The sequence below is a fragment of the Castor canadensis genome, chromosome X, assembly GCF_047511655.1.
Source record: "Castor canadensis chromosome X, mCasCan1.hap1v2, whole genome shotgun sequence".
In the NCBI taxonomy this organism is placed as follows: domain Eukaryota; kingdom Metazoa; phylum Chordata; class Mammalia; order Rodentia; family Castoridae; genus Castor; species Castor canadensis.
The window spans coordinates 91,834,634-91,956,529 of NC_133405.1; the positions used below are offsets into that span (position 1 = coordinate 91,834,634).

Sequence of the window (121,896 nt, forward strand, 5' to 3'; positions counted from 1 at the left end):
TAGTAGGTACATTGATTTCGCCTCCCTAGTTCCTCCCTAGGGTGAGGGCATCCCAGGGGCTCCGGACACCATCCACAATGATTGCCTCTGCCTCTGCCTGAATTAGCCCGCTGGGGCCCACCTGACTCTTCAACAAGGGCTGCTGCAAGGAAGTCTATTTTCCTTTTCATCTTCCTGTCAGCTTCCAATTTTGTCTCCTGATTTCAATTGACAAAAACCTTTGTGGCCACCTCCAGAAGCTGGCTGACATTCATTCTCGCAAATCCCTCTAATTTCTGTAATTTTTGCTTTATGTCCCCTTGAACCTGGCCAACAAAAGCAGCATTTATCATCTGCTGGTTTTCAGTGGCTTCCAGGTCAAAAGGAGTGTATAAGTGGAAGGCCTCACACAGACACTCATAAAACTGGCTGGGACTCTCATCCAACCCTTGGAGGACTTCTGATGTTTTACTCATGTTCATGGCCTTTTTCCCTCCTCCCTTCATGCCCCTTAATATCATTCAAGAGCCTCCTGATATCGCTCGAGTCACTGGTAGTCTCGGTCATTATTAGGGTCCCAATAGGAGTCTTCTTCAGGGTATTGAGCCTGAGTACAGGCTTGAGCATTTAAAGTACCAGCAGCCATTTTAGAGCTGCCAACACTATACAGCATTGCTCTTCAGTATTAAATAGAGTCAGGGGAAGCTGTTCACAGTCTGTCCAGGTGGGCTTAGGAGTCTGGATGATAGACTACATCAAATCAATCACAGCCTGAGGTTTTTCCATGAAGGAAGGGGTATGATGTTTACAGTTTAGGAGGTCTGTAGTGGTAAAGGGCTAGTAAGTGAATGTTTGCCCTCCTCCTTGTATTTGACAGTGCTGGTCATAATATATTGGGACTTAGGCTTCCCTCAGGGGCATCTGCAGAGTGGTGGGAGTCTGAGGAGAAAAGGGGTCCTCCCTGGGACTGGTTGGGTAACCCCAATTGAATGGGGGGGGCACAAGGTAAGAACTGGTGGACTTGGAGTGGACTTAGGATCCATAGGACCTGGGAATGTGGGGCAAGACAAGGCCCCTGAGGCTCCTGGGCCAGATTTTACAGGTATATTCATCCCTCGGATTTCCTCATCTATCTCGAAGGCAAAGATGTGGAACTGTGTGCCGATGGCAGAGGTGGATAAAGTGGCACATAGGATAGTGGTGTTTCCTCAGGTTCTTTGTTTTCTCCCTACACTTGGAAGTTGCAGCCACCCTAGCTACTATAATCCTACAGGTCTCTTCCAGACAGGCCCTTAGTCATGTGGGTCAGCTGAGGACAGCATCTTGCCAGGAGTCAATATAGGGAAACTGATCTGGGTGCCCAGACTTCCCTACAATTACCCTACAAACTTCATTAACCACAGTTTTGTCTAGTTACCCTTCTGAAGCCACCCTACACCAAAAGTGGGCCACTCTACTTCACAAAGGGACTTAAACTTGTTAAGAGTTAACTTAACTCCATAGTCTCCATTAAATCCCTTATTAAAGTGTTTAACCATATACTCAAAAGGGTGTTTTTGCTGTGATTTCCACCCATTTCCTCCCATTACCAGATGTCAAGACAGACACAGAGGGGTTGAGGGTTTGGAAGAAAGGTAAGCAGTCCTCCTCTCTGACACACAGGGGAGAGCAATACATCACTCACTTCATCCGTCTCCAGCTGTGTCCCTTGTGGGAACTTTAGGCACTTCTTAGCTGTAGTGAGTCCATATAAACCCCAAACCGGGAGCCCCCAAGGGCTCACCCTAGACTATATGAGGTCACCACAGACCTGCAGATTGGGACTCCACACTCATTTCATAGCCAGGCCACATCTCAGACTCTCCACACATACATATATATATATGCTCACACATTTCCACCCCACTCCTTGAGAGACACAGTTTTAACCTCAACAGGACTACTCAGGTGTCTCTGGGAGGTTATCAGGCTCCCCTTCTGCCTCCTAAAGGCAGGCCTATTGTTTGAATCCAGATTCTTATTAGTCTGATGGATGGGGCTCCCAATTGGTTCCTGAGCCTTCTCCAGGTTCCTTTGTGCAACCAAGACTCTCTCTCTGCTGCACCAGGAGAGGCGAGTCCCTCTGTCAGATCAACAGTTCCACTGGCGCCTGACAGGATGCTCTTACGTCAAGCTGGGGATTCCGAGTCCCGGCAACAAGGATGTGAAAACACTGTCTCTGAATCCCAGACCAAGCCCCAAGAAATGTTGCAGGATATTCAAGCAGGGAAACGGGACATCAACGCTTTTCAGAAAGCAGTATTTATTAGCATGCTGGCAGCAGCTCAGTGGATTCCCACCCAAAGGCTGAGCCCCAAGAACAAAGGGGGCTTACCTTATATACCCTTGCAAGCAGGTTACAGAAGCAAAAAGCAGAGCTTAACCCATATATGGTTGTATGCATCTCTATTGGCTATTTTACTCTTAGTGCTATGTGACCTTCCTCACGTTCAAATTCTTTAAGTTTTATCTCCCTGCTATGCCATCCTCTCCTTCTTGCTACAAAACAAGCTCAGAGACCTCTCCTTGGATGTAATAGAATGCATCTGTAGGAATGACAGTGCAGTGCCACAGTGCCAAACCATGCTTGTGAGTGAGTTAGAGATAAACAAGAATGAAAGAGCTCTTGTGAAGAAAGCATGCATCATGTTATGCATCCAACTCCAGACTGTGGCTACAAGCAAGTGATCAGGGCAAACCTTTCTGACATAGCATCTTCAGCCCCTTTGAAACAGTCATTTGATGACCAGTCCAAAAAATTGTACAAGTCTTAAAAGCCACACACACACACCTCACCTTGCTACTTCCACTCCAACTCTGCAGTCTTCATACCTGCCACATCCAGAACCACTTTTTATACTGGAAGTGCTTAGGAACTGGCTCTCTCTGGAAGGGACCAGTCACTGCCCAGGAAAGTCTTCTGACCCTGCCCTCCTCATACCAGAGCCAATTGCTTGCCCTTTTTTGGTCAGCAAAGAGACTTGACTATGTAGAAAAAGGAAAGTGAAAATGGTGGTTGCCTGCTTTAGTGGACCAGAACCAAAAAGTGGGAGAAGGGACAGACCAGAAGGGCCCATTAATGCCTCTGTTAGGAACTGTGGTTTAATGTACCACATGAGATTAAGAAGGCCCTCAGTCCTGTCACACACACACACACACACACACACACACACACACAAGGGATTATCCTCAAATGGATGTCCCCCTCCCCAATGGTACTTCCTGGAGTGGACTGTCCTACCTCTGCTCCCCTCAGTGGTACTTCCCAGGGCAGAACTGTTCAGTCTCACTTGGTGGAGCAAACAGGAAATAGCTGGTACCCATGGACCATTTCAGTCTGGTCTCCAAAGACAGTGAGAGGGCAAAATCAAGACAAAACCCTGACTGCATTTTTGCTACAGTCTTGAACATGGTGAAAGTCTTAAACTGAAATTTACCTCCCCACAGTGTCCAACCATAGGAAAAGGGAGCATTATCAAATGTTTACTATGTGCTGGTAATTGTTCTCACTGTGCTTCCCTGGGTAATGTAGAATAGGTCTAATGGGGGAATGGGGCACTGCTGGCCTCAGAACCCAGCCTCAGCTCCACAGATGGCAGGAGAGATGGAGCTCTTGATGAGTTAGAAGGCCTGGTGTGGACCAGGTCTCTGTGCTTGTCAGTAATGAGTGAGAGGGCCAGGGGACTCTCAAGTTCTGTTAGGGAAAAGGCCATCCCCCAGGGGCCCTAAAGACACTAAATAGGTCAAATAAATCCTGTCATCATCCTGTCACAACTGATCATGTTCCCTAGCAGAATCCTCCACTTGTCTATCTATGTCACTCACCATAACTTTGTATTTATTCATTTAGTCATTAGTCATTCTGTCCAAATTATATGTCATGGACCATATGGGCATTAGGAATACAGCTGTGTGGGAAAAGACAAAAAACCCTGCCCTCATAGAGTTTACATTCTATTGAAATAATACAGCATAAAAATGTAAGCATAAAATTTGTCAGGGGGTGTTACTTGTAATGAAAATTAGGGTAATGTAATACAGAAGGGAAGAACATTTCTAGAAAGAGTAGATGAGGAAGGTCTTTCTGAAAATGGACATTTGAATGGAAATTTATAGGAAATGAATTTCTAGGAGAAAAGCATTCCAGGTAGAGGCAAGAGCCAGTGCAAAAGTACAAGGGTAGAAATCTGCCTAGTATGTGTGAGGAACAGTGAGGAGGCAAATGTGGCTGACACAGTGTGATCAAAGGAGAAAGAGGTAGGAGGTAAGGTCAGAAGAGCAAGGAGAGCCAGATTGTGCAGGGCCTTCTGGGCCATGCTGAGGACTTTGATTTACAATGGAAGAGCCATTAGAGTGTTTTTACCAGAGAAGCCCCTATGCCTCTTTCAGAGGCTAGAGGCCCAGGTCAACCAGTGCATAGGGAGGAGCTCCTAGCTTTCCCCAAAGAAGGACCCCTCACTCAGCCCCTCTGAAACTAAACATGCCTTCCCCAGACATTAGATTCAGGTATATCCTCCAATCTGTTCCCCATGAAAATCCATATCAAAAGACAATACCCTTAGAAGAGACTGAGCAAGTGCTCTCATGGCATGATTGAGGTCACACCTAGCCCCATGTGTTAGGGAGACAAGCAACAGACACAGAGAAGACAGAGAGCATTAAAGAGACTATTTCTAGCAGCCCACTGTCTCCACTAAATTAACACCCAGAGTTCTGGCCACTCCCATCCATGCTACTGGGGTCTGTGCCTGTCTCCACAGGAAAAAGGAAGCCCTTCCTAGGTAACTGCTTCTAGGAACTGACTCAGCTGCCCTTGACCTGGGCCTTGGTCAAGAAGGGAAGACCTTCCCCACTGCCTTGACACACATGGAAACCCTTTACCCATCAGGGCAAGGCATGCTCTAGCCATGGCAAGGCCCATGCTGTACACCAGGTCTTCCACACAGCCTCAAGCCCTCAACTGCTTTCCTACTGACTCTCAGGATCAAAAAAATTCTTTAAAGGGGGAAGGAGAGGCTTGCCGTGGAGCCTTGTGCAATTGATGAATCCCAGGCATTTCCTCACTTATATAGACATTCTTTATCTATACCTTATACTACTACCTCCATAGGTAATATGAGAAAAACATCCTGCATATCAAGTGCCAAACAAGGTGTGAGAGAAAGAGAGAGAGAGAGAGAGAGAGAGAGAGAAAGAGAGAGATAAACACACATTTCACCACTAGATTGGTTATAGAATCCTTGTGATCATGGGAAAAAATTTCCCTTTCTCCTTTTCTTGTCATTTCCCACCTAACCTCAACTGTGGCTGAGCCTTCCCCTGTCTTCTCCAGGAATCAAAGTTTACATTCAGTTCCTCCCTTCTTCATGAGCTCAGGATTAGAGGCATGTCACTTGTCCTCGCTTGGCATCAGCCTCCTAGTCTGTGAATGGTAACCTCCTCATAGTGTCTTTGCAAGATTGAGTTAATATGTGTACATGGGTTTGTCACCAGTGTTGGCCCTGAGTGAGGACAGAGTTGATGTTAGCAGATATTGTTATACTTATTACCATGGGCTCCTACATATTGCAAGTGACTGAGGACTTGACCTCCCCGAGGTTGTGAACCCTGTTTTCATCTCCATGGTACCAAGGCAGGGAGAGAAAATCATATCAAATGTGATATCACAGGCCTCGTTCTAGGCCCTGTGAGAGAAAGGTCCATCCTGCCCTTCTCAAGAAAACATTTTGGGATGCAGATACACAAACAGCTCAGATACCTAACTCTCCAGACAAAGATCCCCTCCAACAACCTAGAGACCTTGTACCCTAGACACCAACCACCAAAGAGCTCAAAGATGCCATGCCTGAAAACAGAGACCCACAACTAGCTCAGAGAATTCCTACATCTAAGTACCAGCTCCCCGACTGCTCAGAGACCTAAAAGTCTCTGGGTGACCCTTAGAGAGTGCTCAGATACCAAAGAGATTACAGGCTATATCCTAGGACACAGATAAACAAATATTCAACTTGGGGTATGTGGATAAGTTGGTCAGCTTTTCATCACTGTGATAAAATACCGGATTAAAAAAACAACTTAAAGGAGGAAAGATTTATTTTGGCTCATAGTTTCAGAGGTTTCAGTCTATGGTCACTTAGGCTTTGTTTCTGGGCCATGGTGAAGCAGAACATTGCAGTAAAGAGCATGTGGCAGCCAGGAAGCAGAAAGGGAGATATTAAGGGACTAGGGACAAGATATACCCTTCAAAGGCATGTCCCCAGTAATATACTCTCTCCAACCAGACCCCATCTCCTAATAATCCATTCAGTATGAAGTCATCAATGGATTAATCCATTAATGAAGTCTGCACTCTCACGATCCAATCAACTCTTAATAGCACTATCTCCTGGGGACTAAGCCTTCAACCCATGATCTTTCAAAGGACATTTCATATCCAAACCATAACAGTGGACAATGACACTGAGTATATCCACCATGGTATGTTCCAGGAGGCGAACAGTTCCATCCTCTACATCTTACTCCCTTCCTCCACATGTCTAGGAAGTGAAACCCAGGAGTGACCACCCAGCCTTGTTGAGGAGAAAGCTCAGGCATCACAGTTTCCAGATGTCTGCAGTTGCCACCATGTTGTCACAAGGAAGACAGATTCACACTGTTGATGGGGAAGACAGTATGGGACTTTTAGATTCTAAGGATGAGCTTTTATGTCTGGATTCCAGGAATGGCCATCATCTGACCAACTCTGGTCACCTCTGATCATGGTGATTTTTGTGTTTTTCCTTATGGGGTTTCAGAGTGAATCACAGAGCATAGGAGGAGACCTATGGGCCCAGTGGTCTCTGCCATTTCTCAGTATCCACAGTGGATCCTGGAGAGAGAGGTCACTTCTTTACACTGCCTTTGATAGCTCACATTAAATCTCCTCTGAACATCCCAGTCATTTTCCCAAACTCTCTCTCCTGGTGGCAGTAAGATACCTAATTTTGATACTCTTAATTTTTTTTTTTGCTATAGTCCTAACAGTGGGTTTTACAGGTAAAGACTAATAGGAACTCTAATATATCAATTTTTTTATAAGACATGACACAAATCAAAGTACTTCCCATTTTATTGCTTTACCTGAATCACTCCTCTTTGGTTGGTAATAGATTTTTTATACACCCATTTGATTTAAAAAACAAAGTGTAATTATTAAGCACTTTTCAAAAGAAAAAACTCAGAAGCACATTTTCCTGCACAAACTTTTTACAGAGTTCCAAAGTGTTTCTTTTGCACTTGCTCTAAGACTCCCTTAACTTTGTAAAACACACCCAGGAGACTTGGTACATCCCCATTACTGTATGTTCTGTTTCTTTTGATTGTTTTGGTTAGGAGGACAGTAGATAAAGATTTTCTGGCGTTCTTGATCATTTGGTCACATTTAGCTAGAGTTCTGATTGCCATTTCTCAGACAAGTGACAAGGCAGAATTTTTTAAAGCATAAATTTCCTTAAGCCTAAAGCTAAATCTTGACTATATTATTGAATTTTTTATCCTGGTGGCTACAAATTGACACCTGAACATTTGGCATGCTTTGTTTTTTGGATTTTATTTTTCAATGCAGATTTATTTAACAATGTATAGTAAATTTTGTAAACTTGCATCAAGTTTATGAGTAAAGAACCATTTCAAATTAAAAAAAAATAATAACGACAAAGACTTATTCCAAGAGTCCTAGTGAGGATTAAATGGGATGGCACATAAGAAGTGCCTGGGACACTGCAGATCAGATAAAAGGAAAGGGCGTAGGAGGGAGAATGTGGTGGAAATACTATGTACGCATGTATAAAAATGGAAAAATGAGACCTGCTGAAACTATTCCAGGAATGGGGGAGGATGGGTAAAGAAGAATGATGGACGGGGTGAATTCAATATGATATATTGTAAGAACTTTTGTAAATGTCATGATGTATCCTCAGTACAACAATAATACTTTTAAAATGTATAAACAAAAACAAAAACAACTTTAGAGCCCTGCACTCAGAGCAGGACTCCTAGTCTTGGAGACTAGATTTGACTAGTCCTTCAATCCTTAAAGCTCTGCCCCACTTTATGAAACCCCATTCTTCAACTCTGTGCCTCACTGTATGAGGCACAGAGCGAGTTCAGGAACTAAACTCCATCTGTACCCTTAATAGCAGAGCTAGCAGTCTCCCAGTGAACATCCACAGTGGTCCCTGATTCTTTCCTCCTCCCGCAACCAATCAACTACCCCTTTGCAGGCTCCTGGTTTATTCAAATCAGAATGGAAACTGATGTGGCAAAAAATGGGACTATGGAGGTCTCCCGGGGAATCTGAAAATAGATGTCTTCTCCAGGCGGGATGAAAACCAACCCTACTTCTGTCAAAAGGTGAAGTTGATCACATGGGGTAGGGTACGCTTTATTGCCCTTCTACACACAGTATTTGTATTCTTACTAAATAGAACCTCCCCTCCTGTGGTACCTCCAGTAGTGGTGCATGGTGCATTCATTCCCAGCCACCATGATATGTTCCTGGAGGGGAACAGTTCCATCCTCCACGCCTTACTCCCTTCCCCACACATCTAGGAAGTGAAACCCAGGAGGGGCCATTTAATATTTATGTCCTGTGGACACCTATTCTGGTGGTTCTCAGACTTTACTGTGCATGAGATCACCTATAGGACTTGTTAAAATACCATTTCTGGGCTTCACCTCACAAAGCTTCTGATTCAGTGGGTCTGAGTTGGGGCCCAAGAATTTGCATTTCTAACCAAACCCAGCCTCCCTCCCACACAACTAAGTGGATTCATTCACATCGCCTCCACAAACTGGCCCTTCCCTATCTTCCCTCCTTTCCTCGCTCACCCCCAGCACATCCAGATGAGTGGTCTTACCACCAGATCCTGAAGATCCTAAAATGAGCAAAGATCTAAGCACCCAATCCACTCCCTGCCTCAGAACCGCTGTCCCATGAGTAGTGTGAATATGCCAGAAAACAAGCTTTTCTTGTTTTCTCCATCGTGGCAGCATCTATCAAAATGAAAAGACCTTAGAATGTCAGCACAAGTGTGTGAGGAAACTTTCCAAAGCCAGAGAAACAATCACTAAAAAGGAGTGGATGAGACAACTCCAGAGCTCACAAAGGGATAGAAATAGAGAGAGGGGGAACTTCATAATATACAGATTTTGGGGTAGAGTATTCATCATTCTACCTTAGCTGGGTGCCGATGGCTCACACCAGTAATCCTAGCTACTTGGGAGGCAAAGATCAGGAGGATTGCAGTTCAAGGCCAACTAGGGCAAATAGTTGTCCAGACCCTATCTCAAAAATACTCAACACAAAAAGAGTTGGTGGAGTGGCTCAAGTAGTAGAGTGCCTCCTTAGCAAACATGAGATAGTGAGTTCAAACCCCAGTACCACCAAAAACAAACAAACAAAAATAAATAGAGAGAAAGAAGCAGACCCAGAAACAATATGGGTGAATAAGCTAACTGACAAGTACATTACAACAGCTGTTATAAATGTATTCCCTGTGTTGAAGAAGATAAAGGAAAGAGTAAGCATACTAAAAGAAGACATGACTTTAATTTTAAAAAACTCAAGTGCAACTTCCAAAAGTGTAAAATACATGATCTCAGATGAAAAATACAGAGGATAAAATTAACAACAGATTACACACTGCAGAAGAAAAGTTTAGTGAACTTGAAGACATAATGAAATCTTTTTAAATATATAAAATGAAATACATAAAGGGGACAAAAAGCCTGGTAGAAACTGAATGGAGCAACAGTGTATAATAGGACAACTTCAAGTAGCCTTTCATACATACATACATACATATTGTTGGAGATGCTAAAGACAGACACAGAAAAAATATCTGTGGAAATAATAACTAAAAAATCTCCAAATCTAATGCAAACCAAACCCACACATCCAGTTAGCTCAAAGAAGCCCAGGTACAAGAAACATAAAGAAAAATACAGTAAGGCACATTATTACCAAAATGTTTAAAAGCAGCAAAAGGGAGAAAATCTTAAAATCAGCCATAAGGAGAAAAAGACTCATTATGTAAAGTAGAACAAAGATAAAAATGACAGCACGCTTCGCTTCAGAAACAGCAGAGAACAGAAAACAGTGAAATAATATCATTAATGTAAGTGAAATAAAGGATTTGTCAAATCAAAATAGAAGAATTTCCAATAATGAAGACAAGATAACTTTTTAGAGATATAAAACTAAAAGTATATTCACTAGCAGACCTACACTATTTTTTAAAAAAAGGTTTTAAAAGTCCAATAGTTAAGATCAGGTATGGTGGTGCATGTCTGTAATCAAAGCTACTTAAAAGGCAAAGATCAGGAGGACCATCAAGTCGAGCCTAGCAAAAAGTTACCAAGACCCTCATCATAATCAACAAGGTGGGCATGGTGGCACATGCCTGTCATTCCAGCTACTGAGAGGTATAAGTAGGAGGATTGAAGTCTGAGGACTGCCCCTAGATAAACTCTATACTCTATCCAAAAAATAACTATACCAAAATGAACTGGAGGCATGGCTTAAGTGATAGAATGCCTGCCTAGCAAACACAAGGCCCTGAATTCAAACCCAATACTGCCAAAAAAACTTAATTGACAGTTTTTAAGGCAAAAATTATAATATGCAAAGACAAAATAAAAACTCCCCAAATTATAATATGCAGTGGTGCTTAAAACATACATAAAAGTAAAATATATTTCAACAAAAGAAAAAGATCTGGAATGAGTGAAATAGAATTGTATAGGTATAAAATTATTTTCTTTTTTTTAGAAAGTTCTTGCTATAGAGCCCAGATTGGACTCAAATTCATAATCCTGCTTTAGCCTCTCAAATGCTGGGGTTGCAGGCATGCCCTACCTCAAAGATCTCATACTCTATCCAAAGTGGTTTAATATTACCTAAGAGTAGATTGTGATAAATTGTAGGTGCATACTATAATCCCTGAATTAACTACTAAAAAAACCCCAAAGTGCAACAAATAATCCAGCAAATAAACAAAGGAGATCAAATGGAATCATAAAAATACCACATTAATCCAAACCAAGGTAGAAAAAGAGGATAAAGGGAACAAAGACCAATTGGGACAAATAGAAAACAATAAGATAGAATATATAAACCCAAATATATCAATAATCACATTAAATATAAAGGGGCTTAAATGCCCCCATTAAAAAACAAAGATTGGGCTGGGATGTAACTCAGTGGTAGAGTGCTTGCCTAGTATGTGTGAGGCCCTGGGTTCCATCCCAGCACCAAAAAAAAAAAAGACAAAATAAATAAATAAATAGACAAAGATTGTCAGGTTAAAAGAGCAAGTCTTAACTACATACTGCCTAAAAGAAACCCAATTTTGAAAGTAAAGACAATTTTTTTAAAATTTCCAGTTAGAGGACATACCCTACCTGACTTCCTGCTATAGTAGTCAACATGATGTGATATTGGTGTAAAGGATGTGTGGAAAATAAGAGAATCAAGAAATAGGTCAATTGATACCCAACAAAGGTATGAATGCAATTCAATGGGGAAAGAATAATCTTCTCAAAACAAGAAATGAATAATCTTTTCAATAAATGGTGCTGGAACAATTGAATACCCATATGAAAAAAATGAACCTTGTAGTTGAACTTTCAACATATATAAAAATTAAAGCAAGATGAATCATAGACCTACATGCAAAATCTAAAACTAGAAAAAAATTAAAGAAAACATACGAGGAAACCTTAAGCACCTTTGGCTTAGCAAAGATTTCCTAAGTGGGACGAAAAAAGCATGTATACAAAAGAAAACTCAATAACTTAGACTTCATCAAAATCAGAAAAGCTTTCTTCAGGAGGGGAGGCCTGGGCTATAGTGAAGGGAGAGGCAGTGGAGTTGGGAGTGAGCAGGGGTGTGAGAGGGAGTGAGTGGTTGAGTGAATGGTTGAATGAGTTTACCCCCAATGAGGTGGTAACAGGCCCCAGGCCTTCCATAGAGTGGCAAGATCACATCCGCCCCCCCCAGCAGTGTGCCCCCTTCCCAGTCCCCTGCCCAGTGGTGTAGCGGTGCCTCTGTTGTGAGAAGGCGGGGAAGCGCGTGTCCGGTCCCAGCTATGGAGGGCGTGGACATAGACCTGGACCCCAAGCTGATGCAGAAGTTCAGCTGCCTGGGCACCACCAACAAGAACATGCTCTCTCCCAGTTCCAGTGGCTGCTGGGCTTCCAGCTCAACCTGGCCAGCTGAGCCTTCTTCTTGGGCATGACTGACTGGAACTTACAAGCTGCAATTGGTGCCTATTATGACTTTGAGAGCCCAAGCATCAGTGATATCACTATAGAAGAAGGAGAGTCAATAACCCCAATACTTAATTTTTAAAAACATGACTGATATAGAATTACGGTGCAGAGGCCTGACCTTTGGGGGGTGGGGTGTTAAAAATGTCAAGAGACCAGTTTGACATGTGAACATGGTGATGGTGACATAGGTAGGGATCCAAGAAATTGCAGATGTCAGTGTCCAGATGTGCAGCCCCAGCAGAGCAGGAATGTATCAGGGACAGTGACAGACGTGCACTGTCATCTTGGTGATTCTTAGTGCTCAAATGGGTGGACCTTTACAAGAACACAGCAGCTGTCATCTTTTGAAACCAAGTTCAACACAAAGCCACATCTCAATGTAGAAGGAAATTTCAACACGTTTGCCTCTCCTCAAAACAATTGACAATCTGATGAAAACAACTTAAAAGACCTCAGGGATTCTGAGTTCCAGTCCATCAGCAAAGACACATGGGCTCCTGCTCCTTACCAAATCAACCAAGAGCAGAATAGGATCTCACAGAACTGTAAATCTGTCCCCCAGCAGTCACAGTAAGGGACTCCATGGGCCTTATCCCTTTGGCCAGTCTTAAACAGGTGTCAGCAAGAAGAAAAAGTAGCAAAAGACAGATCTGACTTGTGCTGGGGGCATGGGGTTCCTCTGGATTGCAGACCACATTGCTAGGACCCCTGGCTCTGACTCCATCCTGGAGAAGAACAAGACTAGTCTTGAGTAAACTCAGAATACATGTGTAAATGCTGGCTCTAAGGAGTGGTATTAAGGCTAACAAGAAGAAATCCATGCAGCCACTTTGGGTTCCGTTTATTAGGTGTCAGTTTAAGGAGTCATTAGGTCACTCTGGAGGGGGAAGAAGTTTAAAATACAGGACAATAAGCCATCTTTTTAAATAAAAATATTTTGCCTACAGAGAAAATGTTTTCTTCAAAAAGAAATGATCATGAAAAGAAGTAAGATAGGTCACAGGCTGAGAGAAAGTTTTGCAACACATATATCTAATAAAGAACTTGTCAAAAGAATATGTAAAGAAACTATAAAACTCAATAAGAAAAACAATCCAATTTCTTAAATGGGCAAAAAATCTGAAAAGACACTTCACTAAAGAAAATATACAGATGACAATTTAAGCACTTGAAAAAATGTTCAACTTTGTTGTTCTTATTGCAATGCAAATTGAAACCATGATTAGGTAACATTGCATAGTTATTAAAATGCTAAAATTAAAAGGAATGACCATACCAAATTTTGGCAAGGATGTGAATGAACTGGAATTCCCAAACACTGCTAGTGAACGTAAAATGGAATGGCCACTTTGTTTGTATTATTATTATTATTATTATTTTATCATTTTTACATTTACTTACATGTGTATTTTATCATTTTTACATTTACTTGCATGTGTATACATTATTTGGGCCACCTCCCCCTACTCTGCTTCCGGGAAGAACCTGTTCCTCTCTCTTGTTCTCTGATTTTATTGAAGAGAAAACACAAGAGATAATAAGAAAGACATAGCGTTTTTGCTAGCTTGAGATAAAGATAGCTATACAGAGAGATTCTTAGCATTGATTCTATGCACATGTGTATAGCAATCCACATTGGTTCATCTCTACCAGACCTCTTCACTACATATCCCTCTCATAGTGGCCTTGGCCAGTTTAAGTTTACTATATTTGCTCACCTTCAGTGAGCACATCAACCACATTCAAGTTTTAGGTTTTCTTCCCTTTCCCTATTCCTCCCATGCGTGTTCTCCCCTTAGCATGTGACCCATTTCCAATAATATTACTGCATTTGTTTTAGGTCTATAATCTGCATATGAGGGAGAGCATGCAATTTTTGGCCTTCTGAGCCTGACTAATTTCCCTTAAGATGATGTTCTCCAGTTCTATCTATTTACTTGCGAATGACAAAATTTCATTCTTCTTTGTGGCTGAATAAAATTCCATTGTGTATAAATTCCATATTTCCTTAATCCATTCGTTGGTTGTGGGGCATCTTGGTTGTTTCCATAGCTTGGCTATTATGACTAATGCTGCAATAAACATGGGTGTGCAAGTGCCTTTGTAGTAACCTGAGTCACATTCCTTTGGGTTTATCCCTAGACGTGGTATTGCTGGATCATATGGCAGATCTGTTTAGTTTTTTAAGAAGCCTCCATATTGTTTTCCAATGTGGTTGTACTAGCTTACTCTCCCACCAGCAGTGTATGAGGGTTCCTTTCTCCCCCTCCCCCACAGCCTCATCAACATTTGTTGTTGGTGATGTTCTTGATGGTAGCTATTCTAACAAGAGTGAGGTGGAATCTTAGTGTGGTTTTGATTTGCATTTCCCTTATGGCCAGGGATGGTGAGCATTTTTTCATTTGTATTTTTGACCAGTTGGATTTCTTCCTTTGAGAAAGTTCTATTCAGTTCAGTTGTGCACTTCTGTATTGGTTCATTGATTTTGGGGGAGTTTAGTTTTTTGAGCTCCCTGTATATTCTGGTTATCAGTTCCTTGTCTGATGTATAGCTAGCAAAGATCTTCTCCCATTCTTGAAGTCTTGAAGACTTCAAGTCTCCCAGTCTTGAAGAGACTGTGGGCAGTCTCTTCAATTTAGAGACCATTTCTTTTGTTGTGCAAAAGCTTTTTAGAACAGCTACTTTGGAAGACAGTTTAGTGGTTTCTTACTAACTTAAACATAAATGTTTCAAAGTGAAATCCAATCTATCCATGTCCAAGAAAAATGAAAGCATATGCCCATACAAGGTTGTGCACACAAATGTTTGTAACAGAGTTATCAATAAAACTGGAAACAACCCATGTCCATCAATGGGCAAGTGGATAAAGATATTATGATATATAAACACAGTGGAATTCTACTCAGCACTAAGAAAGAATGAACTATTGACATGTACAACTAATTGCAAGGCTGAATCTCAAACTAATTATACTGAGTGAAAGAACAAAAAAAAGCAGAACTAAGGTCAGACATGATGGCTCACACTTGTAATCTCAGCAGAGATTGGAAGGATCTCGGTTTGAAGCCAACCAGTGCAAAAAGTTAGTGAGACATCATTTCAACAAACAAGCCAGACATGGTGAATGCCTGTAATCCCAGCTACTTGAGAGACAAAGGTAAGAGGATAATGACCAGCTCCAGGCAAAAAGTGTGAGACCCAATCTAAAAATAACTAAAGTAAAAAAGGCTGAGAACATTGCTCAAATGGTAGAGCTCCAGTACCACAAAAAGAGAAAGAGAAAGAGATTGAGAGAGAAAGAGATTACTGTATTATTCCATTTATATAAAATCTAGGAATTACAAATGAATAGATTAATAGACTTGAGGATGGATCAGGTTTGGGTTGTGAAATAGAAGCATCAAAAATAACTCTAAGAATGTGGCCTGAGCAACTGGAAAGATGGAGTGACCAACACAATAAGAGAAAGACTGTGGGAGGTGCCAGTTTTAGAGATAAGGTCAGGAGCTCACTCTTGGATGTGTTGAGTTTGAGAGTGCTTATTAGACATTCAAGTGGGGATGTTGAGTAGAAAGTTGGATATCAGACTCTGGAGATCAGAAGAGATAACTGGGCTGGAGACAGAAATTTAGGATCTTGACTCCAGCACTTCAATTTTTTTTTTGGCAGTACTTCAGTTTGAACTCAGGGCCTCACATTTGCTATCCAGGCACTCTACCACTTGAGACACTCCATCAGCCCTATTTTGTGTTGGGTTTTGTTTTGTTTTGTTTTGCGGTACCTTACAGTATGGGGGCTTGAACTCAGGGCCTGCCTACACTTTGAGCCACTCCACCAGCCCCTTTTATTGTGTGATAGGTATTTTTTGAGATAGGGTCTCATGAACTATTTGCCCGGGCTGGGTTTGAACCAAGAATCTCATGATCTCTGCCTCTTGAGTAGCTAGGATTGCAGGTGTGAGCCACTGGCACCTGGCTGCACTTTCATTCTTAACTACCAACCTGTTATCACTCTTTAAGTGTAACTATGGTTTCCTCATAGGTCTCCCTACCACCAGTTTTTATCACCTCCCATTCATCTTTCCTGCCTTCCCTGCTAGAAGTATCCTTGAAAACTTCAATGTAAGCCATGTGATGCCTCTGCTTTAACAACAAGAAGTAGAAGAGAAAAATGCAGTATTAAGATTCCAAGATGGTGGCTAGAGGGAAGAAGCAGAAAGCGTGCTTCCTAAAGTAAAACCTTGGAGAAACACTGAAGAGAAAAATGCAGTATTAAGATTCCAAGATGATGGCTAGAGGGAAGAAGCAGAAAGCGTGCTTCCTAAAGTAAAACCTTGGAGAAACGCTGGAGATACACCTTACAGGAAAAACCACCGAGAAGAGGCAAAACTTTGACTCCTCCACACCCCCAGCCCATTCATAGCATTCCCACTTCACATTAAATGGAGAAACCAGGAGGGCTCCTGCACCGTTGCCAGACGGCAGTGCCCAGACGGCTTGGGAAGACACGGACCACAAGGTCAGCATAGCCCCCTGGACAGACCGACCCCCACCCAGGGAAAAAAGAGAAAAAAAACTGAATAATAAGCAATAACAAAAAGACATGTAGCAAAGAGGACGGGGCGCCCTGAACACCAAGGAGGGGGGAGGGGAACTCCCTCAAAGAACTGTAAATAAACAAGCCAGCCAGAGAAAGCAGGAACAGCGGCACACACCCAGCAATCAGGAGCGGGAAAGCATGTAAAAGTGGTGGGAGGAAAACTCCACAGGAGAGGGGGGAAGGCCCACTTCCCATGTAAATAAACATGCCAGCCTGTGAAAGTGGGTGCAGTGTCACCTCTCCCAGTGTGCTTGGAAAGGGGAAAGCTTGTAGCAGTGGCGGTCGCGCCCAGGAGAACTCTAAGTAAACAAAGCCTGAGGGGCTAGGTGAGTGTTAAGCTTACTCCTGAGATCTGCATAAATAAAGCCTCCAGCAACAGCAGGCTGACAGCAGTGAGCAGGTGAGCCACAGCCCCAGATAGCCATTCACAGAACTGTCTCCAGACTCTATTTTGTTTCTCTCTTCCTTTGATGAGACAACAACCAAACTACACCTGCATGCAGAAAAACTTACTGAAACTGCATTGCATTTGAACTTGGGACACTTTGTGGTGTTTTTTTGTTTGTTTGGTTTGGTTTGGTTTTTTTCCCCTTTGATGAGACAACGACAGAACTACTTCTGAGACACCATCTCCAGGGTTGGAGCCTGAGGGACTAACACCAAAATTATTAAGACTGAAACTTTATTGCATTTGAACTTGGGACACTTTGTGATTTTTTTTGTTTTGTTTTGTTTGGTTTGGTTTGGTTTGGTTTTTTTTCCCCTTTGATGAGACAATGACAGAACTACTTCTAAGACACCATCTCTAGGATTGGAGGCTGAGGGACTAACACCAAACTTATTAAGACTGAAACTTTAATGCATTTAAACTTAGAGATTTTTTAATTCATTTTTTATTTTTTTCAATCCTCTCTCTCTCTAATGCCTGTTCAGCTTACTGTTGATTAGTACTCTATCTCTCCCTGTTTAAATCTTTGAAACTTTTTTTTGTTTGTTTTTCCCTTTTTCTTTAACTTCTTTGCTTTCCAGCTCCTTTCACCCTTCCATTCTAAATATCACCATTGTTATTATTACAAGCTTGAAAATACTTAATTGCACACAGTACAGGGATGATAACAACACGAAGGGCAATGATGGAAAGACAGAAAAAACAGGGAAACCAGTTTCCCCACAGCAAAAAATTAGTACAGGAACCAGAGGGAAATGAAGAAAACAGATACTCAGGTCCAGACTCCAGTAAAATGAAGAGAAACTATGCCAAAGAACCAATGAAGCCCACAAGAATAATTTAAAAGAAGAAATCCTACAGGTAACCAGTGAGAATTTTATAGAAAAGATACTGGATATGGTCAACAAAAATGTACAGGAGACACTCAAGAATTTCCAAGACAACAAAAATAGAAAATTTGAAAAAGCACAAGAAGAAATGAAAGAAACCATAGAAGCACTGTATAAACACCAAAGTGAAACAAAGAACACTATTAATAAAGAGATAAATGAACTCAGGACGAAAATAGACAACATTAAAGAGGAAATGACTCAGGATATGGAAAACCTCAGAAAAAAGAATGAAATATTATTGCAAAACAAAATGTAAGGCCAATCCAGCAGAATAGAACAAACAGAAGACAGAATCTCAGAACTCGAAGATGAAATGGTAACTAAAGGAAAAACCAAAGAACTGTTAGTAAAACAACTCAAGACCTGTGAAAAGAAAATGCAAGAACTCAATGACTCCATCAAAAGACCAAACCTGAGAATCATGGGCATTGAAGAAGAAGAGGTGCAAGCAAAGGGAATGCATAATATATTCAACAAAATAATAACAGAAAATTTCCCAAATCTAGAGAAATCTATTCCCATACAGATGCAAGAGGCCTCCAGAACACCAAACAGACCAGATCAAAATAGAACTACTCCACAGCATATTATCATTAAAACAACAAATACAGAAACTAGAGAAAGAATATTGAAGGCTGTAAGAGAGAAAAAACAAATAACATACAAAGGTAAACCCATCAAAATCACAGCAGACTTCTCAACAGAAACATTAAAAGCAAGAAGAGCTTGGGGTGAGATCTTTTGGGCACTGAATGAAAATAACTTCAACCCTAGGATACTCTACCCAGCAAAACTATCATTCGAAATAGATGGAGCAATAAAAGTCTTCCATGATAAGCAGAAACTAAAACAATATGTGACCACAAAGCCACACTACCAAAGATTATTCAAGGGATTCTGCACACAGAAAGTGAAACCCAACTTAACCATGAAAAGACAGGCAGCACCAAACTACAGGAAAAGAAAAAGCAAGAAAGTAGAGAGTAACCTCAAGTTAGGTAAACACAATCAAACCTTCAAACAACTAAGACAACCAAATGACAGGAATCACCACATACCTATCAGTACTAACACTTAATGTTAATGGACGTAATTCCCCCATCAAAAGGCACCATTTGACGAAATGGATTAAAAAGGAAGATCCAACAATTTGTTGCTTACATGAGACCCATCTCACAGACAGAAATAAGCATAGGCTTAGGATGAAAGGCTGGAAGAAGGTTTACCAAGCCAACGGCCCCCGAAAACAGGCAGGAGTAGCAATACTTATCTCTGACAAAGTAGACTTCAAACCTACATTGATCAAACGAGATAAAGAAGGACATTCCATGCTAATAAAAGGGGAAATAGACCAAAAGGAAATAACAATTATCAACCTATATGCACTCAATGTCAATGCACCCAATTTCATCAAACATACCCTGAAGGACCTAAAAGCATATATTAACTCCAACACAGTGGTCATGGGAGACTTTAACACCCCATTATCATCAATAGATAGGTCATCCAAACAAAAAATCAATAAAGAAATCCTAGATTTAAAATATACCATAGATCAAATGGACCTAGTTGATGTCTACAGAACATTTCATCCAACTTCTACACAATATACATTCTTCTCAGCAGCCCATGGAACCTTCGCCAAAAAGATCATATCCTAGGGCACAAAGCAAGCCTCAGCAAATATAAGAAAATAGAAATTATACCATGCATTCTATCTGATCACAATGCAATAAAACTAGAACTCAACAACAAAAGTATAGAAAAAAAACATGCAAACAGCTGGAAACTGAATAACTCATTGCTTAATGAACAATGGGTCATTGATGAAATAAAAGAGGAAATTAAGAAGTTCCTGGAAGTCAATGAAAATGAAAACACAACCTACTGGAACCTATGGGACACAGCAAAGGCAGTCCTGAGAGGAAAATTTATACCCATGTGTGCATATATTAAAAAGACTGAAAGATCCCAAATCAATGACCTAATGATACATCTCAAACTCCTAGAAAAACAAGAACAAGCAAATCTCAAAACAAATAGAAGGAGAGAAATAATAAAAATAAGAGCTGAAATCAACGAAATAGAAACCAAAAAAACCATACAAAGAATTACAAAAAGTTGGTTATTTGAAAAAATAAACAAGACCTACAGACCCCTGGCAAACCTGACTAAAATGAGGAGAGAAAAAAATCAAATTAGTAGAATCAGGAATGCAAAAGGGGAGATAACAACAAACACCATGGAAGTCCAAGAAATCATCAGCGACTACTTCAAGAACCTATATTCAAATAAACTCAAAAATCTTAAGGAAATGGACAGATTTCTAGATACATATGATCATCCAAAACTGAACCAAGAGGATATTAATCACCTGAATAGACCTATAACACAAAATGAAATTGAAGCAGCAATCAAGAGTCTCCCCAAAAAGAAAAGTCCAGGACCTGATGGATTCTCTGCTGAATTCTATCAGACCTTTAAAGAAGAACTGATACCAATCCTCCTTAAACTGTTCCATGACATAGAAAGGGAAGGAAAACTGACTAACACATTTTATGAAGCCAGTATTACACTTATCCCAAAACCAGGCAAAGACACCTCCAAAAAGGAGAACTATAGGCCAATCTCCTTAATGAACATTGACGCAAAAATCCTCAACAAAATAATGGCAAACTGAATTCAACAACACATCAAAAAGATTATTCACCACGACCAAGTAGGCTTCATCCCAGGGATGCAGGGGTGGTTCAACATATGAAAATCAATGAATGTAATAAATCACATTAACAGAAGCAAAGACAAAAACCACTTGATCATCTCAATAGATGCAGAAAAAGCCTTTGATAAGATCCAACATCATTTCATGATAAAAGCTCTAAGAAAACTAGGAATAGAAGGAAAGTTCCTCAACATTATAAAAGCTATATATGACAAACCTACAGCCAGCATTATACTTAACAGAGAAGAACTGAAACCATTCCCTCTAAAATCAGGAACCAGACAAGGATGCCCACTATCTCCACTCCTATTCAACATAGTACTGGAATTCCTAGCCAGAGCAATTAAGCAAGAAGAAGGAATAAAAGGAATACAAATAGGTAAAGAAACTGTCAAAATATCCCTATTTGCAGACGACATGATCCTATACCTTAAAAAACCAAAAAACTCTACTCAGAAGCTTCTAGACATCATCAATAGCTATAGCAAGGTAGCAGGATATAAAATCAACATAGAAAAATCATTAGCATTTCTATACACTAACAATGAGCAAACTGAAAAAGAATGTATGAAAACAATTCCATTTACAACAGCCTCAAAAAAAATCAAACACCTAGGTGTAAACCTAACAAAAGATGTGAATGACCTCTACAAGGAAAACTATACACTTCTGAAGAAAGAGATTGAGGAAGACTATAGAAAGTGGAGAGATCTCCCATGCTCATGGATTGGTAGAATCAACATAGTAAAAATGTCGATACTCCCCAAAGTAATCTACATGTTTAATGCAATTCCCATCAAAATTCTAATGACATTCATTAAAGAGATCGAAAAATCTACCGTGAAATTTATATGGAAACACAAGAGGCCACGAATAGCCAAGGCAATACTCAGTCAAAAGAACAATGCTGGAGGTATCACAATACCTGACTTCAAACTATATTACAAAGCAATAACAATAAAAACAGCATGGTACTGGCACAAAAACAGACATGAAGACCAGTGGAACAGAATAGAGGATCCAGATATCAACCCACACAACTATAACCAACTTGTCTTTGACAAAGGAGCTAAAAACATACGATGGAGAAATAGCAGCCTTTTCAGCAAAAACTACTGGGAAAACTGGTTAGCAGTCTGCAAAAAACTGAAACTAGATCCATGTATATCACCCTATACCAATATTAACTCAAAATGGATCAAGGATCTTAATATCAGACCACAAACTCTAAAGTTGATACAGGAAAAGTAGAAAATACTCTGGAGTTAGTAGGTATAGGTAAGAACTTTCTCAACGAAACCCCAGCAGCACAGCAACTAAGAGATAGCATAGATAAATGGGACCTCATAAAGCTAAAAGGCTTCTGGTCATCAAAAGAAATGGTCTCTAAACTGAGGAGAACACCCACAGAGTGGGAGAAAATATTTGCCAACTATACATCAGACAAAGGACTGATAACCAGAATATATAGGGAACTTAAAAAACTAAATTCTCCCAAAACTAATGAACCAATAAAGAAATGGGCAAGTGAACTAAACAGAACTTTCTCAAAAGAAGAAATTCAAGTGGCCAGAAAACACATGAATAAATGCTCACCATCTCTAGCAATAAAGGAAATGCAAATTAAAATCACACTAAGATTCCACCTCACCCCTGTTAGAATAGCCATCATCAGCAACACCACCAACAACAGGTGTTGGCGAGGATACGGGGGAAAAAGGAACCTTCTTACACTGTTCGTGGGGATGTAGACTAGTACAACCACTCTGGAAAAAAATCTGGAGGCTACTTAAAAAGCTAGACATCGATCTACCATTTGATCCAGCAATACCACTCTTGGGGATATACCCAAAAGACTGTGACACAGGTTACTCCAGAGGCACCTGCACACCCATGTTTATTGCGGCACTATTCACAATAGCCAAGTTATGGAAACTGCCAAGATGCCCCAGCACTGACGAATGGATTAAGAAAATGTGGTATCTATACACAATGGAATTTTATGCAGCCATGAAGAAGAACGAAATGTTATCATTCGCTGGTAAATGGATGGAATTGGAGAACATCATTCTGAGTGAGGTTAGCCTGGCCCAAAAGACCAAAAATCGTATGTTCTCCCTCATATGTGGACATTAGATCAAGCGCAAACACAACAATGGGATTGGACTTTGAGCACATGATAAAAGTGAGAGCACACAAGGGAGGGGTGAGGATAGGTAAGACACCTAAAAAACTAGCTAGCATTTGTTGCCCTTAATGCAGAGAAACTAAAGCAGATACCTTAAAGCAACTGAGGCCAATAGGAAAAGGGGACCAGGAACTAGAGAAAAGGTTAGATCAAAAAGAATTAACCTAGAAGGTAACACACACGCACAGGAAATTAATGTGAGTCAACTCCCTGTATAGCTATCCTTATCTCAACCAGCAAAAACCCTTGTTCCTTCCTATTATTGCTTATACTTTCTCTACAACAAAATTAGAAATAAGGGCAAAATAGTTTCTGCTGGGTATTGAGGGTGTGGGGAGAAGAGGGAGGGGGTGGAGTGGGTGGTAAGGGAGGGGGTGGTGGCAGGGGGGATAAATGACCCAAGCCTTGTATGCACATATGAAGAATAAAATAAAAAAAAGACACCTAAAAAATTAGCTAGCATTTTTTGCCCTTAACGCAGAGAAACTAAAGCAGATACCTTAAAAGCAACAGAGGCCAATAGGAAAAGGGGACCAGGTACTAAAGGAAAGGTTAGATCAAAAAGAATTAACCTAGAAGGTAACACCCACGCACAGGAAATTAATGTGTGTCAACTCCCTGTATAGCTATCCTTATCTCAACCAGCAAAAACCCTTGTTCCTTCTTATTATTGCTTATACTCTCTCTACAACAAAATTAGAAATAAGGGCAAAATAGTTTCTGCTGGGTATTGAGGGTGTAGGGGGGAGAGGGAGGGGGCGGAGTGGGTGGTATGGGAGGGGGTGGTGGCAGGGGGGATAAATGACCCAAGCCTTGTATGCACATATGAATAATAAAATTTTTTAAAATCCTCAATAATTTAATGGCAAACCAAATTCAACAACACATCAAAAAGATCATTCACCACGACCAAGTAGGCTTCATGCCAGGAATGCAGGGGTGGTTCAACAAACGAAAATCAATAAACGTAATAAACCACATTAATAGAAGCAAAGACAAAAACCACTTGATCATCTCAATAGATGCAGAAAAAGCCTTTGACAAGATCCAACACCATTTCATGATAAAAGCTCTAAGAAAACTAGGAATAGAAGGAAAGTACCTCAACATTATAAAAGCTATATATGACAGACCTACAGCCAGCATTATACTTAATGGAGAAAAACTGAAACCGTTCCCTGTAAAATCAGGAACCAGACAAGGATGCCCACTATCTCCACACCTATTCAACATAGTACTGGAATTCCTGGCCAGAGCAATTAGGCAAGAAGAAGGAATAAAAGGAATACAAATAGGTAAAGAAACTGTCAAAATATTCCTGTTTTCAGACGATATGATCCTATACCTTAAAGACCCAAAAAACTCTACTCGAAAGCTCCTAGACACCATCAATAGCTATAGCAAGGTAGCAGAATATAAAATCAACATAGAAAAGTCATTAGCATTTCTATACACTAATAATGAACAAACTAAGAAAGAATATATGAAAACAATTCCAGTCAACCTGGAGCATCTTGCTGTTCCAAAAAATGAGGAAGTCCTGAAAGAATGATGGGACATAACAAAAGGACACAAAAACGAACATCAGGGCAGAAGGTTTAGCTCAGTGGTAGGGTGCTTGCCTAGCATGCCAGAGACCCTGAGCTCAATGTATGCCCAGAACTGCAAAATAATAATGAGGATGATAATAATAATTCCAAAATAAATAATGAATGTAGCAGTTTATAACCCATTGAGTAAAGTAAGAATCCACTAAGCCATGGGATAAAACTGGCTAAATGAGTGAAAAAAAATAAATGGAGAATATAAAACTTCTCTGTATTGCGGAATGGAACTGATACATGTAGAAGGAATAACGAAATCAGACAACATCATTTGGCACCCACCAAAGTAATTGTGTTTAGGCCAATGCAGTGGGATTGCAAAAGAGCAAGGGGAAACTGGCTTTTTTATTCCACACGCTTCTGGGATGTTCCAGCATCTCACAATGTGTATGTTCTCATACATTATTTGTGTAATTAAAAATATGTGTATTCTTTTGATATGCTGACAAGTGTTTGTCACTGTCAGTGCTTGCTGCAAGATAGTGGAGATAAATAAGTAGCACTGAGGCAGCACTTAGGAGCACTGGTTCCTGAGAGACAGAGATAAGAGCAGCAGCCCTAATTAACTGTAACACCAAAAAATACACTAGAACATGATGATAAGTAGCATCTTGCCTGACTACCTCAGCACAGTGCTGGGAAATAGTAAGCATTCAATAGATACTTGCAGAAGGTGGAAAGCAGTCTACCCAGTCTGATATTTTTGCATAGGAAAGGGGGGTGTAAAATATAAATATCTTATGTCAGTATTTATAAGATATATAAGTGTCTATATAGAAATAGATAAACTCTGAAAGAATAAACTAAAAATTAATAAACACAGTGACCTATGAGGAAGGGGTAAAGAGACTGGATGGACGTGATATATCTCTGAATAAGCCTTGTATAGTTATATAGATGACACCTTAGAAACAAAAATATTTTACACATTCAAAAATTTAAATTCAATTAAAAATTAAAAATTTGGCTCTTAAAATTGAAAGTAAACTAAAATGCATAAACCTAACTATATCACATTGGTGACAGAGCTTCCAGAGATGGCAGGTGTACTACTTCTGACAACCTTAAAACACAGTGTCTTGAATGCATATCCCTAGTGAAATATATTCCAAAGGCAAATGAAACTACTAAGAAATCTTAGACTTCTTTCACGAGTCTAACTACTACTTTAATGCAAAGAAAGCATTACATAAATGTTGTTAAGAACCAAGATTTACAGTATAAAAGTGCCACCTATGAAGGATAAAGATTCTCAAGTTATCTAAGCCTTGGAATATTAATTTTGAATTGGAAATATCAGTAAGATCCAGTGACATTTTTGCTTCTTTCAGAAAAGATTTCCTTGGCCTGTTCATATCCAGAAGCAGTGACACCTAGTGCCAATGTGCATGCCATATGTTGGTGTCTAAATGCATCCCAACTGAAAGGAACCAAGGCTCCTTGGGAGAAATGGCTGATTCCAGGGATGGAGCAGGATATGTCCAACATCAGGCCTGGATATCTTTTCATCACCAGAAACCAATAAAACTATCAAAGACTATTAGTGTCATGTCACAAAGACACAGGAACAAACTTGAAGAAACTCCCATTGGCCAAATATGAGACCATTTCAACAACCAACAGAATAATGAAACACACCACATACATTTCCAAAGACCAAATGTGAATTCATAATGACACTAAAAACAGGCAAAAAAACAAAATAAAACCCACCCCTTTTCTGAATCATTGGAAATAACTAGAGTACCAATTACTTCTTCAGAAAATTCGCATTTTTAATGACAGAATCACACTTTTATCTTGTCTTTCCAATATAAACTGTATTTAGGGATAACACAATAGCCCAAGTTGATGAAGGGAATTTTACTTATAGGAGATTGCTGGTTAATAAATGTAAAAAAAGTGACAGAAAAATCACCACTTCGCAAGTTCTAATAAAATAATTGATTCAGGTAATAATCATCAATACATGAAACTATTAGACAAAAGACTAATAGGGACATTTGCCATGGAGAGATCAGGCTATTTTCACCTTAAAAGCAGGACCACCAGGGGCTGGCTGAGTGGCTCAAGTGGTAAGAGCACAAGCCTAGCAAGTGTGAAGCCCTGAGTTCAAACCCTAGTGCTGCCAAAAAAAAAGAAAAAGAAAAAGAAAAGCAGGACCACCAGACATGATGTGACACCTGGCATGATGAAACAGTAATCTCACAGCACCACCTATGATGTTTTAATTGCAAAAAAAACCCCAAATAACCTTAATGCAATAAACTCCTAAGAACTAACCTCTATCTCCAAGAAAAATGAGGAATAAAAAAAAAGTGTTAAATGCTACCTCAAGGGAGCAAACTGACAAATCCGGAAGATGGGTCCTTCTACAGCACAACTACAAGTCAGTGGCATGAAACAAAAAGTATGAAACAAAGACATGCTCTGCATTAAGAGATGTATTGAACAATTGTTCTGATTAGAACAAGCCCACTGAAAAAGACATTGGATTATGAAGACAATTGGATAATTGTGGACTTGCTGTTATTAGACATTACCAAAGAATTGTTGCTATGCTTAAATGTAACAACAGTATGGCAGTTTTATTAAAATACGCCTGTTTTTATAATTGCATATTAAAGTGTATAAGGATGTGATGCAATGTCTAAGATTTATTTGAAATAAGTCCAAAGTCCAAAATAAAAAGATATAATAAATGAAACAACTGTGATAGAGTCTTATTCCTTGTCCAATCTGGCTGGGGTGTGTGTGGGGGTGGTCATGGCACTAACACTATGTTTAAAGTGTTCATAATTTTAAAAATTAAAGGTTTTTTTGGCACTACTGAAGTCTGAACTCTGGGCTTTTGGACAGCACTGGGGGTCTGAACTCAGGGCCTCGCACTTTCTAGGCAGGTGCTCTACCACTTGAAACATGCCACCAGCTCTTTTTGCTTTATTTTTCAGATAGGGTCTTGCATTTTTGCTCAAGCTAGCCTGAACAGCTATACTCTTATTTACTCCTATGGCCCGGGTGACAGGCATGTACCACCACACCTGGCTTGTTTGTTGAGATGGTATCTATCTATCATTTTGCCCAGGCTGAACTTAACCCTGGATCCTCCTGATCTCTGCCTCCTGAATAGCTGAGATTACAGATGTGAGCTCTCACACTGGTCTCTGAAGTTTTTTAAGAGAATGGGGACCCTTTCTCTAAGGAAATTTTCAAAGTTGCAAAGGAGTATTTTTATTCAAGCCTGAGGTGAAAGCCTCATTTAAATACAATAACTAGGTGAGAAATGAACAAAACTACTACCAACTGCTTATATACCAAATAGAAAATTCCTTTTTTGTTTTTTTTTGTTTTTTTGGTAGCACTGGGGTTTGAACTCAGGGCCTCATGCTTGCTAGACAGGAGCTCTTATCACTTGAGCCATTCCACTAGCCCTTTTCTGTGTTGGGCTTTTTCAAAATAGGGTCTCAGGAACTATTTGCCTGGGGCTAATTTTGAACTGCAATCCTCCTGATATCTGTCTCTTGAATAGCTTGGATTACAGGTATGAGCCACAGGCGCCCAGCTAGAAAATTCCTCATAATAGTAAAGCATTTTATTTTTAAAATAAAAAAAATCATTAGGGGCTCAGGTATAGTTAGTGTTCTATTTCTTGAGCTGAGCAGTAGTTACATAGGTGTTCACTTTATAAGTATTTGTTAATCTATAAGTCTTAAGTACATTTCCATCTGTACATTATACTTCACAATTTAAAAAGTTCAAAAATTTAAACAATTTAGACAGTTTAAAAAGCAGCACCACAAGGAACTTTGCCCACCTGATGGCAGAGTGCCATCACAGCAGAGAAAGGAGTTGGGAAAAAATAAGGAAATTCTTAAAGCCTGGAAGGCATATTTGTCTCCTTGCCTGCTCAGAGTGGTAACCAGAGGGACACAGGCAGACAGGAACAAGAACTACTTCCATTCCTGGAATGTTGGAGTGGATCCAAAACTGGGGGGAGAGCTGTGAAGTCACAGCTTCCCTTATCTTCTCCCCTACAACCTGCCTATTGGTTTCTATGTTCTCATCTCATAGAGCCAGGCCTTTTTGGAGAACCCTTTCTTCCCACTGCCAAGAGAGGGAGGATGCTGGGGGTGAGGGATTAAGTGGGAGATTTGTGCCCAGCTAGCTCTCCCTCCTACTGTGCAAGCCATTCCTTCCTCAATCCTCTTCTTCACCATTGCCACAACCTCACCAAAACAATTCTTTCTCTTGAGGGCCTTGGAAGATCAACAGTGGAGGCAGAGGGAAAACTGAGCTACCAAGAGTCCAGGTCTCTGTGTCTTTGTGATAAAGTTTGAGGTCATCAGCTTAGCATTCAGGGTCTGATCCCTGCCTAGTAAGCATCCCTCATCAGGCTATACCAAACTGCTTTCACCATGCTCCTAACATATCTTGCCTTCTGGAACCCCCTAAAGCTGTTGTATAGGCTGTTCCACTATTCTAGGTGCCTTTAAAAAATAAGAGGTATATGCTACTAATTATGTCTTCACATTGTCCTGAACTCTTTGCAGCTCTCCCCTCATTTATCCTCATTGCAAGCCCTATTATTAACCCCCACCCATTTAACAGATAAGGAACTTGAGGCGCAAAGAAGGTAAGAAGCATGGGTTTAAATGCAAGCAGTCTGGGTTCTTAGTAACTACACTGTACTGCCTCTTAAACTTCTGATTCACTTCTACTTCATCCACACTTACCTTGGGTATCAACACCTTGCACACTCTGTCCATGACATCTTTGAGTTCCCTGTTCCCACCTTTGCCTAACATTATGATCATACAACCTGATTGCCTCATCTCTGTTTTCACTTTTTAAAAATTCTTTGCAGTGCTGGGGATAGAACCCAAGGCCTTGCACATGCTAGGGAAGCACTCTATCACTAAGCCACAGCTCCAGTCCCAAAACATTTTTTAACTGAAGTATAACACACATAGAGAAAAGTACTCAAGACATAAATGCACAGCTCTCAATGAGTTGTTCCTAAGCAACCACTCATGTAATAAGCACCAAGAAAGAGAACATTTCCAGCACTCCAGAAAGTCGCCTTGAGCCTCCTACTCAGACCCTTACTCTGATTTCCATCACCATGGAAGTTTTGCCTGTTTTAGAACTTTATATAAACAGAATAATATAGTATACGCTCTTTTGTGTCTGATTCATTCTGCTCAACAAGTTTGTGGGATTCATCCACATTGTTATATGTAGTTACAGAACATTTCTTCTCATTGATGTGTAATATTCCATTGTGTGAATGTACCACCATTTATTTTTCAGTCTCTTGTGGATGACATGTGAGTTGTTTCCCATTGGCACCATGACAGACAGTGCTTTAGGAACATTATTATATATGTCTTTTGGTAAAGACATATCTGTTGCTTAAGGAAGGAGTTATGTTCTTAGATATGCATCAGTTGATTCTGTCATTGTACAAACATCAAAGAGTGTATTTACACAAACTGAGAGGGCTACGATGTCACTAAGTGATATAACTGTATGGGCTCACCACCATATATGTGGTTTATCATTGGCTGGAACGTTGTTATGTGGCACATGACTACATAAGCATTTCTGATGGGTGCATACACAAAAATATGAAGTGTGTACATGGCCATCTTTGATAAGTAATGCTAAACAGTTTCCAAAGTGGTTATATCAAGTTATATTCTCATCAGCATTGTATGAGAACTCTAATAATCCCACAGTCTCATCAACACTCCTTTTATTCATTTTTTTCTTTTAGTCATTATAGTGGGTGTAGTTTTATTTTTTTACTTTCTTGACTACCAGTGAGGTGAGCACATTTCCCTAAGTTTGGGGCCAGTTCAATAAGTTATTCTTTTGGATTATCTGCCTTTTTCTTATTGGTTGGAGTTCTCTGGATATTCCAGACATGAGTCTATTATTGGCACATGTGTTGCAGATATTTTCTCGCATTCTACGACTAAACCATTTTGTTCTCTTAATGACCAGAACTTGTTCATTTTAGTGTCGTTCAATGTATCAGTCCATTCCTTAATGGTAACTACTTCTTGTCTTAAGTCTTTCCTATCCCAAAGTTACAAAGATATTCTCCTATATCATATTTTGGAAACCTTATTGTCTTGCCTTTTATATTAACATCTCAATATAAAGCAAACTGATTTGGGGATGCTTGTGTGAGGCATGAATAAAGATATATATTTTATATGAATATCCAACTAATTCAAAATCATTTACTGAAAAGACTGATCTCTACTACTCTATAGAGTCAACCTTGTCATAAACCATGCTGGATCACTTACTGGACTCTATTCTGTTCCATTGGTATGTTTATCTATAAACATTCCATTGGTATGTTTATCTATCTTTGTACCAGTGTTGTCCCAACTTAAATACTTAGCTTTATAAGTCTTAATACCTAGTAGGGAAGTTCTCTCTTGTTTGGCTATTCTTCATGCTGTGCAATGCTAAAGAAATAGCGCAATGACAATGTAAGGCTACTAGAAATTGTCACAACGAATATATTCTAATAAGAATGGAAAAAAAAGAAATAGTACAATGAGCTTGTCAAGTTATACACACACATACACGTATTTTGAGATTTTTTTTATCAGAATTGCAACAACTCTTACTTTTAGAAGATTGTGTATCATTAAATTTCATGAATATGAATTGTTCTCTTTAAATCTTGTTTAATTTCTTTCAACAATGTTTTATAATTTTCTGTATACAGGTCTTGCACCACATTTTCCCATTAAATTTATTACTTGAGACTTGATAGTTTGGTTTTCCTTTTTTTTTTTTGTTGGTGGCACTGGAGTTTGAACTCAGGGCCTTGTGCTTGTTAGGCAGGCATTCTACCACTTGAGCCAGGCCCTTGGCCTTCTTTGCTTTTAGTTGTTTTTCAGATATGTACTTTTTGCCCAAGGCTGGCACTGGACTGCCATCCTCCTGATCACCACCTCCTGCCTACCTGGGATTATGGTCATGTATCACCACAACTGGCCCACTTGATAGGTTTTGATAATGCTGTTATAAATGATATCTTCTCTTTTTCATTTTTCTAACTCCTTATTGTTGGCATGTAGAAAAAACTAATTTTTATATTGACCTGGTGTCTTACAATCCTGAAAGTTTTACTTATTCTAATAAATTTAAATATTTGAAATTTTTCTATACACAAAAATCATATCACCATAAGTATGTGTATATTTATTTTTCTTGTCTAACCCCATGTCTTTTGCTTATTTTTCTTGCTTTAATGCACTGGCTAGGACATTTAGTACAATTTAAATAAAAGTGATTATAGTAGGTATCCTTGTCTCATTTCCAATCTTAAGAAAGCATTGAACATTTCCTCATTAAGCATAATATTTGCTATAACTTTGTAAGAAATTTCTTTTAAAATTCCTTAAATTCTAAGCAAACTCAAGTTTGTCACGATGCTTTTTTTTTACCCATTGAAATGATTATATATATTTTCTCCCTGGATAAATTTGTGTAAAACTAGAAAATTAGTGTGGGGGGATTTTTTTAAATTTTTTGTAGAATTCACTTTTTGACAGTCTCTGATCCTGGAGATTTCTCTGTAGAAAGTTTTTTAATCATAAAATCAGCTTATTTAACAGTTTTAAGATTGCTCAGATATTTTAATTTCTATAAAATTATAAATACAATTTTAGTAAATTATATTTTCCAGAAAATTTTATGTTTTATCAAAATTTTCAAATTTGTTAGTATAACGTCCTAATAACTTCTCGGTATATTTTAATGCCTTTGTGACCTATATTGTAGTGTCCCCTTTTGTTTCTGATTTTTTGTTTTGTTTTTGAGGGTTTTTTTTTTTTTTTTTTTTTTGCAATACTGGGGCTTGAACTCAGAGCCTCACACTTGCTAGGCAGGTACTCACTATTTGAGTCACTCTGCCAGTCCTCTTTTGTGCTGGGTATTTTTGAGAGAAAGTTTCTCACTATTTGCCCAGGCTGGCCTCAAACCATGATCCTCCTGATCTCTGCCTCCTGAGTAGCCAAGATTACAGGTGTTGAGTCATCAGCACCCGACTCTGATACTCTATTATTTCCCTCCTATTTTCTTTAAATCTAATTTGCTTTTTCTAACTTCTTGAAATAGATTTCCAGCCTTTCTTTTTTAATAATGTATGAATTTAAAGCTACGAATTTCTCCAAAACACAACTTTAACAGTATCCTATAGGATTTCAGATGTAATAGTTTCATTATCAGTCAATCCAAAAACTTACCAGATTAGTATTGCTGGGGACTTCAGATGCAGGTGCAAGTGTTCCAGACCTACAGTTTGGTTGCAGAGTATGGGTTTTTAAGGGAAGAGAGCAAATCCGATTCACTGCATCATCAGTGCCCAACAGTAGACCTACATGTGTTTAACAAATTAATGAACTGATATATGAGGGAAGAAAGGAAATAAAATTTTAAAATTCTTACATCAAGATCATTAGAATTGTCAAATGCTATAAATTAGTATTGCCACTGCAGCATCATTTGGTCCCAAATTAATCCCATCTGGGACAGAAATATTTTTTGTCTTCAAGAAACACCTGCTCGCCAGGGATTCTCTTCACCTGTCCCATTATGCTATCCCAGAACATGGCCTTGAGCATGGGATTATGCCTGTCTACTGGTCCAGAGAACATAAGGGTAGCATGGGAGACATACTCGCGGGGGCTATTCAAAGCTGGGCACATGTGCTCCTCCTCCATTTGCCCCCAGTCCACCTCCAGGCCCTACTCCCAAAAAACTCATTCTAAATAAGTTTCTCTCTCCTAGGTCTGAACACCTTAAACATCCCTCCCATCCCAAAGCTTCTGAGATACTTTCACCCACCTTTGTCCCAACCCATACTTCCCCACACCCTGCCTCCTCTGCACTTGTATCCCTGTGAGTTACTCCTTCAGCTACAGCCCTTTGGCCACCTCTCCCCACCTCCATGCATGCCTTTCTCCAGCGTCTCAGAAAGGCCTGAGCCTGATCTCCCCAGCCGGCTATTGTCCTGGCAGCACTGCTGCCACGCCAGCATCCCCACCCAATCAGCCAGCCAGCCAGCCAGCGGGCTGTTCCGGCCTGGCCAGTCCCCCTTCCCCGCCCCGCCCCAGGGAGGACCAGGCTGGTGGCTGGGTGTCTCCCTGACTGCTCAGCCTCCCTCCTTCCCTCCCTCTCCCTCCCTACCTCCCTCCCTTCTCCACCCGCCCCTGAGGCAGGGACCGTGCAAATCGAGGAGAGGGGGGGTCAGACAGGCTCAGTGGGGTCCAGCTTAGAGTCTGGGACTCCCCTCTCCCAGCCCTATCCAGGCTGGGTATCCCCAGCATCTTGGGACCTAGATTTGTGTGAGATGGGGTGATTCCCAGTCCAGGAAGTTCCTTCCGGCAGGCCCGTAGTGCCTTCGTCTTGCATCAAGGACCCCCCTCGGATGCTCTGAACCACCCTACTCAACCCGGATCTAAAACCCGGGACACAGCTATCAGGCCAGCCTCTCTCTCTCCACCCCACCCCCTCTTTCTGGCGTCCATCCCCTCCCCAACGCCACCTCTGCTGCTGCCTCTGGCTGTGGACCTGCACCTCTTCCCCATCCCCGCCAGGCCAGGGGAGCAGGGTGAGCCTGCATGACAGCCCCTCCTCCCGACCTGGGGCTCTCCCAGGCCATGGCCCTTGTGTTCCCAGGGAGGAGCTCCGGACCCTGAGCATCTGCTAGAGGCTTGACAGAGGCCCCGCAGGGACCGTGTCTTCTGAGGACAAAAGGCGGTGGCCAGCAGGCAGACGCGGGTGGTAGGGGGGATCGGGCAGCTAGGCAGGCAGTTGGGAAGCAGGGTCCAGAGGTAAGCTTCCCGTCCCAGCTTGGCAGTGGCACAAAGATGGGGGTGGGAGTGTGTAGTGAAAGAAGCACCTGCCAGGACCCCCACCTGCCAGCTTCTTGGGCACCCCAAGGCTGTGTACTGCCCACCTGGTATTCCCCAACACCCCCAGCCCTGCCTAGTGCACCCCTGTTGTGCCTGCTTCCCCTGATGCCAGCGATTTAGACCAGCCAGGCTGTATCCACAGCAATAGAAGCAGTAGTGTCACTGGCGACCAGATCACTGAGGGTCTCACAATGTGGCCTGGGCTGTGATTTATCCTGAGTGAAACAGCTTGAGCCCCCATCCTGGATTCCAAGACAGCCCTGCTGAGAGAGCCCAGGTAAGCAGGCAGCGTCCCTCTACCAAAGATGGGGGGCTGGGACTTCTCTTCTGTCTCCCCACACATTTCAGAGTCTCCATCACTGCCATGCTCCTGGTCTCTCTCTGTTAGTCTCTCTTTCTGCTCCATCACAGAGGCTGCTTGAGCACTCAAACCCAGAGACTGCTCCTCTTCCCCCATCTGTTCAACCTCAAATGTCCCATGAGAAAGGGAACCACCACCTGTTTCCCCACACCGGGTCTGCTTTTGTCATTATGGGTGTATTTTGGACATAAAGTTGTATTAATATTTCCTGTGTGCTAGCTGTGAAAGGGATGCCTGGAAGCCTAGCTGGCCATGTTCCCCTCACAATGCCTGCAGCTGCTTTCTCTCCCTCCTCTCCCTCCCCCTTCACTCTCCTCCAGGTTCTCTGGCCTGTTTGCAGGATGGGGTGTGTGTGTGTGTGTGTGTGTGTGTGTGTGTGTGTGTGTGTGTGTGTGTGTGTGTGTGTGTGTGTGTGTGTGAGACAGAGAGAGAGCACCTGGGTAGCATGTAAGTGGGTAGATATGACAGGAAATCTTGTAGACCAGACCACCTGCCACTCTTTCCTTCCTTCCTTTCCTCCTTCCTTTCTTCCCTCCCTCCCTCCTTCCTGCCTTCCTTCCTTCCTTCCTTCCTTCCTTCCCCTGTCTTTCCCCACAGGTAGTCTAGACTTTTGCTCACTCACCATGGAAGATACACTGTGATTCCTAGCTAGGGGGAGGAAGCTGCTGTAGAGCTAAAGAAAGGTGAGATGGGGTTGGGAAGCACTTCCAGACCCTAGACTGCCTGATGACTCTGAGGGGGCATGGGCCAAGTCACAGGACCACCAGGCACAACATGGTCATCCCCATAGGGTGGGCCCTAGCCTCTATCACATGGCTCTCTGTCTCTGTTTCAGATACCCATGTTGTATCTGGGACCACCAGATCTGTAGCCTTGTGCACAGTGGCCAGAGGTCCCTATATCTGAAGGGGCAGAAAAACCTGGTACATGGAGAGCATGGATTCTACCAGGGACTACTAGTTCTGCAACTTTAGTGGAAGCATGCCACTAAAACAACCTCAGTTTTGCCATGTGTCAGAGACTGGTAACCCTTCCTTCATGGGTGTGTGCAGGGATTAAATGAGTTGGTGCATGTAAATAAGGGATGAACATAGATGTGGCACAGAAGCAATGTCAGCAAAGCTCAGGGTCAGTATTGTTGCTGATCATTCTCAATTAATATTGCCATTGTTTATTTAGAGGAGAGTCTAGTAACTCTTCTCCAGGGTCTCTGCAGAAATCTGGAGAAGGCAGCAGGTGGGCAAGTGGGGGGGTGGGGAAGTTGGGTGAGAAGGCAGGAGCAGCACTATGTTGTTACTTATTTGTAGGAAATAAGTGGTAGCTGTGGCCAAAGCTTTCCGTCCCCAACCCACTCCAGGCTGCTTGTACATACACACACACACACACACACACACACACACAGAGAGAGAGAGAGAGAGAGAGAGAGAGAGAGAGAGAGAGAGAGACTTGATCCCCTGTGAGCCAGCAGAGGCCTTGCTTACAGCCTGCAGTGTTCCTGGCCCTGGTGATGAATGCGTCTCCCTGTTGAGGGGAGACTTGGCAAGAGTTTGGCCTGTGGTCAGTGGTTGGCAGGGCCTGGAGAGAAGGCTGAAGCTTCTGAAATCACACAGCTTTGGGTAGAGCTGGGGTGTGGTCCATGCAGCAGCCATATCTGTGGGGGACGGGTCCCAGGGGAGTTGTTCACCCAGACCCTGGGGTTGGGGAAGAGTGGGGTCTACTGACTGGCATCTGGGTGTGGAGGTGTGGTGAAACACAGAATGAGAGGTCGGGGACCAGGGGAGGAGTAGGAGAAGGGAAAAAACAGACCCAGAAAACCCCTCTGTGGGGACAGGGAAGATTGGGGCCTTGAAATAGAGTAGACTTTTTTAAGGAAGCATTTAGTGTGGAAGGGAGAGAACCCAGCTTGTTGTCTGAGGGCATCTGGGCCTGAGTGTGGATATAGATGTCCACTGAAAACATGTGGCTGAGCGTGCAGTCTGTGTGCATGTCTGCTCCCAGGCACTATGGGTGTGTATAAGTCTGTGTGTGTGATCAGGCCATGGGATGGTGTGTGGGAATGTGTGGGTATCTGGGTAGGTTTGTGTGTATGGGGGGGTATGACTTTGCATGTCTGTCTGGGTGAGCAAATGGACATGCTTGATTCTGACCCTTGTGTGGGTGTGTTTCTCTGAGTATATAGGCCTGTTGAATATGGTTGTATATGTGTGTGATACCTATTTGCCTTTGAGTGTCTGGTTATATGTATATGAGTGTGTGAATTTCAGAATGCTTAAGTAAGAATGTCCAATTAAGTGAATATCTACTTGTATCTGATTATGTATATTCATGTATGCTTACATGTGCCTGTGAGTGTGGGTTCATCTAAATGATGTGTTTTTGAGTATAAAAACATATGTGTATGTCGAGGCATGTAGCTGTGGATAAGTGTATGTGAACATGCTTCTGTGTGATGTGGGTGTGTCTGTCATATATTTGTATAAGTAGATCTATGGGTGAGTGATTATGTGAATTCTCTAACATTTTAAATTTTGTATGTGTACGTGTGTGCATATTTGCACACTGTCTATAGAGAAACCTATGTGTCCATATCTATTTAGGGAAACATGAGTGTAGATGGGCACACTAGAATAAAAAGAACTAGTTGTGCGGGTAAGGGAGAGCGTATGAATTGAAATATGTGTTTTGTGTATGCCTATGTATGCACATTGTATATGTGTATGCATACTAGCATATTATACACACATACATGCAAGACTGTGTGCACAGGTAAGTGGGTGCATTTGTATATATGTCTAATTGTGTTTGTGTATACACCATTATGTGTGAGTGCATATTTGATTGTGGTATGCATGAGTAACCATATTTCATAATACTGGGATGCACGTGTCTCACTATGTGTTTTGTTTGAATTTCTGAGTATGAGTGTGAATGTGTGTTTGAATAAGCCTGTGAGTGATTGTGCATGTATATGTGGTTGTATATGCTAGTAGGTGTGAACACCTAACCGTGCATGTGTTTGAGTGAACATATCTGTAAATATGCCTGTGTGTGTGCCTGTCTGTGCAGGTGTGTGAATCAAGCAGTTTGAATAGTTCTAATTATTTGCATTTGTGTTTGTATTTATTTACCTTTGTTTTGTCTGCACATATATTGTCGAACAACATAAGTAAATGTAAATGCACACCACTCTTGCCCTATAAGTACATTTGTGTGTGTGTGTGTGTGTGTGTGAGGATATCTTTGCATGCGTGTGTCTGTGATAAGTGTGGATCGATTCTTCTTGTGCAGATGAACAAGTTTGTGCAAGACTATGTGAGTGTAATTCCATGTGTGCATGTGTGTGAACATACCTTTGAGTTTAAGTCTGTCTGTGGGAATGTAGGTATAAATCATTCTTTCATTTATGTGGCTTTTTATTATGGATGAATAAATGTGTGTGATTGTAATGCTATGCATATCTGGCTGTGATAGTGTGTGTTTTGTGAGTATACCTATGTTTCCATATCTGACTGTGTGCATATGGGAATGAAGTTAATGTACAAGTCTATGCGCATGTGAATATGTTCATAGGTGTACATGCCTAGTTGCACATGTGTTGCATATGTGTTAGAATATTTATATATGTAAACATCATCTCATTTATAAACATGTGTATATCTGAGTGTTCATGTGTATGAGTACACCCACACAGATATGTGTATATATAAATATACATATGTGGTTATGACTGAGGGGGTGTGTATACCATTTGAGAGCTCTCATATTTCTTCATTATTGTATGTGTGATACAGTTAGCCTGTGGGAATGTGAAAGTATGCCTATGTTTGTGAGTGAATGTGTCATTCATGAATATGTCATGTGAATGTATGTCAAGCATGTGTCTACAATTAAGAGTAAATGGATATACACATGTGTGAGTGTGTATTACTGTGAGTGTACCTATATGTTTAGATGAATGAAGGTATTTATGCATCTGCATATGTCTGATGGTGTGTGAGAGAGGCCTGGACTTAGTCCTGTGCAGATGACCCTTATCACTGAGGGAGTGATAAGAGAGGGAACTTTTGAGTTTGTGTGACTTTCTGTGCACCTCAGCATGTTTATATGCATGTCTGAGAGTCAGTGCTGCCCTTATCAGACCAGATCTGTCTGTAACTGTGTAGACACAGTTCATGATCCCATTTCTGGAGCTTTTCTGCCCTTGACCATGTACTGGATCTTTGCGGAGGCCTCAGGATAATTTCTGTCATCATTCATATCCAAGAAGTGGGAACTACTTGTAGCTGATATCCTACTGGGGGAAGGGGGTCTATGGCCTCTTTAGAAAAGGATTCTTTGAAATACCAAGATCTCCCTTCCCATCCCACTATCAAAGGCCTAGGATAGAATGGCATTATATAGTACCTAGGGTTAGTAAGTGGTTTTTAGAGAACACCCGAATTCTGTCATGCAGAATTTTAGTTGTGTGTATAGTGTTGTTTACACAGAAAGAGAGAGAAAGGATGTGGACTGTGTATATATGAGAGAACATTTGTGTTTCTGAGAAGGTGTACATATGAGATATTTGGGTGTATTTGAGGAGGGAAGGGTGAATATGGGTGTGTGTAAATTGATCAATTTGGATAAAGGATGGTATAAGTGACAGTTTGGGTGTGACAGGGTGGGAATATGTGTGAGGATGTATATATTTGAGAGGTGTGTGAATATGGGTTTATCTGAAAGTGCCAGAGAGAATGGTGGCTTGTCTGGATAGTGTGTGTTTGAGAGTGTGACTGTATCTGTGTTTGTGTGTGTGTAAGAGACTGTGGGGGGATATGCAAATGAGAGCGCATGAGTGCATTGGTGTGGGAGTATTCAAGTGTGAGATACCTGGATGGTGTGTAGGCGTATCTAGGCAATCAAAGTATGTGATGGGGTGACTCTAGATGGTGTGTATAAGAGAATTTGGGCATATCTAGGTGAGGGTGGAAGTGTATGGGAGTGCATATGTAATTGGGGGCATCTATGGATGGTGTGAGGATGTATTTGGGTGAGATATATGTGTGTGTATGTGGTATATATGAGAGACCATTTTGTGATTTTGTGTGTGGAGTGTGGGTTGATCTGGGTGATGGTGATTAAGAGAGGATGGAGTCTGGATTGTGTGTGCATGTGTGTGTGAGAGAGAGTGTGTATGTATGTGTGTTCTGGTGTTTCTGAGAGTGTGGTAGGGTGTGAGAGCATGGATATGTCCAGTGGGAGGAGTGTGTATGTGTATCTGGATGGGGTATGAGAGTTTGGGCATAACTGGGCTGAGGGTGAATGTGGGAATGTCACATGTGGGTAAGATGTGGATGTATCCCAATCATATGTGAGAGAAAGTGTGCAGAAACAGTTGAGCTTGTTGATGCATTTGGATGGGGGGAGGGTCGGAGCATGGCTATATTTGGGTAAAGAGTGTGTAGTAAGGTTATTTGTGGATGGTATGTCTTAAGAGCTTGGTTGCATATCTGGGTGGAGAGAGAAAACTCCAGCTTTCTCTTCAGCTTTCTGAGTGTGTGAAAGAGAGAGTTTGGGCAGCATCTGGGTGGAAGTGTGTGTACGGAGTGTGTGGGTGCACCCGCGTGGTGTGGAGTTGATAGCATAGATACATCTGGGGAGTGAGGTGTGTGTGCGGGTGCACACAGATTGCCTGTGTGACAGTTGGATATATTTGAGTGGTGCATGTGTGTGTGTGTTTGTGTGGGTATAGATGTATCTAGATGGTGTGTGGGACTCTGAGTGGATCTTGATGGTGTATACAGGGTGAATCTGAACAGTGATGTATGAATGAAAGGGTGATGTACCTGAAGGGGGCTGTGCTTGGTTTGGGGGTTGTGCACGTGCACACATGCACACACCTAAAAGAGACAGGGAGAACACAAGAAAATATGGTTGTACATATGTCAGAGTGAAGGTTCTCTGAATTATAGTAGGTAGATATCTGAGTGCTCTGTGTGCCTATGTGTGTATATATATTTGGGTTAAGAATTTGTGAGTGTATCTAGGTGGGGTGTATCAAAGTGTAGTGCCTTTGGAGAGTGTGTGTGTCATTGTGGGTGTGTCTTGATACCGTGTATTTGAAAGAGAGATTGTAGGTGCGCCTGAGACAGTATGAAAGCTTTGAGTTGGGGGCCATAAGTCTGAGTGTATCTGACTATTGTATGTGAGAGAGTGGGTGGACTGAGCTGGAAATTGTGCAAGTGTGGCTGTATTTGGATGGAGTGCCTGTGAGTATAAATGTGTTTGAGACATATATATACATATATGGATAAGTGTATTTAGATGGGATGTGTGAGTGAGAGTGGGTGTATTGGTGTTGTGGTTACATCTGAAAGGTATGTGTAAGAAGAATGTGTGGAATGTGTGTATACCTAGATTGGGGCATGTGAGAGTATAGGTATATCTAAGTAAGATTGTGTGGTGTATGAGAGAGAGAGAGAGAGAGAGAGAGAGAGAGAGAGAGAGAGAGAGAGAAACAGAAAGAGAAAGTGGTGTGTGAGTATATAGGAAAGTCTGTGGGGGATGTTGAGTGAATCTGGTAAATGTGCATGTGGATTCCTCTGGATAGTGTGTGTGCTTGGGTATATTTCAGCGGAGAACGTATTTGAAAATGTGAGTGTATTTATATGTGAAGGTGTATTTTTCTGGATGCTGAGTAGATGATGTATCTGGATGTTTTGTGTGTTCAGTGGTGTGGGTGTTTCTGGGTCAGACTGTGATTGTAGCCTTATATATGAATGTGTATATGTCTCCTCAGGCATATATATCTCTGCTGGAATGTCTGTAATGTGAACATGTCCAGGTTTGTCCGTGTATGTAAGTAGGTGTATGTGGCCATTTGTGCTTGAGCATGTCAGTAAATGGGAGCTGGCTTGTGTTAGCACATGCTTGCACTGGAGTGGTATCTGTTATTTATGTTTGAGGTGAGTGTAGTTCTACATGTGATTAATTGAATCTGCAAGGTTTCTAGACAACCTTTAGGTTTGAATGCTAGTTCTATCATGTATTAGCTGTGTGGCTTTGGGCAAGTCACCTAACCACAACAAAGCCCTAGTGTCCTTATCTGTAAGGTGGGGGCATTTAAAAAAGTGCTTGGAATAGTGCCTAACACGTAGCGAGACCTCTCATGAGTGTTACCTATTACTATAATTATTATCTGCCCCAGTGGGTAACAGTACATGTCCATTTGCCAGTGCAAAGGTGATTTTCACATGCATATTTGCCCCATTATCTGCCCATGTTTAAGTGAGAAAATGAACTTACCCTCTTTGTATATAAGAGTGTATATAAAAGTGTATGTGTACTTAGATGTGTCTCAGTTTACATATAAAACCACAGATGTCTGAGAAAGAATGTGCATAAGGGTGAATAGAAGGGGTTGGAACTTGTGTGCATACTTCCCAGTGCACACTACTCTGGGTGAGTATGAGAACACACACACTCATATCTGTGGTAGTGCAATATCCGTGTGGGTGTGCATGTTCCCTGCATTGCTGGTATGTCTGCATATGTGAGCATGCCTCCATCTGTGTGTATACATACATGCCAGTGTGTTATTATCTGACTATGGAAACAGGTTTATAGTTATCAGTATGTAAATGTATGCATGTGAATCTCTGTTGTGCCTGCAAGTGTCAGGAGGTTGAAATATAGACTTATATGTGATGATGCAGGTGTGTGTGTGTGTTTATTGTGAAGGGCTTGTGTCTATATGGCAGTGTATATGTGTGGATCTGTGTTGTATGGGTGTATGTGTAGGTGTGAATGGGCATATACATCTGAAGATTTGTGTCTTTCTGTATTTATACGCCTCCATGGCGATGTGGGTATGTATTCATAAGTTTGCATTGTTCTACATATCTGCTTGCCTGAGTAATGTGCCCGTATTTGTGAGCATGTCTACATGTATGTGTGTCAGAGCAGATTTATGAGAGCGGCTTTATATAAAATAATGGGTTTTCATCTCAGTGTAACAGCCAGTGTGGGGCAGGGAGGGCCTGAATCTGTAAGATATGAATGGGACTTGACCTATGTCTGAATGTCAATTCTTCTGTCTTCACATACAGGATTATGTCTGAAATTGTGTGGGTGCATGCAATTAAGTTTGTATGTATGTCTTTTCAAATGTGAGTGTGTCTCTGCCTAGGCCCGTAGTTCTATACAAAGGCAGTTGTTGCATATTCTGGAGGGCTTTGCTAGCGAATAGGAACCCAGACACATGCCTAACTGTTGCTTTGTAGATGAGGGTTAATATGTGTGTGTGTGTGTGTGTGTCTGTATATGAGTGCCGGATTATGCCTATCAGCTGGTATAAGTCTGGATGGGAATGAAAATTTGAATTTCCATGTACACATGAGCCCACGTGCACATACCTGTGTGTGTGCTAGTGTTTATATGCAATATGACTAGATGTAAATGTGTTAGGGTAGTCAGGACCCAGCACTCAGAAAATGAAATCTTTTTATGGCACGTAAGGGTAAACTAAAGAGGATTTAAGGGTACTAGGGCTTGGTGAGATGAAATTCCTTACATTTTCTCCATAGTGTACAATTGTAAGAGAAAAAAGTGAGTGCAGAGTTTTGGTAAGTTATTAAATATTGAATTTGAATACAACTTTCAAATAAAATCTTTTCAAAATTTTTTCATGATACACTTGAGTTCACCTCTTGGAAAATAACATTTTTATTCATTGATAGGAATTTGTGTTCGTCAACATCTGTGTCCACTGTTTTTGAGCCTCTGGGTCATGACTGCCTTAGTTTACTTTATTGTCATTTGATTCATTTGTGGTTATTTTAATCTGGATTTGATGAGTCTGTTGGTGCTGAGCATAGATCTTCTACGTTGAATTATTGTACTTCTTGGCGAAAAACCAAACTAAACAAATGAAGCAAGTAAACAACTGGTAGTTTTGACACAGATTAAAACTGGCATCATGGTCTTCCACTTCTTGATCTTGGAAGTCATGTTGAAGTCAAGACCTATTCCATAGAGGTTATTCAGGCACATTTTGCCATTAGTCCTCCATTCTTTGCTTAATGTGTGAAATGTAGCTTCACAATTCTTCAAGTCAGCAAAGCTCACCTCAAAAACATGAGCTTTAGGGTCATCAGGTACCATTTTGGCTTCTCTAAAGCATCAGATCCAGTTTCTAGTGCTCAGTATGGCTCAGTATGGTATGGCTTTCACACCATACCATCTTGTCCTAAGAAATGAAATAACTACTTTTGTGTGACTTCGTTTTCTACCTCCCCTTTACAACTCACTTTCTCTTGTCATGCTCAGGCAGAGACCCAGGGTTTTTTCTCCAAATAGCTACATGATGTCTTGATAGTCACAGTCAACAGGAACCTGCTTACAAAAGTAGGTGTAGCAAATGGTATGTGTCTATATATACTTTCTCACCAATAATCAGAATCTGGATAGTTCAGTCTTTGAATTGTGAGCTTCAAAGAGAAAATTCTGCTGGTTTTTTTTTTTTTTGGCCGCACAGGTTTTGAACTCAGGGCCTTACACTTGCTAGGCAGGTGCTCTACCACTTGAGCCATGCCTCCCCCCAGGATTCTGCCTTTAATCTACCACCTTTCTTTTCTTTCAATCAAATATGATGCTGAAATTTTTTGTAACACTCATGAATTTTGAATCCCACAGAAAATTTTCATTTGAGTATCTCAAAATAATGATGGAACTTTTCCCCTAAGTAAATGCAGAGTTCACTCTATACATTCTAATAAATCTTCTTTCATATTCAAATTGTAGCACCAAGTAAACATCACCCAGGCAGCCATACTTGACCTCACTTCTCCTAAGTTGAAGTCTTGCTTCTAATCTATAAACCTTGTTGGTACTGGATACTCCTATATACGGTATTTTGAGTGTCTTTAAAGTTTTTAATGTAATTTTTTTTTTGGTAGGACTGTGGTTTGAACTCAAGGCTTGCCCTTGCAAAGTGGGCACTCTACCACTTGAGCCACACCTCCAGCCCATTCTGCACTGGTTAGAGATGGGGGGGTCTCATGAATTATTTGCCTGGGCTGGCCTGGAACCACATCCTCTCAGTCTCAGCCTCCCAAGTAGCTAGGATTATAGGCTTAAGCCACCAGCACCCGGCATTCAATGTAATTTTATTCTTGTGTTCAACAAGCCATTTGTTGAAGCTGGTAAACATCAAATCTGTGAAGTAAGAACAATTCACAAAGAAATACTTAAATGTTTCTTTTAGGTCATGATTTTTTTAACAAAATCCTTACACACTTAGGTTTAAAACAACAGAGAAAGGTGTGCAGATCCCAGTTCTTCACAGAAAGCTGAACGATAGGTGGAGAGAGTCTTGGACTTAGTTAAATTCACCAGTATCATATACTGTGGAAATTAGACTTAACACAATCTTTTACAGGTAAATGAAACTTGGTGTTATCAGAGCAACTTCTGCCATCACAATAGCAGCATCAGTCCACACACTAATGCAGAGTTTCCACAATATTTCAAGGTATTCATGAATTAACTCACATAATTATTATTTTTTGGTGGTATTGAGGATTGAACCAAGGGCCTCTTGCATGTTAGCAAAGTGCTCTACCCCTTGAGCCACACCCCCAGTCCATTGAAGGGGCCAGCAGACCTTAGTGATTTTTGAAAACTGATTTTTCTCTGCATTCTTAAGAAAGCAACACTCTTGAAACAAAGCATAAAGACCTAGACTTATTTATATGAATCAACTCAGACTCTTGTAAAGTTTCATTCATTTACTGACAAATATTTTGCCTAAAAATAAAAGATAATAATTATGCAAAACCACCAAGAACCAGATATGACTAATTTTAATAGCATATGTCAATAACAAGTAAATAAATAAATAATAAAATCAAGAAATAATAAAAATGGTGTGTTGTAATGCTTTTAAAGAAGTACTTTTAGAACTAGATCCTGAATTGTGGTATGTATGAAGTGGTGTAATAGACATGCTTCTGAATACAGGAGGTGAGGGAAATAGATGGATAGGGTTACAGCAGAAGAAGACTGGATTTGATTAGATACACTGAGATTCATTAATGTTCCCTCTGCTTTTTTATGTTTGAAATTATCTATAATATAGTTGTTTTTATAAAGAAGGAACAATAAAGGAAACAAACAAAATAATTCTATTCAGTATAGGAACACCTAACACTATACAATACAGATTGAGCATTCCTAATCCAAAACTCTGAAATCCAAAATGCTCCAAAATCTGAAAGTATTTGATTGACAGTATGCCACAAGAGGAAAATCCTACACTTGACCTCACAATCAAAATGCAGGTGCTCTAAAAGTATTGCATAAAATTACCTTCAGGCTTATATTTAAGATGTATACAAAACACAAATGAATTTCATGTGTAGACTTGGGTCCCACCCCCAAGATATCTCATTATAGCTATGTGAATATTCCAAAATCTGAAGCATTTCTGGTCCCTCTGATTTTCAGATAAGGGATCTCAACTTGTCCATAAATGCCATAATCATACAACCCTTCCTCTTCTTTTCTTCTTTTTTTGTGATGCTAATGCTAGGCCTTGTACATGCTAGTCAAGCAGTCTACCCCAAACCACATTTCCAGGCCCTAATGTTTCTATTTTGTAGGGAAAAACAGCATGGAAAAGTATGAACAAGATTAATTTTTTTTGGTGGTACTGAGGTTTGAACTCAGATCCTCATGCTTGCTAGGCAGGAGCTCTGCCACTTGAGTCAGTCTGCCAGACCTGTTTTGTGTTGGGTATTTTCGAGATAGAGTCTTTAGAACTATTTCCTTGGGTCTGGTTTCGAACCTTGATCCTCCTGATCTCTGCTTCCCAAGTAGCTAGGATTACAGGTGTGAGCCACCAGCACCTGGCTAGAACAAGATTAAATTAAATGAAAAACAAAAACTGTAATCATATATATAAATGAAACAAACAAACAAAAAACACCTCTCCCTGATGATAGACAAGTGCAAAATAATAATAAGATTATCTGTAATGTTCCCATAGGAAGTGATAAAAATATTTACAACTTCCCTTTTTCCACCACCTCTTGGAGCTGCTCTTGCTCTACTCACTGCTATGACAAGTGCTCACCAGCCAAGCAGCTATGCCCATGTGTCCACCTATCAGTGCAAGAGTTAGCTGGTCTATGCATCTGAACCCACTGATCCCTGGAAATATATCTGTTGCAGTGTGTGTATATCAGAAAGTGAATGTGTGCAGGGCATTGGTGGCTCACGCCTGCGACCTTATCTACTCAGGAGGCAGAGATCAGGAGGATCTTGGTTCAAAGCCAGCCTGGGCAAATAGTTCTGTGAGACCATATCTCAAACACACCCTTTACAAAAATAGAGCTGGTGGAGTGGCTCAAGGTGAAGACCCTGAGTTCAAGCCCCAGCCCCAGTACCCCCCAAAAAAAGAAAGTGAATGTATGTGTGAGAGCAAATTGATACATTTACACACATTTGCAAGTGTCTGTGTGTCAGCATATCTACATGCATTAGAGATTTTCATCTGTGTTTAGTTGTACTTGCATTTTGCTACAGTATGTGCGTGCATGTGTGTGTGTGTGTGTGTGTGAAAGACAGAAAGTCTATTCTTGTGCATGTGTGTTGGAGCTGTTGTACATCTGTGCAATGGATAACAGTATATATGTAAATGGGTGTGTATATATGTAGATATCTGTGTTGGTGAGTGTGCCTAGTCTGTGTAAGAGGGCTTGAATTGGTCTCTTTCTGGTAAAACTGTGTGCACATATGTGAGCGGTTTTTTACTTGCCCGTTTTTTTTCTCTGTGCAAATATATCTGTAGGTATCTGAGGGGAAGCCTGTACACATTCCTGGGGGCAGCAAGTGTGTGTTTGCTGGTGTATGTAAGTGACTTTGAATCTGAGTGTAGGTGTGTGTAACAGTGTGTATATATGTAACAATGTAGGCATGCCTCTGTGTACATATCTGTATTGTAGTTTGTCTGAATTTGTGAGAGGATTTGAGTAATGAGCTATACCAGCTCAATGGGTATATGAGTCCATGTGTAAGTGACATTAGGTTTGATTGTGTGTATCTATCAGTCATTGTTGAAGAGTTCATGTGGGGGGGGGGAGTGTTAGGAGAGTTACAAATGTGATTTTGTGGGCCATTGTATATGTGTGTGAAAGAGTGAGTCTCAGTGTGTCTATATATGTGAACAATTCTGAGCCCTCACTTACCCAATGAGCTCTTTTATGTAACATATTTGTAACATTCCTTTACTATTTGGAGATGGAGTTCTTAGATAATATAATCTTTCTGCTATGTAATTTCAAAAGAAAATCTATACAGTATCTTATGCAATATTCATATTGTATTAACTATAATACAAATAAGAATTAAAGGGAAGTGATTTATAAGAAAATAACTTGCATTTCAATATGTAAATACTTGGATGTGGCACCCTGCAGGAGATTCAAGAAAGCAATTAGAGGCTTGTAAGGTCTTATAATAAATAAATATGGATTTAGTAGAAGGGGAAAAGTCAGACACATAGTGTACACGAAAATGGCAGAGACTTCAGGTTTAGATTTTACAAAAATGATTCCATAGGAAGTGCACTGCAAACCAGAAGGTACCATCTCTTCTTGACACACGTGACAGCCACATTCCTGGATAATTTGGGGTACCTTAAAACCAGGAGAAAAGTGTGTTGATCTGTGAAACAGATTCTAGGTTCAGTGAATTATAAGTTCAAAGTCCTAGGGGATGTAGGACGTGGTGGTGTGGGACTGCCCTGCATATCACTGGATGGTCAACAGCCTCCCTTTCCGGACCCCTAAATATTAGGGCACTACACCCTAGTTAGCATTGATTGTGCCAATCAAAAATGCTCCTATAAGTTTTCAAAATGTCCTCTGGGGGGCAGTAATGCCTCTGTTGAGGATGAAGTGGTAGTGCTAAGGCACGGTACAGTGAAGAGGCAGAGAACCATATCTAAACCCACCTTCTTATGTGTATGTGTGTGTGTGTTCCCCCATGTTAACAATAGGCTGTGTTCATGGGAGGCTGTGAGTGTGTAGGTCTGCGCACGAAGGTGTTCAGGCCCAAGCAGGTGTGCTCTGTGCGTGCACAAGCATCTCTTGCCTCTGTACTCAGGAACATCCCCACCATTCTTACAGTCTCCCCAGCTTTCCTAGTAACATCAGGTTTTTAGTTGTTTGCTGTCTTGTTTGGGGATTTTTTGTTTTGTTGTTTTATCATTTGTTTTTAAGGTGACTCTAGGCTATATATTATTCACCTTCTCAGTCTTAGTGTGTCTCTTGGTGTCTCTCCATGTTTCCCTCCCTGTCTCCATCTTTCTGTTGCTGTGTCTCTATCTCTGCCTCTGTCTCTCTCCAGCTTCTCTCTCTGTCTCTCACTCCCCACCCTTACCCTCATCTCTCCTTAGTCTTCTAGATCTTTCTTTCTCATCCCCAGCCAATGGTTGCTCCAGAATTCTGGTGGGGGGCAAGGGGGCCACCAAGCCATGAGGAGTTGAAAGAGAGCACACCAATCCCACTTTTCCCAGCCTTTGCCCTAACACCCTCTTTTGCCAGTAGGCCACCACCTCTGAGACTTCGTGGTGCCATCAAAAAAGCTTGGTTCTAACCAGGTGCGCTGCTTCATGCCTATAATCCTAACTACACAGGAAGTAGAGATGGGAGGATTACATCAAGGTTTGAGGCCAGCTAGGGAAAAAAGCTAATGAGACCCTATCTGAAAACTAACCAAAGCAAAAAAGGCTGGAGTTGTAGCTCAAGTGGTAGAGTGTTTGCCTAGCCAAGCATGAGGCCCAGTTCAAACCCCAATACTGCCATAAAAGAAGAAGGAGGAGGAGGAGAATGGGGGAAGATGGAGAAAGAGAAGGAGGAAGAGGAGGAGAAGAAGAAAAGCCTGGTTCAAGGTGACTGTGGCTGGCCAGGTTGGACTAGACAGAAAAACAATGCAGAGGGGACACCTTTTGACTGGGAGACAGTGGGTAGGAAGACATCTACTCAAGCCCAGCCCAGCATCAGCAGTAACCCTGAGCTTCTCCAGCTTCTGCCCAAGTAGCCCAACTGCCTTCCCTCTGGTACCTGCCTGTTGCCTTGTCACATCCCCACTTTCCCTGCTTGACCATAGTTCCCTTATTTTCCCCCAGGCTTTCCAGGCTGCTGTCACTGCCAGATGTGCTCCCCAGGCCACTCTTTGAGCAAATCCTATCCTGGTGCCACTAGGAAGCCCCCTCCACCCACCAGCCCATTTAGTCCCCCAAATAATTCTGTTGGCATCTTTTCACAGATAGTCTCCTACATGCACTGTACTGCTCTTTTAGAGGAGAGCAAGTAAGTCTCTAATCCCTATCCTCACAAAACTTTCCTTCTAAAAGGACTCATCATCAGGCAATGCCACAAATTTTAAAAATAAATTAAATAGTAAATTAGAAGAGAGAAATTTAGGAAGAAAAATAAAGATGGGGATGTTACGACCTCTCACCTGGATTACTAAAGGAACCTCCTCAGTTGTCCTCCACTTTCACCTTTTCCCCACACAATCTGTTCTCACAGCAGCAAGTGGGATCCTATTCAGTCCTAAGCCCTATCATGTCTCTCCTCTGCTCAAAACCCTCCTGTGACTCCCATCTCATTCTGAGTCAAAGTTCTTGTTATGACTTCAGTGATTTTTTTCTTTTTGCAATAATGGGGTTTGAACCCAGGGTCTTCCACTTACTAGGTGGGCTCTCTATCATTGAGCCACACTCCCAACCCCAAGGTTTTTTTTTGTTTTTTGTTTGTTTGTTTGTTTGTTTGTTCTGTGGTGCTGGGGCTTGAACTGTGATCCTCTTGATCTCTGGTTGCTTCCTGGGTAGCTAGGATTACAAGTGTGAACCACCAGCACACAGCCTCAGCTTGTTTTTGTTTTTTGTTGTTGTAGTGATATTTTGCTTTTTGTTTTTAATATTTTGTTTTGTAGCCTTTTTTTTTTTTTGGTGGTGGCAGTGATGGTTCTGGAGTTTAAACTCAGAGCCTCACACTTGCTAAGCAGGCGCTCTACCACTTTACCAGCCTTGTTTTTTTTTTAAGATAGGGTCTTGCAAACTGTTTTGCCTGGGCTGGCCTCGAACCACAATCCTCTTACCTCCACCTCCCTAGTAGCTGGAATTACAGGTGTGCACCACCATGACTGACTCCATGATCTGCCTTTGCTGCCTTTCTGACCTCACCTCCCAGCACTTTCCCTCACTCACTATTCCACCCACTGTAGCCTCCTTGCTCTTCTTCAAATGTACCATGAACAGTCCCACCTCAGGGCCTTTGCTGTGACTGTTCCCCTGCCTGCAGTTCATTTCCCCCAAATAAGGTCTTTGCTTAGATGACACCCCTCTGTGAAGCCTTCCCTGTCCACCTCATCCAAAATTGCAATCATCTTCCCCATTCCTCCTCTGGCACTTCCTATCATCCTTTCTTCCTTTATGTTTACTCAAGGAACTTATCATCTGATATACTAACTTCACCCTCTCTCTCTTTTTTACTTTTTTGGTAGGATTGGGGTTTGAACTTAAGGCCCTTGCAAAGCAAGCATTCTACCATTTGAGCCACATCTGCAGTCCATTTTGGTCTGGTTGTTTTGGAGATGGGTTCTTGTGAACTATTTACCCAGACTTGCCCTTACCATATCCTCCTGATCTCAGCCTCCCAAGTAGCTAGGATTATAGACATAAGCCACTAGCACCCAGCTCCTTGTCTCTTCTTATTACCTAGAAGGTCACTGCTTGAGGCCAGGGATCTTTACCTGTCTGATTCACAGCTATGTCCTCAGGGCCTAAAGCAGTGCCTGGCGTGCAGTACATGCTCGATAAATATTTTTTCAGTGAATACCTCCATCTTTATATTCAAACATACTCTCAGTGGGCACTGGTGGCTCACACCTGTAATCCTAGTACTTGGAAGGCAGAGATCAGGAGGATCATGGTTCAAAGCCAGCCTGAGCAAATAGTTTGAAAGACCCTATCTCAAAAAAAACCCAACACAAAATAGGACTGTAGTTGTGGCTAATGTGGTAGAGCACCTTCCTAGCAAGCGTGAGGCCCTGAGTTGAAACCCCAGTACTGCCAAAAAAACAGGTGTTGGTGGCTCATGCCTGTAAGCCTAGCTACTCAGGAGGCAGAGATCAGGAGGATCACAGTTCAAAGTCAGCCGGGGGAAATAGTTCCTGAGACCCTATCTCGAAAAAACCCATCACTAAAAAGGGCTAGTGGAGTGACTCAAGATGTAGGCCCTGAGCTCAAAACCCAGTACTGCAAAGCAAACAAAAAAAAACCATACTCTCCTCCATACCCAAAATAAAAACCAAAGTTGTCATTATGACCCAAAGACCTCACCTCCTACCGCTTTCTCCTTCAGTCACACTATTTTGGCAACACTCGTCTTCCTGCTGCTCCTCAAGCATGCTAAGCACATTCCTGATCATGAAATTAAAATCCAGTGAGTGGCAGCCAGCATTAAAAAACATGAAATAGAATAGAAATGAATGGGGTACATTATAGATAGGATTTTATGAAACTTTAGTTGAGCTGTGTCTGAACGTGTACATGTGAGTACTGAGTTGTGATGTAAAATGTCCTTTTATTCTGTTCTTGAATTAGCATATATTAATAATATGAGGGTGTTTCATTGTGATAATTCCATAGATGGATACAGTGTACCTTGTACAAGTTCACCCCCTCCATTATATTCCCATCTTCCTTCTCTCTCCTCTCTCTTTTTCAAACAGTGTTTGGTGGGCTTCATTATGCTGTCTTCAAACATGTAATGTAACTTGATCTTCTTCACCCCTCAATATCCTTTCCCTCTCCCCCTCCTGTTGATCCCCCAAGACCATCTGCCTTTCACATTCATGTCCTGTTACTTTTTATCATCATCATCATTTTAGTTCTACCTTCCACAAATGAGTGAAAACATGCACTATTTGGCTTTGGGGCTTGGCTTTATCTCTCTCAACATTATGATCTCCAGTTTTACCCATTTTCCTGCAAGTGACACAATTTCATTTTCTTTTATGGCTGAGTAATATTCCATAGTATATATTTCCTTTATCCATTCATTGGTTGTTGGGCACCTCAGCTGTTTTCACAGTCTGGGTATTGTGAAGAGAGCTGCAATAAACATGGTTATAGAGGTATCTCTCTTGTATATTTATTTATACTCCATCAGATACATGCCAAAGAGTGGTATGGAGGGGTCAAAATTAAGTCTATTTGTAGTTTTTTGAGGATTTCCACAGTGGTTGCACTAGTTTACATTTCCACCAGCAGTGTATGAAACTTCTTCCCCGCCCCAATCCTCATCATTATTTGTTGTTTGTTTTCTGAATGATTGCCAATCTGACTAGGGAAATGCAAATTAAAACGTCCCTTTTACTAGGGTGGATGTTTGCTTTTTTTTTTTTTAAGTTTGAACTTTAGGGCTTTGCAAAGGGGGAGAAGAGCTTCACCAGAATCCCCACCCCACAGGCCTATCAATGGAGGAAGCAGGTAACAGAGGACATCCTGAAAGATGAAGCATCCACACCCAGCAAGGAGGGGATAGGAGCACGAGTGAGTCTGGCACAGGACCTGACCTCAGCGTGGGAGTCAGTGGGCAGAACTAGCAGACACACTAACCTTGCCCTTCCTATTTCTTCTTCACCTTTCCTTTCCATCTGTTTCTGTCTCTTGCTTATCTCTTTCCCTCTCACATCACTTTCTCATCCCTCATTTCTGTGTTTTTTTCTACCCATTTATACCTTTGTTGCCATTCTCCTCTCTCTCTCTCTCTCTCTCTCTCTCTCTCTCTCAATCTTTCCCACTCTGTCTCTGTGTCTGTGTACGGTATTCTGACTCCTGCTCTCATCTCTCTGTCTCTTTGTGTCTGTGCCCTCCCATTGTCCCCATTTGCAGGTGCAGCCCAGCAGGACAACTGATGGGGTCCCCCAGGACCCATCGAGTACCCAACTGGCTGACCCCATAGGGTTGGGAGTAGCCCTTGCCCCTCAGTATGGCCAACACCACAGGAGAGCCCGAGGAGGTGAGCGGCGCACTGTCCCCACCATCAGCATCGGCTTACGTGAAGCTGGTGCTGCTGGGACTTATCATGTGCGTGAGCCTGGCAGGCAACGCCATCTTGTCCCTGCTGGTGCTCAAGGAGCGTGCCCTGCACAAGGCTCCTTACTACTTTCTGCTGGACCTGTGCTTAGCCGATGGCATACGCTCTGCCGTCTGCTTCCCCTTTGTACTGGCTTCTGTGCGCCATGGCTCCTCGTGGACCTTCAGTGCACTCAGCTGTAAGATTGTGGCCTTTATGGCCGTGCTCTTTTGCTTCCATGCAGCCTTTATGCTGTTCTGCATCAGTGTCACCCGCTACATGGCCATCGCCCACCACCGCTTCTACGCCAAGCGCATGACACTCTGGACATGCGCAGCTGTCATCTGCATGGCCTGGACCCTGTCTGTGGCCATGGCATTCCCACCTGTCTTCGATGTGGGCACCTACAAGTTTATCCGGGAGGAGGACCAGTGCATCTTTGAGCATCGTTACTTCAAAGCCAATGACACCCTGGGCTTCATGCTTATGTTGGCTGTGCTCATGGCAGCCACACATGCCGTCTATGGCAAGCTGCTCCTCTTTGAGTATCGTCACCGCAAGATGAAGCCAGTGCAGATGGTACCAGCCATCAGTCAGAACTGGACATTCCATGGCCCTGGGGCCACCGGCCAGGCTGCTGCCAACTGGATCGCCGGCTTTGGCCGAGGGCCCATGCCACCAACCCTGCTGGGTATCCGGCAGAATGGGCATGCAGCCAGCCGGCGACTGCTGGGCATGGACGAGGTCAAGGGTGAAAAGCAGCTGGGCCGCATGTTCTACGCAATCACACTGCTCTTTCTGCTCCTCTGGTCACCTTACATTGTGGCCTGCTACTGGCGAGTGTTTGTGAAAGCCTGTGCTGTGCCCCACCGCTACCTGGCCACCGCTGTTTGGATGAGCTTCGCCCAGGCTGCCGTCAACCCGATCGTCTGCTTCCTGCTCAATAAGGACCTCAAGAAGTGCCTGAGGACTCATGCCCCTTGCTGGGGTACAGGAGGTGCCCCAGCTCCCAGAGAACCCTACTGTGTCATGTGAAGCAGGAGGGTAGGCAGACAGGCAGGGAAAAGGTCATAGCCACCATGATGGGGCCAAGAGCAAGGGAGGGGTGGGACCCCACACAGGAGCCTTCTTTTCAGAGCTCCAGCCCCAGCCCCTCAAACTATCCTTAATCGAGGCATCTTTGCCAACACCTCCCCAGGGTGGGAGACTGGGTGGGGAACAGGGAAAGAGGCATTTCTAGTTTTGTGGAGCCTGTCTCCACAGCCTCCTTCTCCACTTCTACAATCTCTCTCTCTCTCTCTCTCTCTCTCTCTCTCTCTTCTGACAATTCAGAAAAAGAAAACAAAATTGAAATGCAGGTTTTTCTACTAACAGCTGAGGAGACAGGCTTTCTTGCTTTAATGTCTCTCCTTCTGACATTGTCCAGAAGGGAGAAATTTGTCCTGTAAAATAGATTTCCAGAGCTCTTGCTGTCCCTTCTGCTCCCATGCACATTCCCCTTCCAAGTCCTTTAGCAAGGCCTGGATGTTTAGGGAGAAATTGATCCAAGGCTGCTGACAAGAAGGACCAAGGGAGTGCTGAGTTCTAGGGGAGCAAAGATGTTTAATTGCTATGTTGTGTGCAATGTTGTTTTCGGCTAACACTGGTCCCAAGCTCAGTGTCCTCTCCCTCCCCACCATGTCCATACCTCCCAAGTGTTTCTTGCAGATCTGTTTGAGAAGCCAAGGAGGTAGGGAGGAGGGCTCCCAGGATGGGCCCAGGGTAGGTGAAGAAAAGGATAGCAACTGAAGTCCTTAAGCTGAGGAAACACAGCTTGGCTGCATTCGCTCATGCTGCCTCCTGGATTCCCCATCCCCTCAACTCTTCTTCCTGAGGGTAGACATTCACTCCAGTCCTGCTAGGGCTGATGTGGGTGCCATGCAGGCAGGGACAGCCCCCCCAGGAACTGTATGGAGGAAGCTGAACTCCCCAGAGTAGCTGGACCCCAGAGCCTGGGATCAGAGCTTAATTGAACCCCAGAACTGTCTCTTAGGTTCACACTACTTTTTTGAAGATGGACATTCTTTTGGGGGCCTTGGTTACTAGTAGTGCTACAAACTCCAAGGCACTGTGGAATTGACTCCACTTATATTTGACCTCTTTTTGTCCTCCTCAAGCCTCAGGGGCCTCAAGCCCCTCCTTGGTTGCCCTTGGCCTTCTGAGTCTTCAACCCCAAATGTCCTTCCTCTCAACAGACCTCCTCCACTTCTGCCTTCCACTCTTACCTACACCCAAAGTGGAGCAGCCTGCAGCCAGAGTCCCCAAGCTAGAGGTCTCAAGCCTGGCTCCCATAGGGCAGAGTCCACTCTGTGTTTACTTCAAAGCCAGTTCTGTGGACCACTGAGTCAAACTAGCCTGAACTTTCCCAGATTCTCTGTCCCCTTCTCATTTCCTACAGGAGCAGGGATCTATCTGTATTTATCCACTCCCTTTCCCTTCTTTATCGAAGCCCCTGTCCTAAGGTCCCTCCCTATCGCAAGACAGCCCCCAAACTGGGGAAGCCTTGACTCAAAAGTAATGAGGAGGGCACTCTAGGCAGGAGAGACATTAATGCGCTTGGCTGTAGAGTGGCCCTGGAAAGGCAGGCCAGAATGGCTGAGGGGCTGAGAGTGGGGAGTACCTATTCTCTCAGTGATAGCGATGGGGGTGCCTTTCTGAGGGGATGGGGTGGGAAGATCAAGAGGGTGGGGGGTAAATAGGGTACACTCAGGAGGGCTTTCCTCCATTTCTTTTTTCTAATTGCCTGGATTCACCATTGGATTTTGTAAATGGAAAAACTGAAATGAACTATGCTATATTGGATGTTTTCTCTTTCTGTGTGTGTGTCTGTATGTATGTGTGTGTCTGTGTCATGTGGGGAGATATGATTGAATGAGGCAATGTGTGTCTGTGTGACTTTGTGTAGGGGGGCAACCCTGAAGAAAACTTGCCTGTTGCAAACGTGAGCAAATGTCGCTACGTGAAGACATAACACACACACACATACACACACACACACACATTTAGCTGAGAGGAGACAAACTACAGTACGTCCCTGCAACAGGAAATAGAGTGCTCAGGAGTTGGAATTTGGAAATTCTATGTATGTATGTAGCAAGAGAACTGACTCCCATCTTATAAGATTGCCCTCCCTTGGCCCAGGCTCTGAGCATGGAGAAGGGCAGGTTACTTGAGAAACCAATCTCCTCTCACAGTCTGGAGATGCAGTCCCCTTCCCTAAACTCAAAGAAGGTGCTCCTGAAATTAGACCACTATGAAGGTTGGGAAATGGGATTTGGAAGAACAAATGTGGGGGGTGGTGAAAGGGGTTAGAAAATGAACCCCACAAGGTAATGGCTTTTGGAGGAACTGCTCAGTCTGGGGAGCCCTTAAGAATCCACTGTACACAGCTAGGACTTTGGTCAGCTTTGACTAAAGTCAGAGGAAGGGATGCCACAGAGGGAAAAACCCCAGTCTGGGGATCCAGCCAGCCAGCTTACTCCCTGGGCACTCAATCAATTTACTATCTATTTATTTACTTATTCTCTCAGGTGCACAGAATTGAGCTGACCAGTTCTTGGCACATTATGTCATCATTGGTCCATGCAAGATCCTTTTATCTTTATTTTGTTCCGTTTTGTTCCTTCATCACACATCCCTGATCCCATCCTTCCCTACCTCATATAGGCACCCAATCTTCTGTACTTAATTTATGTCCTTCCAATCCACCGTTCATGTGTTTATTTACATATGTGTATCTGTGGAAAATATATGGTATTGTGTTTTAATTTACATAAACAGTATTGTACTATAAATCTTGTTGTTTCTTTTTTCACTCAACATTCTGTTTTTGAGAGATCTAGCCATGTTGCTGTACATAGATCTAATTCATTCTAATGGTCCATCTAAAACATGTATCACATCTTATCCATTCCCCTGGTGATGCGATAGGTTCCCTCTTATTATGCTACTACAAGGCTGCAATGGGCAGTTACCCATATCTCTCTTTAGGGACATCTCATTTAGAGGAAACAAACTCAGAGAGGAGCAGTGATTTTGTTAGTTACAGAGTAAGGGACCTACCCATGATGCGAGTTCTAGAACCATGGCCAAAACATCATCATGCTTCACCAAAGACCACCGGTCATTAAAAAAATAAAATATTAAGATACCATTAATAGCAGCATAAACTGAGGAAAGACCGGGAGAAGAAATAATTAATAGATGAAGAGAGAAAGTTCTAGAAGAGTCCAGCAAATGAGCTGAATCACAATCATTTTTATGACGCAGAGGAAGTTACTTCTTTGTGTGTGATTATTTCTAGAGCAATTTTTTAGTAATGGAAAAAGCCACGACAAAACCTGGCCCCAAACCAAAGACCTTGGGCACCTAAATTGCAGGGTGCCCTGAGGTGCTGCAGTGGAATTCATCCCAGGGTCTCAAGCAGGGAGTGGTAGAAAAGACAGATTTAAGAAGTGCGTAGTTGCTGGGCGATGGGGGGGAGGGAGAACGACAGCGAGGCTCTCAGATTTTATTTGAGCACATCCTGCTCAGTGCCTGCGTTTGTTTTTCGTCCTGTTTTTTGGTCTTCAGAACCACTGGTACTTTTCCCATTGGATAAAATGTTGCAAGAGTGAGGGAGAGGAGTTTCTTCCCTAGCTCTCCTCACAGCCAATAGCCCTGCAATTCTCCTCTCATCGCTAGGGTAGTCAGCCTGATGATTGGTGGGTCTGAGGGGAGCCAATCCGAAAGTGATGATGTGTAGTGTTGGCAAGCGGATTGCGTGAGAGCGGGCAGGGGTCGAGGGAACGCGAGCGCCTCCACGATGGCCAGCAGCCAATAGGGAGGCAGAGCAGGCCCTTGCGTCAAGGAATGGGCGGGGCCTCGACGATTGGCGCGGAGGGAGTAGGGCAGGCGCTGTGGGAGGGAACGTCAGAGCAAGGCGGCGAGCGGAGCTGGTCGCGTGAGGTCTGGCGGCTCCACTTCAGGTGCGACTGGTAGCGAGTGCCGGGCCAAGAGCTAGTGTGATCCCCTGAGCTTTGAGTACGGTCACCATGGACCGCCCGGATGAGGGGCCTCCGGCGAAGACCCGCCGCCTGAGCAGCCCGGAGCCCCCTCAGCGCGACCCGCCGCCGCCCCCGCCCCCGCCGCCGCTCCTGCGACTGCCCCTGCCTCCACCCCAGCAGCGCCCGAGGCTCCGGGAGGAAACCGAGGCTGCACAGGTGCTGGCTGACATGAGGGGGGTGGGACTGGGGCCCACGCTGCCCCCACCGCCACCCTATGTCATTCTCGAGGAGGGGGGGATCCGCGCGTACTTCACCCTGGGTGCTGGGGGTCCCGGCTGGGATCCTGCGATCGAGTCAGGGTACGGGGAGGCGCCCCCTCCAACAGGGAGCCTGGAAACACTCCCCCCTTCCGAATCCTCTGGGGGAAGCCTAGAAATTGACTTCCAGGTTGCAGAGTCCAGCAGCCTTGCTGGAGAGAAGGCCCTAGAAACCTGTAGCTCAGTAGGGTGGGGGCCCCAGGTGTTAGTTGGTCCAAAGAGGAAGGAAGAGGCTGTCATCCTAGTGGAAGATGAGGATGAGAATGTAAAGGAAAGTGTGAGGAGGAGGAGGAGGAGGCGGAGGAGGAGGAAGCAGAGGAAGGTAAAGAAGGAAAGCAAAGAGAGGAATGCCCAGAGGATGGAAAGCATCCTGCAGGCACTGGAGAGCATTCAAATGGACCTGGAGGCGGTGAACATCAAAGCAGGCAAGGCCTTCCTGCGTCTCAAGCGCAAGTTCATTCAGATGAGAAGACCTTTTCTGGAACGCAGAGACCTCATCATCCAGCATATCCCAGGCTTCTGGGTCAAAGCAGTATCCTTCTCATCGGTGCTCATGGGCCAGAGGCCCATGACAGAAAGGGGGAGGTAGGGGAGGGGCAGAAAGGGTGTGGGGGAGGGACTGAGATGGGTAGATACCCGTATCAGAAGACTCACTAGACTGGGTGAAAGAAGGATGGAAGGAAGAGGGCAAAACAGCAGAGACGCTGGGCTGTAGATGATGAAGGAGGAGTGGGCACACAGCGTAAATGGGAAAAAGGGGAGAGGAGGAGCATAACAATAACAACAAAAGGATTATAGACAGTGAAATGGGGAGTGTAGTAGAGGGGACACACAGCAGAAAAACTGGACCAAAGGTGGTAAAAGGAGGAGGGGAGAGGCATACAGATGATGAACTGACTCAGAGACAGTAAAGAAGGAAAAGGGTACATAATGAAGGAACTGCCCAGAAAGGGTGCTTAAGCCACACAGGGCTCTGCAAGCCTCGGTTTCTGCTTAGATTTCTGGAGACCCTATTCTGGCTGGAGTGTCCTGCCTAGAGGAGAGGGGGCTAGAGAGGAGCTGGAGCCCCTGAAGGGCCAGGAGAGAGAATACGGACATGGAGATCAAGAGATTAAATGAGGGAAAGGGGAGAATAGGAAAAATCCCATTCACTGTTGGTGACTGATAGGCTCATCCCTGGGCAATATATGTAAATACATGTAACAAGTTAGGAACACATGGGTTTTAACATCTTAACAGACTTACATGGATATTGACCTTTGGCACCCAGAACATCACAAGATCTCAGGCCCTCAGCACACAGCGACACAGTATCATGTACACATAAGACTTCCACATCCATCCCAGTATACGTGGCCAAAAGTGCTCTGCACACAGACCCTCAAAGCCATTCATACAACATCATGTGGACACAGAACCTCAACACCCACATATACAACCATCATATGACCACAGGCCTTAGCAACCAAATACAGCATCACTTGGACACAGGCCTCAGCACCTAGACACATAGTGTTTTGTGAACACAAGCCCCCAGCTCCCAGAGACAAAGATCTAGATCCTCAGCACCCAGACACTGCAAATATGAACTATGGCAAGGGTACCTAACACTGAGGTTTAACATTGTATAAACACAGGCTCTCACCACATAGACTTTATTCATAGGAATAAAAGTATGGGTCATATCACATGACCCACTTGCCCCATGCACATCAGATGAACACAGAAGGAATTCTCCTGGTGCAGTCTCTCTTTGGCCCTGCCCTGCCTGGTCTTCCCTTTCTCCATCTCACTGAATAGTTAATCCTTGACCTAAACTGCTCCACTCATCAGTTCCTCAACCACCCCAGAATTTCAATCTTGATCAACCAACGTGATGAAGACATTTTCCGCTACTTGACCAATCTTCAGGTCAGGCCGAAGAGGAAGGCCAAGGAATCTGGTCCTTAGAGGTGAGGGGGAGGTGGGAGGGACCATGAAGGGGACAGATACCACCATTACCCCTACCCTGAGCAGGTACAGGATCTCAGACATATCTCCATGGGGTACAAAATGAAGCTGTACTTCCAGACAAACCCATACTTTACAAACATGGTGATAGTCAAGGAGTTCCAACGCAACCGCTCGGGTAAGTGGCAGTCCCAGGGTAAATCCATGGCCCCCATCTATCCTTTTCCACTCCCCTTTCAATGGCCTCCTCTCTTCCTAGGCCGGCTGGTGTCTCACTCCACCCCAATCCGCTGGCACCGCGGCCAGGAACCCCAGGCCCATAATCGCAGGAACCAGGACGCCAGTCACAGCTTCTTTAGCTGGTTCTCAAACCACAGCCTCCCAGAGGCTGACAGGATTGCTGAGGTGAGGTCCCTCCTGGCCAAAGAAGGCCTTGCTAGGTCTAACCCTGGGTGCCCGGTGGATTGGGAGTAGGGTCTAGGGCTTTTACTCATAGCTCTGTTCTGTCTTCTCCCTTCTTTTTCAATAGATTATCAAGAACGACCTGTGGGTTAATCCTCTGCGCTACTACATGAGAGAAGGGGGCTATAGGGCAAACAGAAAAAAACAAGAAGAGAAGGAAAGGTAATGGGGGAATCTGGTAGCTGAGACTTGGTTTGTTGGAGATGGGGCAGAGACTCGGCTAGTGTCACACAAGGGACCTTTATGATAATCCAGTGCAATGGTTTATAAGTAAATATTGATGCCAGGAAGTGGCCTAAGGTTACACAGTCAAGGACACCAATGGGACTCTCCCCTCCATAGCCTCATCTCTAGGATAACTTATAGCTTACTTACCATCTTTCAGTGTCTTCCCCTCCCGCTAACTCTATACTCAGCCCCAAACTTCCCTACAGTAAAGCCAGGAATGAATATGAAATGGTGATCATGGAAGATGCTCATGACTATTATGGCATGGAAGACATTCTCAGCGAGATCTCAGACATTGATGAGACCACCGACAATGAGACCATTTATGACATCAAGATCTCTGACTTCATGGAGACCACTGACTACTTTGAGACCACTGACAATGAGATAACTGACATCAATGAGAGTCTGTGTGACAGTGAGAACCCTGACCTCAATGAAGGCCCCAACAATGAGACCACTGACGAGAGCACTGATGATGAAACCACTGACGAGAATGCCAATGACAATGAGAGTCCTGTTAACAACAGTGAGAACCTGGAAAACAGGAACACCTATGACAATGAGAATGGTGATGGTGACAATAAAAACCTGGAAGGTAGCCACCAGGGCAGCAATGGCAACAACGAAGACAGCAGTGATAGTGACAATGGAGATGAAGGCAGTGATGATGAAGATAATGATGGCAATGAAGGCGACAACGAGGGCAGTGATGATGATGGCAATGAGGGTGACAATGAGGGAAGTGATGATGATGATAGAGACATTGACTACTACAAGAATGACATTGAGGTCTTTGACAAGGATCTGGATAACAGCACCAACCAGGATGACTATGAAGATGAGGTAGAGATCATCTCTGAAGAATCAGAGGAGGAGGAAGGCAGTGAAGAAGGTGAGCTAGATTCCTCTTATCTTTCCTCTCCCTTCTCTCAGAGAAATCCTGGTACAAGGTATCCAGACTTGAACAGAGTCTGTTCTTTGGAGAAAGCAAAAAAGTATTTTGTGCAACTTTTTAAACAATAGAAGGTCAGAAAACATTTAACATATAAATGTAACAAAACCAAAGAAACAGTGCTAAATTCTAGGTGATGGGTAAGTAGGCTGTAACAGAATAAAAGAAAAATGAGCAAAGAGACAAGAAACAGTGGGTGGGAAACTAAAAAGAACAATTGTTCTCTCTTTCTGTCTCTCTCTCTCTCTCTCCCTCTCCCTCCCCCTCCCTCCCTCCCTCCCTTCCTCCCTTCCTCCCTCCCTCCCACCCCCCCAAGCACACAGACATGCACATGCACACATGGAAAAGAAGTTGCAAACAAATTGCAATTTAGCACACTCTGTACTCAGTCCTGGCCTTCTGGGATCTCCCAGACTTCTTTGGGAGTCTGGGGATGAGGTGTGCAGCATGCTCTGTGAACCCAGAGGATGAAGCAACTAATTCCATCTCGAGTAGGGAAGGAGCAGAGAGCAAGCTAGAAAAAAGTGACATTTTAATTGGAAGCTGTATTCCCACTGAGGAGCATTGAGGAGCCTTCTCCATGGAATGAATATTGTGAACAAGGACCTGGAAGGGTGAAAATGCATGGTATGTTTGGCAAGGTTTCCAAAATTATCTGAGGATCCTTCACCAGTTCTGAAAGGTGCTTCTCAGTGTTAGGGAAATACTGCATACATTAATTTTCTCTTAAAAGTTCTGAAAATCCTGCCATAAAAACACCCTATTTCAGTTTACAGAACCCTGAATTTCCCAAACTTCTTGACCACAGAAGCCATTGTGCACTGCTCACCAAAAAACGAATACTTTTGGAGTATTCAAGTATTCAATACTTTTGGAGGGCTCAAGTGCTAGAGCACCTTTCTAGTAAGTGTGAGGCCCTGAATTCAAACCTCAATACCACCAAAAAAAAGAAAGAATGTATTTGAGGAAATGCTGAGGAAGGGTTGCACATGGGTGGGGGTCTGTTGAGGGAGAAGACAATATTTTGGTTGGCTCCCCAGGTTTGTTTCTGGCCTGGAAGTCTGGTGAAAAGAGCTATTTGACCCGGGCTATAGACAGACAGAGGAGAGGTGGACTTCTGGGGGAGGTGAAAGGGGCAGGAAGACCAATCATTCCTGGAGGTTTGGCCCGGGGTCCCCAACAAACTTCCACTGAGGGAAGAGGCAGGGAATCAAGGAGAAAGGCATTGAATGAGTGAATAGCCTCAATCTAGACATAGTGCAGGTAGGGTAGGGAAACTTAGAGAATTGTCAGTCCTCTTCCCCTCACACCTGATGGCATCTCTTCTCTCCAAGAATGGGGGGCAGAGCTGTCTGTCTGCCCAACCTGGGATGGGAGGGGGTAGGGAATTAAGCTGTAGAAGACAGACTTGGGCCTGTATGGATGACACTGATCAAGGGAAGAAAGTGAGAGAACTGCCTGGGGATGAATAGAAGGTTTATTCAGCTGAAGTTGGAGCTCAGGAAGAGACACACATTGAGGAATTGGGTCGGGGGAGCTATTTCAGAGATGTATCAATTTTGATAGGACAGATACAAGAAATCCACCTTGCCTTCCTGCCTCTCTCCCATTCCCCCTCACCCTGTGGGCTTGAGTGTACACACACACACACACACGGCTGCTCTTTCCAAGCAGAGGCATTTGGCAAGTGGTCCTAGGCCCTTAGAAGACACACACACACACACACACACACACACACACACACACACACCTGCTCTTTCCAGGCATTTGGCAAGTGGTCCTAGGCCCTTAGAAGACACACACACACACACACACACACACACACACACACACACACCTGCTCTTTCCAGGCATTTGGCAAGTGGTCCTAGGCCCTTAGAAGACACACACACAAACACACACACACACACACACACACACACACACACACACCTGCTCTTTCCAGGCATTTGGCAAGTGGTCCTAGGCCCTTAGAAGACACACACACACACACACACACACCTGCTCTTTCCAGGCATTTGGCAAGTGGTCCTAGGCCCTTAGAAGACACACACACACACACACACACACCTGCTCTTTCCAGGCATTTGGCAAGTGGTCCTAGGCCCTTAGAAGACACACACACACACACACACACACACACACACACACACACACACACCTGCTCTTTCCAGGCATTTGGCAAGTGGTCCTAGGCCCTTAGAAGACACACACACACACACACACACACACACCTGCTCTTTCCAGGCATTTGGCAAGTGGTCCTAGGCCCTTAGAAGACACACACACACACACACCTGCTCTTTCCAGGCATTTGGCAAGTGGTCCTAGGCCCTTAGAAGACACACACACACACACACACACACACACACACACACACACCTCTGCTCTTTCCAGGCATTTGGCAAGTGGTCCTAGGCCCTTAAAAGCCTTGGGTATGTATTCTGCTCCCTTTTTGAGTGACACCTACCCAGCCCTTCTAACCACCATCCTTCATTTCCTGTCCTTGCCTCTCTTCCCTTCGCAGAGAGTGAGCAAGGTGAGCACAGCTATGAGGAGGAAGAAAGCGAAGTCGACTCAGAAGACTCAGAAATCGAGGAGGTGCTGCAGTTCCCAAAGTCTTGGGCCAACCCTGGGAAGTGGGAAAAAACCGGATAAACATCTTACCCTTTTGGGGGGTCTCTTCTCTGTATCCCCCGGCCCCTGCCCCATTTGCCCGCCCCTCAGCTAGGGCCATGCGGCCCCACATTGCACTTCTGGGGGGTTACCGACTTCATACACGGGTTTAAAGTTTATTTTTATGGTTTAGTAATTGCAGAGTTCTTATTTTGGGAGGAGGAAAGGGGGAATTCCCCTTTTTTTGGCCCTCCCCACTCCCCGCAGGCTTCTGTGTGCTGCTAAATGTATTTATTGTGATGCCTTGGTCAGGGCCCCAATAGCCCTCTTCTCCACATCAGTGTTGGTCCCAGCCCTTCTCTCCGTGCAGTATGAAGTGGACACCCTGATCCCGAAGCCAGGAGGGCCGCTGTGGCCTTCGTCGCAGCTGCACAGTGGCCTTGGAGGCTTTGCTGCCATCTTGTTCTCCCAAGTCTCTCTTTTCTCTCTCTCTCCAACCCTCTCTTTTTCCCGCGTGCCCGCTAGCCCGCTTCGGTATCTATGCAAGGCTACTTCGCCATTGCAGTATTCCTGTTCCCCTCCCCCAGAAGTTCCTCCTCTTTCCCTGTTGAACCCTGCTGATCCTAATAAAACTGAGCAAATTTAAGGTCCGTTTTGAGTCTTTTGTCCGCCCCAGTGCGCTGTCCCTAGCGGCCAGTCCCCCCAACAGGCCAGCACGAATCGACCTGGCCTATGCAACCGCCTGCAAGATAGAGCCGGCTGGGGGAGGGCAGGGGCGGGTGCCGCTGGGCGAGCTCTGCGGACGCAGAGGCGTTGCGTCAAACTAATGCGGACCATCCTAGCCAATAACCGGGTGAAGCTGAGGTAGCCCCTCCTGCTCCCGGAGGCCGCAATAGACCCAGGCAGGTAGCAAAGAGCTTCCCACGCCTTTCCCCTTGGCGCACGCGCACACAGACTCCCTGTACCCTAGAACATCAATTTATTTGGTGATTCATCTTTTCATTTATAGTGCGTCAAACCTTTCTTCAGCTGTGAGCGGAATGTGGGGGAGCCGGAGGAATCCATTTTTCTCGTTCGCATGTAGTAAAAAGAAAAAGTCACTACACTGATCTGGCTCTCTCTTGTTTTAGGGAGGGGCTGCAAGTTCCCTGGAGCTGGGCCCAGGGAGTGAAGGCAGGAGAAAAGATGGCTAATGCGGAAGAGTTTGCATAGAAATAAAGGGAAAACAAAGGGAAATTACTCTGTAGCTGTGTGACAGGATAGAAAGGTCCGGAGCTGGGCATCTGAAAGGCAGACTTTCTTTAGGAGACTTTGGAAACGCTGAGCTGTATAACATTTTGAATACAGTAACTTTATTTCAGTGGATACCAGAAATACTTACGAGATTCGTTCTGAATCATAATGATGACTTTTATACATGCATCGGGTGGGTCTTTTACAATGAATCTCCCGAACTTTCCATCCAACGCCTGTATTTCGCAGGAATAAAGATTTGCGGTTGAGAGGATGCCCTCTGCTGGCTGCTTGGAGAATGGATGGGAGGGAGGAAGAGCAATGAGAAAGTGGAAGTTATCTATACTTCAGGTAAAAGTGACATGATGGGGACTTATTTGGGAGTCTTTTTAAAGAAGTTTTAAATTCAGAAGTTTTAGATTTAAGAAATATTGCAAAGGTGATACTGAAAAATTTTGAATACCTCACAGCCAGCTTCCATTTTTAACATTTTACATTAGTCACAGTGAACCAGTATCAGCACATTATGATTAACCAAAGTCCATACTTTATTCAGTTTTCCTTAGTGTTAACTTATGGTCGTTTTTCTGTCCTAGGATTCTATCTAGAATTCTACACTCCATTAGTCGTCATGTCTCCTCAGGTTCCTCTTGGCTATGACACTTTCCCAGACTTGTCTTGTTTTTGATGACCTGGAGTCATCAACATTTGAGGAGTACTGGTCAGGCCTTTTGTAGAACATTCCTTGACTGGGAATTGTCTGATGTTTTTCTATTGGCTAAATGGGGCTGTAGGTTTGGGGGAAGAAGACCATAGGAGTAAAATGCCATTCTCTTCACATCATGGCACAAGGTACATAGTATGAATATGAATATGACTTACCACTGTTGATGTTAACTTTGATCACCTGGCTGAGGTAGTGGCTGTGAGGTTTCCTACTCTAAAGTTACTCCATTTCCCCTCTTTCCATGCTGTACTCTTTGGAAAGAAGCCACTGAATGGAGCACATGCTTAAGGAATGGAAAAACTTACGCTGCACTTTCTTGAGAGGAAAGTACATAATTTAACTGGAATTCATCTGCGTGAGAAATATGTAAATTCCATAAGAGCTTTTAAGATACTGGAACTGACAGGCTTTGATGCCTCAGGTTCTGACATTGACTCACCTTGTCAGAGATGGGTAGAGAAGACTGAGGCTTAGAAAGGGAGAACCTCTTAGCCAGACACAGTGGTACACATCTGTAGTCCCAGCTACATGGGAAGCTGAGGTAGGAGGAACCTACCTGGTAGAAGTCAACTTGTCAACAGAATCACAGCCAGTCTGAGAGGTAGCCAGCCTGGTTACTCTTGCCTCAGTCTGTCCTAACTGGCAACATGACTCCCTCATCCGTTTAGAGGGCCTTAGGTTTCCCATCCACCATCTTATGCTAATGGTGCTGGGAGATCAGCCCAAGGCAAGCATCCTGCCTAAGGTTTGTCTGGATTTCACCATGTTCTTCCCTGATTCCTTACCCTCCCCCAGTTAAATCCCCAGCCCCACATCCTGGCATTTGAGACTCCTCTTCAACCACACTGTCAAAGATGGCTCTGGTCTGCAGAGGCACTCTGAGGAGCCAATTATGGGATTCTAATAAAGCTGACCGGCTTGCTCACGTCCTGGGCTGAGCCATGAGAGAAAGTTCTTTGCACAGGGTGGCATCTTGTGTCTTGTGATCTCACTCCTCAGTCTGGACCTCCAAAAAGAAAGGCTGTTCTAGAAGGTCTTTAAGGTTACAACTAGCACCAAAATATAGTATTCACTGAAGATCAGAGAAGATAGGCCCCATTTGCTGGGACTATAAACAGAAACCAGGAAGAGGATAAGTAGTCAAAGACATCATATGTCCTGGGGCAGGTTCCCATGCTGAAACTACTTGTCTTTGTATCCTTCACAGTTACACCCCTCTGCAACAACGGGTCCTGATCCTGGGTGTGAGGTTCCCTGGATCTCCAGGGCCAGAGCTTTAAAGTGCCACCTACTTCTGTGGACAGAATCAGATTGGCAGAGACGAAACTAGATTCAGGAATGTCCCTAATTCTCAGGAGACCAAAAGGGCCAGCACTAGCCCTCTAATTGGGGAGAAATCTTATTATTCATTCAGGAAACACTCATTGAGTCCCTACTATGTGCCTCATATTAGACTGGTGCTAGGGATACAGTAAGGAAACAAGAAAACTCAGAGTCCAATTTTTTGTGCCATGGACCTCTTTGGTAACCTAGTGAAGCCTAAGGGCCTTTCATCAGAAAAAACCCTTTTAAATGCATAAAATAAAATGTCTAGAATTACAAAAGAATGATTACGTTGAAATCCTTATTAATATATGTTACCAGGACTATAAAAGGGAAAAACTTTTGGTATAACCAGCTTTCATGCTGGCCCGTTTACTCTGCTTGCTATTCAAACTGGTATCTCTGTGTGTCTGTCTCTCTGTCTCTCCCTCCCTCTCTCCATGCTGTAGAGTCCAAGGTTAAAACTCTTTACTCTTCAATTAAACCAGGAAATCTTCTCCCCCTTACCTCTCTCTGACCACCAGACATACAGCTTCAGAGAGTTGATGCCAGAAAACTGGGAGAACCAAGAACAGCACCTATTGTGAGACATGCATTTTGTCACGTCCTGGGATTGAGCCTCTGAAATCTCCCTTACAAAGCGGACATTTTCTCTCAGAAGGCACTTGACAGAACTTTGAGAGGTTGACTCTCCCTGTCTTTCTCTTTTTCTGACCAATAATAGGCCTTATTTCCTCAAAACCCTGCTCTTTGTTATTTGTAAATTGACCAGGGGAGCAGCTTTCTGGTAACAAGTATGGAAAAAGCAAATATGTGCTATATTAATTTATGTGCTCCCTCATTAATCCATTAAATCATAAGGTCTTATGGAGGGTTTAATGACTGTCATGATTTTAAAACACCGATTGCATATTTCAGCAATCATATTTCAAGAGACCTGAAACATCTGTAATATAATGTGAAAACCTCTGGTTTCTATTGGAGACAGTCACCAATATTACTATGATTACAAACATGGCTAGTTACACTCTTTCTTTCTTTCTTTCTTTTTTTTTTTTTTGCAGTATTGGGGTTTGAACGTAGGGCCTCATGCTTGCTAGGCAGGTGCTTTACCACTTGAGCCACTCCATCAGCCCAAAGGCTAGTTACACTCTGTATTGAAAAAAATGCTAAATTTTACTTACCAGAGAGGGAAAATAAAAATGTAAATTTATTCCTATCCAAATATGTGGGACCCTCCAAACCGTCCAGCTTTCCTTTGGAAGACAGAAGCCTGGGTTTTATTCTGGGTAATAACTGGGTGACTTCAAGTCACTCAGTTTGTCTCTCACGGTCATAGTTTCCTCTGCCTACACATTGGGAAAGGCAAGAATTTAGGGCAGGAGATGTTAACTATTTAGGACTCTAAGTGATTAATTTATGTTCTCTCATTTAATCTTCACAAGATTGTGAGAAAAAATTAAGTATCTTTCCATTTCAGAGATTGATAAACTGAGGCTCCTTGCGTGGTTAGCACTTGACCAGTGTCTCGGTAAGTAGCAGGTGCTGCCGGGTGACGTGCCATATCTCCATGACCACTTTAACCTCCATGAATGGAATCAGGAACAACGTTCAACTGGAGAGAAACCTGTCTCCAAAACCCCTGCAAGTGGGTGTGCAGCTATGGGAAACGGAGCAGAGTCGTGTCTCTTGGCAGAGCAGTGGAAGAGCAAGGTGCTTACGGAGGGTAAGACGTCAAGAAGTCGTAGATTTCTGGTCAGCGACTCGCACCTGGCCTAGCCAGGGACTTGGCACCTATGCGTTCCCAATTAACCCGGGGAAGGCAGGTTGAATGGACCTGCAAAGGGGAATGACGAGCGCTCCTTTCCTAGCCAATCCTATCAACGGGTGGGCTTGGCACATAAGCCAATCAAAGACCCCCAAGGGGGCGGAGTTTTCGTCAGCTTGGATCCGGGTCCGGGAGGTAAAAATAAAATGTTTCCGTCTCCAGCCAATCCCAGGGAAGGCAGGAGGGCGCGCTCCAATGGGAGCGAGGAGCCATAGGTAGCGGTGGAGGCCCCTGACCCCGCTTGTGCTCCAGTGAGCTGGAGGGAAAGGGACCAGTGTATTTGCTACATCCTGCTGCGGGCCCCGGGCGAGGCAGCGGTGGCGCGGACGCCTGGAGGTATCCGGTGAGAAGCCATAAATATGGGACGGTGGGAGGAGTGGCGGGGGTGGGGGGGTGAGAGCCGGCCCAGAACGCGTGAGGGGTGGGGCCTGGCGCGCTTTTACCTGGGCGGCCTCTCAACCGTAGGTCCGCAGGTGGCAGAGGATCGAGCCAGTAGCAAAGAGAAGGCGAGTGCTCCCGTGGCCTTCAGACAGCAACCAGGTGAGTACCATGCGGAGTCCACCACCATGCCCACCCTCCGCAGCTCCCTTCCCCAATCCCAGTCTCTTAGGAAATGATTATGTGCAGTTCTACTACTCACGTGATCGTCTGTGTGCCTCTGTCTCCATATCTCCCCCACGCACCACTTACCTCTTTCTCTCTCTGTCTCTCTCTCACATACTGGATATCCCTGATTCCTGACCCGACCAGTTAAAAGTAGCTATAAAACCCTGACTTCACCCATCTGGGCCTCAGTTTCATCATCTGTCAAATGGGGGTCTAATAATCTCTGCCTGAGACAATGCATGTGCATCACTTTGCCCAGCGCCCGGACCCTAGAAAAATTTTCAATAAATGATGACTGTCGTGATTGAAAAGAGTCTTGTCTCTCTTGGTCTGTCTTTGTTTTCCCCTGTCTGTCTTTGACCCTTCCACCACTGGATCTTTCTAAATGTTTGTGTAATTCTCTATTATTTTTCCTCTTTTAACCTGTTTCTTTCCCATCCCTAAAGAAGTTAGGGATGTACTGTTTAGAGCAATGAGAAGGCAGGGCATAAAATGGAACCTGGCCTTGGGCTGCTTCTGGTCTCATTGAGGACAGAACCCTCATTGGTTCCCAGCCTATTCTGTTAATCAGATAGAGACACCAAGGATGGGCTCTTCTTCATCGTATATGGTCACTACATTTTTGTCTTCTTGTCACATTCAGGCCCTCTGAAACTCACCTCAGACATCAGCAAACTCTACCCCCCCCCATCCTGGCTTTTGAATACTCCCTTCATTTTCTTGCTATACCTTGGTCATTCTGATACCTGTTGGACCCAACACTCTATTTTTATAATACCTATTTTAAAATGCCCCTTTCACTATTGTTAAATAAAGTACATAGAAAATAGACTCTATCTACATACATAATTCCCCCCACACCAATATAGTGCCCTAATTTTAATATAAGGGAGAAATAAAGGAAGACAATTTTATAATAAAACAATATGCATTTCAATATGTGAAGGCTGGGATATCCTCTAGAAGACATAATGATACTTAATCCCTGTGAATGTGACAGCTTACATGTGTGTTAGTGGTAACTCAGAAACCACAGGCAGGATGGACAGTTTTCCTAAATGATGAAGAATTCCTCATAAAGTTCCAAACAAAACAATGTGTAACCTTCCCTCAATCTATATGGTTGTTGAATTTCTGGAGAAGGCAGTATGAATTAAAATCCTTTATCTGTCTCCTCCAAGTCTCTCCAGCCTTATATTCCACCTATAATGGCCCCTTAATGTTACTTGGACACAGTAGACACATCTCCACCTAGGGGAAATACCAGACCTTTCCTGGCCCTTTTGTGGATCTTCTCCAAATATCCACAAGGCTCATGCCCTCACTTTCCTCAGTCCTCTACTTGGTTGTCATTTTGTCAGTGAGGTCCTTTTGACCATTAAAATTGCAGCTGTCCCTAACACTAACCCGGCTCTGTTTTTCCCAGAGTACTCTTCATCTTCTTACATAATGCAATCATGTGTTGTTTAACAACAGGGATATGTTCTGAGAAATGTGTCATTAGGCAATTTTGTCATTGTGCAAACATTATAGAGTGGCTACAAGGTCACTAGGTGATATAATTGGGGGAGGGGATACTGGGGTTTGTACTCAGGACTTGTGCTTGCTAGCCAGGTACTCTGCCACTTGACCCACAGTACCAGTCCTTTTTTTCTTGTTTGTTTTAGTTATTTTTCTTGCATTTTTGCTGAGGGCTGGTCTTGGACTGCAGTCCTCCTACCTATGCCCTGCATGTAGCTGGGACTACAGACACATATCACCACTGCCTAGCTTGTTCGTTGAGATGAGTACTCACAGACTTTTTCCCCAGACTGGCCTCAAACTGATCGCCTCGCAGTCTCCATCTCCCAAGGAGCTGGGATTACAGGTATGAGCCACTGTGCTCAACAGGTGATGTAATCTTATGGGACCACCGTCATATACACAAACCATTGGTAACTGAAATGTCATTACATAGTGCATAGCTATATGTTTTGCCTGTATTATATTTGTTATTTGTTGTCTGACTCGCCACTTAGTTGTAAACTCTACAAAAGAGCAGGAATTTTTGTCTTTTTTGCTCCCTTGCTAGAGTTCTGTTACTTGTAACAGTGCTTGGTACATAGTAGGCTTTCCCAATAAATGTTTGTTGAATGAATAAATAATGAATGAACAGATTGTTCACCATCATGATGGTCTGGTCGGACATTCTAAAGTTGCATGGAATGAGGTGCAATTCTTTGTTGTGTAGCGCTATCTTATGCACTGTAGGGTGTTGAGTGTCTCTGTTCTGTGCCCACTAAATGTCACTAATGATTTCCAATTATTGTGGCAATCACAAGTGCCCCAAAACACTTGTTGGCTGTCCACACCGAGAACCACTGCTTGAATAGTGATCTGGCTTTCCCCTGAACACTCTGCTCCCCCAGCAGCTACTCATGCCTCTCTTACCAGGAGACTGGGAGATGAAGGTAGATGTTCTTGCTTCTAATTGTCCTTTCCAGACATATTCTCTCCCTCCTTAACCCTTTTTTATTTGATTGTTTTTAGAAATTTTAAACTTTAAATTTTTTAAGTAATTTCAGAAGAGTTCACATATATCCTTCATTCAGCTTCCTTAAATGTTAAGAAATTATATAACTACAGTTAAGTATCAAAACTTAGAAAATAAAGGCTGTGGTGACACATGCCTATAATCCCAGCTAGCCAGGAGACAGAGATAAGAAGATTGTGGTTCAAGGCCAGCTCAGGCAAAAGTTAGCAAGACTGTCTTAAAAACAAGACAGGTGTGGTGCATGGCTGTAATCCCAGCTAATTGGGATGTGGAGGTAGGAGGCAAGGCTGGCCTAGGCAAAAGTAGGAGATCCTATCTGAAAAACAAACTAACAAAAAACAATAATGCAAATGAAGCCTATTGAAAGTATTCCAGGAATGGGGAGAAGGGAAAAAAGGAGAATGATGGAGGGGGTAAATTCAACTATGATATATTGTAAGAACTTTTGTAAATGTCACAGTGTACCTCTGGTACGACTATAGTTTTTTAAAAGAAAAAAGAAAAACAAAAAGGACGGGGGTAGAGCATTTGCTGAGACCCTGGATTCAATCTCTAGTATAACAATAAAAATAGAAAATTAACATTGGTACAGTACTACTAGCAAAAATACGAAACTTACATTTCATCAGTTTTTCTGCTAATAAGGTTTTTCTTCTAGGATCCACTCCCAGATCCCACGTTGCATTTAGGCCTCTTGTCTCCTTTGGTACTTCCAATCTGGAGCAGTTCTTTAGCTGATCAGAGTCCTGATCAGTTATTTTATAGAATTTAGGTTTGTCTGGAGTTTCATTGTGAGTATATTCAAGTTATAAAATTATGACAAGAATGCCACAGAACAGATACTGTTTCTTCAGTGAGTCACGCAAGGAGGCACATAATGTCATTTTGTCCCAGTATGAATTTTGTTTACATTGACTACTTGTTTAAAGTTATGTCCACCAGGTTTCTCCACTGCAGTTATAGTCTTGTAATGCATAACAACGTTTTAGTCAACAATGAACCAAAATATGGCACTGGCCCCATAAGATTATATCATCTAGTGACATTGTAGCCATCTAAGTTTGTGTAAATATACTCTGTGATATTCACAAAACCATAACACTGCCTACCATTTCTTGAAACATCCCCATCGTTAAGCAACATATAATTCTGTGTGTGTGTGTGTGTGTGTGTGTGTGTGTGTGTGTGTGTGTTGCCAGGGGTGGAATCCAGGGCCTCGCATATGCTAGGCAAGTAGTACTCTTATCAGTGAGCTGTACTCCCCAGCCCTGTACTCTTTTTTTCTTCTGTAATTAGTAAGTGATTTATGGTGAGATATTTTGAGATTATGTAAATATTAACCACTGTTTCAAATTTCAAATCATTACACTCGAACATCCACTGCCCCTCTGTATTTTGGTTATGACAGAAGTACACATATACCTGCCCCTGCCACTCCTTTTTTTTTTTTTTCATTTTTCTTTTATTATTCATATGTGCATACAAGGCTTGGTTCATTTCTCCCCACTGCCCCCACCCCCTCCCTTACCACCCACTCCGCCCCCTCCCTCTCTCCCCCACCCCCTCAATACCCAGCAGAAACTATTTTGCCCTTATTTCTAATTTTGTTGTAGAGAGAGTATAAGCAATAATAGGAAGGAACAAGGGTTTTTGCTGGTTGAGATAAGGATAGCTATACAGGGCATTGACTCACATTGATTTCCTGTGTGTGGGTGTTACCTTCTAGGTTAATTCTTTTTGATCTCACCTTTTCTCTAGTTCCTGGTCCCCTTTTCCTATTGGCCTCAGTTGCTTTAAGGTATCTGCTTTAGTTTCTCTGCATTAAGGGCAACAAATGCTAGCTAGTTTTTTAGGTGTCTTACCTATCCTCACCCCTCCCTTGTGTGCTCTCGCTTTTATCATGTGCTCATAGTCCAATCCCCTTGTTGTGTTTGCCCTTGATCTAATGTCCACATATGAGGGAGAACATACGATTTTTGGTCTTTTGGGCCAGGCTAACCTCACTCAGAATGATGTTCTCCAATTCCATCCATTTACCAGCGAATGATAACATTTCGTTCTTCTTCATGGCTGCATAAAATTCCATTGTGTATAGATACCACATTTTCTTAATCCATTCGTCAGTGCTGGGGCATCTTGGCTGTTTCCATAACTTGGCTATTGTGAATAGTGCCGCAATAAACATGGATGTGCAGGTGCCTCTGGAGTAACAGTCTTTTGGGTATATCCCCGAGAGTGGTATTGCTGGATCAAATGGTAGATCGATGTCCAGCTTTTTAAGTAGCCTCCAAATTTTTTTCCAGAGTGGTTGTACTAGTCTACATTCCCACCAACAGTGTAAGAGGGTTGCTTTTTCCCCGCATCCTCGCCAACACCTGTTGTTGGTGGTGTTGCTGATGATCTGCCACTCCTTATTCCTAGAAGAATTTAGCCATGATCCCCCCACCACCACCCCTTTTTTGTGATGCTGGAGGTAGAACCCAGGGCCTGACACATGCTTAGCAAGTGTGCTACCATAATATCCCCAGCTAATGGCACTCTCTTTAACACCGCTGCAGTTCTCACTCTGAGTGACTTTAATATCCTCATAGATGATCCTTCTAATGTTCTCATCTCTTAGCTCTGTGACCCACTATTCTACAAGGATCCTGCCTTTAACAGCACTTCAGTCTTATCCTTATTACCAGTACCTGTGATTGCATTGCCTCCATAATCTCAGACATTCTGCTGTCCAACCAGTACTTCCTATCCTTTCTAGCTCAGTGCCTCTAGTACCCTGATTCCAACAAAACTTCAACCCACTGGGACTGAACATTTCATTAATTATAATCACTCCCATGCATCCATCCTCACTTCCCCCACCTTTCTCTCTCTTCAGCATAAATCCCAGGCACAACCTCAGTCTGGATTGAACCCAAATCTAGGCATTTCCCTAAGCCACTGACCATCCTACCTTCCAAGCCATCTATTTTATACCTTCTCTCTCCTCAAGTCTCCAACATACCCTCTTCCATTCTCATGCTTGGGCTTCCAACTTAACTGAAAAAATAAAACCATCACAAGAAAATGTCCAGCACTCAGTAGGCTGAGCCAGGAAGATCTTGAGTTCAAGGCCAGCCTAGGCTACATAGCAAGACTCTGTCTCAAAAAAAGAAGGAAGGAAGGAAGGAAGGAGGGAGGGAGAGAATGAATGAAGGAAGGAAGGAAGGAAGGAAGGAAGGAAGGAAGGAAGGAAGGAAGGAAGAGGTAATATCTATAAGATTCCCACCATCTCATCTAACCACCACATAGCATCTCTTCTCACATACCTTCCTTTCTTCTCTGTCATTGTCCTTCCACTTTGGCACTAGATCCCATCCTCTCTTACTTACTCGAGGACATTGCTCTACCAGTGTTCTCCTCTCTACAAGATCGTTCTCATGAGCACACACATGGTCTATTATTATTTCTATCTTTTCTTTTTCATTTTTGGTGCTGGGAATTAAACCTAGGACCTCACACATGATAAGCACACACTATGTCACTGAGCTACACCACCAGCCTGCTTCCATCTTTTTATTATAGCTTTATTGAGATGTATCTTCCATATCATTAAAATTTACCCTTTTACAGGGTACTATTCAGTGGTTTGTTCATGAGCTTTACAACCATAGCCAGGATTAATTAGAGAACATTTTCATCCTTGTCCCCCACCAAAGAAGCTTTATACTCATCAGTAGTCCCTCCCCATTATTTCCATTCTCCCCAGCCTTAGGCACCCACTAATACACTTTCTGTTTCTATCTATAGATTTGCCTGCTCTAGACATTTCATATAAATTATACCATATATTGGTCTTTATGCGTGGCTTCTTTCACTTAGCATAATGTTTTTGAGCTTCATCATGTCGTTACATATATCATTTCATTTAATTGACAAATAGCATTCTGTTGTACCACTATGCTGTGTTTTGTTTAACCATTGCTCTGTTGATGGACACGTTAACTGTTTTTTGTATTTGACCATTATGCGTAATGTTTCTCTGAACATTTGTGTGCAAACTTTTATGTAAGTGTATGTTTTCTTCTGAGTAGAATTGCTGTGTCTTATGGTAACTCTGTTTAGTTTTTTGAGAAACTACCAAACTGTTTGCAAAAGCAGCTACAGCATTTTACATCCCATCAGGATGTGGAGAAATGGGTCCCAATTTCTCCACATCCTAACCAACACATTCATTGTCTGTCTTTTTTTTTTTTTTTTTCGGTGCTTGGTTCGAACTCAGAATTCACCTTGAGCCACTTCACCAGCCCTTTTTTGTGATGGTTTTTTTCAAGTTAGGGTCTTGTCTCGTGAACCATTTGCCCAGGCTGGCTTCGAACCACGATTCTCCTGATCGCTGCCTCATGAGTAGCTAGGATTACAGGGTAAGCCACTGGCATCTGGCTATTGTCTGTCTTGTGTTATAGCCATTCTAGTGAGTATAAGGTAGTATTTCATTGTAATTTTGACTTTCATTTCTCTAATAACTAATGAATTTTAAGTATCATTTTATGTATTGTCAATTTGTATATATGCTCTTTGGACAAATGTTTATTTAAATACTTGGACCATTTTTAATTGGATTGTCTTTTTATTGTTGACTTTCAAGAATTCTTTTTATATCTGGATACAGTCCTTTATCAAATACATGAATTGTAAGTATCTTCTCTCATTCTGTTGGTTGTCTTTTCACTTTCTTATGGTGTCCTTTCATGTACAGAAATTTTACATTTTAAAGAAGTCTAATTTATCTATTTTTTTTGCTTGTCACTTGGGCTTTTGGTGTTGTGTGTGTCCAAGAAATCATTGCCTAACTCAAGATTATAAAGATTTATTCCTTTTATAGTTTTAGCTCTTTACATTTCTGTTGATGCCCCATTTTGAGTTAATTTTTCTGTATGGTGTGAAGTAGGGCTCTTAGTCTGTTCTGTGTTGCTATAACAGAATACCTGAGACTAGGTAATTTGTAAAGAACAGAAATTTATTTTTCACAATTCTGGAGGCAGGAAAGTCTAAGATCAAGGGGCCATATCTGGTAAGGGCCTTCTTGCTGCATTATAACATGGCAGAAGGCATCACATAGTGAGAGAGCAAGAGCATGCAAACTGAGGTCTCTCTTCCTCTTCTTATAAAACCACTAAGCCCCTCATAGGGCTCCACCTCAGGACCTCATCTAACCCCAATTACTTCCTAAAGGCCCCACCTCCAAATACTATCAATAGACAAATTCAGGGATTGGGTGCGTAACACATGAACTTTGGGGGTACACCAAATCAAAGCAGGGTCCACATTCATTCTTCTAATGTGGATATCTAGCTATCCCAACACCTTTTTTTTTCTATGTTTTTATTAGCGTATGTTAGTTATATAGGGGGTTTCATTGTGACATCTCTATACATCCTCTCTGTTATTCTTCTTCTTCCCCTGCCTTCTTAAAATGACTTCTGCAGGTTTTCATGTTCCATATTCATACAGGTATAGAAAGTGTCTCACCCATATTCACTGTCCTTCACTCTCCTCATTTACCCTTCCCCTCCCATTTAAATGACCTATTTTACATTCCTGCCCTTCATTGTTTGAGACTTTGTTTATTGTTCAGTGGGGTTTTGCCTTGGTATTGTACCTGTAAATATATTGTACTTTAATCAATCTAACCCTCTCTATTGTTCTTCCTTACCCCTTTCCCTCTACTCTGTGTTGTTCAGCAATTTTTAGTGCATTTCATTATGTCTTTTTTTTGTAGGAGAGAATTTAAAATTTTTTTGTGTTATTGAGAATGGTGAAGACAAAGCATAATCATTTTTAGTAACAACTAACCATGTTCATTATGTCTTATTCTTACACAGATAGGATGTATTTCAATTTTATCACTCTATTGTCCTTTTCTTCTTCTGCTCCTCCATTACACATTTGGAACACATTTGAAACACATTTGGATCTATCGTCCACATGTAAGAGTAAACACGCAACCTTTGTCTTTCTGAGCCTTGTTACTTCACTTAACATCTTCTCCAGTTCCATCTATCCATTTACCTGGGAACAACAAAATTTTATCCTTCATTATGGCTGAATAATATTCTTAATGCATCCATCAGTAGTGGGGCATCTTGACTGTTTCCATAGCTTAGCTATTGTGAATAATGCTGCAATAAACGTGGGTGTGCAGGTGCTTTTGTTATAACCTGACTTACATTCCTTCTGGCATATCCCTAGGGGTGGTATTGCTGATCATATGGCAGTTCTATTTTTAGTTTTTTGAGGAGCCTCCATACTGCTTCCCATAGTGGTAGTACTAATTTACATTCCTGCTAACAATGTATAAAGGCTCATTTTCCTCCATATCCTGACCATTTGTTGTTGTTAGATAGCCATTCTTAACAGGAGTGAGGTGGAATCTTAACGTGGTTTTGGCCAGGGATGTTGAGCATTTCTTCATATGTTTTTTAGTCATTTGGACTTTTTCCTTTGAAAAAGCTCTCTTCAGTTCATGTGCCCATTTCTTCATTGGGTCATTGATTTTGGGTGAGTATAGTTTTTTGCACTCCCTATATATCCTGTTATTAATCTCTTGTCTGATGTATAGCTGGCAAAGATTTTCTCCCATTCTATGGGCTGCCTCTTCAGTCTGGTGGCCATTTCCTTTGCTGTGCAGAAGCTTTTTAGTTTCATGTAGTCCCATTTGTCAATCCTTTCTCTTAGTTACTGAGTTCTATTAGAGTTCTATTTAGGAAGTTATTGCCTATGCCTATATGTTCCAGTGTATTCCCTACTCTTTTTTGTACTAGTTTCAAAGTTTCAGGTTAAGGTTTTTGATCCACTTTGAATTAATATTTGTACAGATTGAAAGACATGGATCTAGTTTCAGTCGTCTACAAACAGATATCTAGTTTTCCCACAATATTTGTTGAAGAAGCTGTCTTTTCTCCATCATATGTTTTGAATGCCTTTGTCAAAAATCAGGAGGCTGGGCTGGTGCAGTGGCTCAAGTGGTAGAGTGCCTGTCTAGCAAGCATGAAGCCCTGAGTTCAAACCCTGTACCACCAAAAAAAAAAATCAGGAGGCTGTAGCTGTGTATATTTATGTCTGGGTCTTCTGTTCTTTCCCATTGATCTTCATGTCTGTTTTGTGCTAGTACCGTGCTGTTTTTACTGCTATGGCTCTGTAGTATAGTTTGAAGTCAGATACTGTGATACCTCCAGTGTTGCTCTTTTTGTTTAGCATTACGTTGGCTATTCATGGTCTTTTCTGCTTCCCTATGAAATTTGGGGTAGATTTTTCAATGGCTGTGAGGAATGTCATTGGAATTTTGATGGGGATTATATTGAACATAAAGATTGCTTTTGGTAGAATAGACAATTTTGCAATATTAACTCTGCCAATCCATTAGCATGAGAGATCTTTCAATATTTTGATTTCTTTTTCAATTTCTTTAGTGGTTTATAGTTTTCATTGTAGAGGTCTTTCATGTAAATTCCTTTGTTATTTCTAGGCATTTTTTTAGGCTATTGTAAATGGAATTGTTTTCCTAAGTTCTTTCTCAGTCTGTTCATTGTTGGTATATAGAAAAGCTATTGATTTTTGTATATTGGTTTTGTGTCCTGCTACTTTCCTGAATTTGTTGTTCAGTCTCCAGCTATTTGACCATTTTATGCTATTTCTTTTGTTGTTGAGTTCTAGTTTTATTCCATTGTGGTCAGACAGTATGCAAGGGGTTATTTCAATTTTCTTATATTTGTTAAGACTTGCTTTGTGATGTAAAATATGATCTGTTTTGGAGAAAGTTCCATGGGCTACTGAGGAAAATGTATATTGTGTTGATACTGGATGAAATAACTCTGTAGTTACTGGGTGAAATAACTCTGTAGATGTCTGTTAAGTCCATTTAATGTATGGTGTCATTTAATTCTGAAGTTTATTGATTTTTTTGTCTGGATGATCTATTTATTGGTGATAGTGGAATATTGAATTCTCACACTATCAGTGTGTTGGGGTTTTTAAGTCCAGTATTGTATGTTTAATGAAATTGGTTGCATCAACCATAACTTATATGGGCACATATAAGTTAGCAATTGTTATTTTCTCTTGATGTATTGTACCTTTTATTAATATGAAGTGACTTTCTTTGTCTCTTCTGAATAATTTAAGTTTAAATTCTACTTTATCAGATATAAACATAGATAGTCCTGCATGTTTTTTTTGGGGGGGGACATTAGCTTGGAAAATCTTTTTCACCCTTTCACCCTAAGCCAGTGTTTGTTTCTGTCAGTGAGGTGGGTTTCTTGTAAACAACAAATTGTTAGCTCTTCCTTTTTAATCCAGCTCTCCAATTTATGTCTTTTGGTGGGGGGGTTAAGACCATTAACATTCAGTACTAATATTGAAAGGTATGTGACAATTCCTTCTATTTTGTTTCTTTTGGTGTTAGTGTGTGTGTGTGTGTGTGTGTGTGTGTGTGCGCGCGCAGTTGATTCTTTGCTACTCTATTATTGCTTATCTGCTCATCTCCTGAGATTTAATTATTCCTATCCTTTTATGGCTATGTTCATCTTCATCTTCAGTGTGCAAGATTCTTCTGGAGTTCTGGTTTAGCGATCATATATTATTTTAGTTTCTATTTATTATGTTGCTCCTTCAATTATGAATGATAGCTTTGCTGGGTAGAATATTCTAGTCTGAAATCTTTTTTTCAATGCTTAAAATACTTCATTCCATGCCCTTCTTACTTTTAAGGTTTCTGCTGAGAAATCTGCTGTTACTCTGATGGGTTTAACCTTTATAGGTGATTTGATATTTCTCCCTTGCAGCCTTCAATATTCTTTCCTTATTGTTTGTGCTTAACTATGATAATAAAAAAATTAATAATATAAAATATATAGTATATATTACATGTATATAGTAATAATAATAATAGAACCATGGAAAGGTTCTATTTTGATCATGTCTGTTTGGTGTCCTAGAGGCTTCCTATACCTGAATAGGCATCTCTTTCTCAATGTATGGGAAGTTTTCTGCTATTATTTTGTTGAATATGTTTCCTGTGCCTTTGGCTTGCATCTTTTCTCCTTCTTCAATGCCCATGTTTTTTAGGTTTGGTGTTTTAATGGAGTCACAGAGTTCTTGCATATTCCCTTCATATTTCTTTATTCTTTTCTCTATGTATTCAACTGTTTTTTCTGTTACATCTATTTTGTTCCTTTTTTTTTTTTGGCAGCACTAGGGCTCAAACTCAGGACCTCACACTTGCTAGGCAGATACTCTACCACCAGCCCTATTATCTCTATTTTGTCTCTAAGTCCTGAAATTCTGTCTTCTACTTGTTCCAGTCTCTAGCACCTTTTGTTGAAAAAAAAATCTTTTTCCCAATGAATTGTCTTGTCAAAAAACACTTGACCATGTATTACAAATGTTAATTTATGGACTCCCAATTCTGGTCCATTGATCTATATGTGTGTCACTATACCAGACCATAATGTCTTGATTACTGTAACTGTAATATATTTTGAAATCAGGAAAAGTTAGTCTTCCAACTTTGTTCTTCTTTTTAAAGATTATTTTGGCTATTCTAAGGCCCTTGCATTTCCATATGAATTTTAGGATCAGATTGTCAATTTATTTTTTAAGCTGAAATTTTTATAGGAATTCAGTCAATGTAGGTAGTATTGTCATTTAACAATGTTATCTTCCAACTGGGCGCAGGTGGCTCACACCTGAAATCCTAGTTACTCAGGAGGCAGAGATCAGGAGGATTGCAGTTTGAAACCAGACCTAGGCAAATACCCTATCTCAAAAATATCCATCACAAATAAAGGGCTGGCAGAGTGGCTCAAGCAGTAGAGTGCCTCCGTAGCAAGTATGTAGCCCTTAGTTCAAGCCCCAGTACCACCAAAAAAAAGTTATCTTCTAATCTGTGAACATTTATTTATTTAGATCTTCTTTAATTTCTTTTTAAACATTTTTATTCTTTTTCTTTCTTTTGACTATACTGGGGTTTGAACTCAGGTTCACACTTACTAGGCAAGCTCTCTACCACTTAAGCTACGCCTCCAGTCCCAACCTTCTTTAATTTCTTTCAGGAGTATTTTGTAGTTTTTGATATACATGTCTTGTACATCTTTTGTACAATTCCTAGGCATTGTATTCTTTTTGATGATATTATAGATGGAATTTTTTTCTTATTTTCACTTTCCAATTGTTCTTGCCAATGTATACAAATACAATTAATCTTTCTTTATTGGTCCATCATGCCATATTGCTAAACTTGTTTATTAGTTCAAATAATTTTCAGTGGAGCTGGGCCCTGGTGGATCACGCTTATAATCCTAGCTACCCAGGAGGTAGACAGATCAGGAGGATCACTGTTTGAAGCCAGCCCCAGGCAAACAGTTCACAAGACCCTATCTCAAAAACACTCCTCACAGAAAAAAGACTGCCAGAGTGGCTCAAGTAGTAAGAGCACATGCCTAGCAAGTATTAGGTCTGGAGTTCAAACCCCAGTGCTGCTAAAAAATATTTTTTCAGTGGATTCCTTAGAATTTTTTAAAAATATAAAATCATGCCATTTTCAATCATTTGTGGAAACTAAATAGTCAATCTTGTAAAAGAATGGAGTAGAATATGATTACTAAAAACTGGTAAGGGCAAAAGGGAGAAGGGATGGAAACAAATTAAATAAGTGGTATAAAAACACATAGGAAGAATTAATTGTGGTTTTCTATAGTACAATAGTTGTTATTGGTTATTGGTAATAGTTATTGGTTAAAACAATCTATGATATATTTCAAAGTGACTAGAAGTGTACAAAATTGTCAGTACATAAATATGATTAAAATTTAACGAGATGGAAATTGTTCTTACCCTAATTTGATTGTTACACATTGTGTATGTGTATCAGATTACTATAATGTACCTCATAAACATAAAAAATATTTATGTCAATCAAGAAATCGTGTCATCTGTAAATAGAGATAGTTGTACCTTTTTTTCTGTCTGGATGGCTTTATCCCTTGCCTAACAGCCATGGTTAGAACTTCCAGTACATTGTTGAGTAGAAATAGTGAGAGTGTACATTCTTGTCTTGTTTCTGATCTTAAGTATAAAGTATGGAGTCTGTTCATTACATAGGATGTTAGCAGTGTGGTTTATATTGATGCCCTTTATCAGGTTGATGATGCCCTACTACTACTAATTTGTTGTGTGGTTTTTGCCATGAACAAGTGCTGGATTTTGTCAAGTGATTTTCCTGCATCCATTGAGGTGATCATGTGGACTTTGTACTTTGTTTTTTCAATATGATGTATTACATTGATTATGTTCAGACAAAAGCCAACCTTCATTCCTGAGCTGAATCCTCCTTGCTCTTGTTATGTAAGACTTTTTATATGCTACTGGACTTGGGTTACAAGTAATTTGTTGATGTATTTATACCTATATTCATATAGGATATTCATCTATTGTTTTCTTACAGTGTATTGTCTGGTTTTACTATTAGAATCATATTATCTGCATAGAATGAATTGGGAAATAGTTCCTCTACTGTTTTGAGGAAGGGTTTGTGTGTGTCTTGTGTCATTTTTATTCTTTTGTTCCTCAGTTCCTCTCTTCTTTTGTGTTAAGTAGATAATGTCTGATGTAGCTTTTTAATTCCCTTATTAACTATATTTTTGAGTTAAACCCTGGCTATTACAACCAACATTGAAACTTGAAACAGTCTACCTTGGCAAAGTAGCTCAGGTGGTAGAGTGCCTGCCTAGCAAACATGAGGCTCTTAGTTCAAACCCCAGTGACACCAAAAAAAATTTTTCCCTGGTGGAGTAGCTCAATTGGTAGAACACCTGCCTAACAAGTGTTAGGCCCTGAGTTCAAACTCCATACCACCAAAAAAAAAAAGAAAAAATTTTTTGAATAAATAACAACCTAATTTCAAATAGTATATAAAACTGCTTGAGCACTGGGTGTAGTAGCACATGCCTATAATCCCCGCACTTGGAAGGCAGAGGCAGGAAATCATAAGTTTAAGGCCAGGCTGGGCTACATAGCAAGACCCTGTCTCAATAAAAGAAAAATAGAACCTTGCTCTAGTATACTTCCATCCCCTTCCAGCTCTGTTACAGCATTATGATAAAAATTACTTCTTTATACATTATAAGCCTGTCAGCAGTTTATTATTATTTCTTAATACAGTTATCTTTTTAAACAGCAGGAAAATTAGAAAGTTACAAACAAAAATACTTTTGTAAAACTTATGTAGTTACCTACAAGTTAATATTTAGTCCTTTAATTTCAACCTGAAATTAGTGTTTCTTATAGGGTAGGTCTGGTAATAACAAGTTTTCTCAGTTTATGTTTATCTTCTCTTTTCTTTCATTTTTAAGGACAACATTGCTGGATTTTAAAATGTCATCACACCATCTTCTGTCCTCCATGGTTTTTAATGAGAGGCCACTGCTAATCTTATTGAGTTATTTCCTCTTACTACTTTCAAGATGATCTTTTATCTTGGACCTTCATCAGTTCCATCATGATGTTTCTAGGTATGGATCTCTTTGAGTTTATTTTCTTTGAGTTTCTTAAATGTGTAGGTTAATATTTTTCATCTAATTGCAAACTGGAACTGCCCATTCCTTGCTCTTCTTTTGGCACTCCTTTGTATGTGTTGTTGTTTCATAGTCTCCCACGGGTCTGTGAGGGTCTCTTTCTCTTTCCTTCTTTCTTTTTCTGAATCTCAGAATGGATAATCTCTGTTAACCTATCATCAGGTTTATCCTTCTTTTTCCTGCCAGCTCAAATATGTTGTTGAGCCCCTCTAGTAAAGTTTTCATTTTGGTTATTATACTTTCCAACTCCACATTTTCTATTTGATTATTTTTCATAAATTACCTTGCCAAATTATGTTCATTTGGTGAGATACTAATCTCAGACTTCCCTTTAATTCTTCAGAAATTGTTTCCTTTAGTTCTTTGAAGCTATTTATAATAGCTAATTTAAAGTCGTGTCTATGAAGTCCAAAGCATGTGTTCTCAGGGACATGTTCTGTTGACTGCTTTTTTTCCTGGTGTATATGATATACTTTCCTGTTTCTTTGTATGTTTCATAGCTTCTTGTCAAAAACTGAACATTATAGATATTTTAGTCTAACAATTCTGGTATCAGATGCTTTCACCCTCAGGATTGTTGTTATTTTTATTATTAAATTTATTTAATTCACAAATGATATATTTTTACTATGGAGAACATGATGTTTTAAAATATGTATACACTGTAGAATGTCTAGATAAAATTAATTAATATATGTATTAGTTCACACACTTTACATTTTTGTGGTAAGATTGAAATCTACACTTAAAATCTGCTTTCAACAATTTTTAAAAATACAGTACATTGTTATTTACAATAATTAATGTTTTTTCTGTATCTGTGGAGATGAGCTATGGTTTTTGTCTGTCATTCTGTTAATGTGGTGTATCATATCATGTTTATAGATTTGAGTGTGTTGAAATATCCCTGCATCCCTGGGATATATCCTACTTGATTATGGTTAGTGATCCTTTTAATACACTGTTAAATTTGGTTTACTAATATTTTGTTGAAGTGTTTTACATGTGTTCATCTGGGATATTGCCCTGTAATATTGTTTTCTTGTAGTGTCATTGTCTGGCTTTGGTATCAAGGTAATGCCTGTCTCATAAAATGGGTTTGGAAGTATTCTTTCTTAGTGTTTTGGGAAAGATTAGTTCTTAAATGTTTGGTGGATTTGAGCAGGGAAGCCATCAGGTCCTGGGCTTTTCTTTGATAGGAAACTTTTTTTTTAGCTGATGCAGTCTCCTTATTTTTTATTGGTCTGTTCTGATTTTCTGTTTCTTTATGATTCACCCTTAGTAGGTTGTATATGCCTAGGAATTTATACACTTCTGTTGCTGACATATAATTGTTCATAGCATTCTCATATCTTTTATATTTCTATGGTATCAGTTATAATGTCTCATCTCCTATCTATGAATTTTAGTCCTTCCTTTTTTATTAGTTTAGCTAAAGATTTGTAGATTTTATCTTAAAAAAAAAAAGAAAACCCAAGTTGCAGTTTCATTGATCTTTTCTGTTGTTCTTGTAGTTCAGTTTCATTTATTTATGCTCTGATTTTTCCATCCTTAGACTTAGTTTGTTCTTATTTTTCTAGTTCCTTGAGTATAACATTAGGTTGTTTGTTAGATATCTTCTGTGATGTAGGTGTTTATTGCTACACACTTCACTCTTAGAACTGGTTTGGCTGCATCCCATAAATTTTTGTATGTTGTGTGTCCATTTTCATTTGTCTCGAGATATTTAAATTTTTCTCTTTTAATTTCTTCTTTGACACACTGGTTGTTCAGGAGTATGTTGTTTAATTTCCCTATATTTGAGAATTTTCTGAAATTCTTCCTGTTATTGATTTACATTTCATACCATTGTAGGTAGAAAAAGTACTTGATATGATTTCAGTCTTAATAAATTTGTTAAGACTTGTTTTGTTGCCTAGCATATGATCTGTCTTGGAGAATGTTCTGTGTGTGCTGGAAAAGAATTGTGTGTAATACACATTCTGCTGCTGTTGGGTAGCATGTTCTACATGTCTATTAGGTCCATTTGGTCTACAGTGTAGTTTAAGTCTAATGTTTCCTTATTGATTTTCTGTCTGGCTGGTCTGTCCATTACTGAAAGTGAAGTGTTCCCTATTTTTATTGTATTACAATCTATCTATCTCTTGATAGATTTGCTTTATATATTTAAGTGCACCAATGTTAGATGCACATGTTTACAACTGTTATTACCTCCTGATGAATCGACCCCTTTGTTATTATGTAATGACCTTCTTTTTTTCTTTCATATAGTGACATGGTCTCACTATATGATTAGGTTGCTCTGGAACTTGCTCTGTAGCCCAGTGATCCTCCTGTCTCAGCTGGGGTTACAGGTTTGTACTACCACACCTGGCTTCTTTTTATAGTTTTTAATTTAAAGTCCAGGACTTGGGTGTGCCTCAAGTGGTAGACAGCCTGCCTAGCAAGCATGAAGCCCTAAGTTCAAACTCTAATACTGAAAAATAATGATGATGATGATGATTATGATGCTGGAAGCCAAGCACCTGTAGCTCACACCTCAAATCCTAGCTGCTCAGCAGGCAGAGAGGAGGAAGATTGCAGTTTGAAACCAGCCTGTGCAAATAGTTCCCAAAACCCTATCTCAAAAAAAAAAAAAAAAACCTTCACAAAAGGCTGGTGGAGTGGCTCAAGGTGTAGACTCTGACTTCAACCCCAGCACCACAATAATAATAATAATAATTCAAAGTCCATTTTGCTTTCCTTTGGAATGTCTTTTTCCATCTTTTCACTTTCAATCCATGTGTGTCCTTAAAAGAGGCTCTCATAGGGCAGCACATAGTTGGGTATCTTAAAAATCTGTTTAGCTACTATATGCCTTTTGATTGGAGAGTTTAATCCCATTTACATTAAAGGTAATTATCGATAAGTAAATACTACTGCCATTTTCTTAATTGTAGCTACTGTAAGTTTTTGTTTTGTGGTTACCATTAGTCTCACATAAAACATAATTAGAAGAGCCTATTTTAAGCTGATAACAACTTTGCATTAAATAACTCTATACTTGTACTTCATTCCCATCACATCTTAAGTTTTTGTTTTGTTTTGTTTTGTTTTGTTTTTGTAGTGCTGGGGCCTGAACTCAGGGCCTTCACCTTGAGCCACTCCACCAACCCTATTTTTGTGAAGGGTTTTTTCAAGATAGGGTCTCGCAGAACTATTTGCCAGGGCTGGCTTTGAACCATGATCCTCCTGATCTCTGCCTCCTGAGTAGCTAGGATTACAGGCGTGAGCCACCAGCGCCCGGTACATTGATGTCACTATTTGCATCCTTCTATATTGTGTATCCTTTAAATTGTTGTATTATTATTTTTTATTATTTTGTCTCTTAACCTTCATACTAAAGGATACACAGTCATTATAGTATTGTAGTATTCTAAATTTGACTGTACTTACTTTTACTTGGGAGTTTTATACTTATGTTTTCATGTTTCTTATTAGTATCTTTTACTTGAGCATTTCTTGTAAGACAGGTCTGGTAGTGATAAACTCCCACAGCTTTTGTTTGTCTGAGAAAGTGTTGTGTCTGTCCTTCATTTCTGAAGGGCAGCTTTGCCAGGTACAGTATTCTTGGTTAACAGGTTTTTTTCCTTCAGCACATTGAATGAATTGTCATACTTTCTCCTGGCCTGTAAGATCTCTGCTGAGGAATCTAATGCTAGTCTTATTACAACTCTATAATGTGTCACTTACTTCTTTTCTTTGCTGCCTTTGGGATCCTCTCTTTGTTCTTGATTTTTGACAGTTTAATTATATGTCTTTTTTGTCTATAGAGACCTATGACCTTCCCATATATGGACAGTTATATGTTTTGTAAAATTCATAACGTTTTCAGCCAGGTGCCAGTGGCTCATGCCTGTAATCCTAGCCACTCAGGAGGCAGAGATCAGGAGGACTGCACAAAACAGAGCTGGAGGAGTGGCTAAGTGGTAGAGCGCCTGCCTAATAAGCATGAGGCTCTGAGTTCAAACTCCAGTACCACAAAAAAAATTCATAAAGTTTCCTTTATTATTTCTTTAAGTAAGCGTTCTATTCCTTTATCTATCTCTTCTTCTTCATGAACTTACATAACTCAAATATTTGCCCTTTTGATGCTGTCCCATAAGCTTCTTCATTCATTTTTATTCTTTTCTTTTTTTTCTCCTATGACTATATTTTCAAATAGCTTGCCTTCAAGTTCACAGATTCTTTCTTCTGCTAGATCAGTTCTGCTGTTGTTTCCTTGGATTTCACCAAGCTTCCTTAAAACAATTATTTTGAATTTTTTCAGACAGTTCACAAATCTTTTCCTTACAGTTGGTTATTCTTTTGTTCCTTTGGTAGTGGTGTGTTTTCCTGGCTCTGTGCTTGTTCTTGGTCCTTGAGGCTATTCTTTTATGTGTGCACATTTGAAGAAGTAGGGACTTATTCTAGTCTTTGCTAAAGTGGCTTTGTCTGTGAAAGTCCTTTCCTAGTTAGTGTGGTCTGTGAGCAGGCTTGATACTAGAGTCGGTCTGTCCTTGGTATCGGGGTTACCAAGTGGATAGGCCTGGAGCCTTGGTCCTCAAGGATATGCCTGGATCCTGTATCTGTGCAGGCCAGCCTGAGGTCTAGGGTCCATGGGGCTGACCTGGTACTGGGGTGGCCTTGAGCTTGAGTCTGTAGGGGCTAGCCAGGCTTTGGGTTGGGCCTGGTACCTGGATCCACTGGCTTGTGCCTGGAGCCTAAGTCCACTGGGGTAGGTCTGAAGCCTGAATCCATGGGCAGGGGGCCAAGGGTCCTGGATTCACAAACTCTGGCCTAGAGCCTAGATCTGCAGAGGTGGTTCTGTAGCGTTAGTCTGTGGGGGCTGGCCAGGCACCAGTGTTTAGTAGAGTGGGCCTGGACACTGTGTGCTAGAGTAAGTTTGGACTCTAAGTCCAGTGGATCCTAGGACCATGGGAACCAGCCTGGAGCCTGGGAAGGTCTGGTGCTAGGGCAGGTATAGAGTTAGGTCCATGAGGTCCAGCCCAGCATTGAGGCCTACTGGGATGGACCTGAATCCTGCAACTGCTGAAGCAGGTATGGACTATGGTCTTATGGAATGTGAGGCTGCAGGAGCCAGCCTGGAGCCTCTGTCTGTGGTTGCCAGCATGGTAAGAGCAAGAGCGCTGACCTTGTGCTGAGGTAAGCTTATAAGCCTGGGGCTATGTGGGACAACATGGCTCTGTGCTGGTCTGGAACCTGTGGTGGCCCTAGAGCCTGGGGCCACAGAGTCTAGTGTGGTACTAGGCCAGCCTGGAGCCCACTTCTGCAGCTGGTCTAGAGGCTGGGTCTTTAAGGACTGGCCTGAATACTAAGACTGTGAGTGCTGACCTGGTGCAGGAGTGGACCTGAAGCCTGGGGCCCAGGGTTGTCCAGGCAGGCCTAGCCATAGAGTAGACCCACAGCCTGAGTATGTAGGGGGAGGTCTGGTGCTTAGGTAAGTCTGGAACCTAGGGCCACTGAGTCAGTCTTGTGCTGGGTTTGGCCCAGAGACTGAGCCTACCAGGCAGGCTCAGATCCTGGACTGTGGGGTGTGGCCTGGCACCAAGGTGGGCTTGAAGCTCAGTCTGCAGGAGCTGGCCTAAAGTCTGGGATGGTAGAGTGGGCCCAGTTTTGGTGTCCAAGACTGGTTCTCAATTCCTGCTTCTTCCCCCTCACAGATGAATTTCTGTGTCCATGCTGAGTGTCGTGGAGTATTGGAGGAGGGGTGAGTGGGTTATATAAAACTGTCCTTCCTACTTTCTTCAATATGTCTTTTCTTATTTCTGTGCTGTACCCAGTTTCCTTAGCTGTAGTTTTCCCTAGTTTCCTTAGCTGTAGTAAAGGTATTTTCATGCATGGATAGGTCAAATTGATGTTTCTTCAGTGGGGACAAATGCTGGAAAGTCCTATTCTGCCATCTTGCTGATGTCAGGACTCTCAAAGGTTTATTGTTCTGTTTTTGTTTTTATTTTGTTTTGTTTTGCTGCCTCTGTTGTAGTTGTGGTTATTTTTCTTGTTGCTGTGTATCTATTTATTGACTTCTGAGGACTAATTCTGTGGATACTATATTCCTTGCATTATTATGTGGTCCCTGTGTTTTCTGCTACCTTTTTTTTTTAAGCTCTTGTTCTTATTTTTAAGCTTGGATCCCTAAAGGTCACACCTGGGTAAATAAATTTGATGATTAGGAAGTGATTGCTCAGATCTTAAACACCTTGCCTCTATGTTTCTTACTCTTTGCTGTGAAGATCTGTGTGGGAAAATAAACCTTCCAATTTCATCCAGTTTACAAAACCACCAGAGCTTTCACTTCCCACTTGCACAGGGATTCACAGCCAATGAGAAGTGAGTGATCTGCATCTTCTCCTTTGCCAAGTTTTCCCTGGGCATATGCATAGCCTTGAGTATGTGCACGGTGCTTTACATACCTAGGAATATGTCAGAACTTTTCAAAGTTCCCTATGGTTGTCACATTCTCCAGAATTTCCTTTTAAGTTCCCAAAGTGGTCAGATCTCTCTGTTGTTTTGTTTTTTGTTTGTTTGCTTTGGTTTGAGGGGTTTTTTTGTTTTGGGTGGTACCGGGGCTTGAACTCAGCCATTGCTAGACAGCTACTCTACCAGTTAAGCCATGCCTCCAGCCTCTTGTCTGAAATGTGATTATTTTTTGGTTTCTGTACCACTGAACTGGAGGGAGGGGAGTACTGACTAGCCACAAGTGAAATGCTGCAAATCCCACTGTCTTAAAAGGACTTCAGTCATTTCTCTTAGGTATGACTTTCACTTCATTCTGTAGCTTTAGTTAATTGATTGATTTTGGTTGGTCTGCCAATATTTTCATTGTTTCAGAGGAAAGTGAGTTCACCAAACTCCTCACTCTGACATTCCATCAGTCTCCTATTGCTTCCATCTTTAAAAAATTTATTGGACTGGTGGAGTGGCTCCAGTGGTTAGAAGTGCCTGCCTAGCAAGTATGAGGCCCTGAGTTCAAACCCCAGTACCACCAAAAAAGATTGTTAAACCCTCTCCATCCCATATCCCCTTGCAAGTACAACTTTATTTCTCAATTCCCCTAATAGCAAAACACTCCAAGAGTTTTTATCCTCACTTCCTCTTATGTTCTTCCATTTTGTTTGTTCATATAAAATATATTAGATATATGATATGAGAACATATGCATTTTACACATGAGTTATAAATATAATAATATAATGAAAGCCCAAGAACTCACCACCCCACCCAAGAACAGCATTGATGGTAGCGTCTACCAATATGTCATTTTCTGTTCCATCCCTTGTCCATGCCCCCCACCTTAAGTCTTTTGTTTAATGTTCCCTTGCTCTTTTTGATTTATGGGACCTTTTCATGTTTGTGGGGATGCTTAACCAATACATTATTTATCTGGCTTGGTTGTGAGCTTTCTAAAAATAGCATCAGTCAGATGCTGGTGGTTCATGCCTATAATCCTAGCTACTGGGAAGTCAGAGATCAGGAGGATCAAGTTTTAAGGCCAGCCCCAACAAAATAGTTCGAGAGACCCTATCTCAAAACTACCCCAGCATACACACACACACACACACACACACACACACACACACACACACACAAGTCTGGCGGAGTGACTCAAGTGATAGAACACCTGTCTAGCAAGGATGAGGCCCTAAGTTCAAACTGTAATACTGGAAAAAAATAGCATCATATGGTATATGATCTTTTGTTTCACTAAATATTGTGTTTCTAAGGTTCACCTCTATTGCCCTGGTGGTTCATGCCTATAATTCTAGCTACTGGGGTGGCTAAGTTTGGAAGGACTGAGGGTCAAGGCCAGCCTTGAATAAATAGTTCATGACCCCTCATCCCCAAAATAACCAGAGCAAAGTGGACTAGAGGCGTGGCTAAAGAGGTAGAGCACATGCTTTGGAGGGAATTCAAACCCCAATCCCACCAAAAAAAAATAGTAATATGTAGTATTTCTTTGGTAACCATAAACCAAATTATCCATTTATGTGTTGATGGACATTTGGGTTATTTCCCATAAGCTCTTCTAAACACTGCTGCCATGTTTCCCGATATTCATACTCACCCATCATTCCAAGGTATATAACTAGGAATGGAATTGCTGGATAGTAGGACATGTAAAAGTTCACCCTGACAGGATGATGCCAAACTGTATTATAAAAGATGATACCAATTTACACTATATAAGATTCCCCACTGATCCACACCCTCATATACTTGATATAATCCCAACTTGCTCTTTGTCATCATAGTGAATTTTTTCCAGTTATTAACATAGTTGAGCATCTTTTTATGGTTATTGGCCACATGTTTCCTTTTCGATTAAAGGGCTATTAATCTTTTAAACATTCAAAATTTTAAAAAAATCATCTTTATTGATTTATAAGCGATCCTTATTTTGGATACTCATCATTCATCAGATATATGTATCAACTATCTTCTATAAGCTTGTGGCTTTTTTTCTTTATTATGTCTTTGCATGAGCAGAATTTTTTTTTCTTTTTCTCTCATGTTTTTTGATGGAGAGGTTGCTGGGGATCAAAGCCAGGGCCTCATAATTGCTAAGCAAGCACCGTACCACTGAGCTAAGCCTCAGCCCCAGAAATTTTTTTTTAGAGTTGAATGAATCAATCTTTTCTCTATTATAGTTAGCATTTGTCTTACCTTCCTTGATCAATGATCATATACATAGTCTTTATTTTCTTCTAATGAAAGCTTAAAAGTTTACTTTAATCCAACTGGAATTGATTTTTCTGTGGTATAAGGTAAGGAGCCGGTTTCATTATTTTCTACATGAAGAACCTCATGATGAGAAGTGTCACTCCTATAATGCATCAAAGTTTCTTATCTGTCTAGGTCTGTTTCTGGGCTCTCTTTGCATTGGTCAGCTTTTTTGTCCCATACCAGTATCACACTACCTTAAGTACTTTAGTTTCCTAATAAAACTTGGTATTTAATAGAGCAAAATCTTCCCACCTTATTTTTCTTTAGGAGCATCATATAAGTTTGGCTCTTTTTTTTTTTTTACTTAAAACACATTTCAGAATTTGGTAATTGAAATGAATATATAGATCAGTTTGAAGATAATTTATATTAGTCTTCCTAGCTATGAACACAATATTATTCCAGTATTTTAAATAAATTCTTTCATATCTTTTGGCTAAGGTTTATAGTTTTCTGGATAAAGCCTTGCATATCTTGTATTAGATTTATCCATTCATACTATGTGGGTTTTCTGATGTTATACATTTGATATTTTCATTTAAGGTATTTTATCTCTTTTGAAAGTGTGTAGAAATGAAGCTTATTTTTATTTATTGATATTATAACCACTCACCTTATAAACTTTTATTATTTTAGGCAAACTTTTCATTTTTGGGTAATTTTATATTTATAGGAAAGTTAGTAAAGAGATAGCACAGGGAACTCCTATATACTCCTTACTGGGGTACATTTGTCAAACCTAAGAAAGCAACATTGATTGGTATATTACTGTTTACCAAATGTCAAACTTCACATCCATTCATCAGTCTTCTCACTAATGTCTTTTTTTCTGGCCTAGGGTCCAATTCAAGATACCACATTGTATTTAGTTGACATGTCTCCATAGTAGTGTTTTCTGGTCTATGACAGTTCATCAGTCTGTCCTTGTTTCTCATGACCTTAACAGTTTTGAGGAATGTTGGTTAATTTGGAGTTGTCTAAAGTTTTCTCATAATTAGACTGAGGCTGTCTTTGGAAAGAACACCACAGAGTTTAAATGTCCTTCTTATCACACCATATCAGGGAGCATGTGATACCTACATGACACCCCTCATGATGTGAACCTTCATCCCTTAGTTAAGGTAGTGTTTGCTAGGTTTCTTCATGGAAAACCTGCTGTTTTTTCCTTTTAGTATTCTGTTATTTGGGTGAATCTTGTCTATCCTTGAGAGGAGGAGCAATTAAACTCCAGCTCCTGGAAGAGGGTGTAGATGTATCATTTGGAATTATTCTTTTAAGATTTATCTCTTATCCCTTGTTTATTATTCAATCAGTTGTTTATGTCAGTATGAACTCATGCATATATTTGTTTAGTAATTTGAGTTATAAATCTAATACTCTGTTCTTTGGGTTGTTGCTCAAATTGTTCCAGCTTTGTCCAGTGCAGGTACTTTCAGGCTGGCTCCTGTGTCCCTTTGATGTCCCCATCCTTTGTTTTTGAACATTTTCTTGCTCATCTGGCACTCATACTCAGACTCATCTTGTATTTTCCTGTGCCAGCTCTTGAATCAGCCATTTCTCCAAGGAGTCCTGGTTCCTTTTAAGTTACTATTTTGTGCTTTCTATGTTAGCAACTATATTGGCTATAAATAATGCAAGTTTTGATTCCTTTTCAATCTTGATGTCTTTATTTTTCTTGTCTTATTGAGATAGACAAGACATTTAGTACAGTATTGAATAGAAAAAGTGATTGTTGGCATCCCTGTCTTAGGTATTTTACGGGAAACACTACTAACTTTTCCCTATTAAGAATGGTATTTCCTTTCAGTTTCTGTAAGTTTTTTCAGGTTAATCAAATGTCATCCTATTCCTCTATGCTGTTTTTTAAATTTTTTTAAATCATGAAAAGAATTAAATTTTTTAAATCAAATGCTTTTTCTGTTTCATGGGATGATTATTTTTTCTCCAATATGATAATGTGGTAAATGACATTTATAGATTTTCCTCATGCTAGAACAACTTTGCATTTCTGATATAAACACAACTTGATCATGGTCTTCATTTCCTTTTCATATAGCATTGGGTTTGGCTTGCTAGTATTTTGTTTAGGATTTTTGCATCTGTGTCCTTGAGTAAAAATTATCTTTAATTTTCCTTTCTCATGCTGTTCTGATTTACTTTTGACATTAAGGTTCTGCTGCTATCATAGAATGAATCAGATTATGTTCCCTTTTTTACAATATTCTGGAAGATGCTCTATGACTTTGGAAAGGTCTGTTTGGTAGAACATCCTGTAAAACCATTTTGATCTGGTGTTTTCCTTTTAAATATTGAGTTAGTATTAAATTTCTAAACTAAAATATTTTTAAGGTTTTAAATGAGAAACTTGAAATTTGTTCCCTTACATATTTATTTTACATAAGGTTTTATGCTTGAAGTGGTTATACACAAATCCTAAGCAAGACTTTGTAATGAACGCTATGTTCTTCAAATTCTTAATAGTCACCATCAACAAAAAATCTTTATACAAGTAGGTGGTAAAATACTTAAAACCGATTTTTAAATTGTTCAAAAATGTTTACAACTGAAATCAGCTTTTCTTTTTGTTTCGATGACAAATATATTGTTAAAATTTCTTATAATGTAAGTAGATTTTAAATCCAGTTGATCTCTTTTTTATTAACTGTTTCAAAGTAATGATGAAGCTCTTATTTGCAGAACATTCATCATTATTAGAACCATCACCCTGCAGCTAGCTTGGACATCATTAAAAGAGCTCATCAGCTACAAACGGATAGAAGTGTCTGATATTCGTGAAGACAGAGTTGCAGGGCTTCTACCTGGAGCTACGCCCTCCAGAAACTCCAACTTGGGCTGTGTATGGTGTTTCTTGGAAACTGGAACACAAACTCCTCCAGCTGCTCCACAGGCCCCTATCCTCAGTGAGCAGAAGACTACAGAAGCTGACTACTGAAGAGGCTGTCCAAGTGGTAGAGCACCTCCTTGGCCCTGCATAGCACATTTACTACAGAGCAGAGTGCTGGATGTTACTCATTAGTGCTCACCACCTGCAAGGACTGTAAGGATCTCTAGAGAAAGCTACCCTAGAGAGAGGTAGTCTTCCTAAGGCCTTCACTGCCTCTGGTCCTACCTGAACAACTTTAGGGCTGAAGGAATCAATATATCTTCACCTACCTGAAATACACATACCCAACTGGGAAACTCTGCCTGCTATTTTTAATTTGTTTGTTCTTTTGGAGTGAAGAGTTTTAACTACTGCTTCAATTCCTTGAATAGTTATAGTACTATTAAGGATTTTTTTTTCTTTTGAGTCACTTTTGGTAAGATATAGTTTCCTAGGAATTGGTTCATTTTGTCTGTTTTCATATTCATTGGCATAAAATTCCTGTATTTTTTATTCTCAACTGTATATAATCTGTAGCCATGTCTCCTTTTTCATTGCTAATATTGGTCATTTGTGCCTTCTCACTGTTTTTCTTGATCAATCTCACCAGAGGTTTGTCTATTTTATTAGTCTTTTCAAAGAACCAACTTTTGGCTTTGTTGCTCCTCTCTATTGTGTCTTTGTTTTCTATTTCTTTAATTTCTGCTCTTATCTTTTTTGATCTCCTTCCTTCCACATTTTTTGGATTTATTCTGTTGTTTTTTTTCTGATTTCTTAAATGGGACAATGGAGCTCATTAACTTTCAGTTTTTCTTGTTTTCTAGTTTGCACACTTAAAGGATATAAATTTCCCTAAATACTGCTTTCCTACAAGTTCAGATATGCAGTATTTTTATTACTGTTCAGTTGCAAGTACTTCAACATTTCCATCATGGTTACTTCTTTGACCCATGGTTATATAGAAGTGTATTTTTAAAATCCCAAAATGTTTGGGGATTTTAAATTTTACCCCTTTGTTGTTGAAATCTATCTTAATTGCATTATGATCAGATGATGTCCATGTGATAATAACTCTGAAATTTATTGAGACTTGTTTTATGGCTTAGTATGTGATAAATATTTTTAATGTTTCCTATGTGCTTTATAAGAATGTGTGTTCTCTAATTGATGACTATAGAGTTCTATACATGTCTATTATCAATCTCATTGATAGTTGTTCAAATTTTATTTATCTAAATTGATTATTTTGGTCATGATCTATCAATAATAGAAAAAGTTGTGGTAATATTCAACTATGATGATGGATTTGTCAGTGTTTCCTTAAGTTCCGTCTCTTTTTTGACTTATATATTTTGAGGGTACTTTGTTATGAATATTGAAATTAAAAATTGTTATATATTCCTGGTAAGTATGTAACACCACTTTCTATTTCCAATAATGCATCTTTCCTCAAAGTCTATTTTATCTTGTATTAATGTAGCAGCACAAGCTTTTCTTGTTAGGATTCGTATGGTATATAATTTTCTATCCTTTTACTTTTAAGCATTTTCATGTCTTTACACTTTAATTATATCTCTTGGAAATAGTGTATCACTGGACCTTTTTTAAAGATCTAATCTAATTACCTTTGTCTTTAAATTGGCAAATTTAGTCTGTTTACAGTTATTGTGATATGTCTGGACTTGTTTCTATCAATCACCCTTTTTTTTTTTTTTTTGGTGGTACTGGGGGTTGAAGTCAGGGCATTGTGCCTGCTAGGCAGGTGCTCTACCATTGAGCCACACCTCCACCCCCCATCATTCTTGATTTCTATATTCCACCACTACCTTTCATATGCTTCATTTCCTCTCTTCTCTCTTGCTCTTTTGGTTTTACGATTTCTAATTCTGTTTTTCGCCCCACTATTGGAATTTCTTTTTCTATTTTTATCTGTGGTTATCCTTAAAATTCTAGCATGAATATTAACTTAAAAGGCTCAAAGTTAAACAATATTTTAAGAATACAGGAAGCTTAGAAACCTTCTTTAGTCATTCTTCTAACCACATACTTTTATTTTCAAATATGTTAATTTGTTCATTTTTATGTAACCTCACACTCATAATCATCATTATCACCAGTATTATTTTATGTAAGTAGCATTTGTTTGAATTTACATTCATGTATTCTGGCATTTCAGACCATCCTTCTTGGATCATTTTCTTTCATTGTGAATACATTGTTTTAAATGTTCTTTTAGTACAGGTCTCTTGTTGTTAAGTTCTCCACGTCTTTGTTTTATGTAAATGTCTCTATTTTATCCTGGTTCTTAAAAGATAGAGTTTGTTGCAGGTATTTTCACTTAGTGCTTAAAATATATGATTCCATTCTCTGGACTTTGAGAAGTCTGCCTTGTTGCCATTAAGAAGTGTGTTATCAGTCTAGTTGCTATTTTGTTTTATTTTGTTTTGACTGGTTTCATTCTAACAAGCTTAGGCATGGGTTTCTTTTTATTCTGTTTTGGAAATGTGTTTCATGGCACAGTAAATTCCTGTTTTTATAACTTCTGGAAATTCTCAACCGTTATCTCTTCAATACTGTCCCTTTGATTCTTTCTATATTTTCTTTCTCAGAACCCAGTTACTCATATTTTGGTCTTCCTCATGCTATCTTCCATAACTCATAATATCTCTTTGATATTTTATATCTCCTCGTACTTCATCTTGGGCAATTTCTGCTGTTCAATCTTTCCATTGAACTTTTTTATTTTAAAAATTGTGTTTTCATTTGTACAAGCATCGTGTATTTTACTTTCTAATCTATCTAGTCATCCCTAATAGTCTCTAGCTCATCTTTGTGATTACATCTATTAGTTCTTTAAATATTTTATGCAATTTTTGTTCAGCTAGTAATCACTATTTGCATGAGTATGATACCATAAATATTATTCACATCTAAACCACATGGTACATTCCTATAGCATATTCTTTGTTGTACATCTTTTTGTTTCCCTAGGAGCTAAAAATGATCTGTTTTGTTTTCTTTTGCCTGGTGTTTTAGTACCTATCACTAATTCTTCTGAAATTCTTTTTTTAAGTCCAAATAAGATCATGTCCCTCTTCTGCTCAAAATTCTCCCATGGCTCCCAGGTCCCTCAGAATAAAATCCAGAGCCTGCTTCATAGCCCAAATATTCCTACATGATCTGACTTCCTTCACCTCTCTGACCTTATCTCCTGTCACTTTCACCATCACTCTCTCTTCTTCTAGCTGCACTGGCCTTTTTCCTGCCCCTCAAGCATGCCAGGGACCCTCCTCTTTAGGCCTTTGAACTTGCTGTTCTCACTGCCTAGTGCACCCTGCCTTCTAAATAATCTAATGATTTACCAAAGTATTTCCATTATGTTCAGCTGCCACCTCCTTGATCAACATATATAAAAGGCCCCATTATTCTCCATTTATATCTTCTTATCCTACTTTATGTGTTATCACATAAAGCAAGGCACTGATCACCACTTGATATATTTTATATTTAGTTATTGTGGTTAGTGTTTGTCTCTCCTCAATAGACTGTAAGCTCCACAAAGCAGGGACTTCTGTTTTATTCATTGCTGTATTTCCAGTGCCAAGAACAGTACATAGCAATATTTAGTAGATAATAAATATTTGTGGAATAAACTGAATGAATGATTTAATTGATTAGTGTGAAGTATACAAGAGAAATGCCTGGAGAAAAAAGGAAGACATAAGGGCCTTGAATGCCTTACAAGGCTGCCTGGATGCTGTTGTTCAGAAGGCTGGGGGCTGGGAAGAAGCAGTGAGGACAGCTCCTGGGCTCTTTTGGGAAGCAAGTTCTCAGTTGGCAGGAAAGTGACAAAGCTCCATGACTAGCTGTACACTCTAGCACTCCTGAAAGCCCTCAAAGTGTTGTATTGTCAGGCCTGCCTGTTACTTGGTGAAAACAAAGCCCCAACTCTCACTGGGATCCCAGTGAGAAACTGTTTCTTGATCCTCAGGCCAAGAAAATCACTTTATCTGAGGTATTTGAGGAGAGAGGACAGTAAAATCTGATGTAATGTCTGGTATACACATAGATGGTGCTATTATAATGGTGAACACCACAGGACAGTAAGTTTCAGATCAAAAAGACTTTTTTTCTATTGTCAAGGTGGCAACAGGCTGTGAAGTTTTAGTCCTGACTTTGCCCCCTTGGGTGTTTCTGCCTTTGCATGACTCTTTTTGGATAATTATTCTGACTGCTGTCTAACTTGTGACCTATTCCCTCATTCTTTTTTGTCACCTACTAATTTCATCAGAATGCTATCAGTATACACAGAGCCTGTGGCGTGCCATCAGAGACCTCCCTCTCTGGGCTACCATCAATTCATGAACCATTATAACATTGGATTTAGCTGTGTAACTAATTATGAGTTCAGTTATGCAAAGTTTGACTGACCACCTACTATGTTTTAGGCCTCCTGCTCTCACCGAAGACATAGAGATAAACAAGGTGTGCTCCCAGACACAGCACCATAATCTCAGATAAAAAAGATAAGTAGGAATCTTCTAGTTGATTAACAGGGAGGAAAGGGCAATCCAGGCAAAGGTATATATCATGGGCAATGGTGCAAAGATAGGAAGCAGCATACTGTGTACATCTTCCTGACTCATGACTTACCTGTCTCTCCAGGAGACTATCCTTGGACACTTTGATACTTACTAAAGTTCAGACATAAGGAGTTTGTGGCCTCCCCTGGCATGCTAGTCTGGCAATTATTCAGAAAGTTTATGAAAACTTGGTCTGACTTCATTGTCCATGAGCACGTCTGTGCCAGTTTCTGATATCCTTGGCTTCCTGTCTAGACCATGGCACTTTCTGTAGACCTACCCTGGGCTTGGGGTCACTCCCACTGCCCTGGAGGTTACAGGGTCTCCCTCAGCCTTATATTAAAAAGTTCTATTAAAAAAGGTTTCTGACTCTTGACACCAGCCATAGAATAAAAATACCCTTGTCCCTCAGGGAATGGACTGGGGCTGCCCATCTTAGCCTCAGATATTGGGGGTCATCTCCCCTTGAGTTTAATTCAGACCTGTATCAGTCCAGGAAATGTAGATTGAGGAGTCTGGTAGGCCCAATTTCAAAGCATGGAGTTCCCACATCTTGGTTGTATGACCTTAGCCAAGTCACCTGTTTTCTCTGTATGTCAGTTTCCTCATCAGTAAAAGGGACTAATGTCACTGTGACAAGTTAAGGATTTTAGAGCAGATGTGCAGAAACTGACACCTGGGCCCCATCTATTGAACACTTACTACTACCCATCTGAGCGGGAGAATAGCATAGCAGTTCAGAACACAATCTATATGTTCAGAACAGCCTGAATTCAGATTGTAATTCAGCTACTCAGTGCTGTCATTTTGATCAAGTTTCCTAGTATTTTTAGCCTTAATTATATCATTTGTAAAATGAGGTTAATGTACCAACCTCACCATAATATGTAAGATGACACCTTCAGACTCTAGACCCCTCCCCAGCCTGCCCTCCGAAGATTCCCTCTCTCCCCTGGGGACCTATCCCTTCCTCAGCCTCCTCTTTCTAAGCCTGTCAAAGAGGACCAAGCTTGCCCCTCAGAATCACAGGGCCACTTTCTTTTCTCTTTTCTGTTTTTTTGCAGCACTGCTGTTTAAACTCAGGGCCTTAGGCTTGCTAGGCAGACACTCTTACCACTTGAGCCACTCCACCAGCCTAATGTCATTTGTGTGGTTTTTCTGTTGTTTTTTTTTTGGGGGGGGGGTTGTTTTGTTTTTTTGGCGGCACTGGGGTTTGAACTCAGGGCCTCACACTTGCTTGGCAGGTATGCTACCACTTGAGCCACTCTGCCAGCCCACCACTTTCTTATAGGAACTTTTTTTTTTTTTGGTGGGACTGGGGTTTGAACTAGGCTTTATGCTTGCAAAGTGGGTGTTCTACCACTTAAGCCACACCTCTAGCCCATTTTGCTTTGGTTATTTTGGAGGTGGAATCTTGCAAACTACTTGCCTGGACTGGCTTTGAACAACAATCCTCCTGATCTCAGCCTCCCAAGTAGCTAGGATTACAGACACGAGCCACTGGTGCCCAGCTCTTATAGGAACTTTTTGATGTTAAACTGCTCTGTGTTTCCAAAATTAAACTCAACATTTTCATGTTATAGTAAATATTACTTTATTCTAGATTTAACATCTTTTTTTTCTTTTTTGATGGCACTGCGGCTTGAACTTCTCACACTTGCTAAGCAGGCGCCAGTCCACCTGCCCTGTTTTGTGTTGGGTTTTTTTAGAGATAGGATCTCATGAACTATTTGCCTGGGGGCTGGCTTTGAACAGTGATCCTCCTGATCTCTGCCTCCTTTGTAGCTAGGATTACAGGCCTGAGCCACCGGCGTCCAGCTTGTTTAACGTCTATGAAATGGCAGATATGAATTTGAACCTTGCTTTCAGGTGACAGAACTGTGGCACTGGCCCATGCTTGCATACCAGTAGAGGGGCCCCTCTTCCTACTAGCTATACAAACGCTAATATGTTTTGTCTTTGGTTTCCGTAGTGCCTTTGGCAAAATCTGGCATCAATGAGAGTTTCTCACAGCTGTTAACAACCAAATACATGTATTTGGAAACAAAAACTATGCAGGGAGAAAAACATTTTTTTAAAAAAGACACAAATGTCCTCAGAATAACAAGGAAAAAAATATTACGTTCATGAAGCAAGATTGGGAAGTTGTAAAGAAGAACATTCAGAGAACAACAATCACCAAAGGAGGATCTTCAAAGCATTCAGAGAAGGAAGAACATATACAAAAATGATTAGACAGTACACTTTGCAACACTAATAATGGAAACCTGAAAAACAGTGCCATAATACCTTCTAAGTGTTAAGAAAAGGGTTGGAGGCATGGCCCAAGTGGTAGAGCACCTGCCTAGCAAGCATGAAGCCTTGAGTTCAAACCCCCAGTATGGGAGGGAAGGTGGGAGGGAGGGAGGAAGGGAAGGGAAAAAACTTAGCACCCAACAAATCTGTATCTTAAGAAGAATAAAGTTTAAAGGGGACATTTGAGTCACTTAACCTCCATCTTCCTTAGTTTCTTCTTCAGTAAAATGGGGACAATGGTAGCACTTACTTCACAGGGTTATTGCAGGGATTAAATGAGTTCATATACATAGAGTGTATAGAATGGTGCCTGGAGCATAATAAGCACTGTACATGTGTTTGCAGTATTAGCATTATTACTCTTCTGTTAGGGGTTGAAGGGAGAAGGGCTTCCATAGTACAATGGGGAGGCAGAGTAGATCCTGCCTTGAGTGTCCCCCAGTATCTTAGAAACAAAAGCCATCCACAAAAACACAAGGGCAGGAATTTGAAGGGCTTATTTAGTACCTTCATGTGCGGGATACCAAGTTAATCCAATAGTCAAATGGGATAGGATTCCTGGTTGGGAAAATGGGAAGCAACGATTAAGGGTGGCTCCCTCTGAAGAGGAGACATGTGTTGTATGATCCTTATTGTAGTATAGCAATACCAAATGGGGGATCTGTGGCAGAGGAATACTCTAGGGGAAGGGAATTTCCTAAGCATTTGATAATGCTTTTTTCTAGCCAGGTGTGGTGTCTCTTGAGATGCTAAAACAGGAGGATCGTGAGCTCAAGGCCAGTCTGGGCTACATAGTAAGACCCTACTTCAAAAAAATGCTTTTTTTTCCTTAGGAACTAACCTGTCGGGTACTGCGATGGCTCATGAAGAAAAGAGTGCTACCAGGAGTTAATTCACATCCCCAAGTCTTTGCTCTAAATTCTCTTGGGCTCACTCAAAGTTTAGGAAATGTCCTAGCTTCAGTAACCATCCTAGATAGACTAGAGGACATGAACAGGCTAAGGGATCATACTGAAAATAGGTGCTTGATGGGGAGGCAAATCTGAAGAAACATTAGGATTCAAAGTACAAGTTTGGGCTGGCAGAGTGACTCAAGGCATAAAGCACCTGCCTAGCAAGTGTGAGGCCCTAAATTTAATCCCCCAGTACACCAGAAATAAAGTGAAAGTTTGAGATAGAAAATTTACAAACAAAATTTTTATCAAATCCAATCCAGTAATGTGTTAAAAGGTAACATCATTCTCAAGTGGTACTCATACCAAGAATGCAGGATTAGTTTAACATCAGAAAATTAATGAGATTAAAGATTATAGACAAGTTTGCTGAAACCAAATTTTATTTTAAAAAGTAGAAACCTAAAGAGTTGCCAAACAGTGTGGATAAAGGAGTGTTTCTCTTCATTGCCCCTTTTCAATTGTGGTCTGTTCCTCTATTTCCATTTTGCAGTGTCAGACCGATGCAGTGTGCTCATTATGGGACGGTAATCATGTGATTGATGATAATGTTGGCTTTAGAAAAATCTAGAAAATATCCCATAAATCTGGCATGTGAAAAAAAAAATCCAATTTTAAGTCAGAGATAATTTTTAAAATATAATGCCCATGTAAAACAAATGAAAACCTACAAATAAGTCTTCATTGAAATATAAAGCCCCAAACGGCTCATAAGCCCTTTTCTAGGAAATTAAAAAAATTATACATGTATAAATTACTCATAAATGTAAAAAATCTTCATCTTCTTAAGGTATTTTATGTAGACATTGTCATCACTCAAAAATTTAGCTTTTTAATCTTTAAAATCTAAGAAGGCTGATTTTTTTAAGTGTTGCTATAAGAACATATTATAATAAAAACAAGATAGTAATGGTCTCAAAAAGAGAAAATGAATAAGTATAATTCACCATATTAACAAATCAAAACAGAAAACTCATGTGATCATTGCAATAAATTCAGAAAGAACATTTGACAAAATCCAACATCCATTCCTGAGTTTTAAAAACAAAAACCAAAAAACTTCTAGGGAAAATAGGAATAGAAAGGAACTTCTTCAGCCTGATATAGGGCATCTTCCAAAAAGCCCACAGCTAACATCATATTTAGTAATGAAAAGCCAAATTGTCTTACCCTGAGATCAAGAATAAGACAGGACCAGGTGCCAGTGGCTCCCTGTAATCCTAGCTACTCCGGAAGCAGAGATCAGGAGGATAGTGGTTCAAAGCCAGCCCAGGCCAATAGTTCTCGAGACCTTATCTCAAAAAAACCTACCACAGCTCCAAATAGAGCTGTTGGAGTGGCTCAAGGTAGAAGCCCTGAGTTCAAACCCCAGTACCACACACACAAAAAGAGTAAAATAGCATGTTACTCTCACCAGTGCCATCAAGCAAGTAAAAGAAATAAAAGACATCTAGACTGGAAAGAAAGAAGTAATACTGTATTAACATGCAGTATGAAGAAACTGGGCATGATGGTACACACTTACATTCCCAGCTATTTGAGAGGCAGAAGTAGAAGGATTGCAGTCCAAGGCCAGCCTGGGCAAAAGCATGAGACTCTGTGAAAGTAACTAAAGCAAAAAAGGCTGAGGGCATAGTTCAAGTGATGTGAGGCCCTAAATTCAAAACCTCAGTATCACCAAAAAAAATGCAATATGATTGTACAAAAAGTCTGTGCATGTCTGTAATCCCAGCACTCCAGAGGTGGAGTCAGGAGGATTGAGATTTCAGGAACAGCCTGGGCTACATGGCAAGATCTTGTCTCAAAACACACACACACACACACAAATCCAATAGAGAAGGCTAGGGTGTGGCTCAAGTGGTAGAATGCCTGCCTGGCAAGCATGAGGCCCTTGTTCAAACCCAGTACCACCAAAAAAAAAAAATCCAGTGGAATCTACTGGTAAAAAAAAAAAGAAAGAAAAAGCTCTAAGTGAGTCCAGCAAGATGGAGAATATAAGGTCAAATTCAAAGACCAATGTATATCTGTGTTAGCTTTACATTACTACAGAGAAATACTGAGGCAGTTAGTTTATGAAAAGAAAATGGTTTATTTAGCTCACCATTCTGGAGGTTCCAGTCCAAGATTTGGTAGCTCCATTTCTTTGGGCCTCTGGTGAGGACACTTGGATGGCAATGGTGGTAAGCCCGTGTCAGCAAACTACTCACATCACTAGCCTGGAAGCAGAGAGAGATAGAACTGATAGGGTCCCACAGGGATGAGGACACATCCCCAATGACCTAAGGACCTCCCATAAGGCTCCACCTTCTAAAGGTCCACAGCAATTCCCAATAGCACCACTGGGGATGAATCCTGTAGGGGACACACATCCAAACTATAGCAATATCTATATACTGGCAATGAATAATGGAACATGGAAAAAATTAAATACCATTCACAGTAACATCTAAAAACATGACAGAAATAAATATAACAGCACATCCCTGTAGTTCAAGCTACTTGGGAGCCTGAGGCAAGATGAGTTTAAAGACAGCCTGGGCAACATAGGAGATCCCATCAAAAAAAAAAGAAAAGAAATCTGACAAAAGATGTGAAAGACCTGTACACCTGGTTGTTAGTCAGCTTTGTATTACTCTAACAAAATGCCTGAGGCCATTAACTTATAAGAAGAAAATGGTTATTTTGGCTCATGGTTCTGGAAGTTTCAGTTGAAGATCAAGTGGCCCCATTGCTTTGGGCCTCTGGAAAGGGTGGTACATCATGGTGAGAGTATGTGACAGAGCAAAACTATTTATGTCACAAGCCAGGAAGCAGAAAGAGAGGAGATAAAAAGAGACTGGGGTCCCACAATCCTCTTTGAGGACATGGCTGCAATGACCTAAGGACCTCTCAACAGGTCCCACCTCACAATAGTGCCACCCTGGGGACCAAATGTTTAACAAAAGGTCCTTCAGGGGGCACTCGCCCAAACCATAGCAATCTATATTGCTAAGAGAAAGAAGAGCAAAATAGATGGAAAACTTAGCATTAATAGGTTGGAAACTTAGTATTGTTACAATATCAATTCCCTCCATGTAATCCCTGTGAAAGTCCCAGCAGGTTTTTTTTTTTTGTAGAAATTGACACCTTACAAGTCTCGAGTAGCTCACGCCTATAATCCTAGCTACTTGGGAGGCTGAGATCAGGAAGATCAAGATTCAAGGCCAGCCCAGGCAAATAGTTCATGAGACCCCCATCTCCAAAATAACCAGAGCAAAATGAACTGGCGGTGTGGCTCAAGTGATAGAGTACCTGCTTTACAAATCCTGAGTTAAAACCCCAGTTCCACAAAAGAAAGAGAGGAAGAGAGAAAGAGAAAGAAGGAAAGAAAGAAAGAGGAAGGAAAGAAAAAAGGAAGAAAGAAAAAAAAGAAGGAAAGAAAGAATAAAGGAAGGAAGGAAAGAGGGAAGGAAGGAAGAAAAAGGAAAGAAAGGAAGGAAGGAAGGAAGGATGGAAAGAAAGAAAGAAAAGAAAGAAGGAGGGAGGGAGGAAAGAAGAAAAAGTTGTCAAGATGATTCTAAAATTCATATGGAAAGGCATTGCAGAACCTGGTACAGAGTGTAGAAGGTTTCAGCCTTCCCACAGGCTCAGGGCTATCCGTGGATCCCACACAGAGAGGAAAACAGTTGAAAGATCTCCAGTCACCAACAGATCTACAAAGGATTTGAATGAGCAATTTCCTGAAGTAGAAAACCCAAAAAGCTAATAGGCATAAGATGCTTAAATGCATGAGTTATCAGAAAAAATATAAGATAGTTTGGTGCCAGTGACTCACACCTGTAATCCTAGCTACTCAGGAGGCAGAGATCAGGAGGATCACGGTTTGAAGCCAACTAGGGCAAATAGTTTGCAAGACCCTATTTCAAAAATACTCATCACAAAAATAGGGGGCCAATGGAGTAGCTCAAGTAGTAGAGCACCTACTTAGCAACTGTGAAGCCCTGAGTTCAAACCCCAGTACCCCCCCCAAAAAAAAAAGACACTTAGCCTGGGAACAGCTACCTGGGGAAATGACTCCTCTGGGCACAAAAAAGTGTTTGCAAAAAAAATAAATACTTATTGCAAAGATGGTCACCTGTCTTGAAGGGAGCATCCAGCAGGACCCATCCTTGGTTTAAAGGGCTGTTCAGCATGTGCGCTGGAATTTGCTTAAGTATATCTTGAACAACCTTCAGAGGAGAAAATAAGATGCTCTTGTATATACAATAAGAAATATCACTTTCATTAAAATGCATGTGTTCCTTACAAGAGCAAATGCTTCTTCTTGATCAAGACATAGTGATATAGTGTTTTTTTTAATTTTGTATTAGGTATGGAAGGAAAAAATTGGATTTGTTAAATACACTTTCTTGGAAAGTTGAGAGGAAAGGGGGAGGATCCAATTTCTTTAACATTTAATACTAACGATAGAGATATTGTAATTTTATTCAAGTAATCAAATACATTTTTTGCAACAGAAACAAAAAAAAGGGGTGTTCAGACATCTATGTAATGCAGACCAACCTTGAAATCTTTGGGCCCAATTGATAAAAATAGTGAAACAGTAAGAATGATTAAATATCCCAGCTGTCAGAACAAAGGGGAGCACTTTTCCTAAGATGAATTTGAGCCAAACCCCCAACCTTCTTTTTCACTATAAATACCCTTGATGTAAAAATATTCATTGTACCTGTTATCAGATGTGCCTGCACCCAGGTCTAGGCTGTGTACTATCTCTCCTCTGCTTTGCTTTACTAATAAAATTCCTTGGTCTCTACCTCAATGTGTCCTAAAATTCTTTTTTGTGACAATATTGTGAACTTGGTACCCAAGAGCCAGATGGAGGCCTCCTCCCTTTTGGAAACCTCCCTGGAGCATTGAAAGTTCTGGTAATAGAATGAGTGTGGATAATAAGAAATAAAAAGAAACAAAGAGAAGAAAAGAGGAACAGAAAGTGGGTACAGTTGGCTCTCCATATCTTTGAGTTTCACATCCACGGATTCAATTAGCTGAATACACAAACTTATTTTCTTGTCATTTTCCCCTAAGCAATACAGTATAACTTTACATTTTATTAGGAATTCGAAGTTATCTACAGATTATTTAAACTATATGGAAGAAGGCACTCCGCAGAGTACTTTCCTGACATATGCAAAGCCCTGGGTTCCATCCCCAGCACTGCAAAAAAAAAAAAAAGAAGAGAGAGATAGCAAGCAAGATATGATGCAGGGGGATATGCATGAGGGATGACTGTATTCCCTTGGCCTAGTCACTTCCCCATGGCATTCAGCCTTTAGCATCTGTTCTTCTATAAGGAGGAAACAGCCACATCTGTCCTCTAGTAACAGAATGCCTAAGGGAGCCCGGCTCAGACACACTCTCTGTCCATGGCTAGCTAGTCTTGGTCACATGCTGCTGCAGCTCTTGCCCACTCCTCCCACCAGTGCTGCAGCTGCCTGGAGCAGGCGTGGACAGGCATCTAGCCCCACGGTACTTATCTGCTGTGATCTACTGAGGGCGAGGGCTAGCCATGGGGAGATTAGAAACACAACAATCACAGCAGCCATTCTCCATCTGACCACATGATCACCAGACAACTGATTTCTAGTCCACACAACAGCCCTGCCAGTGCCCTGACTGTGCTCGGCCATGGGTTTATTTCCCTGGACTCACTCATGAACTTATGCTCTGATATCCCCAGAAATGACCCTTGTCCACTCTCAGGGAAGCTAAAGGTAAATGATGACCCAGAGACTTTTCAGCTTCTCTTCCTGTGGAACTCTTCACCTACTCATACTGATACTGTCCCTACCATAACCCACTAGCTGTGTGCTTCTCATTTTGGTTTTTCTTTTTTCTCATTTTCTTTTTTTTTATTCATATGTGCATACAATGTTTGGGTCATTTCTCCCCCTTTCCCCCACCCCCTCCCTTAACCCCCCCGCTCCCTCCCTCTCCCCCGCTCCCTCCCTCTCCCCCCCACCCCCTCGATACCCGGCAGAAACTATTTTGCCCTTATTTCTAATTTTGTTGTAGAGAGAGTATAAGCAATAATAGGAAGGAACAAGGGGTTTTGCTGGTTGAGATAAGGATAGCTATACAGGGAGTTGACTCACATTGATTTCCTGTGCGTGTGTGTTACCTTCTAGGTTAATTCTTTTTGCTCTAACCTTTTCTCTAGTTCCTGGTCCCCTTCTCCTATTGGCCTCAATTGGTTTAAGGTATCTGCTTTAGTTTCTCTGCGTTGAGGGCAACAAATGCTAGCTAGTTTTTTAGGTGTCTTACCTATCCTCACCCCTCCCTTGTGTGCTCTCGCTTTATCATGTGCTCATAGTCTAATCCCCTTGTTGTGTTTGCCCTTGATCTAATGTCCACATATGAGGGAGAACATACGATTTTTGGTCTTTTGGGCCAGGCTAACCTCACTCAGAATGATGTTCTCCAATTCCATCCATTTACCGGCGAATGATAACATTTCGTTCTTCTTCATGGCTGCATAAAATTCCATTGTGCATAGATACCACATTTTCTTGATCCATTTGTCAGTAGTGGGGCATCTTGGCTGTTTCCATAGCTTGGCTATTGTGAATAGTGCCGCAATAAACATGGGTGTGCAGGTGCCTCTGGAGTAACCTGTCACATTCTTTTGCGTATATCCCCAAGAGTAGTATTGCTGGATCATATGGTAGATCAATGTTTAGCTTTTTAAGTAGCCTCCAATTTTTTTTCCAGAGTGGTTGTACTAGTTTACATTCCCACCAGCAGTGTAAGAGGGTTCCTTTTTCCCTGCATCCTCGCCAACACCTGTTGTTAGTGGTGTTGCTAATGATGGCTATTCTAACAGGGGTGAGGTGGAATCTTAGTGCCCATTTAGGTTTTTAAAATGAAACAATACATTACTTAGGGATACATAGATGGGAGGTAAAGCTTTCACAAAAAGCAAGGGAGTGAGAACAAAAAGGTCAAGATAGTGGTTTCCTCCCGGTCAGAGGAAGGAGATAGGTGAAGGGATCCACAGGAGGCTTGTAAAGCACTGGAATATTCTAGTTCTTAAGCTAATTAGTGAGTATGTGGGTGTTTTATTATACTTCTTTAAACAGTACATATAAGTTTTAGAAACTTTTCTGTATGTTGATGCATTTAAAATTTTAAAAAGACCACAAAGAGATTTCAAACTAAATAACTTTTACACCTAACGGAACACACAGACTCAAAGAGAATCATAACAAACACATTAGAATATCTGTCCATGCTGGGGCAGGTGTTGGAAATGAGAGTGGAGAGTAAAGATAAAATGGAATGAATGAACGAATGAATAAATACATACATACATAGACCTGCATAGCACGTGCAAGGCCCTAAATTCAAACCCCATATCACCAAAAAAAATTATTAAAAACTTATGTTGGATGAGACACTGTCAAGAAAATGACAAACAAGCTATAGACTGGAAGAAAATATTTGCAAAAGACATATCTGATTAAGGACTGATATCCAAAATATACAAACAATAATACGAAAACAAACAACCCTCTCACTACTGGGTAGTATGTTGAAGAGCTTATAGAGGGGAAGGCTGTTCACCTCATGGTAGACAGAGAGAGATAGACAGACAGACAGACAGATCTGGATCAAATGTATCCTTCAAAGGCATGGCCCCAGAGACCTACTTCCTCCAGCTAAATCCCCACTTCCTAAAGTTTCTACCACCTCCCAAAAATAGCACCACCAGCCATGGACCAGATCCCCAACATATGAGTATGTGGGAGATATTTTATATTCAAACAATAACACCATCCATCAGTGGCTCCATTACTTTGGGCCTGAGGTTGAACGTCATGGTGTCAATATATTGAAGACATATCTGTACTTCCATGTTCATTGCAGTACTATTCACAATAGTCAAGAAATGGAAACAATCTAAGTGTCACTAATGAATGGATAAAGAAAATTTGGTACATATACGTGCTGGAGCCTGGCATCCTAGCTATGCAAGGAAGCACAAATGGGAACATAGAGGTCTAGGCTGTCCCAGGAATAAAGAAAAACCCTCTTTGAAAATAACTAAAGCAAAAAGGGATGGAGGCATGGCAGATGGATATGTTTAACCTGATTTAAGCATTACACAATGTACACATGCACCGAAACATCACATTATCTCATTAATACGTACAATTCCTTTTTGCCATGCTGGGACTCAAACCCAGGACCTTACACATGCTAGGCAAGTGCTCCACTACATCACCAGCCCTTGTACATTTTTACTCTCTCTTACTCTCTGTCTCCCTCTCTCTCTTACTCTCTTTCTCTCTCTTACTCTCTCTCTCTTTCTCTCTCATTATATATTAATTGTACAAAGGGGTTTCATTGTGATATTTCCATACATGCATATAATGTACTTTGATAAAATTCATCCAATTGTTATGATTTCCTATATCAATTTAAACATGAATTTAAGGGCTGAGGAGTGGCTCAAGCAGTAGAGTGCTTGCCTAGCAAGTGCAAGGCCCTGAGTTCAAACTCCAGTACTGCCAAAAAAGTAATTTAATTTTGAAAAAGAAAACAACTCAATTAAAAAACAGGGCCAGGGCTGGCGTAGGGGCTCAAGTAGTAGAGCACCTGCCTAGCAAGCATGAGGCTCTGAGAAACTGCCAGAAAACAGGCCAGGTGTAGTGGCACGCGCCAGCACTAGGGAGACTAAAGCAAGAGAATCACAAGTTTGAGTCTAGACTAGGCTACCTTGTGAGTTCCAAGCCAGCCTGCACTACATAGCAAAATCCTGTTCCCCCCTCTAAAAAAATGTATAAGACCTAAACAACTCATCAAAGAATATAGAGATTATATAAATAAGCATGTGAAAAGGATATTCCTTATATGTCATCAGGGAAATGCAAATGAAGACAACAATTATATACCACTGCATACCTATCAGAATTGCCAAAATCCAGAATGCTGACAACACCAAATGCTGATGAAGATGAGGAGTAACAGGAACTTCATTGCTGGTAGAAATGCAAAACGATGCAGCCACTCTAGAAAAGAATCTGACAGTTTCTTACAAAACTAAACATACTCTTAATCATACAAATCAGCAATCATATTCCTTGGTAATTTACCCAAGTGCATTGAACACTATTTCCACATTAAACACCTGAACACAAATGTGTATAGCAGCTTTATTCATAATTGCCCAAACTTAGCCAGGCATGGTGGTCACACCTGTAATCCCAGAACTCAGGAGGAGGTGGAGATAAGAGAATCACCAACTCTAGGCAAGTCTGTACTACATAGTGAGACCATGTCTCAAAAAGAAAATGCCCAAACTCTGAAGCAACCAAAATGTCCTTCTGTAGGTGAGTGAATAAACAAACTGTGGAATATCTTAATCAGTGCTAAGAAGAAATGAACTATCAAGTCCTGAAGACACGGAAGAACTGTAAATGCATATCACTAAGTGAGAGATACCAACCTGAAGAGCCTAGATACCATATGATTCCTAAATAATGAAATTCTGGAAAAGCTAAAACTATGGAGAGAGTAAAAAGATGAGTGGCTGCCAGGGGTTAGAGGAAAGAGAGGGATGAATAGATGAAGAAGAGGACTTTTGAGCAGTGACACCACTCCATATAGCACTCCAGTGAATACATGCCAGTATACATTTGTCAAAACCCATAGACTGTACAGCACCAAAAGTGATGACACATCAACGTAGGTTTATGAGCTGTAACAAATACATCTCACTACTCTGTTGTCAGATGTTGGTAGGAGGGGAGATTGTGCTTGTGTGAGAGCAGGGGTATATGTAAACTCTGAACACTCAATTTTGCAGAGAACATAAACCTGCTTTAAAAAATAAAGGAAATAAATTCGTTTTTATCTTCCAGATCTGGGACTGATTTAGAGCCTGAAATCAGACATAAAGTCAAATTCTGCAGGTTGCTGACTTAAAATACAGGTTGAATTCACAGGACTCCTAGGTCTCTTATGTGAAAACAAGGCTACTGATTGGGGAAAGAGAGAACTGAAATAGAAATGTCAGAGTTGCTTTGGATAGGTCTGAATGTCCTAAACCTAGCCTTCACTGAGCCTCCCTTGGCAGCAGAGGCAGCCCTTCCTTTCCAGTATAATGGTGCTGCTCCTGCATGATTTAGGGACCCTCTCAATATTTAGCAAATCTTTCTCAAGATACACCAATATCATCCCTTGCTGCTTCCAGACCCATTACTGCATTCAGATTCCTTTATGTCCCAGAGAAACACACACATACACACGTAAGTGATATAATAAAACTAATGTGTATTGGCAGAAACCTCAGTAGTATGTGAGGAAGTTAGACTCTATGAATGATAGATCAGAGGAAAGAAATGTCACTTTAGATTGAGTCACTTTTTTACATATAAAATTTGTTATTTTAACCATTTTAATATACAATTAGGTGGTGTTAATTACATTCACAATGTTTTTGCAATCGTCACTATTGTCTAGTTCCAAAAGTTTTCATCACCTCAAACAAAAACTGCACTCATCATTCCCCCATACTCCCAGTCCCGGTAAACTTCTAACCTACTTTGTTTCTATGATTTTTCAAAGTCCAAATAATGTCATTTACATGGAATCATATAGTCGTTGTATTTTTTTTGCTGGATCATTTCACTTAGAATAGTATTTTCAAGGTTCATCTGAGACAAATCAGAGGGTCCCACCTTTCCCTGGGGCACGGGGATAGGGCTGTTAGGCACTAATTAATGCTAGAATCAAATTAAATGCTAGAATTGTTGGTTCTGTGTTGAGCTTTCATTCAGTCTTTATTGTAAACACCCTTTTAATGCTTTCTGTGTATGGTTAAAACTGTCAAGAACATGCCATTTGATAGGCCTTTCCCTTATGCCCGCCAGCCTTGAGTGCAGAATTGTCAGCTAAGCTGCCCTGCTTTGGCAGATAGGGTGTTTTGAACACTCCATGAATGCCTTAAGGAAGCCACACTGCAACCACAGCTGCTTGCTGCCAAAGCACAACTCCAGCTCCAGAAGCCATGACTGCTTCAAACAGCTTGTGTAGGTCTGTTTGCCATCACAAGCCTCAGTGGACTCTAGCAGCCATTTTCACCCAGGCAGAAAAGAAGCTCTTCCCCTGGTTGCTCAGCAGAAGGCCTGTGATTACATTTGCATGAAGGGTTGTGCCGTGATTGCTGTAAACACCCCAAACTGCATCATTCTGTGTAAGGCCTGCTTGTAGCAGGCATTTTGGTTTACTTTTCAAATCAGGAGACAACCTCCTGGCCTCCCCCTAGTGTTGCAACATTAGGTCCATTAAAAGGCTTTCTCTGCAGTGGTCTTTTCTTGCCTACTTTTGACCTTTATCATTAGTAGAACTAGCTGAGCTGTTGACATAAAGAGATGGTAGAAGAATCAACAGAGTGGTGGCAACAGTAGCCTGGAGCAGAAATGAAGAGCAGAGGCAACAGAGCAGTGAGGGACAGTGGAAGTATATGGAACGTGCTAGAGGGTGGAGAAGGCTATGAAGAGCCAGAGATGAGAAACCATGGTCTCTGGAAGAGTTCCAGGTAGCTTTTAAGCCTTAAGGCTCAAAGTTACCAACACCCTTGGCCTGAGAGCTATAACAATGGCCACTGTAATGGTTGAGGGTCCCAAGGACTGTCAAGGAGCTGTAACACTAGTAGGTACTACCTGCTGCTGCCACTCACTGCTTCTGGAAGCTGAGGGTTATAATAGCTGCCCAATGACATGGTCACTGGTGGTTAAAGTCCAAAGCAATAAGTCTCCTACCTGAGTACTTACAACCTCAAGTCTATGGCTTCTAAGGCCTGGAGCAATAATCCCCTAGCACTCAGGACTTGAAAATGTGAGCCTCTGAGTCTGCCAGTCTGGCACCTGGGCCTTGGGTACGCAAGGGTCTGGGCTGCCAACAGAGTTTCTCACCTGCTCAAGATTTCTATCCAGGTAGAGAAAAAGGACCCTAGCCAGCTGATTGGTAATACATCCATCTTGCAGCTCATGTCCAAATTTTATTCCTTTATATGGTTGAATAATATTCCAGTATTTGTACATACCACGTGTTCACATTTGTTGATGGACACTTGTATTGTTTTTTTGCCTTTTGAATATTGTCAAAATGCTGCAAAAAAGTCGCTTTTCACAGTTCTTTTGGGTGTATCCCTAAGGAGTGGAATTACTCAGTCATATGGCAATTCTCTGTAGTTTTTTGAGGAACTGACCAATTATTTTACACAATGGCTGCCCCATTTTATATTCCCACCAGCAATGGGAAGTTTCTCTACATCCTCTTCAATATTTCTTATTTTCTGATTCTAGAGATTATTACGGCCAGGCGTAGTGGTTCACACCTGTCATCTCAGCACTCAAGAAGCAGAGGCAAGAGAATCATGCATGTAAGGCCAGACTGGACTACATAGTGAAGCCCTATATATATATATATATATATATATATAGAGAGAGAGAGAGAGAGAGAGACATGGTCTTGTTGAATAGCCAAGGCTGGCCTCAAATTCACGATGCTCCTGTCTCTGCTTCCTGAGTGCTGGGATTATTGTCATGTATCACCATACCTAGCTCCTTTGCCTTTAATTGGGTTGTTTGGCTTTTTGCTGTTGAGTTGTGCAAGTTGTTTTCATAATCTGAATGAGGACTTATCCTTATTATATATATATGTTTGCCTATTGTATAGGTTGTCTTTTCATTTTTTTGATAATATCTAAAAAATGTTGATGAGGTTCATTTTACCTATTTAGTTGATTGTTGTGGCTTATAGTTTTGGTGTCATATCTATGAACTGATTGCCAAATCCACAATCATAAAGATTAACTACTGTTTTCTTCTAAAGGGTTTTATGGTGTTAGCATTTAAGTTTAGATCTTTGATACATTTTCAGTTAATGGTATATGGTAATAGGTAGGGAGTCCAGCTTTATTGTTTTGCATAAATCTTGATCTAGTTGTCTCAGCACCATCTGTTAAAGAGATGATTCTCTCCCCTATTGGATGGAGTTGTTGCTCTTGTCAAAAATTAGTTTAGCTCAGTGGTAGAGTGCTTAACTAGCCATGTGTGAGTCCCTAGGTCAATATCCAGTACCTCCAAAAAAATCAGTTAAATATTTGATTTTGTTCTTTTTCCTGATTGTTTTAGCTATTCATTATTTTGATCCCTTGGAATTTAATGTGAATTTGAGGACTGGATTTTCCATTTCTGCAAAACAGGCTGTCTGAATTTTCACGGGGACTGTTATCAATCACTTTGGCTGGTATTAACATCTTAACAATTTTAAGTCTTCCAATCCATGAACATGGTCTCTCTCCACTTCTTTAGGTCTCGTGTAATTTCTTTCAGTATTTTTAATAGTTTTCTTTCTTTTTTTGTGGTATTGGGGTTTGAACTTAGGGCTTACACCTTGAGCCACTCTGCTGGCCCTTTTTCGAGATGGGGTTTTTCAAGATAGGGTCTCGTAGAACTGTTTGCCCCAGCTGGCTTTGAACCACAATCCTCCTGACTTCTGCCTCCTGAGTGGCTAAGATTACAGGTGCAAGCCACTGGCACCTGGCTCTAATAGTTTTCAATGTGCAAATATTTCTCCTCCATACTAAAATTTATTCCTAGGTTTTTAATTTTCACATGCATTATAAATGGAATTGCTTTTAATTCATTTTTGGATCACACATTGCTAGTGTATAAAAACATAACAGACTAAAGTAGAAAGGAGAAAAATACAGGAATGAATCAATTCAAGTTATAACACATATATACATGGAAATGTCACAATGAAGCAACCTGTATAGTGATCTTAAACAAAAATATCCTTTTTTTTTTTTTACAAAAACAGGAAGGCAAAAAAGGCCCTGTCTAGGGAGTTAGTACCAGTGGCAGGGGAAAGGATGTGGGGAAGGGTGAAGGAGGGAGAATGTGGTGGAAATATTATGTACACATGCATGTAAATGGAACAATGAGACCTGTTGAAACTATTCCAGGAATGGGGGAGGGGGTAAAGGAGAATGATGGAGGGGCTGAATTCAACTATTATATATTGTAAGAACTTCTGTAAATGTCACAATGTACCCCTAGTAGAATAATAAAAAGCCAAAAAAAAATAAATTTTTAAAAACATAACTAATTTTTATGTTGACCTTGGGCCCTGCAACTTTGCTGAATTTATTAGCTCTGTCTTTTGATATAGCTGAAATGTCTTTTCTGTATGACTTGAGATGCTCATGGGGTTCTTTTGCTTTCTTCTATTAATGTAATGTAGTGACTTGATATTTTTCTAATGTTGAACCACTCTTACATCCAAGGGTAAATCTCACTTGATCATGATATATAATACTTTTAATGTACTGCTGCATTTGGCTTGCTAGTTATTTTGCTGAGCATTTTGCGCTTATATTCATAAGGGATACTGTTCTATAATTGTCTTTCCTTGTGATGTCTATATCTGGTTTTGATAAGGTCAAACTTTTCAATATGGGTACACTCATTAATGATCCTTGATGTGCTTTGTTGGCTGAAGCAGCTATGAGTATTTCTTTTGTTTTTAAGCTATGAGTATTTCTAAACATTGTTTTAGTGTTTTTTTTGTTTTGTTTTGTTTTGCTTTGCTTGCTCCTTTTGTTTTAGTGTTTGACCCAAACCTGGACTCAACAGCAGTCTACATTAAATAAAGTAAAGATGCCAGAAATTCTGTGGTACAATGCAGACAAAGGAATCCAAATGTCTAGGATAATAAGAATCAATCACGGTAAGCCATTCAACTCACCCTCTAACTATATCAACATTCCTGGACTGTGAGAGTGGCTCAAGAGGTAGAGCAAGTGCTAGGCCCAGTACCATCTCCCAAAAATGAATATTCCTTTTACCAAATGCTTTGAAAAACACATTATGAAGTGAGACTGGCTAGGTAGTCGTTAAACCTGTTTCCTCTTCTTCCTGAGGATAAATCCAGACTACATTTTCCAGTCTCCTTTGCAAGTGGTCTGAGTTCTAGCTAATGGAATGCAAGAAGAAGTGATATACGCTACATCCAGGCCTAGCTCCTAAAAACTTCCCACATGGTCTTTTCCTTGTCTGGTTGACTGGGATTGAGATGACAAGTACAATGGTGACCATGCTTTGAAGATGTCAATGGGGATGAAAGATTACCTCCAGAGACAAGTTGGGTTTGGGTCTTACAATGAACAGCAGAGCCATAGCAGTAATCAAGATGTACTGACCTGTGGGGATCTGAAATACTGGCTAACTAAGCATGATTTTCCCTAGGACCAAAATATATGGACAGCATAATAAAGGCCCTACTTTTTAGACAACCACAGAAAATTTTCTAGTCTGGAAAAATGTGGAGTTCCAGCTTCTCCCCCAGCTCACAGATTAAAGTTCCTTGAATGAAGGGGAGGATATCTTGGAAGAAAAATCTTGCTACACTTTCACAAATGTATATGGTGAAATTTCCCTCTCTTTTTTTCTCCACAGGGACTTACAGACAGGGTAATTATGTGCTGGGGAGAGGGAAATATCCAGACCTCTTGAAATACACTGGATAATAGTTCTGAGTTAATGTTAATCCTGAAGACCCAGACTGTTGCTGTGGTCCATCAGTGTGGAATGAGGTTATTATGTGAAGTTTTGGCCTGAGTTATTATATTGACCCAAGAGAAATCCTGTAATGATTTTTCCAGTTCCTAGATACATTACTGAAATACACAGAGTAGATGGCAGAACAGATTAGTGAGTGGAAAGATCAGATTGA

General features: G+C 41.2%; 3 protein-coding genes, 1 long non-coding RNA gene and 1 pseudogene across 5 annotated transcripts; 4 read left to right on the forward strand and 1 right to left on the reverse strand.

Moving 5' to 3' along the window:
• The first annotated feature begins 12,146 nt into the window (after positions 1-12,146).
• On the forward strand, positions 12,147-12,941 carry LOC109680964 (protein ILRUN-like; annotated as a pseudogene).
• A 21,054-nt stretch (positions 12,942-33,995) lies between these two features.
• On the forward strand, positions 33,996-56,913 carry Gpr173 (G protein-coupled receptor 173). Of its 2 annotated transcripts, XM_074062474.1 has the most exons (3): positions 33,996-35,005; positions 53,610-53,693; positions 54,036-56,913. In XM_074062474.1, the coding sequence occupies exon 3, from the start codon at positions 54,133-54,135 to the stop codon at positions 55,252-55,254; it is 1,122 nt and encodes a 373-aa protein (XP_073918575.1). In that variant the 5' UTR covers positions 33,996-35,005; positions 53,610-53,693; positions 54,036-54,132; the 3' UTR covers positions 55,255-56,913. The 2 variants fall into 2 exon arrangements, with proteins under 2 accessions (XP_073918575.1, XP_073918574.1); XM_074062473.1 differs by lacking the exon at positions 53,610-53,693 and having other exon boundaries at positions 33,997-35,005.
• A 2,238-nt stretch (positions 56,914-59,151) lies between these two features.
• Tspyl2 (TSPY like 2) lies at positions 59,152-66,417 on the forward strand. Its single transcript, XM_020152432.2, has 7 exons — positions 59,152-60,092; positions 61,394-61,471; positions 61,577-61,688; positions 61,770-61,915; positions 62,040-62,134; positions 62,407-63,095; positions 65,683-66,417. Exons 1-7 carry the CDS (start codon positions 59,292-59,294, stop codon positions 65,811-65,813), a joined length of 2,052 nt encoding a protein of 683 aa, XP_020008021.2. The 5' UTR covers positions 59,152-59,291; the 3' UTR covers positions 65,814-66,417.
• A 4,456-nt stretch (positions 66,418-70,873) lies between these two features.
• Positions 70,874-100,818, forward strand: Kantr (KANTR integral membrane protein). The gene is made up of 3 exons (XM_074063272.1): positions 70,874-71,225; positions 71,348-71,422; positions 98,093-100,818. The coding sequence occupies exon 3, from the start codon at positions 98,819-98,821 to the stop codon at positions 99,047-99,049; it is 231 nt and encodes a 76-aa protein (XP_073919373.1). The 5' UTR covers positions 70,874-71,225; positions 71,348-71,422; positions 98,093-98,818; the 3' UTR covers positions 99,050-100,818.
• A 4,653-nt stretch (positions 100,819-105,471) lies between these two features.
• Positions 105,472-112,019, reverse strand: LOC141419747 (uncharacterized). Its single transcript, XR_012444408.1, has 3 exons — positions 110,225-112,019; positions 108,212-108,326; positions 105,472-106,697 (listed from the first exon to the last, which is right to left on the reverse strand). It is a non-coding gene; the product is annotated as an uncharacterized lncRNA (long non-coding RNA).
• Positions 112,020-121,896: the final 9,877 nt, after the last annotated feature.

What these genes read in the sequence shown, in the direction of transcription:
- Gpr173 (XM_074062474.1), top strand. Translation starts at nt 54,133, where the DNA reads ATGGCCAACACCACAGGAGAGCCCGAGGAGGTGAGCGGCGCACTGTCC.
- Kantr (XM_074063272.1), top strand. Translation starts at nt 98,819, where the DNA reads ATGTCTCCTTTTTCATTGCTAATATTGGTCATTTGTGCCTTCTCACTG.
- Tspyl2 (XM_020152432.2), top strand. Translation starts at nt 59,292, where the DNA reads ATGGACCGCCCGGATGAGGGGCCTCCGGCGAAGACCCGCCGCCTGAGC. An exon ending in GTTCCAACGCAACCGCTCGG is followed by an intron (nt 61,689 to 61,769) that starts GTAAGTGGCAGT and finishes CTCTCTTCCTAG; the next exon opens with GCCGGCTGGTGTCTCACTCC. An exon ending in GGAGGAAGGCAGTGAAGAAG is followed by an intron (nt 63,096 to 65,682) that starts GTGAGCTAGATT and finishes TTCCCTTCGCAG; the next exon opens with AGAGTGAGCAAGGTGAGCAC.